Genomic DNA, 144,179 nt, shown 5'->3' with positions numbered 1-144,179 from the left:
GGTAGAATCTATTGAGTTGTAAGTGATCTGAACGTTTCATGATGATAGCACTTTCCTAAGGGGGTCAAACCATGTCCCAAAGGTCACCGGATCTGGTGTCAATTTAAAGAAGTAGTCCAGTTACATATTTGTGGGCTTATCACTTGGCTTCTGAATGTTCTAGAGAGATCAGGTTTATTTTAGTGTACTCCAATCAACAGCCCCTACAACCACAAAAAGGAATGGAGTCATTAGCACTTATGGTTTTTAAATGGCACCCAGAATTATGTTGCACGAAGCACAATTTCACATCATTCTGGGTCCATTTGTGTGAAAACAAGGTCCAATCAGGCTGAAACGTTACAGGAAGGTAGAATCTATTGAGTTGTAAGTGATCTGAACGTTTCATGATGATAGCACTTTCCTAAGGGGGTCAAACCATGTCCCAAAGGTCACCGGATCTGGTGTCTAAAGAAGTAGTCCAGGTACACATTTGTGGGCTTATAACTTGGCTTCTGAATGTCCTAGAGCGATCAGGTTTGCTTTAGTGTACTCCAATCAACAGCCCCTACAACCACAAACAGGAATGGAGACATTAGCACTTATGGTTTTTAAATGGCACCCAGAATTATGTTGCACGAAGCACAATTTCACATCATTATGGGTTCATTTGTGTGAAAACAAGGTCCAATCAGGCTGAAACAATACAGGAAGGTAGAATCTATTGAGTTGTAAGTGATCTGAACGTTTCATGATTATCGCAGTTTCCTAAGGGGGTCAAACCATGTCCCAAAGGTCACCGGATCTGGTGTCACTTTAAAGAAGTAGTCCAGTTACACATTTGTGGGCTTATAACTTGGCTTCTGAATGTCCTAGAGAGGTCAGGGTTGTTTTAGTGTACTCCAGTCAACAGCCCCTACAACCACAAAAAGGAATGGAGTCATTAGCACTTATGGTTTGTAAATGGCACCCAGAATTATGTTGCACGAAGCACAATTTCACATCATTCTGGGTCCATTTGTGTGAAAACAAGTTCCGATAAGGCTGAAACGTTACAGGACGGTAGAATCTATTGAGTTGTAAGTGATCTGAACGTTTCATGATGATAGCACTTTCCTAAGGGGGTCACACCATGTCCCAAAGGTCACCGGATCTGGTGTCAATTTAAAGAAGTAGTCCAGTTACACATGTGTGGGCTTATAACTTGGCTTCCTAATGTCCTAGAGAGATCAGGTTTGTTTTAGTGTACTCCAATCAACAGCCCCTACAACCACAAAAAGGAATGGAGTCATTAGCACTTATGGTTTTTAAATGGCACCCAGAATTACGTTGCACAAAGCACAATTTCACATCATTCTGGGTTCATTTGTGTGAAAACAAGGTCCAATCAGGATGAATCGTTACAGGAAGCTAGAATCTATTGAGTTGTAAGTGATCTGAACGTTTCATGATGATAGCACTTTCCTAAGGGGGTCAAACCATGTCCCAAAGATCACCGGATCTGGTGTCAATTTAAAGAAGTAGTCCAGTTACACATTTGTGGGCTTATAACTTGGCTTCTGAATGTCCTAGAGAGATCAGGTTTGTTTTAGTGTACTCCAATCAACAGCCCCTACAACCACAAAAAGGAATGGAGTCATTAGCACTTATGGTTTGTAAATGGCACCCAGAATTATGTTGCACGAAGCACAATTTCACATCATTCTGGGTCCATTTGTGTGAAAACAAGGTCCAATCAGGCTGAAACGTTACAGGAAGGTAGAATCTATTGAGTTGTAAGTGATCTGAACGTTTCATGATGATAGCACTTTCCTAAGGGGGTCAAACCATGTCCCAAAGGTCACCGGATCTGGTGTCAATTTAAAGAAGTAGTCCAGTTACATATTTGTGGGCTTATCACTTGGCTTCTGAATGTCCTAGAGAGGTTAGGTTTGTTTTAGTGTACTCCAATCAACAGCCCCTACAACCACAAAAAGGAATGGAGTCATTAGCACTTATGGTTTTTAAATGGCACCCAGAATTATGTTGCACGAAGCACAATTTCACATCATTCTGGGTTCATTTGTGTGAAAACAAGGTCCAATCAGGCTGAAACGTTACAGGAAGGTAGAATCTATTGAGTTGTAAGGGATCTGAACATTTCATGATGATAGCACTTTCCTAAGGGGGTCAAACCATGTCCCAAAGGTCACCGGATCTGGTGTCACTTTAAAGAAGTAGTCCAGTTACACATTTGTGGGCTTATAACTTGGCTTCTGAATGTCCTAGAGAGGTTAGGTTTGTTTTAGTGTACTCCAATCTACAGCCCCTACAACCACAAAAAGGAATGGAGTCATTAGCACTTATGGTTTGTAAATGGCACCCAGAATTATGTTGCACAAAGCACAATTTCACATCATTCTGGGTTCATTTGTGTGAAAACAAGGTCCAATCAGGCTGAAACGTTACAGGAAGGTAGAATCTATTGAGTTGTAAGTGATCTGAACGTTTAATGATGATAGCACTTTCCTAAGGGGGTCAAACCATGTCCCAAAGGTCACCGGATCTGGTGTCAATTTAAAGAAGTAGTCCAGTTACACATTTGTGGGCTTATAACTTGGCTTCTGAATGTCCTAGAGAGATCAGGTTTATTGTAGTGTACTCCAATCAACAGCCCCTACAACCACAAAAAGGAATGGAGTCATTAGCACTTATGGTTTGTAAATGGCACCCAGAATTATGTTGCACGAAGCACTATTTCACATCATTCTGGGTCCATTTGTGTGAAAACAAGGTCCAGTCAGGCTGAAACGTTACAGGAAGGTATAATCTATTGAGTTGTAAGTGATCTGAACGTTTAATGATGATAGCACTTTCCTAAGGGGGTCAAACCATGTCCCAAAGGTCACCGGATCTGGTGTCAATTTAAAGAAGTTGTCCAGTTACACATTTGTGGGCTTATAACTTGGCTTCTGAATGTCCTTGAGCGATCAGGTTTGTTTTAGTGTACTCCAATCAACAGCCCCTACAACCACAAAAAGGAATGAAGTCATTAGCACTTATGGCTTTTAAATGGCACCCAGAATTATGTTGCACGAAGCACAATTTCACATCATTCTGGGTTCATTTGTGTGAAAACAAGGTCCAATCAGGCTGAAACGTTACAAGAAGGTAGAATCTATTGAGTTGTGAGTGATCTGAAGGTTTCATGATGATAGCACTTCCCTAAGGGGGTCAAACCATGTCTCAAAGGTCACCGGATCTGGTGTCAATTTAAAGAAGTAGTCCAGTTACACATGTGTGGGCTTATAACTTGGCTTCTGAATGTCCTAGAGAGATCAGGTTTGTTTTAGTGTACTCCAATCAACAGCCCCTACAACCACAAAAAGGAATGGAGTCATTAGCACTTATGGTTTTTAAATGGCACCCAGAATTATGTTGCACGAAGCACAATTTCACATCATTCTGGGTTCATTTGTGTGAAAACAAGGTCCAATCAGGCTGAAACGTTACAAGAAGCTAGAATCTATTGAGTTGTAAGTGATCTGAACGTTTCATGATGATAGCACTTTCCTAAGGGGGTCAAACCATGTCCCAAAGGTCACCGGATCTGGTGTCACTTTAAAGAAGTAGTCCAGTTACACATTTGTGGGCTTACAACTTGGCTTCTGAATGTCATAGAGAGGTTAGGTTTGTTTTAGTGTACTCCAATCAACAGCCCCTACAACCACAAAAAGGAATGGAGTCATTAGCACTTATGGTTTTTAAATGGCACCCAGAATTATGTTGCACGAAGCACAATTTCACATCATTCTGGGTTCATTTGTGTGAAAACAAGGTCCAATCAGGCTGAAACGTTACAGGAAGGTAGAATCTATTGAGTTGTAAGTGATCTGAACGTTTCATGATGATAGCACTTTCCTAAGGGGGTCAAACCATGTCCCAAAGGTCACCGGATCTGGTGTCACTTTAAAGAAGTAGTCCAGTTACACATTTGTGGGCTTATAACTTGGCTTCTGAATGTCCTAGAGAGGTCAGGTTTGATTTAGTGTACTCCAATCAACAGCCCCTACAACCACAAAAAGGAATGGAGTCATTAGCACTTATGGTTTGTAAATGGCACCCAGAATTATGTTGCACGAAGCACAATTTCACATCATTCTGGGTCCATTTGTGTGAAAACAAGGTCCAATCAGGCTGAAACAATACAGGAAGGTAGAATCTATTAAGTTGTAAGTGATTTGAACGTTTCATGATGATAGCACTTCCCTAAGGGGGTCAAACCATGTCCCAAAGGTCACCGGATCTGGTGTCTAAAGAAGTAGTCCAGTTACAAATTTGTGGGCTTATAACTTGGCTTCTGAATGTCCTAGAGAGATCAGGTTTGTTTTAGTATACTCCAATCAACAGCCCCTACAACCACAAAAAGTAATGGAGTCATTAGCACTTATGGTTTGTAAATGGCACCCAGAATTATGTTGCACGAAGCACAATTTCACATCATTCTGGGTCCATTTGTGTGAAAACAAGGTCCAATCAGGCTGAAACGCTACAAGAAGGTAGAATCTATTGAGTTGTAAGTGATCTGAACGTTTCAAGATGATCGCACATTCCTATAGGGGTAAAACCATGTCCCAAAGGTCACCGGATCTGGTGTCAATTTAAAGAAGTAGTCCAGTTACATATTTGTGGGCTTATCACTTGGCTTCTGAATGTTCTAGAGAGATCAGGTTTATTTTAGTGTACTCCAATCAACAGCCCCTACAACCACAAAAAGGAATGGAGTCATTAGCACTTATGGTTTTTAAATGGCACCCAGAATTATGTTGCACGAAGCACAATTTCACATCATTCTGGGTCCATTTGTGTGAAAACAAGGTCCAATCAGGCTGAAACGTTAGAGGAAGGTAGAATCTATTGAGTTGTAAGTGATCTGAACGTTTCATGATGATAGCACTTTCCTAAGGGGGTCAAACCATGTCCCAAAGGTCACCGGATCTGGTGTCACTTTAAAGAAGTAGTCCAGTTACACCTTTGTGGGCTTATAACTTGGCTTCTGAACGTCCTAGAGAGGTTAGGTTTGTTTTAGTGTACTCCAATCAACAGCCCCTACAACCACAAAAAGGAATGGAGTCATTAGCACTTAAGGCTTTTAAATGGCACCCAGAATTATGTTGCACGAAGCACAATTTCACATCATTCTGGGTTCATTTGTGTGAAAACAAGGTCCAATCAGGCTGAAACGTTACAGGAAGGTAGAATCTATTGAGTTGTAAGGGATCTGAACGTTTCATGATGATAGCACTTTCCTAAGGGGGTCAAACCATGTCCCAAAGGTCACCGGATCTGGTGTCAATTTAAAGAAGTTGTCCAGTTACACATTTGTGGGCTTATAACTTGGCTTCTGAATGTCCTTGAGCGATCAGGTTTGTTTTAGTGTACTCCAATCAACAGCCCCTACAACCACAAAAAGGAATGAAGTCATTAGCACTTATGGCTTTTAAATGGCACCCAGAATTATGTTGCACGAAGCACAATTTCACATCATTCTGGGTTCATTTGTGTGAAAACAAGGTCCAATCAGGCTGAAACGTTACAAGAAGGTAGAATCTATTGAGTTGTGAGGGATCTGAAGGTTTCATGATGATAGCACTTCCCTAAGGGGGTCAAACCATGTCTCAAAGGTCACCGGATCTGGTGTCAATTTAAAGAAGTAGTCCAGTTACACATGTGTGGGCTTATAACTTGGCTTCTGAATGTCCTAGAGAGATCAGGTTTGTTTTAGTGTACTCCAATCAACAGCCCCTACAACCACAAAAAGGAATGGAGTCATTAGCACTTATGGTTTTTAAATGGCACCCAGAATTATGTTGCACGAAGCACAATTTCACATCATTCTGGGTTCATTTGTGTGAAAACAAGGTCCAATCAGGCTGAAACGTTACAAGAAGCTAGAATCTATTGAGTTGTAAGTGATCTGAACGTTTCATGATGATAGCACTTTCCTAAGGGGGTCAAACCATGTCCCAAAGGTCACCGGATCTGGTGTCACTTTAAAGAAGTAGTCCAGTTACACATTTGTGGGCTTACAACTTGGCTTCTGAATGTCATAGAGAGGTTAGGTTTGTTTTAGTGTACTCCAATCAACAGCCCCTACAACCACAAAAAGGAATGGAGTCATTAGCACTTATGGTTTTTAAATGGCACCCAGAATTATGTTGCACGAAGCACAATTTCACATCATTCTGGGTTCATTTGTGTGAAAACAAGGTCCAATCAGGCTGAAACGTTACAGGAAGGTAGAATCTATTGAGTTGTAAGTGATCTGAACGTTTCATGATGATAGCACTTTCCTAAGGGGGTCAAACCATGTCCCAAAGGTCACCGGATCTGGTGTCACTTTAAAGAAGTAGTCCAGTTACACATTTGTGGGCTTATAACTTGGCTTCTGAATGTCCTAGAGAGGTCAGGTTTGATTTAGTGTACTCCAATCAACAGCCCCTACAACCACAAAAAGGAATGGAGTCATTAGCACTTATGGTTTGTAAATGGCACCCAGAATTATGTTGCACGAAGCACAATTTCACATCATTCTGGGTCCATTTGTGTGAAAACAAGGTCCAATCAGGCTGAAACAATACAGGAAGGTAGAATCTATTAAGTTGTAAGTGATTTGAACGTTTCATGATGATAGCACTTCCCTAAGGGGGTCAAACCATGTCCCAAAGGTCACCGGATCTGGTGTCTAAAGAAGTAGTCCAGTTACAAATTTGTGGGCTTATAACTTGGCTTCTGAATGTCCTAGAGAGATCAGGTTTGTTTTAGTATACTCCAATCAACAGCCCCTACAACCACAAAAAGTAATGGAGTCATTAGCACTTATGGTTTGTAAATGGCACCCAGAATTATGTTGCACGAAGCACAATTTCACATCATTCTGGGTCCATTTGTGTGAAAACAAGGTCCAATCAGGCTGAAACGCTACAAGAAGGTAGAATCTATTGAGTTGTAAGTGATCTGAACGTTTCAAGATGATCGCACATTCCTATAGGGGTAAAACCATGTCCCAAAGGTCACCGGATCTGGTGTCAATTTAAAGAAGTAGTCCAGTTACATATTTGTGGGCTTATCACTTGGCTTCTGAATGTTCTAGAGAGATCAGGTTTATTTTAGTGTACTCCAATCAACAGCCCCTACAACCACAAAAAGGAATGGAGTCATTAGCACTTATGGTTTTTAAATGGCACCCAGAATTATGTTGCACGAAGCACAATTTCACATCATTCTGGGTCCATTTGTGTGAAAACAAGGTCCAATCAGGCTGAAACGTTAGAGGAAGGTAGAATCTATTGAGTTGTAAGTGATCTGAACGTTTCATGATGATAGCACTTTCCTAAGGGGGTCAAACCATGTCCCAAAGGTCACCGGATCTGGTGTCACTTTAAAGAAGTAGTCCAGTTACACCTTTGTGGGCTTATAACTTGGCTTCTGAACGTCCTAGAGAGGTTAGGTTTGTTTTAGTGTACTCCAATCAACAGCCCCTACAACCACAAAAAGGAATGGAGTCATTAGCACTTAAGGCTTTTAAATGGCACCCAGAATTATGTTGCACGAAGCACAATTTCACATCATTCTGGGTTCATTTGTGTGAAAACAAGGTCCAATCAGGCTGAAACGTTACAGGAAGGTAGAATCTATTGAGTTGTAAGGGATCTGAACGTTTCATGATGATAGCACTTTCCTAAGGGGGTCAAACCATGTCCCAAAGGTCACCGGATCTGGTGTCACTTTAAAGAAGTAGTCCAGTTACACATTTGTGGGCTTATAACTTGGCTTCTGAATGTCCTAGAGAGGTCAGGTTTGTTTTAGTGTACTCCAATCAACAGCCCCTACAACCACAAAAAGGAATGGAGTCATTAGCACTTATGGTTTGTAAATGGCACCCAGAATTATGTTGCACGAAGCACTATTTCACATCATTCTGGGTCCATTTGTGTGAAAACAAGGTCCAATCAGGCTGAAACGTTACAAGAAAGTAGAATCTATTGAGTTGTAAGTGATCTGAACATTTCATGATGATAGCACTTTCCTAAGGGGGTCAAACCATGTCCCAAAGGTCACCGGATCTGGTGTCAATTTAAAGAAGTTATCCAGTTACACCTTTGTGGGCTTATAACTTGGCTTCTGAATGTCCTAGAGAGGTTAGGTTTGTTTTAGTGTACTCCAATCTACAGCCCCTACAACCACAAAAAGGAATGGAGTCATTAGCACTTATGGTTTGTAAATGGCACCCAGAATTATGTTGCACGAAGCACAATTTCACATCATTCTGGGTTCATTTGTGTGAAAACAAGGTCCAATCAGGCTGAAACGTTACAGGAAGGTAGAATCTATTGAGTTGTAAGTGATCTGAACGTTTAATGATGATAGCACTTTCCTAAGGGGGTTAAACCATGTCCCAAATGTCACGGACCTGGTGTCAATTTAAAGAAGTAGTCCAGTTACACATTTGTGGGCTTATAACTTGGCTTCTGAATGTCCTAGAGAGATCAGGTTTATTGTAGTGTACTCCAATCAACAGCCCCTACAACCACAAAAAGGAATGGAGTCATTAGCACTTATGGTTTGTAAATGGCACCCAGAATTATGTTGCACGAAGCACTATTTCACATCATTCTGGGTCCATTTGTGTGAAAACAAGGTCCAGTCAGGCTGAAACGTTACAGCAAGGTAGAATCTAATGAGTTGTAAGTGATCTGAACGTTTAATGATGATAGCACTTTCCTAAGGGGGTCAAACCATGTCCCAAAGGTCACCGGATCTGGTGTCAATTTAAAGAAGTTGTCCAGTTACACATTTGTGGGCTTATAACTTGGCTTCTGAATGTCCTAGAGCGATCAGGTTTGTTTTAGTGTACTCCAATCAACAGCCCCTACAACCACAAAAAGGAATGGAGTCATTAGCACTTTTGGCTTTTAAATGGCACCCAGAATTATGTTGCACGAAGCACAATTTCACATCATTCTGGGTTCATTTGTGTGAAAACAAGGTCCAATCAGGCTGAAACGTTACATGAAGGTAGAATCTATTGAGTTGTAAGTGATCTGAATGTTTCATGATGATAGCACTTTCCTAAGGGGGTCAAACCATGTCTCAAAGGTCACCGGATCTGGTGTCAATTTAAAGAAGTAGTCAAGTTACACATTTGTGGGCTTATAACTTGGCTTCTGAATGTCCTAGAGCGATCAGGTTTGTTTTAGTGTACTCCAATCAACAGCCCCTAGAACCACAAAAAGGAATGGAGACATTAGCACTTATGGTTTTTAAATGGCACCCAGAATTATGTTGCACGAAGCACAATTTCACATCATTCTGGGTTCATTTGTGTGAAAACAAGGTCCAATCAGGCTGAAACGTTACAGGAAGGTAGAATCTATTGAGTTGTAAGTGATCTGAACGTTTCATGATGATAGCACTTTCCTAAGGGGGTCAAACAATGTCCCAAAGGTCACCGGATCTGGTGTCACTTTAAAGAAGTAGTCCAGTTACACATTTGTGGGCTTATAACTTGGCTTCTGAATGTCCTAGAGAGGTCAGGGTTGTTTTAGTGTACTCCAATCAACAGCCCCTACAACCACTAAAAGGAATGGAGTCATTAGCACTTATGGTTTGTAAATGGCACCCAGAATTATGTTGCACGAAGCACAATTTCACATCATTCTGGGTCCATTTGTGTGAAAACAAGGTCCAATCAGGCTGAAACGTTACAGGAAGGTAGAATCTATTGAGTTGTAAGTGATCTGAACGTTTCATGATGATAGCACTTTCCTAAGGGGGTCAAACCATGTCCCAAAGGTCACCGGATCTGGTGTCAATTTAAAGAAGTAGTCCAGTTACACATGTGTGGGCTTATAACTTGGCTTCTGAATGTCCTAGAGCGATCAGGTTTGCTTTAGTGTACTCCAATCAACAGCCCCTACAACCACAAACAGGAATGGAGACATTAGCACTTATGGTTTTTAAATGGCACCCAGAATTATGTTGCACGAAGCACAATTTCCCATCATTCTGGGTTCATTTGTGTGAAAACAAGGTCCAATCAGGCTGAAACAATACAGGAAGGTAGAATCTATTGAGTTGTAAGTGATCTGAACGTTTCATGATGATCGCACTTTCCTAAGGGGGTCAAACCATGTCCCAAAGGTCACCGGATCTGGTGTCTCTTTAAAGAAGTAGTCCAGTTACACATTTGTGGGCTTATAACTTGGCTTCTGAATGTCCTAGAGGGGTCAGGGTTGTTTAAGTGTACTCCAATCAACAGCTCCTACAACAACAAAAAGGAATGGAGTCATTAGCACTTATGGTTTGTAAATGGCACCCAGAATTATGTTGCACGAAGCACAATTTCACATCATTCTGGGTCCATTTGTGTGAAAACAAGGTCCAATAAGGCTGAAACGTTACAGGAAGGTAGAATCTATTGAGTTGTAAGTGATCTGAACGTTTCATGATGATAGCACTTTCCTAAGGGGGTCACACCATGTCCCAAAGGTCACCGGATCTGGTGTCAATTTAAAGAAGTAGTCCAGTTACACATGTGTGGGCTTATAACTTGGCTTCTGAATGTCCTAGAGAGATCAGGTTTGTTTTTGTGTACTCCAATCAACAGCCCCTAGAACCACAAAAAGGAATGGAGACATTAGCACTTATGGTTTTTAAATGGCACCCAGAATTATGTTGCACGAAGCACAATTTCACATCATTCTGGGTTCATTTGTGTGAAAACAAGGTCCAATCAGGCTGAAACGTTACAGGAAGGTAGAATCTATTGAGTTGTAAGTGATCTGAATGTTTCATGATGATAGCACTTTCCTAAGGGGGTCAAACAATGTCCCAAAGGTCACCGGATCTGGTGTCACTTTAAAGAAGTAGTCCAGTTACACATTTGTGGGCTTATAACTTGGCTTCTGAATGTCCTAGAGAGGTCAGGGTTGTTTTAGTGTACTCCAATCAACAGCCCCTACAACCACTAAAAGGAATGGAGTCATTAGCACTTATGGTTTGTAAATGGCACCCAGAATTATGTTGCACGAAGCACAATTTCACATCATTCTGGGTCCATTTGTGTGAAAACAAGGTCCAATCAGGCTGAAACGTTACAGGAAGGTAGAATCTATTGAGTTGTAAGTGATCTGAACGTTTCATGATGATAGCACTTTCCTAAGGGGGTCACACCATGTCCCAAAGGTCACCGGATCTGGTGTCAATTTAAAGAAGTAGTCCAGTTACACATGTGTGGGCTTATAACTTGGCTTCTGAATGTCCTAGAGCGATCAGGTTTGCTTTAGTGTACTCCAATCAACAGCCCCTACAACCACAAACAGGAATGGAGACATTAGCACTTATGGTTTTTAAATGGCACCCAGAATTATGTTGCACGAAGCACAATTTCCCATCATTCTGGGTTCATTTGTGTGAAAACAAGGTCCAATAAGTCTGAAACAATACAGGAAGGTAGAATCTATTGAGTTGTAAGTGATCTGAACGTTTCATGATGATCGCACTTTCCTAAGGGGGTCAAACCATGTCCCAAAGGTCACCGGATCTGGTGTCTCTTTAAAGAAGTAGTCCAGTTACACATTTGTGGGCTTATAACTTGGCTTCTGAATGTCCTAGAGAGGTCAGGGTTGTTTAAGTGTACTCCAATCAACAGCTCCTACAACAACAAAAAGGAATGGAGTCATTAGCACTTATGGTTTGTAAATGGCACCCAGAATTATGTTGCACGAAGCACAATTTCACATCATTCTGGGTCCATTTGTGTGAAAACAAGGTCCAATAAGGCTGAAACGTTACAGGAAGGTAGAATCTATTGAGTTGTAAGTGATCTGAACGTTTCATGATGATAGCACTTTCCTAAGGGGGTCACACCATGTCCCAAAGGTCACCGGATCTGGTGTCAATTTAAAGAAGTAGTCCAGTTACACATGTGTGGGCTTATAACTTGGCTTCTGAATGTCCTAGAGAGATCAGGTTTGTTTTTGTGTACTCCAATCAACAGCCCCTACAACCACAAAAAGGAATGGAGTCATTAGCACTTATGGTTTTTAAATGGCACCCAGAATTATGTTGCACGAAGCACAATTTCACATCATTCTGGGTTCATTTGTGTGAAAACAAGGTCCAATCAGGCTGAAACGTTACAAGAAGCTAGAATCTATTGAGTTGTAAGTGATCTGAACGTTTCATGATGATAGCACTTTCCTAAGGGGGTCAAACCATGTCCCAAAGGTCACCAGATCTGGTGTCACTTTAAAGAAGTAGTCCAGTTACACCTTTGTGGGCTTATAACTTGGCTTCTGAATGTCCTAGAGAGGTTAGGTTTGTTTTAGTGTACTCCAATCAACAGCCCCTACAACCACAAAAAGGAATGGAGTCATTAGCACTTATGGTTTTTAAATGGCACCCAGAATTATGTTGCACGAAGCACAATTTCACATCATTCTGGGTTCATTTGTGTGAAAACAAGGTCCAATCAGGCTGAAACGTTACAGGAAGGTAGAATCTATTGAGTTGTAAGTGATCTGAACGTTTCATGATGATAGCACTTTCCTAAGGGGGTCAAACCATGTCCCAAAGGTCACCGGATCTGGTGTCACTTTAAAGCAGTAGTCCAGTTACACATTTGTGGGCTTATAACTTGGCTTCTGAATGTCCTAGAGAGGTCAGGGTTGTTTTAGTGTACTCCAATCAACAGCCCCTACAACCACAAAAAGGAATGGAGTCATTAGCACTTATGGTTTGTAAATGGCACCCAGAATTATGTTGCACGAAGCACAATTTCACATCATTCTGGGTCCATTTGTGTGAAAACAAGGTCCAATAGGGCTGAAACGTTACAGGAAGGTAGAATCTATTGAGTTGTAAGTGATCTGAACGTTTCATGATGATAGCACTTTCCTAAGGGGGTCAGACCATGTCCCAAAGGTCACCGGATCTGGTGTCAATTTAAAGAAGTAGTCCAGTTACACATGTGTGGGCTTATAACTTGGCTTCTGAATGTCCTAGAGAGATCGGGTTTGTTTTAGTGTACTCCAATCAACAGCCCCTACAACCACAAAAAGGAATGGAGTCATTAGCACTTATGGTTTTTAAATGGCACCCAGAATTATGTTGCACGAAGAACAATTTCACATCATTCTGGGTTCATTTGTGTAAAAACAAGGTCCAATCAGGCTGAAACGTTACAAGAAGCTAGAATCTATTGAGTTGTAAGTGATCTGAACGTTTCATGATGATAGCATTTTCCTAAGGGGGTCAAATCATGTCCCAAAGGTCACCGGATCTGGTGTCACTTTAAAGAAGTAGTCCAGTTACACCTTTGTGGGCTTATTACTTGGCTTCTGAATGTCCTAGAGAGGTTAGGTTTGTTTTAGTGTACTCCAATCAACAGCCCCTACAACCACAAAAAGGAATGGAGTCATTAGCACTTATGGTTTTTAAATGGCACCCAGAATTATGTAGCAAGAAGCACAATTTCACATCATTCTGGGTTCATTTGTGTGAAAACAAGGTCCAATCAGGCTGAAACGTTACAGGAAGGTAGAATCTATTGAGTTGTAAGTGATCTGAACGTTTCATGATGATAGCACTTTCCTAAGGGGGTCAAACCATGTCCCAAAGGTCACCAGATCTGGTGTCACTTTAAAGAAGTAGTCCAGTTACACATTTGTGGGCTTATAACTTGGCTTCTGAATGTCCTAGAGAGGTCAGGTTTGATTTAGTGTACTCCAATCAACAGCCCCTACAACCACAAAAAGGAATGGAGTCATTAGCACTTATGGTTTGTAAATGGCACCCAGAATTATGTTGCACGAAGCACAATTTCACATCATTCTGGGTCCATTTGTGTGAAAACAAGGTCCAATCAGGCTGAAACAATACAGAAAGGTAGAATCTATTAAGTTGTAAGTGATCTGAACGTTTCATGATGATAGCACTTCCCTAAGGGGGTCAAACCATGTCCCAAAGGTCACCGGATCTGGTGTCTAAAGAAGTAGTCCAGTTACAAATTTGTGGGCTTATAACTTGGCTTCTGAATGTCCTAGAGAGATCAGGTTTGTTTTAGTATACTCCAATCAACAGCCCCTACAACCACAAAAAGGAATGGAGTCTTTAGACTTATGGTTTTTAAATGGCACCCAGAATTATGTTGCACGAAGCACAATTTCACATCATTCTGGGTTCATTTGTGTGAAAACAAGGTCCAATCAGGCTGAAACGTTACAGGAAGGTAGAATCTATTGCGTTGTAAGTGATCTGAACGTTTCATGATGATAGCACTTTCCTAAGGGGGTCAAACCATGTACCAAAGGTCACCGGATCTGGTGTCAATTTAAAGAAGTAGTCCAGTTACACATTTGTGGGCTTAAACCTTGGCTTCTGAATGTCCTAGAGCGATCAGGTTTGTTTTAGTGTACTCCAATCAACAGCCCCTACAACCACAAAAAGGAATGGAGTCATTAGCACTTATGGTTTTTAAATGGCACCCAGAATTATGTTGCACGAAGCACAATTTCACATCATTCTGGGTTCATTTGTGTGAAAACAAGGTCCAATCAGGCTGAAACGTTACAGGAAGCTAGAATCTATTGAGTTGTAAGTGATCTGAACGTTTTATGATGATAGCACTTTCCTAAGGTGGTCAAACCATGTCCCAAAGATCACCGGATCTGGTGTCAATTTAAAGAAGTAGTCCAGTTACACATTTGTGGGCTTATAACTTGGCTTCTGAATGTCCTAGAGAGATCAGGTTTGTTTTAGTGTACTCCAATCAACAGCCCCTACAACCACAAAAAGTAATGGAGTCATTAGCACTTATGGTTTGTAAATGGCACCCAGAATTATGTTGCACGAAGCACAATTTCACATCATTCTGGGTCCATTTGTGTGAAAACAAGGTCCAATCAGGCTGAAACGCTACAAGAAGGTAGAATCTATTGAGTTGTAAGTGATCTGAACGTTTCAAGATGATCGCACATTCCTATAGGGGGTAAAACCATGTCCCAAAGGTCACCGGGCCTGGTGTCACTTTAAAGAAGTAGTCCAGTTACACATTTGCGGGCTTATAACTTGGCTTCTGAATGTCCTAGAGAGGTTAGGTTTGTTTTAGTGTACTCCAATCAACAGCCCCTACAACCACAAAAAGGAATGGAGTCATTAGCACTTATGGTTTTTAAATGGCACCCAGAATTATGTTGCACGAAGCACAATTTCACATCATTCTGGGTCCATTTGTGTGAAAACAAGGTCCAATCAGGCTGAAACGTTAGAGGAAGGTAGAATCTATTGAGTTGTAAGTGATCTGAACGTTTCATGATGATAGCACTTTCCTAAGGGGGTCAAACCATGTCCCAAAGGTCACCGGATCTGGTGTCACTTTAAAGAAGTAGTCCAGTTACACCTTTGTGGGCTTATAACTTGGCTTCTGAATGTCCTAGAGAGGTTAGGTTTGTTTTAGTGTACTCCAATCAACAGCCCCTACAACCACAAAAAGGAATGGAGTCATTAGCACTTATGGTTTTTAAATGGCACCCAGAATTATGTTGCACGAAGCACAATTTCACATCATTCTGGGTTCATTTGTGTGAAACCAAGGTCCAATCAGGCTGAAACGTTACAGGACGGTAGAATCTATTGAGTTGTAAGGGATCTGAACGTTTCATGATGATAGCACTTTCCTAAGGGGGTCAAACCATGTCCCAAAGGTCACCGGATCTGGTGTCACTTTAAAGAAGTATTCCAGTTACACATTTGTGGGCTTATAACTTGGCTTCTGAATGTCCTAGAGAAGTCAGGTTTGTTTTAGTGTACTCCAATCAACAGCCCCTACAACCACAAAAAGGAATGGAGTCATTAGCACTTATGGTTTGTAAATGGCACCCAGAATTATGTTGCACGAAGCACTATTTCACATCATTCTGGGTCCATTTGTGTGAAAACAAGGTCCAATCAGGCTGAAACGTTACAAGAAGGTAGAATCTATTGAGTTGTAAGTGATTTGAACATTTCATGATTATAGCACTTTCCTAAGGGGGTCAAACCATGTCCCAAAGGTCACCGGATCTGGTGTCAATTTAAAGAAGTAGTCCAGTTACACCTTTGTGGGCTTATAACTTGGCTTCTGAATGTCCTAGAGAGGTTAGGTTTGTTTTAGTGTACTCCAATCTACAGGCCCTACAACCACAAAAAGGAATGGAGTCATTAGCACTTATGGTTTGTAAATGGCACCCAGAATTATGTTGCACGAAGCACAATTTCACATCATTCTGGGTTCATTTGTGTGAAAACAAGGTCCAATCAGGCTGAAACGTTACAGGAAGGTAGAATCTATTGAGTTGTAAGTGATCTGAACGTTTAATGATGATAGCACTTTCCTAAGGGGGGTCAAACCATGTCCCAAAGGTCACCGGATCTGGTGTCAATTTAAAGAAGTAGTCCAGTTACACATTTGTGGGCTTATAACTTGGCTTCTGAATGTCCTAGAGAGATCAGGTTTATTGTAGTGTACTCCAATCAACAGCCCCTACAACCACAAAAAGGAATGGAGTCATTAGCACTTATGGTTTGTAAATGGCACCCAGAATTATGTTGCACGAAGCACTATTTCACATCATTCAAGGTCCATTTGTGTGAAAACAAGGTCCAGTCAGGCTGAAACGTTACAGCAAGGTAGAATCTATTGAGTTGTAAGTGATCCGAACGTTTAATGATGATAGCACTTTCCTAAGGGGGTCAAACCATGTCCCAAAGTTCACCGGATCTGGTGTCAATTTAAAGAAGTTGTCCAGTTAAACATTTGTGGGCTTATAACTTGGCTTCTGAATGTCCTAGAGCGATCAGGTTTGTTTTAGTGTACTCCAATCAACAGCCCCTACAACCACAAAAAGGAATGGAGTCATTAGCACTTATGGCTTTTAAATGGCACCCAGAATTATGTTGCACGAAGCACAATTTCACATCATTCTGGGTTCATTTGTGTGAAAACAAGGTCCAATCAGGCTGAAACGTTACATGAAGGTAGAATCTATTGAGTTGTAAGTGATCTGAAGGTTTCATGATGATAGCACTTTCCTAAGGGGGTCAAACCATGTCTCAAAGGTCACCGGATCTGGTGTCAATTTAAAGAAGTAGTCCAGTTACACATTTGTGGGCTTATAACTTGGCTTCTGAATGTCCTAGAAAGGTCAGGGTTGTTTTAGTGTACTCCAATCAACAGCCCCTAGAACCACAAAAAGGAATGGAGACATTAGCACTTATGGTTTTTAAATGGCCCCCAGAATTATGTTGCACGAAGCACAATTTCACATCATTCTGGGTTCATTTGTGTGAAAACAAGGTCCAATCAGGCTGAAACGTTACAGGAAGGTAGAATCTATTGCGTTGTAAGTGATCTGAAGGTTTCATGATGATAGCACTTTCCTAAGGGGGTCAAACAATGTCCCAAAGGTCACCGGATCTGGTGTCAATTTAAAGAAGTAGTCCAGTTACACATTTGTGGGCTTATAACTTGGCTTCTGAATGTCCTAGAGCGATCAGGTTTGCTTTAGTGTACTCCAATCAACAGCCCCTACAACCACAAACAGGAATGGAGACATTAGCACTTATGGTTTTTAAATGGCACCCAGAATTATGTTGCACGAAGCACAATTTCACATCATTCTGGGTTCATTTGTGTGAAAACAAGGTCCAATCAGGCTGAAACAATACAGGAAGGTAGAATCTATTGAGTTGTAAGTGATCTGAACGTTTCATGATGATCACGCTTTCCTAAGGGGGTCAAACAATGTCCCAAAAGTCACCGGATATGGTGTCACTTTAAAGAAGTAGTCCAGTTACACATTTGTGGGCTTATAACTTGGCTTCTGAATGTCCTAGAGAGGTCAGGGTTGTTTTAGTGTACTCCAATCAACAGCCCCTACAACCACAAAAAGGAATGGAGTCATTAGCACTTATGGTTTGTAAATGGCACCCAGAATTATGTTGCACGAAGCACAATTTCACATCATTCTGGGTCCATTTGTGTGAAAACAAGGTCCAATCAGGCTGAAACGTTACAGGAAGGTAGAATCTATTGAGTTGTAAGTGATCTGAACGTTTCATGATGATAGCACTTTCCTAAGGGGGTCACACCATGTCCCAAAGGTCACCGGATCTGGTGTCAATTTAAAGAAGTAGTCCAGTTACACATGTGTGGGCTTATAACTTGGCTTCTGAATGTCCTAGAGCGATCAGGTTTGCTTTAGTGTACTCCAATCAAAAGCCCCTACAACCACAAAGAGGAATGGAGACATTAGCACTTATGGTTTTTAAATGGCACCCAGAATTATGGTGCACGAAGCACAATTTCACATCATTCTGGGTTCATTTGTGTGAAAACAAGGTCCAATCAGGCTGAAACAATACAGGAAGGTAGAATCTATTGAGTTGTAAGTGATCTTAACGTTTCATGATGATCGCACTTTCCTAAGGGGGTCAAACCATGTCCCAAAGGTCACCGGATCTGGTGTCACTTTAAAGAAGTAGTCCAGTTACACATTTGTGGGCTTATAACTTGGCTTCTGAATGTCCTAGAGAGGTCAGGGTTGTTTAAGTGTACTCCAATCAACAGCCCCTACAACCACAAAAAGGAATGGAGTCATTAGCACTTATGGTTTGTAAATGGCACCCAGAATTATGTTGCACGAAGCACAATTTCACATCATTCTGGGTCCATTTGTGTGAAAACAAGGTCCAATCAGGCTGAAACGTTACAGGAAGGTAGAATCTATTGAGTTGTAAGTGATCTGAACGTTTCATGATGATAGCACTTTCCTAAGGGGGTCAAACCATGTCCCAAAGGTCACCGGATCTGGTGTCACTTTAAAGAAGTAGTCCAGTTACACATGTGTGGGCTTATAACTTGGCTTCTGAATGTCCTAGAGAGATCAGGTTTGTTTTAGTGTACTCCAATCAACAGCCCCTACAACCACAAAAAGGAATGGAGTCATTAGCACTTATGGTTTTTAAATGGCACCCATAATTATGTTGCACGAAGCACAATTTCACATCATTCTGGGTTCATTTGTGTAAAAACAAGGTCCAATCAGGCTGAAACGTTACAAGAAGCTAGAATCTATTGAGTTGTAAGTGATCTGAACGTTTCATGATGATAGCATTTTCCTAAGGGGGTCAAATCATGTCCCAAAGGTCACCGGATCTGGTGTCACTTTAAAGAAGTAGTCCAGTTACACCTTTGTGGGCTTATAACTTGGCTTCTGAATGTCCTAGAGAGGTTAGGTTTGTTTTAGTGTACTCCAATCAACAGCCCCTACAACCACAAAAAGGAATGGAGTCATTAGCACTTATGGTTTTTAAATGGCACCCAGAATTATGTAGCAAGAAGCACAATTTCACATCATTCTGGGTTCATTTGTGTGAAAACAAGGTCCAATCAGGCTGAAACGTTACAGGAAGGTAGAATCTATTGAGTTGTAAGTGATCTGAACGTTTCATGATGATAGCACTTTCCTAAGGGGGTCAAACCATGTCCCAAAGGTCACCAGATCTGGTGTCACTTTAAAGAAGTAGTCCAGTTACACATTTGTGGGCTTATAACTTGGCTTCTGAATGTCCTAGAGAGGTCAGGTTTGATTTAGTGTACTCCAATCAACAGCCCCTACAACCACAAAAAGGAATGGAGTCATTAGCACTTATGGTTTGTAAATGGCACCCAGAATTATGTTGCACGAAGCACAATTTCACATCATTCTGGGTCCATTTGTGTGAAAACAAGGTCCAATCAGGCTGAAACAATACAGAAAGGTAGAATCTATTAAGTTGTAAGTGATCTGAACGTTTCATGATGATAGCACTTCCCTAAGGGGGTCAAACCATGTCCCAAAGGTCACCGGATCTGGTGTCTAAAGAAGTAGTCCAGTTACAAATTTGTGGGCTTATAACTTGGCTTCTGAATGTCCTAGAGAGATCAGGTTTGTTTTAGTATACTCCAATCAACAGCCCCTACAACCACAAAAAGGAATGGAGTCTTTAGACTTATGGTTTTTAAATGGCACCCAGAATTATGTTGCACGAAGCACAATTTCACATCATTCTGGGTTCATTTGTGTGAAAACAAGGTCCAATCAGGCTGAAACGTTACAGGAAGGTAGAATCTATTGCGTTGTAAGTGATCTGAACGTTTCATGATGATAGCACTTTCCTAAGGGGGTCAAACCATGTACCAAAGGTCACCGGATCTGGTGTCAATTTAAAGAAGTAGTCCAGTTACACATTTGTGGGCTTAAACCTTGGCTTCTGAATGTCCTAGAGCGATCAGGTTTGTTTTAGTGTACTCCAATCAACAGCCCCTACAACCACAAAAAGGAATGGAGTCATTAGCACTTATGGTTTTTAAATGGCACCCAGAATTATGTTGCACGAAGCACAATTTCACATCATTCTGGGTTCATTTGTGTGAAAACAAGGTCCAATCAGGCTGAAACGTTACAGGAAGCTAGAATCTATTGAGTTGTAAGTGATCTGAACGTTTTATGATGATAGCACTTTCCTAAGGTGGTCAAACCATGTCCCAAAGATCACCGGATCTGGTGTCAATTTAAAGAAGTAGTCCAGTTACACATTTGTGGGCTTATAACTTGGCTTCTGAATGTCCTAGAGAGATCAGGTTTGTTTTAGTGTACTCCAATCAACAGCCCCTACAACCACAAAAAGTAATGGAGTCATTAGCACTTATGGTTTGTAAATGGCACCCAGAATTATGTTGCACGAAGCACAATTTCACATCATTCTGGGTCCATTTGTGTGAAAACAAGGTCCAATCAGGCTGAAACGCTACAAGAAGGTAGAATCTATTGAGTTGTAAGTGATCTGAACGTTTCAAGATGATCGCACATTCCTATAGGGGGTAAAACCATGTCCCAAAGGTCACCGGGCCTGGTGTCACTTTAAAGAAGTAGTCCAGTTACACATTTGCGGGCTTATAACTTGGCTTCTGAATGTCCTAGAGAGGTTAGGTTTGTTTTAGTGTACTCCAATCAACAGCCCCTACAACCACAAAAAGGAATGGAGTCATTAGCACTTATGGTTTTTAAATGGCACCCAGAATTATGTTGCACGAAGCACAATTTCACATCATTCTGGGTCCATTTGTGTGAAAACAAGGTCCAATCAGGCTGAAACGTTAGAGGAAGGTAGAATCTATTGAGTTGTAAGTGATCTGAACGTTTCATGATGATAGCACTTTCCTAAGGGGGTCAAACCATGTCCCAAAGGTCACCGGATCTGGTGTCACTTTAAAGAAGTAGTCCAGTTACACCTTTGTGGGCTTATAACTTGGCTTCTGAATGTCCTAGAGAGGTTAGGTTTGTTTTAGTGTACTCCAATCAACAGCCCCTACAACCACAAAAAGGAATGGAGTCATTAGCACTTATGGTTTTTAAATGGCACCCAGAATTATGTTGCACGAAGCACAATTTCACATCATTCTGGGTTCATTTGTGTGAAACCAAGGTCCAATCAGGCTGAAACGTTACAGGACGGTAGAATCTATTGAGTTGTAAGGGATCTGAACGTTTCATGATGATAGCACTTTCCTAAGGGGGTCAAACCATGTCCCAAAGGTCACCGGATCTGGTGTCACTTTAAAGAAGTATTCCAGTTACACATTTGTGGGCTTATAACTTGGCTTCTGAATGTCCTAGAGAGGTCAGGTTTGTTTTAGTGTACTCCAATCAACAGCCCCTACAACCACAAAAAGGAATGGAGTCATTAGCACTTATGGTTTGTAAATGGCACCCAGAATTATGTTGCACGAAGCACTATTTCACATCATTCTGGGTCCATTTGTGTGAAAACAAGGTCCAATCAGGCTGAAACGTTACAAGAAGGTAGAATCTATTGAGTTGTAAGTGATTTGAACATTTCATGATTATAGCACTTTCCTAAGGGGGTCAAACCATGTCCCAAAGGTCACCGGATCTGGTGTCAATTTAAAGAAGTAGTCCAGTTACACCTTTGTGGGCTTATAACTTGGCTTCTGAATGTCCTAGAGAGGTTAGGTTTGTTTTAGTGTACTCCAATCTACAGGCCCTACAACCACAAAAAGGAATGGAGTCATTAGCACTTATGGTTTGTAAATGGCACCCAGAATTATGTTGCACGAAGCACAATTTCACATCATTCTGGGTTCATTTGTGTGAAAACAAGGTCCAATCAGGCTGAAACGTTACAGGAAGGTAGAATCTATTGAGTTGTAAGTGATCTGAACGTTTAATGATGATAGCACTTTCCTAAGGGGGGTCAAACCATGTCCCAAAGGTCACCGTATCTGGTGTCAATTTAAAGAAGTAGTCCAGTTACACATTTGTGGGCTTATAACTTGGCTTCTGAATGTCCTAGAGAGATCAGGTTTATTGTAGTGTACTCCAATCAACAGCCCCTACAACCACAAAAAGGAATGGAGTCATTAGCACTTATGGTTTGTAAATGGCACCCAGAATTATGTTGCACGAAGCACTATTTCACATCATTCAAGGTCCATTTGTGTGAAAACAAGGTCCAGTCAGGCTGAAACGTTACAGCAAGGTAGAATCTATTGAGTTGTAAGTGATCCGAACGTTTAATGATGATAGCACTTTCCTAAGGGGGTCAAACCATGTCCCAAAGTTCACCGGATCTGGTGTCAATTTAAAGAAGTTGTCCAGTTAAACATTTGTGGGCTTATAACTTGGCTTCTGAATGTCCTAGAGCGATCAGGTTTGTTTTAGTGTACTCCAATCAACAGCCCCTACAACCACAAAAAGGAATGGAGTCATTAGCACTTATGGCTTTTAAATGGCACCCAGAATTATGTTGCACGAAGCACAATTTCACATCATTCTGGGTTCATTTGTGTGAAAACAAGGTCCAATCAGGCTGAAACGTTACATGAAGGTAGAATCTATTGAGTTGTAAGTGATCTGAAGGTTTCATGATGATAGCACTTTCCTAAGGGGGTCAAACCATGTCTCAAAGGTCACCGGATCTGGTGTCAATTTAAAGAAGTAGTCCAGTTACACATTTGTGGGCTTATAACTTGGCTTCTGAATGTCCTAGAAAGGTCAGGGTTGTTTTAGTGTACTCCAATCAACAGCCCCTAGAACCACAAAAAGGAATGGAGACATTAGCACTTATGGTTTTTAAATGGCCCCCAGAATTATGTTGCACGAAGCACAATTTCACATCATTCTGGGTTCATTTGTGTGAAAACAAGGTCCAATCAGGCTGAAACGTTACAGGAAGGTAGAATCTATTGCGTTGTAAGTGATCTGAAGGTTTCATGATGATAGCACTTTCCTAAGGGGGTCAAACAATGTCCCAAAGGTCACCGGATCTGGTGTCAATTTAAAGAAGTAGTCCAGTTACACATTTGTGGGCTTATAACTTGGCTTCTGAATGTCCTAGAGCGATCAGGTTTGCTTTAGTGTACTCCAATCAACAGCCCCTACAACCACAAACAGGAATGGAGACATTAGCACTTATGGTTTTTAAATGGCACCCAGAATTATGTTGCACGAAGCACAATTTCACATCATTCTGGGTTCATTTGTGTGAAAACAAGGTCCAATCAGGCTGAAACAATACAGGAAGGTAGAATCTATTGAGTTGTAAGTGATCTGAACGTTTCATGATGATCACGCTTTCCTAAGGGGGTCAAACAATGTCCCAAAAGTCACCGGATATGGTGTCACTTTAAAGAAGTAGTCCAGTTACACATTTGTGGGCTTATAACTTGGCTTCTGAATGTCCTAGAGAGGTCAGGGTTGTTTTAGTGTACTCCAATCAACAGCCCCTACAACCACAAAAAGGAATGGAGTCATTAGCACTTATGGTTTGTAAATGGCACCCAGAATTATGTTGCACGAAGCACAATTTCACATCATTCTGGGTCCATTTGTGTGAAAACAAGGTCCAATCAGGCTGAAACGTTACAGGAAGGTAGAATCTATTGAGTTGTAAGTGATCTGAACGTTTCATGATGATAGCACTTTCCTAAGGGGGTCACACCATGTCCCAAAGGTCACCGGATCTGGTGTCAATTTAAAGAAGTAGTCCAGTTACACATGTGTGGGCTTATAACTTGGCTTCTGAATGTCCTAGAGCGATCAGGTTTGCTTTAGTGTACTCCAATCAAAAGCCCCTACAACCACAAAGAGGAATGGAGACATTAGCACTTATGGTTTTTAAATGGCACCCAGAATTATGTTGCACGAAGCACAATTTCACATCATTCTGGGTTCATTTGTGTGAAAACAAGGTCCAATCAGGCTGAAACAATACAGGAAGGTAGAATCTATTGAGTTGTAAGTGATCTTAACGTTTCATGATGATCGCACTTTCCTAAGGGGGTCAAACCATGTCCCAAAGGTCACCGGATCTGGTGTCACTTTAAAGAAGTAGTCCAGTTACACATTTGTGGGCTTATAACTTGGCTTCTGAATGTCCTAGAGAGGTCAGGGTTGTTTAAGTGTACTCCAATCAACAGCCCCTACAACCACAAAAAGGAATGGAGTCATTAGCACTTATGGTTTGTAAATGGCACCCAGAATTATGTTGCACGAAGCACAATTTCACATCATTCTGGGTCCATTTGTGTGAAAACAAGGTCCAATCAGGCTGAAACGTTACAGGAAGGTAGAATCTATTGAGTTGTAAGTGATCTGAACGTTTCATGATGATAGCACTTTCCTAAGGGGGTCAAACCATGTCCCAAAGGTCACCGGATCTGGTGTCACTTTAAAGAAGTAGTCCAGTTACACATGTGTGGGCTTATAACTTGGCTTCTGAATGTCCTAGAGAGATCAGGTTTGTTTTAGTGTACTCCAATCAACAGCCCCTACAACCACAAAAAGGAATGGAGTCATTAGCACTTATGGTTTTTAAATGGCACCCATAATTATGTTGCACGAAGCACAATTTCACATCATTCTGGGTTCATTTGTGTGAAAACAAGGTCCAATCAGGCTGAAACGTTACAAGAAGCTAGAATCTATTGAGTTGTAAGTGATCTGAACGTTTCATGATGATAGCACTTTCCTAAGGGGGTCAAACCATGTCCCAAAGGTCACCGGATCTGGTGTCACTTTAAAGAAGTAGTCCAGTTACACCTTTGTGGGCTTATAACTTGGCTTCTGAATGTCCTAGAGAGGTTAGGTTTGTTTTAGTGTACTCCAATCAACAGCCCCTACAACCACAAAAAGGAATGGAGTCATTAGCACTTATGGTTTTTAAATGGCACCCAGAATTATGTTGCACGAAGCACTATTTCACATCATTCTGGGTTCATTTGTGTGAAAACAAGGTCCAATCAGGCTGAAACGTTACAGGAAGGTAGAAGCTATTGAGTTGTAAGTGATCTGAACGTTTCATGATGATAGCACTTTCCTAAGGGGGTCAAACCATGTCCCAAAGGTCACCGGATCTGGTGTCACTTTAAAGAAGTAGTCCAGTTACACATTTGTGGGCTTATAACTTGGCTTCTGAATGTCCTAGAGAGGTCAGGTTTGTTTTAGTGTACTCCAATCAACAGCCCCTACAACCACAAAAAGGAATGGAGTCATTAGCACTTATGGTTTGTAAATGGCACCCAGAATTATGTTGCACGAAGCACAATTTCACATCATTCTGGGTCCATTTGTGTGAAAACAAGGTCCAATCAGGCTGAAACAATACAGGAAGGTAGAATCTATTAAGTTGTAAGTGATCTGAACGTTTCATGATGATAGCACTTCCCTAAGGGGGTCAAACCATGTCCCAAAGGTCACCGGATCTGGTGTCTAAAGAAGTAGTCCAGTTACAAATTTGTGGGCTTATAACTTGGCTTCTGAATGTCCTAGAGGGATCAGGTTTGTTTTAGTATACTCCAATCAACAGCCCCTACAACCACAAAAAGGAATGGAGTCATTAGACTTATGGTTTTTAAATGGCACCCAGAATTATGTTGCACGAAGCACAATTTCACATCATTCTGGGTTCATTTGTGTGAAAACAAGGTCCAATCAGGCTGAAACGTTACAGGAAGGTAGAATCTATTGCGTTGTAAGTGATCTGAACGTTTCATTATGATAGCACTTTCCTAAGGGGGTCAAACCATGTACCAAAGGTCACCGGATCTGGTGTCAATTTAAAGAAGTAGTCCAGTTTCACATTTGTGGGCTTAAACCTTGGCTTCTGAATGTCCTAGAGCGATCAGGTTTGTTTTAGTGTACTCCAATCAACAGCCCCTACAACCACAAAAAGGAATTGAGACATTAGCACTTATGGTTTTTATATGGCACCCAGAATTATGTTGCACGAAGCACAATTTCACATCATTCTGAGTTCATTTGTGTAAAAACAAGGTCCAGTCAGACTGAAACAATACAGGAAGGTAGAATCTATTGAGTTGTAAGTGATCTGAACGTTTCAAGATGATCACACATGCCTATAGGGGGTCAAACCATGTCCCGAATGTCACCGGGCCTGGTGTCACTTTAAAGAAGTAGTCCAGTTACACCTTTGTGGGCTTATAACTTGGCTTCTGAATGTCCTAGAGAGATCAGGTTTGTTTTAGCGTACCTCAATCAACAGCCCCTACAACCACAAAAAGGAATGGAGTCATTAGCACTTATGGTTTGTAAGTGGCACCCAGAATTATGTTGCACGAAGCACAATTTCACATGATTCTGGGTCAATTTGTGTGAAAACAAGGTCCAATCCGGCTGAAACGCTACAAGAAGGTAGAATCTATTGAGTTGTAAGTGATCTGAACGTTTCAAGATGATCGCACATTCCTATAGGGGGTCAAACCATGTCCCAAAGGTCACCGGGCCAAGTGTCACTTTAAAGTAGTCCAGTTACACCTTTGTGGGCTTATAACTTGGCTTCTGAATGTCCTAGAGAGATCAGGTTTGTTTTAGTATACTCCAATCAACAGCCCCTACAACCACAAAAAGGAATGGAGTCATTAGCACTTATGGTTTGTAAATGGCACCCAGAATTATGTTGCACGAAGCACAATTTCACATCATTCTGGGTCCATTTGTGTGAAAACAAGGTCCAATCAGGCTGATACGTTACAAGAAGGTAGAATCTATTGAGTTGTAAGTGATCTGAACGTTTCATGATGATAGCACTTTCCTAAGGGGATCAAACCATGTCCCAAAGGTCACCGGGCCTGGTGTCACTTTAAAGAAGTAGTCCAGTTACACCTTTGTGGGCTTATCACTTGGCTTCTGAATGTCCTAGAGAGGTCAGGTTTGTTTTAGTGTACTCCAATCAACAGCCCCTACAACCACAAAAAGGAATGGAGTCATTAGCACTTATGGTTTGTAAATGGCACCCAGAATTATGTTGCACGAAGCACAATTTCACATCATTCTGGGTTCATTTGTGTGAAAACAAGGTCCAATCAGGCTGAAACGTTACAGGAAGGTAGAATCTATTGAGTTGTAAGTGATCTGAACGTTTCATGATGATAGCACTTTCCTAAGGGGGTCAAACCATGTCCCAAAGGTCACCGGGCCTTGTGTCACTTTAAAGAAGTAGTCCAGTTACACCTTTGTGGGCTTATAACTTGGCTTCTGAATGTCCTAGAGAGATCAGGTTTGTTTTAATGTACTCCAATCAACAGCCCCTACAACCACAAAAAGGAATGTGGTCATTAGCACTTATGGTTTGTAAGTGGCACCCAGAATTATGTTGCACGAAGCACAATTTCACATCATTCTGGGTCAATTTGTGTGAAAACAAGGTCCAATCCGGCTGAAACGCTACAAGAAGGTAGAATCTATTGAGTTGTAAGTGATCTGAACGTTTCAAGATGATCGCACATTCCTATAGGGGGTCAAACCATGTCCCAAAGGTCACCGGGCCAAGTGTCACTTTAAAGAAGTAGTCCAGTTACACCTTTGTGGGCTTATAACTTGGCTTCTGAATGTCCTAGAGAGGTTAGGTTTGTTTTAGTGTACTCCAATCAACAGCCCCTACAACAACAAAAAGGAATGGAGTCATTAGCACTTATGGTTTGTAAATGGCACCCAGAATTATTTTGCACGAAGCACAATTTCACATCATTCTGGGTTCATTTGTGTGAAAACGTGGTCCAATCAGGCTGAAACGTTACTGGAAGCTAGAATCTATTGAGTTGTAAGTGATCTGAACGTTTCATGATGATAGCGCTTTCCTAAGGGGGTCAAACCATGTCCCAAAGGTCACCGGATCTGGTGTCAATTTAAAGAAGTAGTCCAGTTACACATTTGTGGGCTTATAACTTGGCTTCTGAATGTCCTAGAGAGATCAGGTTTGTTTTAGTATACTCTAATCAACAGCCCCTACAGCCACAAAAAGGAATGGAGTCATTAGCACTTATGGTTTGTAAATGGCACCCAGAATTATGTTGCACGAAGCACAATTTCACATCATTCTGGGTGCATTTGTGTGAAAACAAGGTCCAATCAGGCTGATATGTTACAAGAAGGTAGAATCTATTGAGTTGTAAGTGATCTGAACGTTTCATGATGATAGCACTTTCCTAAGGGGGTCAAACCATGTCCCAAAGGTCACCGGATCTGGTGTCAATTTAAATAAGTAGTCCAGTTACACATTTGTGGGCTTATAACTTGGCTTCTGAATGTCCTAGAGAGATCAGGTTTGTTTTAATGTACTCCAATCAACAGCCCCTACAACCACAAAAAGGAATGGAGTCATTAGCATTTATGGTTTGTAAATGGCACCCAGAATTATGTTGCACGAAGCACAATTTCACATCATTCTGGGTTCATTTGTGTGAAAACAAGGTCCAATCAGGCTGAAACGTTACAGGAAGGTAGAATCTATTTAGTTGTAAGTGATCTGAACGTTTCATGATGATAGCGCTTTCCTAAGGGGATCAAACCATGTCCCAACGGTCACCGGATCTGGTGTCAATTTAAAGAAGTAGTCCAGTTACACATTTGTGGGCTTATAAGTTGGCTTCTGAATGTCCTAGAGAGATCAGGTTTGTTTTAGTGTACTCCAATCAACAGCCCCTACAACCACAAAAGGAATGGAGTCATTAGCCTTATGGTTTGTAAATGGCACCCAGAATTATGTTGCACGAAGCACAATTTCACATCATTCTGGGTCCATTTGTGTGAAAACAAGGTCCAATCAGGCTGAAACATTACAAGAAGGTAGAATCTATTGAGTTGTAAGTGATCTGAACGTTTCATGATGATCTCACATTCCCATAGGGGGTCAAACCATGTCCCAAAGGTCACCGGGCCTGGTGTCACTTTAAAGAAGTAGTCCAGTTACACCTTTGTGGGCTTATAACTTGACTTCTGAATGTCCTAGAGAGGTCAGGTTTGTTTTAGTGTACTCCAATCAACAGCCACTACAACCACAAAAAGGAATGGAGTCATTAGCACTTATGGTTTGTAAATGGCACCCAGATTTATGTTGCACGAAGCACAATTTCACATCATTCTGGGTCCATTTGTGTGAAAACAAGGTCCAATCAGGCTGAAACGTTACAGGAAGGTAGAATCTATTGAGTTGTAAGTGATCTGAACGTTTCATGATGATAGCACTTTCCTAAGGGGGTCAAACCATGTCCCAAAGGTCACCGGATCTGGTGTCAATTTAAAGAAGTAGTCCAGTTACACCTTTGTGGGCTTATAACTTGGCTTCTGAATGTCCTAGAGAGGTTAGGTTTGTTTTAGTGTACTCCAATCAACAGCCCCTACAACCACAAAAAGGAATGGAGTCATTAGCACTTATGGTTTTTAAATGGCACCCAGAATTATGTTGCACGAAGCACAATTTCACATCATTCTGGGTTCATTTGTGTGAAAACAAGGTCCAATCAGGCTGAAACGTTACAGGAAGGTAGAATCTATTGAGTTGTAAGGGATCTGAACATTTCATGATGATAGCACTTTCCTAAGGGGGTCAAACCATGTCCCAAAGGTCACCGGATCTGGTGTCACTTTAAAGAAGTAGTCCAGTTACACATTTGTGGGCTTATAACTTGGCTTCTGAATTTCCTAGAGAGGTTAGGTTTGTTTTAGTGTACTCCAATCTACAGCCCCTACAACCACAAAAAGGAATGGAGTCATTAGCACTTATGGTTTGTAAATGGCACCCAGAATTATGTCGCACGAAGCACAATTTCACATCATTCTGGGTCCATTTGTGTGAAAACAAGGTCCAATCAGGCTGATACGTTACAAGAAGGTTGAATCTATTGAGTTGTAAGTGATCTGAACGTTTCATGATGATAGCACTTTCCTAAGGGGGTCAAACCATGTCCCAAAGGTCAACGGATCTGGTGTCAATTTAAAGAAGTAGTCCAGTTACACATTTGTGGGCTTATAACTTGGCTTCTGAATGTCCTAGAGCGATCAGGTTTGCTTTAGTGTACTCCAATCAACAGCCCCTACAACCACAAAAAGGAATGGAGACATTAGCACTTATGGTTTTTAAATGGCACCCAGAATTATGTTGCACGAAGCACAATTTCACATCATTCTGGGTTCATTTGGGTGAAAACAAGGTCCAATCAGGCTGGAACGTTACAGGAAGGTAGAATCTATTTAGTTGTAAGTGATCTGAACGTTTCATGATGATAGCGCTTTCCTAAGGGGATCAAACCATGTCCCAAAGGTCACCGGATCTGGTGTCAATTTAAAGAAGTAGTCCAGTTACACATTTGTGGGCTTATAACTTGGCTTCTGAATGTCCTAGAGAGATCAGGTTTGTTTTAGTGTACTCCAATCAACAGCCCCTACAACCACAAAAGGAATGGAGTCATTAGCACTTATGGTTTGTAAATGGCACCCAGAATTATGTTTCACGAAGCACAATTTCACATCATTCTGGGTCCATTTGTGTGAAAAACAAGGTCCAATCAGGCTGAAACGTTACAAGAAGGTAGAATCTATTGAGTTGTAAGTGATCTGAACGTTTCATGATGATCTCACATTCCCATAGGGGGTCAAACCATGTCCCAAAGGTCACCGGGCCTGGTGTCACTTTAAAGAAGTAGTCCAGTTACACCTTTGTGGGCTTATAACTTGGCTTCTGAATGTCCTAGAGAGGTCAGGTTTGTTTTAGTGTACTCCAATCAACAGCCCCTACAGCCACAAAAAGGAATGGAGTCATTAGCACTTATGGTTTGTAAATGGCACCCAGAATTATGTTGCACGAAGCACAATTTCACATCATTCTGAGTCCATTTGTGTGAAAACAAGGTCCAATCAGGCTGAAACGTTACAGGAAGGTAGAATCTATTGAGTTGTAAGTGATCTGAACGTTTCATGATGATAGCACTTTCCTAAGGGGGTCAAACCATGTCCCAAAGGTCACCGGATCTGGTGTCAATTTAAAGAAGTAGTCCAGTTACACATTTGTGGACTTATAACTTGGCTTCTGAATGTCCTAGAGAGATCAGGTTTGTTTTAATGTACTCCAATCAACAGCCCCTACAACCACAAAAAGGAATGGAGTCATTAGCATTTATGGTTTGTAAATGGCACCCAGAATTATGTTGCACGAAGCACAATTTCACATCATTCTGGGTTCATTTGTGTGAAAACAAGGTCCAATCAGGCTGAAACGTTACAGGAAGGGAGAATCTATTGAGTTGTAAGTGATCTGAACGTTTCATGATGATAGAACTTTCCGAAGGGGGTCAAACCATGTCCCAAAGGTCACCGGATCTGGTGTCAATTTAAAGAAGTAGTCCAGTTACACATTTGTGGGCTTATAACTTGGCTTCTGAATGTCCTAGAGCGACCAGGTTTGCTTTAGTGTACTCCAATCAACAGCCCCTACAACCACAAAAAGGAATGGAGACATTAGCACTTATGGTTTTTAAATGGCACCCAGAATTATGTTGCACGAAGCACAATTTCACATCATTCTGGGTTCATTTGTGTGAAAACAAGGTCCAATCAGGCTGAAACGTTACAGGAAGGTAGAATCTATTCAGTTGTAAGTGATCTGAACGTTTCATGATGATCGCACTTTCCTATGGGGGTCAAACCATGTACCAAAGGTCACCAGATCTGGTGTCACTTTAAAGAAGTAGTCCAGTTACACATTTGTGGGCTTATAACTTGGCTTCTGAATGTCCTAGAGAGGTCAGGTTTGTTTTAGTGTACTCCAATCAACAGCCCCTACAACCACAAAAAGGAATGGAGTCATTAGCACTTATGGTTTTTAAATGGCACCCAGAATTATGTTGCACGAAGCACAATTTCACATCATTCTGGGTCCATTTGTGTGAAAACAAGGTCCAATCAGGCTGAAACGTTACAGGAAGGTAGAATCTACTGAGTTGTAAGTGATCTGAACGTTTCATGATGATAGCACTTTCCTAAGGGGGTCAAACCATGTCGCAAAGGTCACCGGATCTGGTGTCAATTTAAAGAAGTAGTCCAGTTACACATTTGTGGGCTTATAACTTGGCTTCTGAATGTCCTAGAGATATCAGGTTTGTTTTAATGTACTCCAATCAACAGCCCCTACAACCACAAAAAGGAATGGAGTCATTAGAACTTATGGTATGTAAATGGCACCCAGAATTATGTTGCACGAAGCACAATTTCACATCATTCTGGGTTCATTTGTGTGAAAACAAGGTCCAATCAGGCTGAAACGTTACAGGAAGGTAGAATGTATTGAGTTGTAAGTGATCTGAACGTTTCATGATGATAGCACTTTCGTAAGGGGGTCAAACCATGTCCCAAAGGTCACCGGATCTAGTGTCAATTTAAAGAAGTAGTCCAGTTACACATTTGTGGGCTTATAACTTGGCTTCTGAATGTCCTAGAGAGATCAGGTTTGTTTTAATGTACTCCAATCAAGAGCCCCTACAAACACAAAAAGGAATGGAGTCATTAGCACTTATGGTTTGTAAATGGCACCCAGAATTATGTTGCACGATGCACAATTTCAAATCATTCTGGGTCCATTTGTGTGAAAACAAGGTCCAATCAGGCTGAAACGCTACAAGAAGGTAGAATCTATTGAGTTGTAAGTGATCTGAATGTTTCAAGATGATCGCACATTCCTATAGGGGGTAAAACCATTTCCCAAAGGTCACCGGGCCTGGTGTCACTTTAAAGAAGTAGTCCAGTTACACCTTTGTGGGCTTATAACTTGGCTTCTGAATGTCCTACAGAGATCAGGTTTGTTTTAATGTACTCCAATCAACAGCCCCTACAACCACAAAAAGGAATGGAGATATTAGCACTTATGGTTTGTAAATGGCACCCAGAATTATGTTGCACGAAGCACAATTTCACATCATTCTGGGTTCATTTGTGTGAAAACAAGGTCCAATCAGGCTGAAACGTTACAGGAAGGTAGAATCTACTGAGTTGTAAGTGATCTGAACGTTTCATGATGATAGCACTTTCCTAATGGGGTCAAACCATGTCCCAAAGGTCACCGGAAATGGTGTCAATTTAAAGAAGTAGTCCAGTTACACATTTGTGGGCTTATAACTTGGCTTCTGAATGTCCTAGAGAGATCAGGTTTGTTTTAGCGTACTCCAATTAACAGCCCCCATTACCCCAAAAAAGGAATGGAGTCATTAGCACTTATGGTTTTTAAATGGCACCCAGAATTATGTTGCACGAAGCACAAATTCACATCATTCTGGGTTCATTTGTGTAAAAACAAGGTCCAATCAGGCTGAAACGTTACAGGAAGGTAGAATCTATTGAGTTGCAAGTGATCTGAACGTTTCATGATGATAGCACTTTCCTAAGGGGGTCACACCATGTCCCAAAGGTCACCGGATCTGGTGTCAATTTAAAGAAGTAGTCCAGTTACACAATTATGGGCTTATAACTTGGCTTCTGAATGTCCTAGAGAGGTCAGGTTTGTTTTAGTGTACTCCAATCAACAGCCCCTACAACCACAAAAAGGAATGGAGTCATTAGCACTTATGGTTTGTAAATGGCACCCAGAATTATGTTGCACGAAGCACAATTTCACATCATTCTGGGTCCATTTGTGTGAAAACAAGGTCCAATCAGGCTGAAACGCTACAAGAAGGTAGAATCTATTGAGTTGTAAGTGATCTGAACGTTTCAAGATGATCGCACATTCCTATAGGGGATAAAACCATGTCCCAAAGGTCACCGGATCTGGTGTCAATTTAAAGAAGTAGTCCAGTTACACATTTGTGGGCTTATAACTTGGCTTCTGAATGTCCTAGGGAGATCAGGTTTGTTTTAATGTACTCCAATCAACAGCCCCTACAAACACAAAAAGGAATGGAGTCATTAGCACTTATGGTTTGTAAATGGCACCCAGAATTATGTTGCACGAAGCACAATTTCACATCATTCTGGGTTCATTTGTGTGAAAACAAGGTCCAATCAGGCTGAAACGTTACAGGAAGGTAGAATCTACTGAGTTGTAAGTGATCTGAACGTTTCATGATGATAGCACTTTCCTAATGGGGTCAAACCATGTCCCAAAGGTCACTGGAAATGGTGTCAATTTAAAGAAGTAGTCCAGTTACACATTTGTGGGCTTATAACTTGGCTTCTGAATGTCCTAGAGAGATCAGGTTTGTTTTAGCGTACTCCAATTAACAGCCCCCATTACCCCAAAAAAGGAATGGAGTCATTAGCACTTATGGTTTTTAAATGGCACCCAGAATTATGTTGCACGAAGCACAATTTCACATCATTCTGGGTTCATTTGTGTAAAAACAAGGTCCAATCAGGCTGAAACGTTACAGGAAGGTAGAATCTATTGAGTTGCAAGTGATCTGAACGTTTCATGATGATAGCACTTTCCTAAGGGGGTCAAACCATGTCCCAAAAGTCACCGGATCTGGTGTCAATTTAAAGAAGTAGTCCAGTTACACATTTGTGGGCTTATAACTTGGCTTCTGAATGTCCTAGAGAGATCAGGTTTGTTTTAGTGTACTCCAATCAACAGCCCCTACAACCACAAAAAGGAATGGAGTCATTAGCACTTATGGTTTGTAAATGGCACCCAGAATTATGTTGCACGAAGCACAATTTCACATCATTCTGGGTCCATTTGTGTGAAAACAAGGTCCAATCAGGCTGAAATGCTACAAGAAGGTAGAATCTATTGAGTTGTAAGTGATCTGAACGTTTCAAGATGATCGCACATTCCTATAGGGGGTAAAACCATGTCCCAAAGGTCACCGGATCTGGTGTCAATTTAAAGAAGTAGTCCAGTTACACATTTGTGGACTTATAACTTGGCTTCTGAATGTCCTAGAGAGATCAGGTTTGTTTTAGTGTACTCCACTCAACAGCCCCTACAACCACAAAAAGGAATGGAGTCATTAACACTTAAGGTTTGTAAATGGCACCCAGAATTATGTTGCACGAAGCACAATTTCACATCATTCTGGGTCCATTTGTGTGAAAACAAGGTCCAATCAGGCTGAAACGCTACAAGAAGGTAGAATCTCTTGAGTTGTAAGTGATCTGAACGTTTCAAGATGATCGCTCATTCCTATAGGGGGTAAAACCATGTCCCAAAGGTCACCGGGCCTGGTGTCACTTTAAAGAAGTAGTCCAGTTACACCTTTGTGGGCTTATAACTTGGCTTCTGAATGTCCTAGAGAGGTTAGGTTTGTTTTAGTGTTCTCCAATCAACAGCCCCTACAACCACAAAAAGGAATGGAGTCATTAGCACTTATGGTTTGTAAACGGCACCCAGAATTATGTTGCACGAAGCACAATTTCACATCATTCTTGGTCCATTTGTGTGAAAACAAGGTCCAATCAGGCTGAAACGTTACAGGAAGGTAGAATCTATTGAGTTGTAAGTGATCTGAACGTTTCATGATGATAGCACTTTCCTAAGGGGGTCACACCATGTCCCAAAGTTCACCGGATCTGGTGTCAATTTAAAGAAGTAGTCCAGTTACACCTTTGTGGGCTTATAACTTGGCTTCTGAATGTCCTAGAGAGATCAGGTTTGTTTTAATGTACTCCAATCAACAGCCCCTACAACCACAAAAAGGAATGGAGTCATTAGCATTTATGGTTTGTAAATGGCACCCAGAATTATGTTGCACGAAGCACAATTTCACATCATTCTGGGTTCATTTGTGTGAAAACAAGGTCCAATCAGGCTGAAACGTTACAGGAAGGTAGAATCTATTTAGTTGTAAGTGATCTGAACGTTTCATGATGATAGCACTTTCCTAAGGGGGTCAAACTATGTCGCAAAGGTCACCGGATCTGGTGTCAATTTAAAGAAGTAGTCCAGTTACACATTTGTGGGCTTATAACTTGGCTTCTGAATGTCCTAGAGATATCAGGTTTGTTTTAATGTACTCCAATCAACAGCCCCTACAACCACAAAAAGGAATGGAGTAATTAGCACTTATGGTATGTAAATGGCACCCAGAATTATGTTGCACGAAGCACAATTTCACATCATTCTGGGTTCATTTGTGTGAAAACAAGGTCCAATCAGGCTGAAACGTTACAGGAAGGTAGAATGTATTGAGTTGTAAGTGATCTGAACGTTTCATGATGATAGCACTTTCCTAAGGGGGTCAAACCATGTCCCAAAGGTCACCGGATCTGGTGTCAATTTAAAGAAGTAGTCCAGTTACACATTTGTGGGCTTATAACTTGGCTTCTGAATGTCCTAGAGAGATCAGGTTTGTTTTAATGTACTCCAATCAAGAGCCCCTACAAACACAAAAAGGAATGGAGTCATTAGCACTTATGGTTTGTAAATGGCACCCAGAATTATGTTGCACGATGCACAATTTCACATCATTCTGGCTCCATTTGTGTGAAAACAAGGTCCAATCAGGCTGAAACGCTACAAGAAGGTAGAATCTATTGAGTTGTAAGTGATCTGAATGTTTCAAGATGATCGCACATTCCTATAGGGGGTAAAACCATTTCCCAAAGGTCACCGGGCCTGGTGTCACTTTAAAGAAGTAGTAGAGTTACACCTTTGTGGGCTTATAACTTGGCTTCTGAATGTCCTAGATTGATCAGGTTTGTTTTAATGTACTCCAATCAACAGCCCCTACAACCACAAAAAGGAATGGAGATATTAGCACTTATGGTTTGTAAATGGCACCCAGAATTATGTTGCACGAAGCACAATTTCACATCATTCTGGGTTCATTTGTGTGAAAACAAGGTCCAATCAGGCTGAAACGTTACAGGAAGGTAGAATCTATTGAGTTGTAAGTGATCTGAACGTTTCATGATGATAGTACTTTCCTAATGGGGTCAACCCATGTCCCAAAGGTCACCGGAACTGGTGTCAATTTAAAGAAGTAGTCCAGTTACACATTTGTGGGCTTATAACTTGGCTTCTGAATGTCCTAGAGCGATCAGGTTTGTTTTAGCGTACTCCAATTAACAGCCCCCATTACCCCAAAAAAGGAATGGAGTCATTAGCACTTATGGTTTTTAAATGGCACCCAGAATTATGTTGCACGAAGCACAATTTCACATCATTCTGGGTTCATTTGTGTAAAAACAAGGTCCAATCAGGCTGAAACGTTACAGGAAGGTAGAATCTATTGAGTTGCAAGTGATCTGAACGTTTCATGATGATAGCACTTTCCTAAGGGGGTCAAACCATGTCCCAAAAGTCACCGGATCTGGTGTCAATTTAAAGAAGTAGTCCAGTTACACATTTGTGGGCTTATAACTTGGCTTCTGAATGTCCTAGAGAGATCAGGTTTGTTTTAGTGTACTCCAATCAACAGCCCCTACAACCACAAAAAGGAATGGAGTCATTAGCACTTATGGTTTGTAAATGGCACCCAGAATTATGTTGCACGAAGCACAATTTCACATCATTCTGGGTCCATTTGTGTGAAAACAAGGTCCAATCAGGCTGAAACGCTACAAGAAGGTAGAATCTATTGAGTTGTAAGTGATCTGAACGTTTCAAGATGATCGCACATTCCTATAGGGGGTAAAACCATGTCCCAAAGGTCACCGGATCTGGTGTCAATTTAAAGAAGTAGTCCAGTTACACATTTATGGGCTTATAACTTGGCTTCTGAATGTCCTAGAGAGATCAGGTTTGTTTTAGTGTACTCCAATCAACAGACCCTACAACCACAAAAAGGAATGGAGTCATTAGCACTTAAGGTTTGTAAATGGCACCCAGAATTATGTTGCACGAAGCACAATTTCACATCATTCTGGGTCCATTTGTGTGAAAACAAGGTCCAATCAGGCTGAAACGCTACAAGAAGGTAGAATCTCTTGAGTTGTAAGTGATCTGAACGTTTCATGATGATAGCACTTTCCTAAGGGGGTCAAACCATGTCCCAAAGGTCACCGGGCCTGGTGTCACTTTAAAGAAGTAGTCCAGTTACACCTTTGTGGGCTTATAACTTGGCTTCTGAATGTCCTAGAGAGGTTAGGTTTGTTTTAGTGTTCTCCAATCAACAGCCCCTACAACCACAAAAAGGAATGGAGTCATTAGCACTTATGGTTTGTAAATGGCACCCAGAATTATGTTGCACGAAGCACAATTTCACATCATTCTTGGTCCATTTGTGTGAAAACAAGGTCCAATCAGGCTGAAATGTTACAGGAAGGTAGAATCTATTGCGTTGTAAGTGATCTGAACGTTTCATGATGATAGCACTTTCCTAAGGGGGTCAAACCATGTCCCAAAGTTCACCGGATCTGGTGTCAATTTAAAGAAGTAGTCCAGTTACACCTTTGTGGGCTTATAACTTGGCTTCTGAATGTCCTAGAGAGATCAGGTTTGTTTTAATGTACTCCAATCAACAGCCCCTACAACCACAAAAAGGAATGGAGTCATTAGCATTTATGGTTTGTAAATGGCACCCAGAATTATGTTGCACGAAGCACAATTTCACATCATTCTGGGTTCATTTGTGTGAAAACAAGGTCCAATCAGGCTGAAACGTTACAGGAAGGTAGAATCTATTTAGTTGTAAGTGATCTGAACGTTTCATGATGATAGCACTTTCCTAAGGGGGTCAAACCATGTCCCAAAGGTCACCGGATCTGGTGTCAATTTAAAGAAGTAGTCCAGTTACACATTTGTGGGCTTATAACTTGGCTTCTGAATGTCCTAGAGAGATCAGGTTTGTTTTAATGTACTCCAATCAAGAGCCCCTACAAACACATAAAGGAATGGAGTCATTAGCACTTATGGTTTGTAAATGGCACCCAGAATTATGTTGCACGATGCACAATTTCACATCATTCTGGCTCCATTTGTGTGAAAACAAGGTCCAATCAGGCTGAAACGCTACAAGAAGGTAGAATCTATTGAGTTGTAAGTGATCTGAACGTTTCAAGATGATCGCACATTCCTATAGGGGGTAAAACCATTTCCCAAAGGTCACCGGGCCTGGTGTCACTTTAAAGAAGTAGTAGAGTTACACCTTTGTGGGCTTATAACTTGGCTTCTGATGGTCCTAGATAGATCAGGTTTGTTTTAATGTACTCCAATCAACAGCCCCTAGAACCACAAAAAGGAATGGAGATATTAGCACTTATGGTTTGTAAATGGCACCCAGAATTATGTTGCACGAAGCACAATTTCACATCATTCTGGGTTCATTTGTGTGAAAACAAGGTCCAATCAGGCTGAAACGTTACAGGAAGGTAGAATCTACTGAGTTGTAAGTGATCTGAACGTTTCATGATGATAGTACTTTCCTAATGGGGTCAAACCATGTCCCAAAGGTCACCGGAACTGGTGTCAATTTAAAGAAGTAGTCCAGTTACACATTTGTGGGCTTATAACTTGGCTTCTGAATGTCCTAGAGAGATCAGGTTTGTTTTAGCGTACTCCAATTAACAGCCCCCATTATCCCAAAAAAGGAATGGAGTCATTAGCACTTATGGTTTTTAAATGGCACCCAGAATTATGTTGCACGAAGCACAATTTCACATCATTCTGGGTTCATTTGTGTGAAAACAAGGTCCAATCAGGCTGAAACGTTACAGGAAGGTAGAATCTATTGAGTTGCAAGTGATCTGAACGTTTCATGATGATAGCACTTTCCTAAGGGGGTCAAACCATGTCCCAAAAGTCACCGGATCTGGTGTCAATTTAAAGAAGTAGTCCAGTTACACATTTGTGGGCTTATAACTTGGCTTCTGAATGTCCTAGAGAGATCAGGTTTGTTTTAGTGTACTCCAATCAACAGCCCCTACAACCACAAAAAGGAATGGAGTCATTAGCACTTATGGTTTGTAAATGGCACCCAGAATTATGTTGCACGAAGCACAATTTCACATCATTCTGGGTCCATTTGTGTGAAAACAAGGTCCAATCAGGCTGAAACGCTACAAGAAGGTAGAATCTATTGAGTTGTAAGTGATCTGAACGTTTCAAGATGATTGCACATTCCTATAGGGGGTAAAACCATGTCCCAAAGGTCACCGGGCCTGGTGTCACTTTAAAGTAGTAGTCCAGTTACACATTTGTGGGCTTATAACTTGGCTTCTGAATGTCCTAGAGAGGTTAGTTTGTTTTAGTGTACTCCAATCAACAGCCCCTAAAACCACAAAAAGGAATGGAGTCATTAGCACTTATGGTTTGTAAATGGCACCCAGAATTATGTTGCACAAAGCACAATTTCACATCATTCTGGGTTCATTTGTGTGAAAACAAGGTCCAATCAGGCTGAAACGTTACAGGAAGGTAGAATCTATTGAGTTGTAAGTGATCTGAACGTTTCATGATGATAGCACTTTCCTAAGGGGGTCAAACCATGTCCCAAAGGTCACCGGATCTGGTGTCAATTTAAAGAAGTAGTCCAGTTACATATTTGTGGGCTTATAACTTGGCTTCTGAATGTCCTAGAGAGATCAGGTTTGTTTTAGTGTACTCCAATCAACAGCCCCTACAACCACAAAAAGGAATGGAGTCATTAGCACTTAAGGTTTGTAAATGGCACCCAGAATTATGTTGCACGAAGCACAATTTCACATCATTCTGGGTCCATTTGTGTGAAAACAAGGTCCAATCAGGCTGAAACGCTACAAGAAGGTAGAATCTCTTGCGTTGTAAGTGATCTGAACGTTTCAAGATGATCGCTCATTCCTATAGGGGGTAAAACCATGTCCCAAAGGTCACCGGGCCTGGTGTCACTTTAAAGAAGTAGTCCAGTTACACCTTTGTGGGCTTATAACTTGGCTTCTGAATGTCCTAGAGAGGTTAGGTTTGTTTTAGTGTTCTCCAATCAACAGCCCCTACAACCACAAAAAGGAATGGAGTCATTAGCACTTATGGTTTGTAAATGGCACCCAGAATTATGTTGCACAAAGCACAATTTCACATCATTCTGGGTCCATTTGTGTGAAAACAAGGTCCAATCAGGCTGAAACGTTACAGGAAGGTAGAATCTATTGAGTTGTAAGTGATCTGAACGTTTCATGATGATAGCACTTTCCTAAGGGGGTCAAACCATGTCCCAAAGGTCACCGGATCTGGTGTCAATTTAAAGAAGTAGTCCAATTACACATTTGTGGGCTTATAACTTGGCTTCTGAATGTCCTAGAGAGATCAGGTTTTTTTTTATGTACTCCAATCAACAGCCCCTACAACCACAAAAAGGAATGGAGTCATTAGCATTTATGGTTTGTAAATGGCACCCAGAATTATGTTGCACGAAGCACAATTTCACATCATTCTGGGTTCATTTGTGTGAAAACAAGGTCCAATCAGGCTGAAACGTTACAGGAAGGTAGAATCTATTTAGTTGTAAGTGATCTGAACGTTTCATGATGATAGCACTTTCCTAAGGGGGTCAAACCATGTCGCAAAGGTCACCGGATCTGGTGTCAATTTAAAGAAGTAGTCCAGTTACACATTTGTGGGCTTATAACTTGGCTTCTGAATGTCCTAGAGATATCAGGTTTGTTTTAATGTACTCCAATCAACAGCCCATACAACCACAAAAAGGAATGGAGTCATTAGCACTTATGGTATCTAAATGGCACCCAGAATTATGTTGCACGAAGCACAATTTCACATTATTCTGGGTTCATTTGTGTGAAAACAAGGTCCAATCAGGCTGAAACGTTACAGGAAGGTAGAATGTATTGAGTTGTAAGTGATCTGAACGTTTCATGATGATAGCACTTTTCTAAGGGGGTCAAACCATGTCCCAAAGGTCACCGGATCTGGTGTCAATTTAAGGAAGTAGTCCAGTTACACCTTTGTGGGCTTATAACTTGGCTTCTGAATGTCCTAGAGAGATCAGGTTTGTTTTAATGTACTCCAATCAAGAGCCCCTACAAACACAAAAAGGAATGAAGTCATTAGCACTTATGGTTTGTAAATGGCACCCAGAATTATGTTGCACGAAGTACAATTTCACATCATTCTGGGTTCATTTGTGTGAAAACAAGGTCCAATCAGGCTGAAACGTTACAGGAAGGTAGAATCTACTGAGTTGTAAGTGATCTGAACGTTTCATGATGATAGCACTTTCCTAAAGGGGTCAAACCATGTCCCAAAGGTCACCGGAACTGGTGTCAATTTAAAGAAGTAGTCCAGTTACACATTTGTGGGCTTATAAATTGGCTTCTGAATGTCCTAGAGAGATCAGGTTTGTTTTAGCGTACTCCAATTAACAGCCCCCATTACCCCAAAAAAGGAATGGAGTCATTAGCACTTATGGTTTTTAAATGGCACCCAGAATTATGTTGCACGAAGCACAATTTCACATCATTCTGGGTTCATTTGTGTGAAAACAAGGTCCAATCAGGCTGAAACGTTACAGGAAGGTAGAATCTATTGAGTTGCAAGTGATCTGAACGTTTCATGATGATAGCACTTTCCTAAGGGGGTCAAACCATGTCCCAAAAGTCACTGGATCTGGTGTCAATTTAAAGAAGTAGTCCAGTTACACATTTGTGGGCTTATAACTTGGCTTCTGAATGTCCTAGAGAGATCAGGTTTGTTTTAGTGTACTCCAATCAACAGCCCCTACAACCACAAAAAGGAATGGAGTCATTAGCACTTATGGTTTGTAAATGGCACCCAGAATTATGTTGCACGAAGCACAATTTCACATCATTCTGGGTCCATTTGTGTGAAAACAAGGTCCAATCAGGCTGAAACGTTACAGGAAGGTAGAATCTATTTAGTTTTAAGTGATCTGAACGTTTCATGATGATAGCACTTTCCTAAGGGGGTCAAACCTTGTCGCAAAGGTCACCGGATCTGGTGTCAATTTAAATAAGTAGTCCAGTTACACATTTGTGGGCTTTTAACTTGGCTTCTGAATGTCCTAGAGATATCAGGTTTGTTTTAATGTACTCCAATCAACAGCCCCTACAACCACAAAAAGGAATGGAGTCATTAGCACTTATGGTATGTAAATGGCACCCAGAATTATGTTGCACGAAGCACAATTTCACATCATTCTGGGTTCATTTGTGTGAAAACAAGGTCCAATCAGGCTGAAACGTTACAGGAAGGTAGAATGTATTGAGTTGTAAGTGATCTGAACGTTTCATGATGATAGCACTTTCCTAAGGGGGTCAAACCATGTCCCAAAGGTCACCGGATCTGGTGTCAATTTAAAGAAGTAGTCCAGTTACACATTTGTGGGCTTATAACTTGGCTTCTGAATGTCCTAGAGAGATAAGGGTTGTTTTAGTGTACTCCAATCAACAGCCCCTACAACCACAAAAAGGAATGGAGTCATTAGCACTTATGGTTTGTAAAAGACACCCAGAATTATGTTGCACGAAGCACAATTTCACATCATTCTGGGTCCATTTGTATGAAAACAAGGTCCAATCAGGCTGAAACGCTACAAGAAGGTAGAATCTATTGAGTTGTAAGTGATCTGAACGTTTCAAGATGATCGCACATTCCTATAGGGGGTAAAACCATGTCCCAAAGGTCACCGGGCCTGGTGTCACTTTAAAGTAGTAGTCCAGTTACACATTTGTGGGCTTATAACTTTGCTTCTGAATGTCTTAGAGAGGTTAGTTTGTTTTAGTGTACTCCAATCAACAGCCCCTAAAACCACAAAAAGGAATGGAGTCATTAGCACTTATGGTTTGTAAATGGCACCCAGAATTATGTTGCACGAAGCACAATTTCACATCATTCTGGGTTCATTTGTGTGAAAACAAGGTCCAATCAGGCTGAAACGTTACAGGAAGGTAGAATCTATTGAGTTGTAAGTGATCTGAACGTTTCATGATGATAGCACTTTCCTAAGGGGGTCAAACCATGTCCCAAAGGTCACCGGATCTGGTGTCAATTTAAAGAAGTAGTCCAGTTACATATTTGTGGGCTTATAACTTGGCTTCTGAATGTCCTAGAGAGATCAGGTTTGTTTTAGTGTACTCCAATCAACAGCCCCTACAACCACAAAAAGGAATGGAGTCATTAGCACTTAAGGTTTGTAAATGGCACCCAGAATTATGTTGCACGAAGCACAATTTCACATCATTCTGGGTCCATTTGTGTGAAAACAAGGTCCAATCAGGCTGAAACGCTACAAGAAGGTAGAATCTCTTGCGTTGTAAGTGATCTGAACGTTTCAAGATGATCGCTCATTCCTATAGGGGGTAAAACCATGTCCCAAAGGTCACCGGGCCTGGTGTCACTTTAAAGAAGTAGTCCAGTTACACCTTTGTGGGCTTATAACTTGGCTTCTGAATGTCCTAGAGAGGTTAGGTTTGTTTTAGTGTTCTCCAATCAACAGCCCCTACAACCACAAAAAGGAATGGAGTCATTAGCACTTATGGTTTGTAAATGGCACCCAGAATTATGTTGCACAAAGCACAATTTCACATCATTCTGGGTCCATTTGTGTGAAAACAAGGTCCAATCAGGCTGAAACGTTACAGGAAGGTAGAATCTATTGAGTTGTAAGTGATCTGAACGTTTCATGATGATAGCACTTTCCTAAGGGGGTCAAACCATGTCCCAAAGGTCACCGGATCTGGTGTCAATTTAAAGAAGTAGTCCAGTTACACATTTGTGGGCTTATAACTTGGCTTCTGAATTTCCTAGAGAGATCAGTTTTTTTTAATGTACTCCAATCAACAGCCCCTACAACCACAAAAAGGAATGGAGTCATTAGCATTTATGGTTTGTAAATGGCACCCAGAATTATGTTGCACAAAGCACAATTTCACATCATTCTGGGTTCATTTGTGTGAAAACAAGGTCCAATCAGGCTGAAACGTTACAGGAAGGTTGAATCTATTGAGTTGTAAGTGATCTGAACGTTTCATGATGATAGCACTTTCCTAAGGGTGTCAAACCATGTCGCAAAGGTCACCGGATCTGGTGTCAATTTAAAGAAGTAGTCCAGTTACACATTTGTGGGCTTATAACTTGGCTTCTGAATGTCCTAGAGATATCAGGTTTGTTTTAATGTACTCCAATCAACAGCCCATACAACCACAAAAAGGAATGGAGTCATTAGCACTTATGGTATGTAAATGGCACCCAGAATTATGTTGCACGATGCACAATTTCACATCATTCTGGGTTCATTTGTGTGAAAACAAGGTCCAATCAGGCTGAAACGTTACAGGAAGGTAGAATGTATTGAGTTGTAAGTGATCTGAACGTTTCATGATGATAGCACTTTCCTAAGGGGGTCAAACCATGTCCCAAAGGTCACCGGATCTGGTGTCAATTTAAGGAAGTAGTCCAGTTACACCTTTGTGGGCTTATAACTTGGCTTCTGAATGTCCTAGAGAGATCAGGTTTGTTTTAATGTACTCCAATCAAGAGCCCCTACAAACACAAAAAGGAATGGAGTCATTAGCACTTATGGTTTGTAAATAACACCCAGAATTATGTTGCACGATGCACAATTTCACATCATTCTGGGTTCATTTGTGTGAAAACAAGGTCCAATCAGGCTGAAACGCTACAAGAAGGTAGAATCTATTGAGTTGTAAGTGATCTGAACGTTTCAAGATGATCGCACATTCCTATAGGGGGTAAAACCATTTCCCAAAGGTCACCGGGCCTGGTGTCACTTTAAAGAAGTAGTCCAGTTACACCTTTGTGGGCTTATAACTTGGCTTCTGAATGCCCTAGAGAGATCAGGTTTGTTTTAATGTACTCCAATCAACAGCCCCTACAACCACAAAAAGGAATGGAGATATTAGCACTTATGGTTTGTAAATGGCACCCAGAATTATGTTGCACGAAGCACAATTTCACATCATTCTGGGTTCATTTGTGTGAAAATAAGGTCCAATCAGGCTGAACGTTACAGGAAGGTAGAATCTACTGAGTTGTAAGTGATCTGAACGTTTCATGATGATAGCACTTTCCTAATGGGGTCAAACCATGTCCCAAAGGTCACCGGAACTGGTGTCAATTTAAAGAAGTAGTCCAGTTACACATTTGTGGGCTTATAACTTGGCTTCTGAATGTCCTAGAGAGATCAGGTTTGTTTTAGTGTACTCCAATCAACAGCCCCTACAACCACAAAAAGGAATGGAGTCATTAGCACTTATGGTTTGTAAATGGCACCCAGAATTATGTTGCACGAAGCACAATTTCACATCATTCTGGGTCCATTTGTGTGAAAACAAGGTCCAATCAGGCTGAAACGTTACAGGAAGGTAGAATCTATTTAGTTGTAAGTGATCTGAACGTTTCATGATGATAGCACTTTCCTAAGGGGGTCAAACCTTGTCGCAAAGGTCACCGGATCTGGTGTCAATTTAAATAAGTAGTCCAGTTACACATTTGTGGGCTTTTAACTTGGCTTCTGAATGTCCTAGAGATATCAGGTTTGTTTTAATGTACTCCAATCAACAGCCCCTACAACCACAAAAAGGAATGGAGTCATTAGCACTTATGGTATGTAAATGGCACCCAGAATTATGTTGCACGAAGCACAATTTCACATCATTCTGGGTTCATTTGTGTGAAAACAAGGTCCAATCAGGCTGAAACGTTACAGGAAGGTAGAATGTATTGAGTTGTAAGTGATCTGAACGTTTCATGATGATAGCACTTTCCTAAGGGGGTCAAACCATGTCCCAAAGGTCACCGTATCTGGTGTCAATTTAAAGAAGTAGTCCAGTTACACATTTGTGGGCTTATAACTTGGCTTCTGAATGTCCTAGAGAGATAAGGGTTGTTTTAGTGTACTCCAATCAACAGCCCCTACAACCACAAAAAGGAATGGAGTCATTAGCACTTATGGTTTGTAAAAGACACCCAGAATTATGTTGCACGAAGCACAATTTCACATCATTCTGGGTCCATTTGTATGAAAACAAGGTCCAATCAGGCTGAAACGCTACAAGAAGGTAGAATCTATTGAGTTGTAAGTGATCTGAACGTTTCAAGATGATCGCACATTCCTATAGGGGGTAAAACCATGTCCCAAAGGTCACCGGGCCTGGTGTCACTTTAAAGTAGTAGTCCAGTTACACATTTGTGGGCTTATAACTTTGCTTCTGAATGTCTTAGAGAGGTTAGTTTGTTTTAGTGTACTCCAATCAACAGCCCCTAAAACCACAAAAAGGAATGGAGTCATTAGCACTTATGGTTTGTAAATGGCACCCAGAATTATGTTGCACGAAGCACAATTTCACATCATTCTGGGTTCATTTGTGTGAAAACAAGGTCCAATCAGGCTGAAACGTTACAGGAAGGTAGAATCTATTGAGTTGTAAGTGATCTGAACGTTTCATGATGATAGCACTTTCCTAAGGGGGTCAAACCATGTCCCAAAGGTCACCGGATCTGGTGTCAATTTAAAGAAGTAGTCCAGTTACATATTTGTGGGCTTATAACTTGGCTTCTGAATGTCCTAGAGAGATCAGGTTTGTTTCAGTGTACTCCAATCAACAGCCCCTACAACCACAAAAAGGAATGGAGTCATTAGCACTTAAGGTTTGTAAATGGCACCCAGAATTATGTTGCACGAAGCACAATTTCACATCATTCTGGGTCCATTTGTGTGAAAACAAGGTCCAATCAGGCTGAAACGCTACAAGAAGGTAGAATCTCTTGCGTTGTAAGTGATCTGAACGTTTCAAGATGATCGCTCATTCCTATAGGGGGTAAAACCATGTCCCAAAGGTCACCGGGCCTGGTGTCACTTTAAAGAAGTAGTCCAGTTACACCTTTGTGGGCTTATAACTTGGCTTCTGAATGTCCTAGAGAGGTTAGGTTTGTTTTAGTGTTCTCCAATCAACAGCCCCTACAACCACAAAAAGGAATGGAGTCATTAGCACTTATGGTTTGTAAATGGCACCCAGAATTATGTTGCACAAAGCACAATTTCACATCATTCTGGGTCCATTTGTGTGAAAACAAGGTCCAATCAGGCTGAAACGTTACAGGAAGGTAGAATCTATTGAGTTGTAAGTGATCTGAACGTTTCATGATGATAGCACTTTCCTAAGGGGGTCAAACCATGTCCCAAAGGTCACCGGATCTGGTGTCAATTTAAAGAAGTAGTCCAGTTACACATTTGTGGGCTTATAACTTGGCTTCTGAATTTCCTAGAGAGATCAGTTTTTTTTAATGTACTCCAATCAACAGCCCCTACAACCACAAAAAGGAATGGAGTCATTAGCATTTATGGTTTGTAAATGGCACCCAGAATTATGTTGCACAAAGCACAATTTCACATCATTCTGGGTTCATTTGTGTGAAAACAAGGTCCAATCAGGCTGAAACGTTACAGGAAGGTTGAATCTATTGAGTTGTAAGTGATCTGAACGTTTCATGATGATAGCACTTTCCTAAGGGTGTCAAACCATGTCGCAAAGGTCACCGGATCTGGTGTCAATTTAAAGAAGTAGTCCAGTTACACATTTGTGGGCTTATAACTTGGCTTCTGAATGTCCTAGAGATATCAGGTTTGTTTTAATGTACTCCAATCAACAGCCCATACAACCACAAAAAGGAATGGAGTCATTAGCACTTATGGTATGTAAATGGCACCCAGAATTATGTTGCACGATGCACAATTTCACATCATTCTGGGTTCATTTGTGTGAAAACAAGGTCCAATCAGGCTGAAACGTTACAGGAAGGTAGAATGTATTGAGTTGTAAGTGATCTGAACGTTTCATGATGATAGCACTTTCCTAAGGGGGTCAAACCATGTCCCAAAGGTCACCGGATCTGGTGTCAATTTAAGGAAGTAGTCCAGTTACACCTTTGTGGGCTTATAACTTGGCTTCTGAATGTCCTAGAGAGATCAGGTTTGTTTTAATGTACTCCAATCGAGAGCCCCTACAAACACAAAAAGGAATGGAGTCATTAGCACTTATGGTTTGTAAATAACACCCAGAATTATGTTGCACGATGCACAATTTCACATCATTCTGGGTTCATTTGTGTGAAAACAAGGTCCAATCAGGCTGAAACGCTACAAGAAGGTAGAATCTATTGAGTTGTAAGTGATCTGAACGTTTCAAGATGATCGCACATTCCTATAGGGGGTAAAACCATTTCCCAAAGGTCACCGGGCCTGGTGTCACTTTAAAGAAGTAGTCCAGTTACACCTTTGTGGGCTTATAACTTGGCTTCTGAATGCCCTAGAGAGATCAGGTTTGTTTTAATGTACTCCAATCAACAGCCCCTACAACCACAAAAAGGAATGGAGATATTAGCACTTATGGTTTGTAAATGGCACCCAGAATTATGTTGCACGAAGCACAATTTCACATCATTCTGGGTTCATTTGTGTGAAAATAAGGTCCAATCAGGCTGAACGTTACAGGAAGGTAGAATCTACTGAGTTGTAAGTGATCTGAACGTTTCATGATGATAGCACTTTCCTAATGGGGTCAAACCATGTCCCAAAGGTCACCGGAACTGGTGTCAATTTAAAGAAGTAGTCCAGTTACACATTTGTGGGCTTATAAATTGGCTTCTGAATGTCCTAGAGAGATCAGGTTTGTTTTAGCGTACTCCAATTAACAGCCCCCATTACCCCAAAAAAGGAATGGAGTCATTAGCACTTATGGTTTTTAAATGGCACCCAGAATTATGTTGCACGAAGCACAATTTCACATCATTCTGGGTTCATTTGTGTGAAAACAAGGTCCAATCAGGCTGAAACGTTACAGGAAGGTAGAATCTATTGAGTTGCAAGTGATCTGAACGTTTCATGATGATAGCACTTTCCTAAGGGGGTCAAACCATGTCCCAAAGGTCACTGGATCTGGTGTCAATTTAAAGAAGTAGTCCAGTTACACATTTGTGGGCTTATAACTTGGCTTCTGAATGTCCTAGAGAGATCAGGTTTGTTTTAGTGTACTCCAATCAACAGCCCCTACAACCACAAAAAGGAATGGAGTCATTAGCACTTATGGTTTGTAAATGGCACCCAGAATTATGTTGCACGAAGCACAATTTCACATCATTCTGGGTCCATCTGTGTGAAAACAAGGTCCAATCAGGCTGAAACGCTACAAGAAGGTAGAATCTATTGAGTTGTAAGTGATCTGAATGTTTCAAGATGATCACACATTCCTATAGGGGGTAAAACCATTTCCCAAAGGTCACCGGGCCTGGTGTCACTTTAAAGAAGTAGTCCAGTTACACCTTTGTGGGCTTATAACTTGGCTTCTGAATGTCTTAGATAGATCAGGTTTGTTTTAATGTACTCCAATCAACAGCCCCTACAACCACAAAAAGGAATGGAGATATTAGCACTTATGGTTTGTAAATGGCACCCAGGATTATGTTGCACGAAGCACAATTTCACATCATTCTGGGTCCATTTGTGTGAAAACAAGGTCCAATCAGGCTGAAACGCTACAAGAAGGTAGAATCTCTTGCGTTGTAAGTGATCTGAACGTTTCAAGATGATCGCTCATTCCTATAGGGGGTAAAACCATGTCCCAAAGGTCACCGGGCCTGGTGTCACTTTAAAGAAGTAGTCCAGTTACACCTTTGTGGGCTTATAACTTGGCTTCTGAATGTCCTAGAGAGGTTAGGTTTGTTTTAGTGTTCTCCAATCAACAGCCCCTACAACCACAAAAAGGAATGGAGTCATTAGCACTTATGGTTTGTAAATGGCACCCAGAATTATGTTGCACAAAGCACAATTTCACATCATTCTGGGTCCATTTGTGTGAAAACAAGGTCCAATCAGGCTGAAACGTTACAGGAAGGTAGAATCTATTGAGTTGTAAGTGATCTGAACGTTTCATGATGATAGCACTTTCCTAAGGGGGTCAAACCATGTCCCAAAGGTCACCGGATCTGGTGTCAATTTAAAGAAGTAGTCCAGTTACACATTTGTGGGCTTATAACTTGGCTTCTGAATTTCCTAGAGAGATCAGTTTTTTTTAATGTACTCCAATCAACAGCCCCTACAACCACAAAAAGGAATGGAGTCATTAGCATTTATGGTTTGTAAATGGCACCCAGAATTATGTTGCACAAAGCACAATTTCACATCATTCTGGGTTCATTTGTGTGAAAACAAGGTCCAATCAGGCTGAAACGTTACAGGAAGGTTGAATCTATTGAGTTGTAAGTGATCTGAACGTTTCATGATGATAGCACTTTCCTAAGGGTGTCAAACCATGTCGCAAAGGTCACTGGATCTGGTGTCAATTTAAAGAAGTAGTCCAGTTACACATTTGTGGGCTTATAACTTGGCTTCTGAATGTCCTAGAGATATCAGGTTTGTTTTAATGTACTCCAATCAACAGCCCATACAACCACAAAAAGGAATGGAGTCATTAGCACTTATGGTATGTAAATGGCACCCAGAATTATGTTGCACGATGCACAATTTCACATCATTCTGGGTTCATTTGTGTGAAAACAAGGTCCAATCAGGCTGAAACGTTACAGGAAGGTAGAATGTATTAAGTTGTAAGTGATCTGAACGTTTCATGATGATAGCACTTTCCTAAGGGGGTCAAACCATGTCCCAAAGGTCACCGGATCTGGTGTCAATTTAAAGAAGTAGTCCAGTTACACATTTGTGGGCTTATAACTTGGCTTCTGAATGTCCTAGAGAGATAAGGGTTGTTTTAGTGTACTCCAATCAACAGCCCCTACAACCACAAAAAGGAATGGAGTCATTAGCACTTATGGTTTGTAAAAGACACCCAGAATTATGTTGCACGAAGCACAATTTCACATCATTCTGGGTCCATTTGTATGAAAACAAGGTCCAATCAGGCTGAAACGCTACAAGAAGGTAGAATCTATTGAGTTGTAAGTGATCTGAACGTTTCAAGATGATCGCACATTCCTATAGGGGGTAAAACCATGTCCCAAAGGTCACCGGGCCTGGTGTCACTTTAAAGTAGTAGTCCAGTTACACATTTGTGGGCTTATAACTTTGCTTCTGAATGTCTTAGAGAGGTTAGTTTGTTTTAGTGTACTCCAATCAACAGCCCCTAAAACCACAAAAAGGAATGGAGTCATTAGCACTTATGGTTTGTAAATGGCACCCAGAATTATGTTGCACGAAGCACAATTTCACATCATTCTGGGTTCATTTGTGTGAAAACAAGGTCCAATCAGGCTGAAACGTTACAGGAAGGTAGAATCTATTGAGTTGTAAGTGATCTGAACGTTTCATGATGATAGCACTTTCCTAAGGGGGTCAAACCATGTCCCAAAGGTCACCGGATCTGGTGTCAATTTAAAGAAGTAGTCCAGTTACATATTTGTGGGCTTATAACTTGGCTTCTGAATGTCCTAGAGAGATCAGGTTTGTTTTAGTGTACTCCAATCAACAGCCCCTACAACCACAAAAAGGAATGGAGTCATTAGCACTTAAGGTTTGTAAATGGCACCCAGAATTATGTTGCACGAAGCACAATTTCACATCATTCTGGGTCCATTTGTGTGAAAACAAGGTCCAATCAGGCTGAAACGCTACAAGAAGGTAGAATCTCTTGCGTTGTAAGTGATCTGAACGTTTCAAGATGATCGCTCATTCCTATAGGGGGTAAAACCATGTCCCAAAGGTCACCGGGCCTGGTGTCACTTTAAAGAAGTAGTCCAGTTACACCTTTGTGGGCTTATAACTTGGCTTCTGAATGTCCTAGAGAGGTTAGGTTTGTTTTAGTGTTCTCCAATCAACAGCCCCTACAACCACAAAAAGGAATGGAGTCATTAGCACTTATGGTTTGTAAATGGCACCCAGAATTATGTTGCACAAAGCACAATTTCACATCATTCTGGGTCCATTTGTGTGAAAACAAGGTCCAATCAGGCTGAAACGTTACAGGAAGGTAGAATCTATTGAGTTGTAAGTGATCTGAACGTTTCATGATGATAGCACTTTCCTAAGGGGGTCAAACCATGTCCCAAAGGTCACCGGATCTGGTGTCAATTTAAAGAAGTAGTCCAGTTACACATTTGTGGGCTTATAACTTGGCTTCTGAATTTCCTAGAGAGATCAGTTTTTTTTAATGTACTCCAATCAACAGCCCCTACAACCACAAAAAGGAATGGAGTCATTAGCATTTATGGTTTGTAAATGGCACCCAGAATTATGTTGCACAAAGCACAATTTCACATCATTCTGGGTTCATTTGTGTGAAAACAAGGTCCAATCAGGCTGAAACGTTACAGGAAGGTTGAATCTATTGAGTTGTAAGTGATCTGAACGTTTCATGATGATAGCACTTTCCTAAGGGTGTCAAACCATGTCGCAAAGGTCACCGGATCTGGTGTCAATTTAAAGAAGTAGTCCAGTTACACATTTGTGGGCTTATAACTTGGCTTCTGAATGTCCTAGAGATATCAGGTTTGTTTTAATGTACTCCAATCAACAGCCCATACAACCACAAAAAGGAATGGAGTCATTAGCACTTATGGTATGTAAATGGCACCCAGAATTATGTTGCACGATGCACAATTTCACATCATTCTGGGTTCATTTGTGTGAAAACAAGGTCCAATCAGGCTGAAACGTTACAGGAAGGTAGAATGTATTGAGTTGTAAGTGATCTGAACGTTTCATGATGATAGCACTTTCCTAAGGGGGTCAAACCATGTCCCAAAGGTCACCGGATCTGGTGTCAATTTAAGGAAGTAGTCCAGTTACACCTTTGTGGGCTTATAACTTGGCTTCTGAATGTCCTAGAGAGATCAGGTTTGTTTTAATGTACTCCAATCGAGAGCCCCTACAAACACAAAAAGGAATGGAGTCATTAGCACTTATGGTTTGTAAATAACACCCAGAATTATGTTGCACGATGCACAATTTCACATCATTCTGGGTTCATTTGTGTGAAAACAAGGTCCAATCAGGCTGAAACGCTACAAGAAGGTAGAATCTATTGAGTTGTAAGTGATCTGAACGTTTCAAGATGATCGCACATTCCTATAGGGGGTAAAACCATTTCCCAAAGGTCACCGGGCCTGGTGTCACTTTAAAGAAGTAGTCCAGTTACACCTTTGTGGGCTTATAACTTGGCTTCTGAATGCCCTAGAGAGATCAGGTTTGTTTTAATGTACTCCAATCAACAGCCCCTACAACCACAAAAAGGAATGGAGATATTAGCACTTATGGTTTGTAAATGGCACCCAGAATTATGTTGCACGAAGCACAATTTCACATCATTCTGGGTTCATTTGTGTGAAAATAAGGTCCAATCAGGCTGAACGTTACAGGAAGGTAGAATCTACTGAGTTGTAAGTGATCTGAACGTTTCATGATGATAGCACTTTCCTAATGGGGTCAAACCATGTCCCAAAGGTCACCGGAACTGGTGTCAATTTAAAGAAGTAGTCCAGTTACACATTTGTGGGCTTATAAATTGGCTTCTGAATGTCCTAGAGAGATCAGGTTTGTTTTAGCGTACTCCAATTAACAGCCCCCATTACCCCAAAAAAGGAATGGAGTCATTAGCACTTATGGTTTTTAAATGGCACCCAGAATTATGTTGCACGAAGCACAATTTCACATCATTCTGGGTTCATTTGTGTGAAAACAAGGTCCAATCAGGCTGAAACGTTACAGGAAGGTAGAATCTATTGAGTTGCAAGTGATCTGAACGTTTCATGATGATAGCACTTTCCTAAGGGGGTCAAACCATGTCCCAAAGGTCACTGGATCTGGTGTCAATTTAAAGAAGTAGTCCAGTTACACATTTGTGGGCTTATAACTTGGCTTCTGAATGTCCTAGAGAGATCAGGTTTGTTTTAGTGTACTCCAATCAACAGCCCCTACAACCACAAAAAGGAATGGAGTCATTAGCACTTATGGTTTGTAAATGGCACCCAGAATTATGTTGCACGAAGCACAATTTCACATCATTCTGGGTCCATCTGTGTGAAAACAAGGTCCAATCAGGCTGAAACGCTACAAGAAGGTAGAATCTATTGAGTTGTAAGTGATCTGAATGTTTCAAGATGATCACACATTCCTATAGGGGGTAAAACCATTTCCCAAAGGTCACCGGGCCTGGTGTCACTTTAAAGAAGTAGTCCAGTTACACCTTTGTGGGCTTATAACTTGGCTTCTGAATGTCTTAGATAGATCAGGTTTGTTTTAATGTACTCCAATCAACAGCCCCTACAACCACAAAAAGGAATGGAGATATTAGCACTTATGGTTTGTAAATGGCACCCAGGATTATGTTGCACGAAGCACAATTTCACATCATTCTGGGTCCATTTGTGTGAAAACAAGGTCCAATCAGGCTGAAACGCTACAAGAAGGTAGAATCTCTTGCGTTGTAAGTGATCTGAACGTTTCAAGATGATCGCTCATTCCTATAGGGGGTAAAACCATGTCCCAAAGGTCACCGGGCCTGGTGTCACTTTAAAGAAGTAGTCCAGTTACACCTTTGTGGGCTTATAACTTGGCTTCTGAATGTCCTAGAGAGGTTAGGTTTGTTTTAGTGTTCTCCAATCAACAGCCCCTACAACCACAAAAAGGAATGGAGTCATTAGCACTTATGGTTTGTAAATGGCACCCAGAATTATGTTGCACAAAGCACAATTTCACATCATTCTGGGTCCATTTGTGTGAAAACAAGGTCCAATCAGGCTGAAACGTTACAGGAAGGTAGAATCTATTGAGTTGTAAGTGATCTGAACGTTTCATGATGATAGCACTTTCCTAAGGGGGTCAAACCATGTCCCAAAGGTCACCGGATCTGGTGTCAATTTAAAGAAGTAGTCCAGTTACACATTTGTGGGCTTATAACTTGGCTTCTGAATTTCCTAGAGAGATCAGTTTTTTTTAATGTACTCCAATCAACAGCCCCTACAACCACAAAAAGGAATGGAGTCATTAGCATTTATGGTTTGTAAATGGCACCCAGAATTATGTTGCACAAAGCACAATTTCACATCATTCTGGGTTCATTTGTGTGAAAACAAGGTCCAATCAGGCTGAAACGTTACAGGAAGGTTGAATCTATTGAGTTGTAAGTGATCTGAACGTTTCATGATGATAGCACTTTCCTAAGGGTGTCAAACCATGTCGCAAAGGTCACTGGATCTGGTGTCAATTTAAAGAAGTAGTCCAGTTACACATTTGTGGGCTTATAACTTGGCTTCTGAATGTCCTAGAGATATCAGGTTTGTTTTAATGTACTCCAATCAACAGCCCATACAACCACAAAAAGGAATGGAGTCATTAGCACTTATGGTATGTAAATGGCACCCAGAATTATGTTGCACGATGCACAATTTCACATCATTCTGGGTTCATTTGTGTGAAAACAAGGTCCAATCAGGCTGAAACGTTACAGGAAGGTAGAATGTATTAAGTTGTAAGTGATCTGAACGTTTCATGATGATAGCACTTTCCTAAGGGGGTCAAACCATGTCCCAAAGGTCACCGGATCTGGTGTCAATTTAAGGAAGTAGTCCAGTTACACCTTTGTGGGCTTATAACTTGGCTTCTGAATGTCCTAGAGAGATCAGGTTTGTTTTAATGTACTCCAATCAAGAGCCCCTACAAACACAAAAAGGAATGGAGTCATTAGCACTTATGGTTTGTAAATAACACCCAGAATTATGTTGCACGATGCACAATTTCACATCATTCTGGGTTCATTTGTGTGAAAACAAGGTCCAATCAGGCTGAAACGCTACAAGAAGGTAGAATCTATTGAGTTGTAAGTGATCTGAACGTTTCAAGATGATCGCACATTCCTATAGGGGGTAAAACCATTTCCCAAAGGTCACCGGGCCTGGTGTCACTTTAAAGAAGTAGTCCAGTTACACCTTTGTGGGCTTATAACTTGGCTTCTGAATGCCCTAGAGAGATCAGGTTTGTTTTAATGTACTCCAATCAACAGCCCCTACAACCACAAAAAGGAATGGAGATATTAGCACTTATGGTTTGTAAATGGCACCCAGAATTATGTTGCACGAAGCACAATTTCACATCATTCTGGGTTCATTTGTGTGAAAATAAGGTCCAATCAGGCTGAACGTTACAGGAAGGTAGAATCTACTGAGTTGTAAGTGATCTGAACGTTTCATGATGATAGCACTTTCCTAATGGGGTCAAACCATGTCCCAAAGGTCACCGGAACTGGTGTCAATTTAAAGAAGTAGTCCAGTTACACATTTGTGGGCTTATAAATTGGCTTCTGAATGTCCTAGAGAGATCAGGTTTGTTTTAGCGTACTCCAATTAACAGCCCCCATTACCCCAAAAAAGGAATGGAGTCATTAGCACTTATGGTTTTTAAATGGCACCCAGAATTATGTTGCACGAAGCACAATTTCACATCATTCTGGGTTCATTTGTGTGAAAACAAGGTCCAATCAGGCTGAAACGTTACAGGAAGGTAGAATCTATTGAGTTGCAAGTGATCTGAACGTTTCATGATGATAGCACTTTCCTAAGGGGGTCAAACCATGTCCCAAAGGTCACTGGATCTGGTGTCAATTTAAAGAAGTAGTCCAGTTACACATTTGTGGGCTTATAACTTGGCTTCTGAATGTCCTAGAGAGATCAGGTTTGTTTTAGTGTACTCCAATCAACAGCCCCTACAACCACAAAAAGGAATGGAGTCATTAGCACTTATGGTTTGTAAATGGCACCCAGAATTATGTTGCACGAAGCACAATTTCACATCATTCTGGGTCCATCTGTGTGAAAACAAGGTCCAATCAGGCTGAAACGCTACAAGAAGGTAGAATCTATTGAGTTGTAAGTGATCTGAATGCTTCAAGATGATCACACATTCCTATAGGGGGTAAAACCATTTCCCAAAGGTCACCGGGCCTGGTGTCACTTTAAAGAAGTAGTCCAGTTACACCTTTGTGGGCTTATAACTTGGCTTCTGAATGTCTTAGATAGATCAGGTTTGTTTTAATGTACTCCAATCAACAGCCCCTACAACCACAAAAAGGAATGGAGATATTAGCACTTATGGTTTGTAAATGGCACCCAGGATTATGTTGCACGAAGCACAATTTCACATCATTCTGGGTTCATTTGTGTGAAAACAAGGTCCAATCAGGCTGAAACGTTACAGGAAGGTAGAATCTACTGAGTTGTAAGTGATCTGAACGTTTCATGATGATAGCCCTTTCCTAATGGGGTCAAACCATGTCCCAAAGGTCACCGGAACTGGTGTCAATTTAAAGAAGTAGTCCAGTTACACATTTGTGGGCTTATAACTTGGCTTCTGAATGTCCTAGAGAGATCAGGTTTGTTTTAGCGTACTCCAATTAACAGCCCCCATTACCCCAAAAAAGAAATGGAGTCATTAGCACTTATGGTTTTTAAATGGCACCCAGAATTATGTTGCACGAAGCACAATTTCACTTCATTCTGGGTTCATTTGTGTGAAAACAAGGTCCAATCAGGCTGAAACGTTACAGGAAGGTAGAATCTATTGAGTTGCAAGTGATCTGAACGTTTCATGATGATAGCACTTTCCTAAGGGGGTCAAACCATGTCCCAAAAGTCACCGGATCTGGTGTCAATTTAAAGTAGTCCAGTTACACATTTGTGGGCTTATAACTTGGCTTCTGAATGTCCTAGAGAGATCAGGTTTGTTTTAGTGTACTCCAATCAACATCCCCTACAACCACAAAAAGGACTGGAGTCATTAGCACTTATGGTTTGTAAATGGCACCCAGAATTATGTTGCAGGAAGCACAATTTCACATCATTCTGGGTCCATTTGTGTGAAAACAAGGTCCAATCAGGCTGAAACGCTACAAGAAGGTGGAATCTATTGAGTTGTAAGTGATCTGAACGTTTCAAGATGATCGCACATTCCTATAGGGGGTAAAACCATGTCCCAAAGGTCACCGGGCCTGGTGTCATTTTAAAGTAGTAGTCCAGTTACACCTTTGTGGGCTTATAACTTGGCTTCTGAATGTCCTAGAGAGGTTAGTTGGTTTTAGTGTACTCCAATTAACAGCCCCTAAAACCACAAAAAGGAATGGAGTCATTAGCACTTATGGTTTGTAAATGGCACCCAGAATTATGTTGCACGAAGCACAATTTCACATCATTCTGGGTTCATTTGTGTGAAAACAAGGTCCAATCAGGCTGAAACGTTACGGGAAGGTAGAATCTATTGAGTTGTAAGTGATCTGAACGTTTCATGATGATAGCCCTTTCCTAAGGGGGTCAAACCATGTCCCAAAGGTCACCGGATCTGGTGTCAATTTAAAGAAGTAGTCCAGTTACACATTTGTGGGCTTATAACTTGGCTTCTGAATGTCCTAGAGAGATCAGGTTTTTTTATGTACTCCAATCAACAGCCCCTACAACCACAAATAGGAATGGAGTCATTAGCATTTATGGTTTGTAAATAGCACCCAGAAATATGTTGCACGAAGCACAATTTCACATCATTCTGGGTTCATTTGTGTGAAAACAAGGTCCAATCAGGCTGAAACGTTACAGGAAGGTAGAATCTATTTAGTTGTAAGTGATCTGAACGTTTCATGATGATAGCACTTTCCTAAGGGGGTCAAACCATGTCGCAAAGGTCACCGGATCTGGTGTCAATTTAAAGAAGTAGTCCAGTTACACATTTGTGGCCATATAACTTGGCTTCTGAATGTCCTAGAGATATCAGGTTTGTTTTAATGTACTCCAATCAACAGCCCCTACAACCACAAAAAGGAATGGAGTCATTAGCACTTATGGTATGTAAATGGCACCCAGAATTATGTTGCACGAAGCACAATTTCACATCATTCTGGGTTCATTTGTGTGAAAACAAGGTCCAATCAGGCTGAAACGTTACAGGAAGGTAGAATGTATTGAGTTGTAAGTGATCTGAACGTTTCATGATGATAGCACTTTCCTAAGGGGGTCAAACCATGTCCCAAAGGTCACCGGATCTGGTGTCAATTTAAGGAAGTAGTCCAGTTACACCTTTGTGGGCTTATAACTTGGCTTCTGAATGTCCTAGAGAGATCAGGTTTGTTTTAATGTACTCCAATCAAGAGCCCCTACAAACACAAAAAGGAATGGAGTCATTAGCACTTATGGTTTGTAAATGGCACCCAGAATTATGTTGCACGATGCACAATTTCACATCATTCTGGGTCCATTTGTGTGAAAACAAGGTCCAATCAGGCTGAAACGCTACAAGAAGGTATAATCTATTGAGTTGTAAGTGATCTGAACGTTTCAAGATGATCGCACATTCCTACAGGGGGTAAAACCATTTCCCAAAGGTCACCGGGCCTGGTGTCACTTTAAAGAAGTAGTCCAGTTACACCTTTGTGGGCTTATAACTTGGCTTCTGAATGTCCTAGAGAGATCAGGTTTGTTTTAATGTACTCCAATCAACAGCCCCTACAACCACAAAAAGGAATGGAGATATTAGCACTTATGGTTTGTAAATGGCACCCAGAATTATGTTGCACGAAGCACAATTTCACATCATTCTGGGTTCATTTGTGTGAAAACAAGGTCCAATCAGGCTGAAACGTTACAGGAAGGTAAAATCTATTGAGTTGTAAGTGATCTGAACGTTTCATGATGATAGCACTTTCCTAAGGGGGTCAAACCATGTCCCAAAGGTCACCGGATCTGGTGTCAATTTAAAGAAGTAGTCCAGTTACACATTTGTGGGCTTATAACTTGGCTTCTGAATGTCCTAGAGATATCAGGTTTGTTTTAATGTACTCCAATCAACAGCCCATACAACCACAAAAAGGAATGGAGATATTAGCACTTATGGTTTGTAAATGGCACCCAGGATTATGTTGCACGAAGCACAATTTCACATCATTCTGGGTTCATTTGTGTGAAAACAAGGTCCAATCAGGCTGAAACGTTACAGGAAGGTAGAATCTACTGAGTTGTAAGTGATCTGAACGTTTCATGATGATAGCACTTTCCTAATGGGGTCAAACCATGTCCCAAAGGTCACCGGATCTGGTGTCAATTTAAAGAAGTAGTCCAGTTACACATTTGTGGGCTTATAACTTGGCTTCTGAATGTCCTAGAGAGATCAGGTTTATTTTAGTGTACTCCAATCAACAGCCCCTACAACCACAAAAAGGAATGGAGTCATTAGCACTTATGGTTTTTAAATGGCACCCAGAATTATGTTGCACGAAGCACAATTTCACATCATTCTGGGTCCATTTGTGTGAAAACAAGGTCCAATCAGGCTGAAACGTTACAGGAAGGTAGAATCTATTGAGTTGTAAGTGATCTGAACGTTTCATGATAATAGCCCTTTCCTAAGGGGGTCAAACCATGTCCCAAAGGTCACCGGATCTGGTGTCACTTTAAAGAAGTAGTCCAGTTACACCTTTGTGGGCTTATAACTTGGCTTCTGAATGTCCTAGAGAGATCAGGTTTGTTTTAATGTACTCCAATCAACAGCCCCTACAACCACAAAAAGGAATGGAGTCATTAGCACTTATAGTTTGTAAGTGGCACCCAGAATTATGTTGCACGGAGCACAATTTCACATCATTCTGGGTCAATTTGTGTGAAAACAAGGTCCAATCCGGCTGAAACGCTACAAGAAGGTAGAATCTATTGCGTTGTAAGTGATCTGAACGTTTCAAGATGATCGCACATTCCTATAGGGGGTCAAACCATGTCCCAAAGGTCACCGGGCCAAGTGTCACTTTAAAGAAGTAGTCCAGTTACACCTTTGTGGGCTTATAACTTGGCTACTGAATGTCCTAGAGAGATCAGGTTTGTTTTAGTATACTCCAATCAACAGCCCCTACAACCACAAAAAGGAATGAAGACATTAGCACTTATGGTTTTTAAATGGCACCCAGAATTATGTTGCACGAAGCACAATTTCACATCATTCTGGGTTCATTTGTGTGAAAACAAGGTCCAATCAGGTTGAAACGTTACAGGAAGGTAGAATCTATTGAGTTGTAAGTGATCTGAACGTTTCATGATGATAGCACTTTCCTAAGGGGGTCAAACCATGTCCCAAAGGTCACCGGATCTGGTGTCTAAAGAAGTAGTCCAGTTACACATTTGTGGGCTTATAACTTGGCTTCTGAATGTCCTACAGGGATCAGGTTTGTTTTAGTATACTCCAATCAACAGCCCCTACAACCACAAAAAGGAATGGAGTCATTAGCACTTATGGTTTTTAAATGGCACCCAGAATTATGTTGCACGAAGCACAATTTCACATCATTCTGGGTTCATTTGTGTGAAAACAAGGTCCAATCAGGCTGAAACGTTACAGGAAGGTAGAATCTATTGAGTTGTAAGTGATCTGAACGTTTCATGATGATCGCACTTTCCTAAGGGGGTCAAACCATGTCCCAAAGGTCACCGGATCTGGTGTCACTTTAAAGAAGTAGTCCAGTTACACATTTGTGGGCTTATAACTTGGCTTCTGAATGTCCTAGAGAGGTCAGGGTTGTTTTAGTGTACTCCAATCAACAGCCCCTACAACCACAAAAAGGAATGGAGTCATTAGCACTTATGGTTTGTAAATGGCACCCAGAATTATGTTGCACGAAGCACAATTTCACATCATTCTGGGTCCATTTGTGTGAAAACAAGGTCCAATCAGGCTGAAACGTTACAGGAAGGTAAAATCTATTGAGTTGTAAGTGATCTGAACGTTTCATGATGATAGCACTTTCCTAAGGGGGTCAAACCATGTCCCAAAGGTCACCGGATCTGGTGTCAATTTAAAGAAGTAGTCCAGTTACACATTTGTGGGCTTATAACTTGGCTTCTGAATGTCCTAGAGATATCAGGTTTGTTTTAATGTACTCCAATCAACAGCCCATACAACCACAAAAAGGAATGGAGATATTAGCACTTATGGTTTGTAAATGGCACCCAGGATTACAGGTGCTGGCCAGTAAATTAGAATATCATCAAAAGGTTGAAAATATTTCAGTAATTCCATTCAAAACGTGAAACTTGTACATTATATTCATGCAATGCACACAGACCAATGTATTTCCAATGTTCATTACATTTAAATTTGATATTCATAAGTGACAACTAATGAAAACTCCAAATTTGGTATCTCAAAAAATTAGAATATTCTGAAAAGGCTGAATATAGAAGACACCTGCTGCCACTCTAATCAGCTGATTTACTCAAAACACCTGCAAAGGCCTTTAAAAGGTCCCTCAGTCTTGTTTTGAAGGCACCACAATCATGGGGAAGACTTCTGACTTAACAGCTGTCCAAAAGACAATCATTGACACCTTGCACAAGGAGGGCAAGACACAAAAGGTGATTGCTAAAGAAGCTGGCTGTTCGCAGAGCTCTGTGTCCAAGCACATTAACAGACAGGCGAAGGGACGGAAAAAATGTGGTAGAAAAAAGTGTACAAGCTCTAGGGATAACCGCACCCTGCAGAGAATTGTGACGACAAACCCATTCAAAAATGTGGGGGAGATCCACAAAGAGTGGACTGCAGCTGGAGTCAGCGCTTCAAGAACCACCACGAGGAGACTCATGAAAGACATGGGATTCAGGTGTCGCATTCCGTGTGTCAAGCCACTCTTGAACATGAAACAGCGCAAGAAGCGTCTCGCCTGGGCCAAGGACAAAAAGGACTGGACTGATGCTGAGTGGTCCAAAGTTATGTTTTCTGATGAAAGCAAGTTCTGCATTTCCTTTGGAAATCAAGGACCCAGAGTCTGGAGGAAGAGCGGAGAAGCACAGAATCCACGTTGCATGAGGTCCAGTGTAAAGTTTCCACCGTCAGTGATGGTGTGGGGTGCCATGTCATCTGCCGGTGTTGGCCCACTCTGTTTCCTGAGGTCCAGGGTCAATGCAGCCGTCTACCAGCAAGTTTTAGAGCACTTCATGCTTCCTGCTGCTGACCAACTTTATGGGGATGCAGACTTCACCTTTCAACAGGACTTGGCACCTGCACACAGTGCCAAAACCACCAGCACCTGGTTCAAGGACCATGGTATCCCTGTCCTTGATTGGCCAGCAAACTCGCCTGACCTTAACCCCATAGAAAATCTATGGGGTATTGTGAAGCGGAGGATGCAATACGCTAGACCCAACAATGCAGAGGAGCTGAAGACGTCTATCAGAGCAACCTGGGCTCTCATAACACCTGAGCAGTGCCACAGACTGATCGAGTCCATGCCACGCCGCATTACTGCAGTTATTGAGGCAAAAGGAGCCCCGACTAAGTATTGAGTGCTATACATGCACATTCTTTTCATGTTCATTCTTTTCAGTTGGCCAACATTAGAGAAACAAACATTTTTTCATTGGCCTTTAGAATATTCTAATTTTCTGAGATACCAGATTTGATGTTTTCATTGGTTGTCACCTATAAATATCAAAATTAAACGTAATAAACATCGGAAATACATTGGTCTGTGTGCATTGCATGAATATAATGTACAAGTTTCACGTTTTGAATGGAATTACTGAAATATTTTCAACCTTTTGATGATATTCTAATTTACTGGCCAGCACCTGTATGTTGCACGAAGCACAATTTCACATCATTCTGGGTTCATTTGTGTGAAAACAAGGTCCAATCAGGCTGAAACGTTACAGGAAGGTAGAATCTACTGAGTTGTAAGTGATCTGAACGTTTCATGATGATAGCACTTTCCTAATGGGGTCAAACCATGTCCCAAAGGTCACCGGATCTGGTGTCAATTTAAAAGAAGTAGTCCAGTTACACATTTGTGGGCTTATAACTTGGCTTCTGAATGTCCTAGAGAGATCAGGTTTATTTTAGTGTACTCCAATCAACAGCCCCTACAACCACAAAAAGGAATGGAGTCATTAGCACTTATGGTTTTTAAATGGCACCCAGAATTATGTTGCACGAAGCACAATTTCACATCATTCTGGGTCAATTTGTGTGAAAACAAGGTCCAATCCGGCTGAAACGCTACAAGAAGGTAGAATCTATTGCGTTGTAAGTGATCTGAACGTTTCAAGATGATCGCACATTCCTATAGGGGGTCAAACCATGTCCCAAAGGTCACCGGGCCAAGTGTCACTTTAAAGAAGTAGTCCAGTTACACCTTTGTGGGCTTATAACTTGGCTACTGAATGTCCTAGAGAGATCAGGTTTGTTTTAGTATACTCCAATCAACAGCCCCTACAACCACAAAAAGGAATGAAGACATTAGCACTTATGGTTTTTAAATGGCACCCAGAATTATGTTGCACGAAGCACAATTTCACATCATTCTGGGTTCATTTGTGTGAAAACAAGGTCCAATCAGGTTGAAACGTTACAGGAAGGTAGAATCTATTGAGTTGTAAGTGATCTGAACGTTTCATGATGATAGCACTTTCCTAAGGGGGTCAAACCATGTCCCAAAGGTCACCGGATCTGGTGTCTAAAGAAGTAGTCCAGTTACACATTTGTGGGCTTATAACTTGGCTTCTGAATGTCCTACAGGGATCAGGTTTGTTTTAGTATACTCCAATCAACAGCCCCTACAACCACAAAAAGGAATGGAGTCATTAGCACTTATGGTTTTTAAATGGCACCCAGAATTATGTTGCACGAAGCACAATTTCACATCATTCTGGGTTCATTTGTGTGAAAACAAGGTCCAATCAGGCTGAAACGTTACAGGAAGGTAGAATCTATTGAGTTGTAAGTGATCTGAACGTTTCATGATGATCGCACTTTCCTAAGGGGGTCAAACCATGTCCCAAAGGTCACCGGATCTGGTGTCACTTTAAAGAAGTAGTCCAGTTACACATTTGTGGGCTTATAACTTGGCTTCTGAATGTCCTAGAGAGGTCAGGGTTGTTTTAGTGTACTCCAATCAACAGCCCCTACAACCACAAAAAGGAATGGAGTCATTAGCACTTATGGTTTTTAAATGGCACCCAGAATTATGTTGCACGAAGCACAATTTCACATGATTCTGGGTCCATTTGTGTGAAAACAAGGTCCAATCAGGCTGAAACGTTACAGGAAGGTAGAATCTATTGAGTTGTAAGTGATCTAAAACATTTCATGATGATAGCACTTTCCTAAGGGGGTCAAACCATGTCCCAAAGGTCACCGGATCTGGTGTCAATTTAAAGAAGTAGTCCAGTTACACATTTGTGGGCTTATAACTTGGCTTCTGAATGTCCTAGAGATATCAGGTTTGTTTTAATGTACTCCAATCAACAGCCCATACAACCACAAAAAGGAATGGAGATATTAGCACTTATGGTTTGTAAATGGCACCCAGGATTATGTTGCACGAAGCACAATTTCACATCATTCTGGGTTCATTTGTGTGAAAACAAGGTCCAATCAGGCTGAAACGTTACAGGAAGGTAGAATCTACTGAGTTGTAAGTGATCTGAACGTTTCATGATGATAGCACTTTCCTAATGGGGTCAAACCATGTCCCAAAGGTCACCGGATCTGGTGTCAATTTAAAGAAGTAGTCCAGTTACACATTTGTGGGCTTATAACTTGGCTTCTGAATGTCCTAGAGAGATCAGGTTTATTTTAGTGTACTCCAATCAACAGCCCCTACAACCACAAAAAGGAATGGAGTCATTAGCACTTATGGTTTTTAAATGGCACCCAGAATTATGTTGCACGAAGCACAATTTCACATCATTCTGGGTCCATTTGTGTGAAAACAAGGTCCAATCAGGCTGAAACGTTACAGGAAGGTAGAATCTATTGAGTTGTAAGTGATCTGAACGTTTCATGATAATAGCCCTTTCCTAAGGGGGTCAAACCATGTCCCAAAGGTCACCGGATCTGGTGTCACTTTAAAGAAGTAGTCCAGTTACACCTTTGTGGGCTTATAACTTGGCTTCTGAATGTCCTAGAGAGATCAGGTTTGTTTTAATGTACTCCAATCAACAGCCCCTACAACCACAAAAAGGAATGGAGTCATTAGCACTTATAGTTTGTAAGTGGCACCCAGAATTATGTTGCACGGAGCACAATTTCACATCATTCTGGGTCAATTTGTGTGAAAACAAGGTCCAATCCGGCTGAAACGCTACAAGAAGGTAGAATCTATTGCGTTGTAAGTGATCTGAACGTTTCAAGATGATCGCACATTCCTATAGGGGGTCAAACCATGTCCCAAAGGTCACCGGGCCAAGTGTCACTTTAAAGAAGTAGTCCAGTTACACCTTTGTGGGCTTATAACTTGGCTACTGAATGTCCTAGAGAGATCAGGTTTGTTTTAGTATACTCCAATCAACAGCCCCTACAACCACAAAAAGGAATGAAGACATTAGCACTTATGGTTTTTAAATGGCACCCAGAATTATGTTGCACGAAGCACAATTTCACATCATTCTGGGTTCATTTGTGTGAAAACAAGGTCCAATCAGGTTGAAACGTTACAGGAAGGTAGAATCTACTGAGTTGTAAGTGATCTGAACGTTTCATGATGATAGCACTTTCCTAAGGGGGTCAAACCATGTCCCAAAGGTCACCGGATCTGGTGTCTAAAGAAGTAGTCCAGTTACACATTTGTGGGCTTATAACTTGGCTTCTGAATGTCATACAGGGATCAGGTTTGTTTTAGTATACTCCAATCAACAGCCCCTACAACCACAAAAAGGAATGGAGTCATTAGCACTTATGGTTTTTAAATGGCACCCAGAATTATGTTGCACGAAGCACAATTTCACATCATTCTGGGTTCATTTGTGTGAAAACAAGGTCCAATCAGGCTGAAACGTTACAGGAAGGTAGAATCTATTGAGTTGTAAGTGATCTGAACGTTTCATGATGATCGCACTTTCCTAAGGGGGTCAAACCATGTCCCAAAGGTCACCGGATCTGGTGTCACTTTAAAGAAGTAGTCCAGTTACACATTTGTGGGCTTATAACTTGGCTTCTGAATGTCCTAGAGAGGTCAGGGTTGTTTTAGTGTACTCCAATCAACAGCCCCTACAACCACAAAAAGGAATGGAGTCATTAGCACTTATGGTTTGTAAATGGCACCCAGAATTATGTTGCACGAAGCACAATTTCACATCATTCTGGGTCCATTTGTGTGAAAACAAGGTCCAATCAGGCTGAAACGTTACAGGAAGGTAGAATCTATTGAGTTGTAAGTGATCTGAACGTTTCATGATGATAGCATTTTCCTAAGGGGGTCACACCATGTCCCAAAGGTCACCGGATCTGGTGTCAATTTAAAGAAGTAGTCCAGTTACACATTTGTGGGCTTATAACTTGGCTTCTGAATGTCCTAGAGCGATCAGGTTTGTTTTAGTGTACTCCAATCAACAGCCCCTACAACCACAAAAAGGAATGGAGTCATTAGCACTTATGGTTTGTAAATGGCACCCAGAATTATGTTGCACGAAGCACAATTTCACATCATTCTGGGTCCATTTGTGTGAAAACAAGGTCCAATCAGGCTGAAACGCTACAAGAAGGTAGAATCTATTGAGTTGTAAGTGATCTGAACGTTTCAAGATGATCGCACATTCCTATAGGGGGTAAAATCATGTCCCAAAGGTCACCGGGCCTGGTGTCACTTTAAAGAAGTAGTCCAGTTACACCTTTGTGGGCTTATAACTTGACTTCTGAATGTCCTAGAGAGGTTAGGTTTGTTTTAGTGTACTCCAATCAACAGCCCCTACAACCACAAAAAGGAATGGAGTCATTAGCACTTATGGTTTGTAAATGGCACCCAGAATTATGTTGCACGAAGCACAATTTCACATCATTCTGGGTCCATTTGTTTGAAAACAAGGTCCAATCAGGCTGAAACGTTACAGGAAGGTAGAATCTATTGAGTTGTAAGTGATCTGAACGTTTCATGATGATAGCACTTTCCTAAGGGGGTCAAACCATGTCCCAAAGGTCACCGGATCTGGTGTCAATTTAAAGAAGTAGTCCAGTTACACCTTTGTGGGCTTATAACTTGACTTCTGAATGTCCTAGAGAGGTTAGGTTTGTTTTAGTGTACTCCAATCAACAGCCCCTACAACCACAAAAAGGAATGGAGTCATTAGCACTTATGGTTTTTAAATGGCACCCAGAATTATGTTGCACGAAACACAATTTCACATCATTCTGGGTCCATTTGTGTGAAAACAAGGTCCAATCAGGCTGAAACGTTACAGGAAGGTAGAATCTATTGAGTTGTAAGTGATCTGAACGTTTCATGATGATCGCACTTTCCTAAGGGGGTCAAACCATGTCCCAAAGGTCACCGGATCTGGTGTCACTTTAAAGAAGTAGTCCAGTTACACATTTGTGGGCTTATAACTTGGCTTCTGAATGTCCTAGAGAGGTCAGGGTTGTTTTAGTGTACTCCAATCAACAGCCCCTACAACCACAAAAAGGAATGGAGTCATTAGCACTTATGGTTTGTAAATGGCACCCAGAATTATGTTGCACGAAGCACAATTTCACATCATTCTGGGTCCATTTGTGTGAAAACAAGGTCCAATCAGGCTGAAACGTTACAGGAAGGTAGAATCTATTGAGTTGTAAGTGATCTGAACGTTTCATGATGATAGCATTTTCCTAAGGGGGTCACACCATGTCCCAAAGGTCACCGGATCTGGTGTCAATTTAAAGAAGTAGTCCAGTTACACATTTGTGGGCTTATAACTTGGCTTCTGAATGTCCTAGAGCGATCAGGTTTGTTTTAGTGTACTCCAATCAACAGCCCCTACAACCACAAAAAGGAATGGAGTCATTAGCACTTATGGTTTGTAAATGGCACCCAGAATTATGTTGCACGAAGCACAATTTCACATCATTCTGGGTCCATTTGTGTGAAAACAAGGTCCAATCAGGCTGAAACGCTACAAGAAGGTAGAATCTATTGAGTTGTAAGTGATCTGAACGTTTCAAGATGATCGCACATTCCTATAGGGGGTAAAATCATGTCCCAAAGGTCACCGGGCCTGGTGTCACTTTAAAGAAGTAGTCCAGTTACACCTTTGTGGGCTTATAACTTGACTTCTGAATGTCCTAGAGAGGTTAGGTTTGTTTTAGTGTACTCCAATCAACAGCCCCTACAACCACAAAAAGGAATGGAGTCATTAGCACTTATGGTTTGTAAATGGCACCCAGAATTATGTTGCACGAAGCACAATTTCACATCATTCTGGGTCCATTTGTGTGAAAACAAGGTCCAATCAGGCTGAAACGTTACAGGAAGGTAGAATCTATTGAGTTGTAAGTGATCTGAACGTTTCATGATGATAGCACTTTCCTAAGGGGGTCAAACCATGTCCCAAAGGTCACCGGATCTGGTGTCAATTTAAAGAAGTAGTCCAGTTACACCTTTGTGGGCTTATAACTTGACTTCTGAATGTCCTAGAGAGGTTAGGTTTGTTTTAGTGTACTCCAATCAACAGCCCCTACAACCACAAAAAGGAATGGAGTCATTAGCACTTATGGTTTTTAAATGGCACCCAGAATTATGTTGCACGAAGCACAATTTCACATCATTCTGGGTCCATTTGTGTGAAAACAAGGTCCAATCAGGCTGAAACGTTACAGGAAGGTAGAATCTATTGAGTTGTAAGTGATCTGAACGTTTCATGATAATAGCACTTTCCTAAGGGGGTCAAACCATGTCCCAAAGGTCACCGGATCTGGTGTCACTTTAAAGAAGTAGTCCAGTTACACCTTTGTGGGCTTATAACTTGGCTTCTGAATGTCCTAGAGAGGTTAGGTTTGTTTTAGTGTACTCCAATCAACAGCCCCTACAACCACAAAAAGGAATGGAGTCATTAGCACTTATGGTTTTTAAATGGCACCCAGAATTATGTTGCACGAAGCACAATTTCACATCATTCTGGGTTCATTTGTGTGAAAACAAGGTCCAATCAGGCTGAAACGTTACAGGAAGGTAGAATCTATTGAGTTGTAAGTGATCTGAACGTTTCATGATGATAGCACTTTCCTAAGGGGGTCAAACCATGTCCCAAAGGTCACCGGATCTGGTGTCACTTTAAAGAAGTAGTCCAGTTACACATTTGTGGGCTTATAACTTGGCTTCTGAATGTCCTAGAGAGATCAGGTTTGTTTTAGTATACTCCAATCAACAGCCCCTACAACCACAAAAAGGAATGGAGTCATTAGACTTATGGTTTTTAAATGGCACCCAGAATTATGTTGCACAAAGCACAATTTCACATCATTCTGGGTTCATTTGTGTGAAAACAAGGTCCAATCAGGCTGAAACGTTACAGGAAGGTAGAATCTATTGCGTTGTAAGTGATCTGAACGTTTCATGATGATAGCACTTTCCTAAGGGGGTCAAACCATGTCCCAAAGGTCACCGGATCTGGTGTCAATTTAAAGAAGTAGTCCAGTTACACATTTGTGGGCTTAAACCTTGGCTTCTGAATGTCCTAGAGCGATCAGGTTTGTTTTAGTGTACTCCAATCAACAGCCCCTACAACCACAAAAAGGAATGGAGACATTAGCACTTATGGTTTTTAAATGGCACCCAGAATTATGTTGCACGAAGCACAATTTCACATCATTCTGGGTTCATTTGTGTAAAAACAAGGTCCAATCAGGCTGAAACAATACAGGAAGGTAGAATCTATTGAGTTGTAAGTGATCTGAACGTTTCAAGATGATCGCACATTCCTATAGGGGGTCAAACCATGTCCCAAATGTCACAGGGCCTGGTGTCACTTTAAAGAATTAGTCCAGTTACACCTTTGTGTGCTTATAACTTGGCTTCTGAATGTCCTAGAGAGGTTAGGTTTGTTTTAGTGTACTCCAATCAAAAGCCCCTACAACCACAAAAAGGAATGGAGTCATTAGCACTTATGGTTTGTAAATGGCACCCAGAATTACGTTGCACGAAGCACAATTTCACATCATTCTGGGTTCATTTGTATGAAAACAAGGTCCAATAAGGCTGAAATGTTACAGGAAGGTAGAATCTATTGAGTTGTAAGTGATCTGAATGTTTCATGATGATAGCACTTTCCTAAGGGGGTCAAACCATGTCCCAAAGGTCACCGGATCTGGTGTCAATTTAAAGAAGTAGTCCAGTTACACATTTGTGGGCTTATAACTTGGCTTCTGAATGTCCTAGAGAGATCAGGTTTGTTTTAATGTACTCCAATCAACAGCCCCTACAACCACAAAAAGGAATGGAGTCATTAGCACTTATGGTTTGTAAGTGGCACCCAGAATTATGTTGCACGAAGCACAATTTCACATCATTCTGGGTCAATTTGTGTGAAAACAAGGTCCAATCCGGCTGAAACGCTACAAGAAGGTAGAATCTATTGAGTTGTAAGTGATCTGAACGTTTCAAGATGATCGCACATTCCTATAGGGGGTCAAACCATGTCCCAAAGGTCACCGGGCCAAGTGTCACTTTAAAGAAGTAGTCCAGTTACACCTTTGTGGGCTTATAACTTGGCTTCTGAATGTCCTAGAGAGGTCAGGTTTGTTTTAGTGTACTCCAATCAACAGTCCCTACAACTACAAAAAGGAATGGAGTCATTAGCACTTATGGTTTTTAAATGGCACCCAGAATTATGTTGCACGAAGCACAATTTCACATCATTCTGGGTTCATTTGTGTGAAAACAAGGTCCATTCAGGCTGAAACGTTACAGGAAGGTAGAATCTATTGAGTTGTAACTGATCTGAACGTTTCATGATGATAGCACTTTCCTAAGGGGGTCAAACCATGTCCCAAAGGTCACTGGATCTGGTGTCAATTTAAAGAAGTAGTCCAGTTACACATCTGTGGGCTTATAACTTGGCTTATGAATGTCCTAGAGAGATCAGGTTTGTTTTAATGTACTCCAATCAACAGCCCCTACAACCACAAAAAGGAATGGAGTCATTAGCACTTATGGTTTGTAAGTGGCACCCAGAATTATGTTGCACGAAGCACAATTTCACATCATTCTGGGTCAATTTGTGTGAAAACAAGGTCCAATTCGGCTGAAACGCTACAAGAAGGTAGAATCTTTTGAGTTGTAAGAGATCTGAACGTTTCAAGATGATCGCACATTCCTATAGGGGGTCAAACCATGTCCCAAAGGTCACCGGGCCAAGTGTCACTTTAAAGAAGTAGTCCAGTTACACCTTTGTGGGCTTATAACTTGGCTTCTGAATGTCCTAGAGAGTTCAGGTTTGTTTTAGTGTACTCCAATCAACAGCCCCTACAACCACAAAAAGGAATGGAGTCATTAGCACTTATGGTTTGTAAATGGCACCCAGAATTATGTTGCACGAAGCACAATTTCACATCATTCTGGGTCCATTTGTGTGAAAACAAGGTCCAATCAGGCTGATACGTTACAAGAAGGTAGAATCTATTGAGTTGTAAGTGATCTGAACGTTTCATGATGATAGCACTTTCCTAAGGGGGTCAAACCATGTCCCAAAGGTCACCGGATCTGGTGTCAATTTAAAGAAGTAGTCCAGTTACACATTTGTGGGCTTATAACTTGGCTTCTGAATGTCCTAGAGAGATCAGGTTTGTTTTAATGTACTCCAATCAACAGCCCCTACAACCACAAAAAGGAATGGAGTCATTAGCATTTATGGTTTGTAAATGGCACCCAGAATTATGTTGCACGAAGCACAATTTCACATCATTCTGGGTTCATTTGTGTGAAAACAAGGTCCAATCAGGCTGAAACGTTACATGAAGGTAGAATCTATTGAGTTGTAAGTGATCTGAAGGTTTCATGATGATAGCACTTTCCTAAGGGGGTCAAACCATGTCTCAAAGGTCACCGGATCTGGTGTCAATTTAAAGAAGTAGTCCAGTTACACATTTGTGGGCTTATAACTTGGCTTCTGAATGTCCTAGAGCGATCAGGTTTGTTTTAGTGTACTCCAATCAACAGCCCCTAGAACCACAAATAGGAATGGAGACATTAGCACTTATGGTTTTTAAATGGCACCCAGAATTATGTTGCACGAAGCACAATTTCACATCATTCTGGGTTCATTTGTGTGAAAACAAGGTCCAATCAGGCTGAAACGTTACAGGAAGGTAGAATCTATTGAGTTGTAAGTGATCTGAACGTTTCATGATGATAGCACTTTCCTAAGGGGGTCAAACCATGTCCCAAAGGTCACCGGATCTGGTGTCAATTTAAAGAAGTAGTCCAGTTACACATTTGTGGGCTTATAACTTGGCTTCTGAATGTCCTAGAGAGATCAGGTTTGTTTTAATGTACTCCAATCAACAGCCCCTACAACCACAAAAAGGAATGGAGTCATTAGCACTTATGGTTTGTAAGTGGCACCCAGAATTATGTTGCACGAAGCACAATTTCACATCATTCTGGGTCAATTTGTGTGAAAACAAGGTCCAATCCGGCTGTAACGCTACAAGAAGGTAGAATCTATTGAGTTGTAAGTGATCTGAACGTTTCAAGATGATCGCACATTCCTATAGGGGGTCAAACCATGTCCCAAAGGTCACCGGGCCAAGTGTCACTTTAAAGAAGTAGTCCAGTTACACCTTTGTGGGCTTATAACTTGGCTTCTGAATGTCCTAGAGAGGTCAGGTTTGTTTTAGTGTACTCCAATCAACAGTCCCTACAACTACAAAAAGGAATGGAGTCATTAGCACTTATGGTTTTTAAATGGCACCCAGAATTATGTTGCACGAAGCACAATTTCACATCATTCTGGGTTCATTTGTGTGAAAACAAGGTCCAATCAGGCTGAAACGTTACAGGAAGGTAGAATCTATTGAGTTGTAACTGATCTGAACGTTTCATGATGATAGCACTTTCCTAAGGGGGTCAAACCATGTCCCAAAGGTCACTGGATCTGGTGTCAATTTAAAGAAGTAGTCCAGTTACACATTTGTGGGCTTATAACTTGGCTTATGAATGTCCTAGAGAGATCAGGTTTGTTTTAATGTACTCCAATCAACAGCCCCTACAACCACAAAAAGGAATGGAGTCATTAGCACTTATGGTTTGTAAGTGGCACCCAGAATTATGTTGCACGAAGCACAATTTCACATCATTCTGGGTCAATTTGTGTGAAAACAAGGTCCAATTCGGCTGAAACGCTACAAGAAGGTAGAATCTTTTGAGTTGTAAGAGATCTGAACGTTTCAAGATGATCGCACATTCCTATAGGGGGTCAAACCATGTCCCAAAGGTCACCGGGCCAAGTGTCACTTTAAAGAAGTAGTCCAGTTACACCTTTGTGGGCTTATAACTTGGCTTCTGAATGTCCTAGAGAGTTCAGGTTTGTTTTAGTGTACTCCAATCAACAGCCCCTACAACCACAAAAAGGAATGGAGTCATTAGCACTTATGGTTTGTAAATGGCACCCAGAATTATGTTGCACGAAGCACAATTTCACATCATTCTGGGTCCATTTGTGTGAAAACAAGGTCCAATCAGGCTGATACGTTACAAGAAGGTAGAATCTATTGAGTTGTAAGTGATCTGAACGTTTCATGATGATAGCACTTTCCTAAGGGGGTCAAACCATGTCCCAAAGGTCACCGGATCTGGTGTCAATTTAAAGAAGTAGTCCAGTTACACATTTGTGGGCTTAAACCTTGGCTTCTGAATGTCCTAGAGCGATCAGGTTTGTTTTAGTGTACTCCAATCAACAGCCCCTACAACCACAAAAAGGAATGGAGACATTAGCACTTATGGTTTTTAAATGGCACCCAGAATTATGTTGCACGAAGCACAATTTCACATCATTCTGGGTTCATTTGTGTAAAAACAAGTTCCAATCAGGCTGAAACAATACAGGAAGGTAGAATCTATTGAGTTGTAAGTGATCTGAACGTTTCAAGATGATCGCACATTCCTATAGGGGGTCAAACCATGTCCCAAATGTCACAGGGCCTGGTGTCACTTTAAAGAATTAGTCCAGTTACACCTTTGTGGGCTTATAACTTGGCTTCTGAATGTCCTAGAGAGGTTAGGTTTGTTTTAGTGTACTCCAATCAAAAGCCCCTACAACCACAAAAAGGAATGGAGTCATTAGCACTTATGGTTTGTAAATGGCACCCAGAATTACGTTGCACGAAGCACAATTTCACATCATTCTGGGTTCATTTGTATGAAAACAAGGTCCAATAAGGCTGAAATGTTACAGGAAGGTAGAATCTATTGAGTTGTAAGTGATCTGAACGTTTCATGATGATAGCACTTTCCTAAGGGGGTCAAACCATGTCCCAAAGGTCACCGGATCTGGTGTCAATTTAAAGAAGTAGTCCAGTTACACATTTGTGGGCTTATAACTTGGCTTCTGAATGTCCTAGAGAGATCAGGTTTGTTTTAATGTACTCCAATCAACAGCCCCTACAACCACAAAAAGGAATGGAGTCATTAGCACTTATGGTTTGTAAGTGGCACCCAGAATTATGTTGCACGAAGCACAATTTCACATCATTCTGGGTCAATTTGTGTGAAAACAAGGTCCAATCCGGCTGAAACGCTACAAGAAGGTAGAATCTATTGAGTTGTAAGTGATCTGAACGTTTCAAGATGATCGCACATTCCTATAGGGGGTCAAACCATGTCCCAAAGGTCACCGGGCCAAGTGTCACTTTAAAGAAGTAGTCCAGTTACACCTTTGTGGGCTTATAACTTGGCTTCTGAATGTCCTAGAGAGGTCAGGTTTGTTTTAGTGTACTCCAATCAACAGTCCCTACAACTACAAAAAGGACTGGAGTCATTAGCACTTATGGTTTTTAAATGGCACCCAGAATTATGTTGCACGAAGCACAATTTCACATCATTCTGGGTTCATTTGTGTGAAAACAAGGTCCATTCAGGCTGAAACGTTACAGGAAGGTAGAATCTATTGAGTTGTAACTGATCTGAACGTTTCATGATGATAGCACTTTCCTAAGGGGGTCAAACCATGTCCCAAAGGTCACTGGATCTGGTGTCAATTTAAAGAAGTAGTCCAGTTACACATTTGTGGGCTTATAACTTGGCTTATGAATGTCCTAGAGAGATCAGGTTTGTTTTAATGTACTCCAATCAACAGCCCCTACAACCACAAAAAGGAATGGAGTCATTAGCACTTATGGTTTGTAAGTGGCACCCAGAATTATGTTGCACGAAGCACAATTTCACATCATTCTGGGTCAATTTGTGTGAAAACAAGGTCCAATTCGGCTGAAACGCTACAAGAAGGTAGAATCTTTTGAGTTGTAAGAGATCTGAACGTTTCAAGATGATCGCACATTCCTATAGGGGGTCAAACCATGTCCCAAAGGTCACCGGGCCAAGTGTCACTTTAAAGAAGTAGTCCAGTTACACCTTTGTGGGCTTATAACTTGGCTTCTGAATGTCCTAGAGAGTTCAGGTTTGTTTTAGTGTACTCCAATCAACAGCCCCTACAACCACAAAAAGGAATGGAGTCATTAGCACTTATGGTTTGTAAATGGCACCCAGAATTATGTTGCACGAAGCACAATTTCACATCATTCTGGGTCCATTTGTGTGAAAACAAGGTCCAATCAGGCTGATACGTTACAAGAAGGTAGAATCTATTGAGTTGTAAGTGATCTGAACGTTTCATGATGATAGCACTTTCCTAAGGGGGTCAAACCATGTCCCAAAGGTCACCGGATCTGGTGTCAATTTAAAGAAGTAGTCCAGTTACACATTTGTGGGCTTATAACTTGGCTTCTGAATGTCCTAGAGAGATCAGGTTTGTTTTAATGTACTCCAATCAACAGCCCCTACAACCACAAAAAGGAATGGAGTCATTAGCATTTATGGTTTGTAAATGGCACCCAGAATTATGTTGCACGAAGCACAATTTCACATCATTCTGGGTTCATTTGTGTGAAAACAAGGTCCAATCAGGCTGAAACGTTACATGAAGGTAGAATCTATTGAGTTGTAAGTGATCTGAAGGTTTCATGATGATAGCACTTTCCTAAGGGGGTCAAACCATGTCTCAAAGGTCACCGGATCTGGTGTCAATTTAAAGAAGTAGTCCAGTTACACATTTGTGGGCTTATAACTTGGCTTCTGAATGTCCTAGAGCGATCAGGTTTGTTTTAGTGTACTCCAATCAACAGCCCCTAGAACCACAAAAAGGAATGGAGACATTAGCACTTATGGTTTTTAAATGGCACCCAGAATTATGTTGCACGAAGCACAATTTCACATCATTCTGGGTTCATTTGTGTGAAAACAAGGTTCAATCAGGCTGAAACGTTACAGGAAGGTAGAATCTATTGAGTTGTAAGTGATCTGAACGTTTCATGATGATAGCACTTTCCTAAGGGGGTCAAACCATGTCCCAAAGGTCACCGGATCTGGTGTCTAAAGAAGTAGTCCAGTTACATATTTGTGGGCTTATAACTTGGCTTCTGAATGTCCTACAGAGATCAGGTTTGTTTTAGTATACTCCAATCAACAGCCCCTACAACCACAAAAAGGAATGGAGTCATTAGCACTTATGGTTTTTAAATGGCACCCAGAATTATGTTGCACGAAGCACAATTTCACATCATTCTGGGTTCATTTGTGTGAAAACAAGGTCCAATCAGGCTGAAACGTTACAGGAAGGTAGAATCTATTGAGTTGTAAGTGATTTCAACATTTCATGATGATAGCACTTTCCTAAGGGGGTCAAACAATGTCCCAAAGGTCACCGGATCTGGTGTCAATTTAAAGAAGTAGTCCAGTTACACATTTGTGGGCTTATAACTTGGCTTCTGAATGTCCTAGAGCGATCAGGTTTGCTTTAGTGTACTCCAATCAACAGCCCCTACAACCACAAACATGAATGTAGACATTAGCACTTATGGTTTTTAAATGGCACCCAGAATTATGTTGCACGAAGCACAATTTCACATCATTCTGGGTCAATTTGTGTGAAAACAAGGTCCAATCCGGCCGAAACGCTACAAGAAGGTAGAATCTTTTGAGTTGTAAGTGATATGAACGTTTCAAGATGATCGCACATTCCTATAGGGGGTCAAACCATGTCCCAAAGGTCACCGGGCCAAGTGTCACTTTAAAGAAGTAGTCCAGTTACACCTTTGTGGGCTTATAACTTGGCTTCTGAATGTCCTAGAGAGATCAGGTTTGTTTTAGTATACTCCAATCAACAGCCCCTACAACCACAAAAAGGAATGGAGTCATTAGCACTTATGGTTTTTAAATCGCACCCAGAATTATGTTGCACGAAGCACAATTTCACATCATTCTGGGTCCATTTGTGTGAAAACAAGGTCCAATCATGCTGATACGTTACAAGAAGGTAGAATCTATTGAGTTGTAAGTGATCTGAACGTTGCATGATGATAGCACTTTCCTAAGGGGGTCAAACCATGTCCCAAAGGTCACCGGATCTGGTGTCAATTTAAAGAAGTAGTCCAGTTACACATTTGTGGGCTTATAACTTGGCTTCTGAATGTCCTAGAGAGATCAGGTTTGTTTTAATGTACTCCAATCAACAGCCCCTACAACCACAAAAAGGAATGGAGTCATTAGCATTTATGGTTTGTAAATGGCACCCAGAATTATGTTGCACGAAGCACAATTTCACCTCATTCTGGGTTCATTTGTGTGAAAACAAGGTCCAATCAGGCTGAAACGTTACATGAAGGTAGAATCTATTGAGTTGTAAGTGATCTGAAGGTTTCATGATGATAGCACTTTCCTAAGGGGGTCAAACCATGTCTCAAAGGTCACCGGATCTGGTGTCAATTTAAAGAAGTAGTCCAGTTACACATTTGTGGGCTTATAACTTGGCTTCTGAATGTCCTAGAGCGATCAGGTTTGTTTTAGTGTACTCCAATCAACAGCCCCTACAACCACAAAAAGGAATGGAGACATTAGCACTTATGGTTTTAAAATGGCACCCAGAATTATGTTGCACGAAGCACAATTTCACATCATTCTGGGTTCATTTGTGTGAAAACAAGGTCCAATCAGGCTGAAACGTTACAGGAAGGTAAAATCTATTGAGTTGTAAGTGATCTGAACGTTTCATGATGATAGCACTTTCCTAAGGGGGTCAAACCATGTCCCAAAGGTCACCGGATCTGGTGTCTCAAGAAGTAGTCCAGTTACACATTTGTGGGCTTATAACTTGGCTTCTGAATGTCCTACAGAGATCAGGTTTGTTTTAGTATACTCCAATCAACAGCCCCTACAACCACAAAAAGGAATGGAGTCATTAGCACTTATGGTTTTTAAATGGCACCCAGAATTATGTTGCACGAAGCACAATTTCACATTATTCTGGGTTCATTTGTGTCAAAACAAGGTCCAATCAGGCTGAAACGTTACAGGAAGGTAGAATCTATTGAGTTGTAAGTGATTTGAACATTTCATGATGATAGCACTTTCCTAAGGGGGTCAAACAATGTCCCAAAGGTCACCGGATCTGGTGTCAATTTAAAGAAGTAGTCCAGTTACACATTTGTGGGCTTATAACTTGGCTTCTGAATGTCCTAGAGCGATCAGGTTTGCTTTAGTGTACTCCAATCAACAGCCCCTACAACCACAAACAGGAATGTAGACATTAGCACTTATGGTTTTTAAATGGCACCCAGAATTATGTTGCACGAAGCACAATTTCACATCATTCTGGGTTCATTTGTGTGAAAACAAGGTCCAATCAGGCTGAAACAATACAGGAAGGTAGAATCTATTGAGTTGTAAGTGATCTGAACGTTTCAAGATGATCGCACATTCCTATATGGGGTAAAACCATGTCCCAAAGGTCACCGGGCCTGGTGTCACTTTAAATAAGTAGTCCAGTTACACCTTTGTGGGCTTATAACTTGGCTTCTGAATAACCAAGAGAGTTCAGGTTTGTTTTAGAGTACTCCAATTAACAGCCCCCATTACCACAAAAAGGAATGGAGTCATTAGCACTTATGGTTTGTAAATGGCACCCAGAATTATGTTGCACGAAGCAAAATTTCACATCTTTCTGGGTTCATTTGTGTGAAAACAAGGTCCAATCAGGCTGAAACGTTACAGGAAGGTAGACTCTATTGAGTTGTAAGTGATCTGAACGTTTCATGATGATAGCACTTTCCTAAGGGGGTCAAACCATGTCCCAAAGGTCACCGGATCTGGTGTCACTTTAAAGAAGTAGTCCAGTTACACATTTGTGGGCTTATAACTTGGCTTCTGAATGTCCTAGAGAGGTCAGGTTTGTTTTAGTGTACTCCAATCAACAGCCCCTACAACCACAAAAAGGAATGGAGTCATTAGCGCTTATGGTTTGTAAATGGCACCCAGAATTATGTTGCACGAAGCACAAATTCACATCATTCTGGGTCCATTTGTGTGAAAACAAGGTCCAATCAGGCTGAAACATTACAGGAAGGTAGAATCTATTAAGTTGTAAGTGATCTGAAGGTTTCATGATGATAGCTTTTCCCAAAGGGGGTCAAACCATGTCCCAAAGGTCACCGGATCTTGTGTCTAAAGAAGTAGTCCAGTTACAAATTTGTGGGCTTATAACTTGGCTTCTGAATGTCCTAGAGAGATCAGGTTTGTTTTAGTATACTCAAATCAACAGCCCCTACAACCACAAAAAGGAATGGAGTCATTAGCACTTATGGTTTGTAAATGGCACCCAGAATTATGTTGCACGAAGCACTATTTCACATCATTCTGGGTCCATTTGTGTGAAAACAAGGTCCAATCAGGCTGAAACGTTACAAAAAGGTAGAATCTATTGAGTTGTAAGTGATCTGAACATTTCATGATGATAGCACTTTCCTAAGGGGGTCAAACCATGTCCCGAAGGTCACCGGATCTGGTGTCAATTTAAAGAAGTAGTCCAGTTACACATTTGTGGGCTTAAACCTTGGCTTCGGAATGTCCTAGAGCGATCAGGTTTGTTTTAGTGTACTCCAATCAACAGCCCCTACAACCACAAAAAGGAATGGAGACATTAGCACTTATGGTTTTTAAATGGCACCCAGAATTATGTTGCACGAAGCACAATTTCACATCATTCTGGGTTCATTTGTGTAAAAACAAGGTCCAATCAGGCTGAAACAATACAGGAAGGTAGAATCTATTGAGTTGTAAGTGATCTGAACGTTTCAAGATGATCGCACATTCCTATAGGGGGTCAAACCATGTCCCAAATGTCACCGGGCCTGGTGTCACTTTAAAGAAGTAGTCCAGTTACACCTTTATGGGCTTATAACTTGGCTTCTGAATGTCCTAGAGAGGTTAGGTTTGTTTTAGTGTACTCCAATCAAAAGCCCCTACAACCACAAAAAGGAATGGAGTCATTAGCACTTATGGTTTGTAAATGGCACCCAGAATTACGTTGCACGAAGCACAATTTCACATCATTCTGGGTTCATTTGTATGAAAACAAGGTCCAATCAGGCTGAAATGTTACAGGAAGGTAGAATCTATTGAGTTGTAAGTGATCTGAACGTTTCATGATGATAGCACTTTCCTAAGGGGGTCAAACCATGTCCCAAAGGTCACCGGATCTGGTGTCAATTTAAAGAAGTAGTCCAGTTACACATTTGTGGGCTTATAACTTGGCTTCTGAATGTGCTAGAGCGATCAGGTTTGTTTTAGTGTACTCCAATCAACAGCCCCTACAACCACAAAAAGGAATGGAGTCATTAGCACTTATGGTTTTTAAATGTCACCCAGAATTATGTTGCACGAAGCACAATTTCACATCATTCTGGGTTCATTTGTGTGAAAACAAGGTCCAATCAGGCTGAAACGTTACAGGAAGGTAGAATCTATTGAGTTGTAAGTGATCTGAACATTTCATGATGATAGCACTTTCCTAAGGGGGTCAAACCATGTCCCAAATGTCACCGGATCTGGTGTCAATTTAAAGTAGTAGTCCAGTTACACATTTGTGGGCTTATAACTTGGCTTTTGAATGTCCTAGAGAGGTCAGGTTTGTTTTAATGTACTCCAATCAACAGCCCCTACAACCACAAAAAGGAATGGAGTCATTAGCATTTATGGTTTGTAAATGGGACCCAGAATTATGTTGCACGAAGCACAATTTCACATCATTCTGGGTCCATTTGTGTGAAAACAAGGTCCAATCAGGCTGAAACGTTACAGGAAGGTAGAATCTATTGAGTTGTAAGTGATCTGAACGTTTCATGATGATAGCACTTTCCTAAGGGGGTCAAACCATGTCCCAAATGTCACCGGATCTGGTGTCACTTTAAAGAAGTAGTCCAGTTACACATTTGTGGGCTTATAACTTGGCTTCTGAATGTCCTAGAGAGGTCAGGTTTGTTTTAGTGTACTCCAATCAACAGCCCCTACAACCACAAAAAGGAATGGAGTCATTTGCGCTTATGGTTTGTAAATGGCACCCAGAATTATGTTGCACGAAGCACAATTTCACATCATTCTGGGTCCATTTGTGTGAAAACAAGGTCCAATCAGGCTGAAACATTACAGGAAGGTAGAATCTATTAAGTTGTAAGTGATCTGAACGTTTAATGATGATAGCTTTTCCCTAAGGGGGTCAAACCATGTCCCAAAGGTCACCGGATCTGGTGTCTAAAGAAGTAGTCCAGTTACAAATTTGTGGGCTTATAACTTGGCTTCTGAATGTCCTAGAGAGATCAGGTTTGTTTTAGTGTACTCCAATCAACAGCCCCTACAACCACAAAAAGGAATGGAGTCATTAGCACTTATGGTTTTTAAATGGCACCCAGAATTATGTTGCACGAAGCACAATTTCACATCATTTTGGGTTCATTTGTGTGAAAACAAGGTCCAATCAGGCTGAAACGTTACAGGAAGGTAGAATCTATTAAGTTGTAAGTGATCTGAACATTTCATGATGATAGCACTTTCCTAAGGGGGTCAAACCATGTCCCAAATGTCACCGGATCTGGTGTCAATTTAAAGTAGTAGTCCAGTTACACATTTGTGGGCTTATAACTTGGCTTTTGAATGTCCTAGAGAGGTCAGGTTTGTTTTAATGTACTCCAATCAACAGCCCCTACAACCACAAAAAGGAATGGAGTCATTAGCACTTATGGTTTGTAAATGGCACCCAGAATTATGTTGCACGAAGCAAAATTTCACATCATTCTGGGTTCATTTGTGTGAAAACAAGGTCCAATCAGGCTGAAACGTTACAGGAAGGTAGAATCTATTGAGTTGTAAGTGATCTGAACGTTTCATGATGATAGCACTTTCCTAAGGGGGTCAAACCATGTCCCAAAGGTCACCGGATCTGGTGTCACTTTAAAGAAGTAGTCCAGTTACACATTTGTGGGCTTATAACTTGGCTTCTGAATGTCCTAGAGAGGTCAGGTTTGTTTTAGTGTACTCCAATCAACAGCCCCTACAACCACAAAAAGGAATGGAGTCATTAGCGCTTATGGTTTGTAAATGGCACCCAGAATTATGTTGCACGAAGCACAATTTCACATCATTCTGGGTCCATTTGTGTGAAAACAAGGTCCAATAAGGCTGAAACATTACAGGAAGGTAGAATCTATTAAGTTGTAAGTGATCTGAACGTTTAATGATGATAGCTTTTCCCTAAGGGGGTCAAACCATGTCCCAAAGGTCACCGGATCTGGTGTCTAAAGAAGTAGTCCAGTTACAAATTTGTGGGCTTATAACTTGGCTTCTGAATGTCCTAGAGAGATCAGGTTTGTTTTAGTATACTCCAATCAACAGCCCCTACAACCACAAAAAGGAATGGAGTCATTAGCACTTATGGTTTTTAAATGGCACCCAGAATTATGTTGCACAAAGCACAATTTCACATCATTCTGGGTTCATTTGTGTGAAAACAAGGTCCAATCAGGCTGAAACGTTACAGGAAGGTAGAATCTATTGAGTTGTAAGTGATCTGAACATTTCATGATGATAGCACTTTCCTAAGGGGGTCAAACCATGTCCCAAATGTCACCGGATCTGGTGTCAATTTAAAGTAGTAGTCCAGTTACACATTTGTGGGCTTATAACTTGGCTTTTGAATGTCCTAGAGAGGTCAGGTTTGTTTTAATGTACTCCAATAAACAGCCCCTACAACCACAAAAAGGAATGGAGTCATTAGCACTTATGGTTTGTAAATGGCACCCAGAATTATGTTGCACGAAGCACAATTTCACATCATTTTGGGTTCATTTGTGTGAAAACAAGGTCCAATCAAGCTGAAACGTTACAGGAAGGTAGAATCTATTAAGTTGTAAGTGATCTGAACATTTCATGATGATAGCACTTTCCTAAGGGGGTCAAACCATGTCCCAAATGTCACCGGATCTGGTGTCAATTTAAAGTAGTAGTCCAGTTACACATTTGTGGGCTTATAACTTGGCTTTTGAATGTCCTAGAGAGGTCAGGTTTGTTTTAATGTACTCCAATCAACAGCCCCTACAACCACAAAAAGGAATGGAGTCATTAGCACTTATGGTTTGTAAATGGCACCCAGAATTATGTTGCACGAAGCAAAATTTCACATCATTCTGGGTTCATTTGTGTGAAAACAAGGTCCAATCAGGCTGAAACGTTACAGGAAGGTAGAATCTATTGAGTTGTAAGTGATCTGAACGTTTCATGATGATAGCACTTTCCTAAGGGGGTCAAACCATGTCCCAAAGGTCACCGGATCTGGTGTCACTTTAAAGAAGTAGTCCAGTTACACATTTGTGGGCTTATAACTTGGCTTCTGAATGTCCTAGAGAGGTCAGGTTTGTTTTAGTGTACTCCAATCAACAGCCCCTACAACCACAAAAAGGAATGGAGTCATTAGCGCTTATGGTTTGTAAATGGCACCCAGAATTATGTTGCACGAAGCACAATTTCACATCATTCTGGGTCCATTTGTGTGAAAACAAGGTCCAATAAGGCTGAAACATTACAGGAAGGTAGAATCTATTAAGTTGTAAGTGATCTGAACGTTTAATGATGATAGCTTTTCCCTAAGGGGGTCAAACCATGTCCCAAAGGTCACCGGATCTGGTGTCTAAAGAAGTAGTCCAGTTACAAATTTGTGGGCTTATAACTTGGCTTCTGAATGTCCTAGAGAGATCAGGTTTGTTTTAGTATACTCCAATCAACAGCCCCTACAACCACAAAAAGGAATGGAGTCATTAGCACTTATGGTTTTTAAATGGCACCCAGAATTATGTTGCACAAAGCACAATTTCACATCATTCTGGGTTCATTTGTGTGAAAACAAGGTCCAATCAGGCTGAAACGTTACAGGAAGGTAGAATCTATTGAGTTGTAAGTGATCTGAACATTTCATGATGATAGCACTTTCCTAAGGGGGTCAAACCATGTCCCAAATGTCACCGGATCTGGTGTCAATTTAAAGTAGTAGTCCAGTTACACATTTGTGGGCTTATAACTTGGCTTTTGAATGTCCTAGAGAGGTCAGGTTTGTTTTAATGTACTCCAATAAACAGCCCCTACAACCACAAAAAGGAATGGAGTCATTAGCACTTATGGTTTGTAAATGGCACCCAGAATTATGTTGCACGAAGCAAAATTTTACATCATTCTGGGTTCATTTGTGTGAAAACAAGGTCCAACCAGGCTGAAACGTTACAGGAAGGTAGAATCTATTGAGTTGTAAGTGATCTGAACGTTTCATGATGATAGCACTTTCCTAAGGGGGTCAAACCATGTCCCAAAGGTCACCGGATCTGGTGTCACTTTAAAGAAGTAGTCCAGTTACACATTTGTGGTCTTATAACTTGGCTTCTGAATGTCCTAGAGAGGTCAGGTTTGTTTTAGTGTACTCCAATCAACAGCCCCTACAACCACAAAAAGGAATGGAGTCATTAGCGCTTATGGTTTGTAAATGGCACCCAGAATTATGTTGCACGAAGCACAATTTCACATCATTCTGGGTCCATTTGTGTGAAAACAAGGTCCAATCAGGCTGAAACAATACAGGAAGGTAGAATCTATTAAGTTGTAAGTGATCTGAACGTTTAATGATGATAGCTTTTCCCTAAGGGGGTCAAACCATGTCCCAAAGGTCACCGGATCTGGTGTCTAAAGAAGTAGTCCAGTTACAAATGTGTGGGCTTATAACTTGGCTTCTGAATGTCCTAGAGAGATCAGGTTTGTTTTAGTATACTCCAATCAACAGCCCCTACAACCACAAAAAGGAATGGAGTAATTAGACTTATGGTTTTTAAATGGCACCCAGAATTATGTTGCACGAAGCACAATTTCACATCATTCTGGGTTCATTTGTGTGAAAACAAGGTCCAATCAGGCTGAAACGTTACAGGAAGGTAGAATCTATTGCGTTGTAAGTGATCTGAACGTTTCATGATGATAGCACTTTCCTAAGGGGGTCAAACCATGTCCCAAAGGTCACCGGATCTGGTGTCAATTTAAAGTAGTAGTCCAGTTACACATTTGTGGGCTTAAACCTTGGCTTCTTAATGTCCTAGAGTGATCAGGTTTGTTTTAGTGTACTCCAATGAACAGCCCCTACAACCACAAAAAGGAATTGAGACATTAGCACTTATGGTTTTTAAATGGCACCCAGAATTATGTTGCACGAAGCACAATTTCACATCATTCTGGGTTCATTTGTGTAAAAACAAGGTCCAATCAGGCTGAAACAATACAGGAAGGTAGAATCTATTGAGTTGTAAGTGATCTGAACGTTTCAAGATGATCGCACATTCCTATAGGGGGTCAAACCATGTCCCAAATGTCACCGGGCCTGGTGTCACTTTAAAGAAATAGTCCAGTTACACCTTTGTGGGCTTATAACTTGGCTTCTGAATGTCCTAGAGAGGTTAGGTTTGTTTTAGTGTACTCCAATCAAAAGCCCCTACAACCACAAAAAGGAATGGAGTCATTAGCACTTATGGTTTGTAAATGGCACCCAGAATTACGTTGCACGAAGCACAATTTCACATCATTCTGGGTTCATTTGTATGAAAACAAGGTCCAATCAGGCTGAAATGTTACAGGAAGGTAGAATCTATTGAGTTGTAAGTGATCTGAACGTTTCATGATGATAGCACTTTCCTAAGGGGGACAAACCATGTCCCAAAGGTCACTGGATCTGGTGTCAATTTAAAGAAGTAGTCCAGTTACACATTTGTGGGCTTATAACTTGGCTTCTTAATGTCCTAGAGCGATCAGGTTTGTTTTAGTGTACTCCAATCAACAGCCCCTACAACCACAAAAAGGAATGGAGTCATTAGCACTTATGGTTTGTAAATGGCACCCAGAATTATGTTGCACAAAGCACAATTTCACATCATTCTGGGTCCATTTGTGTGAAAACAAGGTCCAATCAGGCTGAAACATTACATGAAGGTAGAATCTATTAAGTTGTAAGTGATCTGAACGTTTCATGATGATAGCACTTCCCTAAGGGGGTCAAACCATGTCCCAAAGGTCACCGGATCTGGTGTCTAAAGAAGTAGTGCAGTTACACATTTGTGGGCTTATAACTTGGCTTCTGAATGTCCTAGAGAGATCAGGTTTGTTTTAGTATACTCCAATCAACAGTCCCTACAACCACAAAAATGAATGGAGTCATTAGCACTTATGGTTTTTAAATGGCACCCAGAATTATGTTGCACGAAGCACAATTTCACATCATTCTGGGTTCATTTGTGTGAAAACAAGGTCCAATCAGGCTGAAACGTTACAGGAAGGTATAATCTATTGAGTTGTAAGTGATCTGAACGTTTCATGATGATAGCACTTTCCTAAGGGGGTCAAACCATGTCCCAAAGGTCACCGGATCTGGTGTCACTTTAAAGAAGTAGTCCAGTTACACATTTGTGGGCTTATAACTTGGCTTCTGAATGTCCTAGAGAGGTCAGGTTTGTTTTAGTGTACTCCAATCAACAGCCCCTACAACCACAAAAAGGAATGGAGTCATTAGCACTTATGGTTTGTAAATGGCACCCAGAATTATGTTGCACGAAGCACAATTTCACATCATTCTGGGTCCATTTGTGTGAAAACAATGTCCAATCAGGCTGAAACATTACAGGAAGGTAGAATCTATTAAGTTGTAAGTGATCTGAACGTTTCATGATGATAGCACTTCCCTAAGGGGGTCAAACCATGTCCCAAAGGTCACCGGATCTGGTGTCTAAAGAAGTAGTCCAGTTACAAATTTGTGGGCTTATAACTTGGCTTCTAAATGTCCTAGAGAGATCAGGTTTGTTTTAGTATACTCCAATCAACAGCCCCTACAACCACAAAAAGGAATGGAGTCATTAGACTTATGGTTTTTAAATGGCACCCAGAATTATGTTGCACGAAGCACAATTTCACATCATTCTGGGTTCATTTGTGTGAAAACAAGGTCCAATCAGGCTGAAACAATACAGGAAGGTAGAATCTATTGAGTTGTAAGTGATCTGAACGTTTCATGATGATAGCGCTTTCCTAAGGGGGTCAAACCATGTCCCAAAGGTCACCGGATCTGGTGTCAATTTAAAGAAGTAGTCCAGTTACACATTTGGGGGCTTATAACTTGGCTTCTGAATGTCCTAGAGAGATCAGGTTTGTTTTAGTATACTCCAATCCACAGCCCCTACAACCACAAAAAGGAATGGAGTCATTAGCACTTATGGTTTTTAAATGGCACCCAGAATTATGTTGCACGAAGCACAATTTCACATCATTCTGGGTTCATTTGTGTGAAAACAAGGTCCAATCAGGCTGAAACGTTACAGGAAGGTAGAATCTATTGAGTTGTAAGTGATCTGAACGTTTCATGATGATAGCACTTTCCTAAGGGGGTCAAACCATGTCCCAAAGGTCACCGGATCTGGTGTCACTTTAAAGAAGTAGTCCAGTTACACATTTGTGGGCTTACAACTTGGCTTCTGATTGTCCTAGAGAGGTCAGGTTTGTTTTAGTGTACTCCAATCAACAGTCCCTACAACTACAAAAAGGAATGGAGTCATTAGCACTTATGGTTTTTAAATGGCACCCAGAATTATGTTGCACGAAGCACAATTTCACATCATTCTGGGTTCATTTGTGTGAAAACAAGGTCCAATCAGGCTGAAACGTTACAAGAAGGTAGAATCTATTGAGTTGTAACTGATCTGAACGTTTCATGATGATAGCACTTTCCTAAGGGGGTCAAACCATGTCCCAAAGGTCACTGGATCTGGTGTCAATTTAAAGAAGTAGTCCAGTTACACATTTGTGGGCTTATAACTTGGCTTATGAATGTCCTAGAGAAATCAGGTTTGTTTTAATGTACTCCAATCAACAGCCCGTACAACCACAAAAAGGAATGGAGTCATTAGCACTTATGGTTTGTAAGTGGCACCCAGAATTATGTTGCACGAAGCACAATTTCACATCATTCTGGGTCAATTTGTGTGAAAACAAGGTCCAATCCGGCTGAAACGCTACAAGAAGGTAGAATCTATTGAGTTGTAAGTGATCTGAACGCTTCAAGATGATCGCACATTCCTATAGGGGGTCAAACCATGTCCCAAAGGTCACCGGGCCAAGTGTCACTTTAAAGAAGTAGTCCAGTTACACCTTTGTGGGCTTATAACTTGGCTTCTGAATGTCCTAGAGAGATCAGGTTTGTTTTAGTATACTCCAATCAACAGCCCCTACAACCACAAAAATGAATGGAGTCATTAGCACTTATGGTTTTTAAATGGCACCCAGAATTATGTTGCACAAAGCACAATTTCACATCATTCTGGGTCCATTTGTTTGAAAACAAGGTCCAATCAGGCTGATACGTTACAAGAAGGTAGAATCTATTGAGTTGTAAGTGATCTGAACGTTTCATGATGATAGCACTTTCCTAAGGGGGTCAAACCATGTCCCAAAGGTCACCGGATCTGGTGTCAATTTAAAGAAGTAGTCTAGTTACACATTTGTGGGCTTATAACTTGGCTTCTGAATGTCCTAGAGAGATCAGGTTTGTTTTAATGTACTCCAATCAACAGCCCCTACAACCACAAGAAGGAATTGAGTCATTAGCATTTATGGTTTGTAAATGGCACCCAGAATTATGTTGCACGAAGCACAATTTCACATCATTCTGGGTTCATTTGTGTGAAAACAAGGTCCAATCAGGCTGAAACGTTACATGAAGGTAGAATCTATTGAGTTGTAAGTGATCTGAAGGTTTCATGATGATAGCACTTTCCTAAGGGGGTCAAACAATGTCTCAAAGGTCACCGGATCTGGTGTCAATTTAAAGAATTAGTCCAGTTACACATTTGTGGGCTTATAACTTGGCTTCTGAATGTCCTAGAGCGATCAGGTTTGTTTTAGTGTTCTCCAATCAACAGCCCCTAGAACCACAAAAAGGAATGGAGACATTAGCACTTATGGTTTTTAAATGGCACCCAGAATTATGTTGCACGAAGCACAATTTCACATCATTCTGGGTTCATTTGTGTGAAAACAAGGTCCAATCAGGCTGAAACGTTACAGGAAGGTAGAATCTATTGAGTTGTAAGTGATCTGAACGTTTCATGATGATAGTACTTTCCTAAGGGGGTCAAACCATGTCCCAAAGGTCACCGGATCTGGTGTCTAAAGAAGTAGTCCAGTTACACATTTGTGGGTTTATAACTTGGCTTCTGAATGTCCTACAGAGATCAGGTTTGTTTTAGTATACTCCAATCAACAGCCCCTACAACCACAAAAAGGAATGGAGTCATTAGCACAAATGGTTTTTAAATGGCACCCAGAATTATGTTGCACGAAGCACAATTTCACATCATTCTGGGTTCATTTGTGTGAAAACAAGGTCCAATCAGGCTGAAACGTTACAGGAAGGTAGAATCTATTGAGTTGTAAGGGATTTGAACGTTTCATGATGATAGCACTTTCCTAAGGGGGTCAAACAATGTCCCAAAGGTCACCGGATCTGGTGTCAATTTAAAGAAGTAGTCCAGTTACACATTTGTGGGCTTATAACTTGGCTTCTGAATGTCCTAGAGCGATCAGGTTTGCTTTAGTGTACTCCAATCAACAGCCCCTACAACCACAAACAGGAATGTAGACATTAGCACTTATGGTTTTTAAATGGCACCCAGAATTATGTTGCACGAAGCACAATTTCACATCATTCTGGGTTCATTTGTGTGAAAACAAGGTCCAATCAGGCTGAAACAATACAGGAAGGTAGAATCTATTGAGTTGTAAGTGATCTGAACGTTTCATGATGATCGCACTTTCCTAAGGGGGTCAAACCATGTCCCAAAGGTCACCGGATCTGGTGTCACTTTAAAGAAGTAGTCCAGTTACACATTTGTGGGCTTATAACTTGGCTTCTGAATGTCCTAGAGAGGTCAGGGTTGTTTTAGTGTACTCCAATCAACAGCCCCTACAACCACAAAAAGGAATGGAGTCATTAGCACTTATGGTTTGTAATTGGCACCCAGAATTATGTTGCACGAAGCACAATTTCACATCATTCTGGGTCCATTTGTGTGAAAACAAGGTCCAATCAGGCTGAAACGTTACATGAAGGTAGAATCTATTGAGTTGTAAGTGATCTGAAGGTTTCATGATGATAGCACTTTCCTAAGGGGGTCAAACAATGTCTCAAAGGTCACCGGATCTGGTGTCTAAAGAAGTAGTCCAGTTACACATTTGTGGGCTTATAACTTGGCTTCTGAATGTCCTAGAGCGATTAGGTTTGTTTTAGTGTTCTCCAATCAACAGCCCCTAGAACCACAAAAAGGAATGGAGACATTAGCACTTATAGTTTTTAAATGGCACCCAGAATTATGTTGCACGAAGCACAATTTCACATCATTCTGGGTTCATTTGTGTGAAAACAAGGTCCAATCAGGCTGAAACGTTACAGGAAGGTAGAATCTATTGAGTTGTAAGTGATCTGAACGTTTCATGATGATAGTACTTTCCTAAGGGGGTCAAACCATGTCCCAAAGGTCACCGGATCTGGTGTCTAAAGAAGTAGTCCAGTTACACATTTGTGGGTTTATAACTTGGCTTCTGAATGTCCTACAGAGATCAGGTTTGTTTTAGTATACTCCAATCAACAGCCCCTACAACCACAAAAAGGAATGGAGTCATTAGCACAAATGGTTTTTAAATGGCACCCAGAATTATGTTGCACGAAGCACAATTTCACATCATTCTGGGTTCATTTGTGTGAAAACAAGGTCCAATCAGGCTGAAACGTTACAGGAAGGTAGAATCTATTGAGTTGTAAGGGATTTGAACGTTTCATGATGATAGCACTTTCCTAAGGGGGTCAAACAATGTCCCAAAGGTCACCGGATCTGGTGTCAATTTAAAGAAGTAGTCCAGTTACACATTTGTGGGCTTATAACTTGGCTTCTGAATGTCCTAGAGCGATCAGGTTTGCTTTAGTGTACTCCAATCAACAGCCCCTACAACCACAAACAGGAATGTAGACATTAGCACTTATGGTTTTTAAATGGCACCCAGAATTATGTTGCACGAAGCACAATTTCACATCATTCTGGGTTCATTTGTGTGAAAACAAGGTCCAATCAGGCTGAAACAATACAGGAAGGTAGAATCTATTGAGTTGTAAGTGATCTGAACGTTTCATGATGATCGCACTTTCCTAAGGGGGTCAAACCATGTCCCAAAGGTCACCGGATCTGGTGTCACTTTAAAGAAGTAGTCCAGTTACACATTTGTGGGCTTATAACTTGGCTTCTGAATGTCCTAGAGAGGTCAGGGTTGTTTTAGTGTACTCCAATCAACAGCCCCTACAACCACAAAAAGGAATGGAGTCATTAGCACTTATGGTTTGTAATTGGCACCCAGAATTATGTTGCACGAAGCACAATTTCACATCATTCTGGGTCCATTTGTGTGAAAACAAGGTCCAATCAGGCTGAAACGTTACATGAAGGTAGAATCTATTGAGTTGTAAGTGATCTGAAGGTTTCATGATGATAGCACTTTCCTAAGGGGGTCAAACAATGTCTCAAAGGTCACCGGATCTGGTGTCTAAAGAAGTAGTCCAGTTACACATTTGTGGGCTTATAACTTGGCTTCTGAATGTCCTAGAGCGATCAGGTTTGTTTTAGTGTTCTCCAATCAACAGCCCCTAGAACCACAAAAAGGAATGGAGACATTAGCACTTATAGTTTTTAAATGGCACCCAGAATTATGTTGCACGAAGCACAATTTCACATCATTCTGGGTTCATTTGTGTGAAAACAAGGTCCAATCAGGCTGAAACGTTACAGGAAGGTAGAATCTATTGAGTTGTAAGTGATCTGAACGTTTCATGATGATAGTACTTTCCTAAGGGGGTCAAACCATGTCCCAAAGGTCACCGGATCTGGTGTCTAAAGAAGTAGTCCAGTTACACATTTGTGGGTTTATAACTTGGCTTCTGAATGTCCTACAGAGATCAGGTTTGTTTTAGTATACTCCAATCAACAGCCCCTACAACCACAAAAAGGAATGGAGTCATTAGCACATATGGTTTTTAAATGGCACCCAGAATTATGTTGCACGAAGCACAATTTCACATCATTCTGGGTTCATTTGTGTGAAAACAAGGTCCAATCAGGCTGAAACGTTACAGGAAGGTAGAATCTATTGAGTTGTAAGGGATTTGAACGTTTCATGATGATAGCACTTTCCTAAGGGGGTCAAACAATGTCCCAAAGGTCACCGGATCTGGTGTCAATTTAAAGAAGTAGTCCAGTTACACATTTGTGGGCTTATAACTTGGCTTCTGAATGTCCTAGAGCGATCAGGTTTGCTTTAGTGTACTCCAATCAACAGCCCCTACAACCACAAACAGGAATGTAGACATTAGCACTTATGGTTTTTAAATGGCACCCAGAATTATGTTGCACGAAGCACAATTTCACATCATTCTGGGTTCATTTGTGTGAAAACAAGGTCCAATCAGGCTGAAACAATACAGGAAGGTAGAATCTATTGAGTTGTAAGTGATCTGAACGTTTCATGATGATCGCACTTTCCTAAGGGGGTCAAACCATGTCCCAAAGGTCACCGGATCTGGTGTCACTTTAAAGAAGTAGTCCAGTTACACATTTGTGGGCTTATAACTTGGCTTCTGAATGTCCTAGAGAGGTCAGGGTTGTTTTAGTGTACTCCAATCAACAGCCCCTACAACCACAAAAAGGAATGGAGTCATTAGCACTTATGGTTTGTAATTGGCACCCAGAATTATGTTGCACGAAGCACAATTTCACATCATTCTGGGTCCATTTGTGTGAAAACAAGGTCCAATCAGGCTGAAACGTTACATGAAGGTAGAATCTATTGAGTTGTAAGTGATCTGAAGGTTTCATGATGATAGCACTTTCCTAAGGGGGTCAAACAATGTCTCAAAGGTCACCGGATCTGGTGTCAATTTAAAGAAGTAGTCCAGTTACACATTTGTGGGCTTATAACTTGGCTTCTGAATGTCCTAGAGCGATCAGGTTTGTTTTAGTGTTCTCCAATCAACAGCCCCTAGAACCACAAAAAGGAATGGAGACATTAGCACTTATGGTTTTTAAATGGCACCCAGAATTATGTTGCACGAAGCACAATTTCACATAATTCTGGGTTCATTTGTGTGAAAACAAGGTCCAATCAGGCTGAAACGTTACAGGAAGGTAGAATCTATTGAGTTGTAAGTGATCTGAACGTTTCATGATGATAGTACTTTCCTAAGGGGGTCAAACCATGTCCCAAAGGTCACCGGATCTGGTGTCTAAAGAAGTAGTCCAGTTACACATTTGTGGGCTTATAACTTGGCTTCTGAATGTCCTACAGAGATCAGGTTTGTTTTAGTATACTCCAATCAACAGCCCCTACAACCACAAAAAGGAATGGAGTAATTAGCACTTATGGTTTTTAAATGGCACCCAGAATTATGTTGCACGAAGCACAATTTCACATCATTCTGGGTTCATTTGTGTGAAAACAAGGTCCAATCAGGCTGAAACGTTACAGGAAGGTAGAATCTATTGAGTTGTAAGGGATTTGAACGTTTCATGATGATAGCACTTTCCTAAGGGGGTCAAACAATGTCCCAAAGGTCACCGGATCTGGTGTCAATTTAAAGAAGTAGTCCAGTTACACATTTGTGGGCTTATAACTTGGCTTCTGAATGTCCTAGAGCGATCAGGTTTGCTTTAGTGTACTCCAATCAACAGCCCCTACAACCACAAACAGGAATGTAGACATTAGCACTCATGGTTTTTAAATGGCACCCAGAATTATGTTGCACGAAGCACAATTTCACATCATTCTGGGTTCATTTGTGTGAAAACAAGGTCCAATCAGGCTGAAACAATACAGGAAGGGAGAATCTATTGAGTTGTAAGTGATCTGAACGTTTCATGATGATCGCACTTTCCTAAGGGGGTCAAACCATGTCCCAAAGGTCACCGGATCTGGTGTCACTTTAAAGAAGTAGTCCAGTTACACATTTGTGGGCTTATAACTTGGCTTCTGAATGTCCTAGAGAGGTCAGGGTTGTTTTAATGTACTCCAATCAACAGCCCCTACAACCACAAAAAGGAATGGAGTCATTAGCACTTATGGTTTGTAATTGGCACCCAGAATTATGTTGCACGAAGCACAATTTCACATCATTCTGGGTCCATTTGTGTGAAAACAAGGTCCAATCAGGCTGAAACGTTACAGGAAGGTAGAATCTATTAAGTTGTAAGTGATCTGAACGTTTAATGATGATAGCTTTTCCCTAAGGGGGTCAAACCATGTCCCAAAGGTCACCGGATCTGGTGTCTAAAGAAGTAGTCCAGTTACAAATTTGTGGGCTTATAACTTGGCTTCTGAATGTCCTAGAGAGATCAGGTTTGTTTTAGTATACTCCAATCAACAGCCCCTACAACCACAAAAAGGAATGGAGTCATTAGCACTTATGGTTTTTAAATGGCACCCAGAATTATGTTGCACGAAGCACAATTTCACATCATTCTGGGTTCATTTGTGTGAAAACAAGGTCCAATCAGGCTGAAACGTTACAGGAAGGTAGAATCTATTGAGTTGTAAGTGATCTGAACATTTCATGATGATAGCACTTTCCTAAGGGGGTCAAACCATGTCCCAAATGTCACCGGATCTGGTGTCAATTTAAAGTAGTAGTCCAGTTACACATTTGTGGGCTTATAACTTGGCTTTTGAATGTCCTAGAGAGGTCAGGTTTGTTTTAATGTACTCCAATCAACAGCCCCTACAACCACAAAAAGGAATGGAGTCATTAGCAGTTATGGTTTGTAAATGGCACCCAGAATTAAGTTGCACGAAGCAAAATTTCACATCATTCTGGGTTCATTTGTGTGAAAACAAGGTCCAACCAGGCTGAAACGTTACAGGAAGGTAGAATCTATTGAGTTGTAAGTGATCTGAACGTTTCATGATGATAGCACTTTCCTAAGGGGGTCAAACCATGTCCCAAAGGTCACCGGATCTGGTGTCACTTTAAAGAAGTAGTCCAGTTACACATTTGTGGTCTTATAACTTGGCTTCTGAATGTCCTAGAGAGGTCAGGTTTGTTTTAGTGTACTCCAATCAACAGCCCCTACAACCACAAAAAGGAATGGAGTCATTAGCGCTTATGGTTTGTAAATGGCACCCAGAATTATGTTGCACGAAGCACAATTTCACATCATTCTGGGTCCATTTGTGTGAAAACAAGGTCCAATCAGGCTGAAACATTACAGGAAGGTAGAATCTTTTAAGTTGTAAGTGATCTGAACGTTTAATGATGATAGCTTTTCCCTAAGGGGGTCAAACCATGTCCCAAAGGTCACCGGATCTGGTGTCTAAAGAAGTAGTCCAGTTACAAATGTGTGGGCTTATAACTTGGCTTCTGAATGTCCTAGAGAGATCAGGTTTGTTTTAGTATACTCCAATCAACAGCCCCTACAACCACAAAAAGGAATGGAGTCATTAGACTTATGGTTTTTAAATGGCACCCAGAATTATGTTGCACGAAGCACAATTTCACATCATTCTGGGTTCATTTGTGTGAAAACAAGGTCCAATCAGGCTGAAACGTTACAGGAAGGTAGAATCTATTGCGTTGTAAGTGATCTGAACGTTTCATGATGATAGCACTTTCCTAAGGGGGTCAAACCATGTCCCAAAGGTCACCGGATCTGGTGTCAATTTAAAGTAGTAGTCCAGTTACACATTTGTGGGCTTAAACCTTGGCTTCTTAATGTCCTAGAGTGATCAGGTTTGTTTTAGTGTACTCCAATCAACAGCCCCTACAACCACAAAAAGGAATTGAGACATTAGCACTTATGGTTTTTAAATGGCACCCAGAATTATGTTGCACAAAGCACAATTTCACATCATTCTGGGTCCATTTGTGTGAAAACAAGGTCCAATCAGGCTGAAACAATACAGGAAGGTATAATCTATTGAGTTGTAAGTGATCTGAACGTTTCATGATGATAGCACTTTCCTAAGGGGGTCAAACCATGTCCCAAAGGTCACCGGATCTGGTGTCACTTTAAAGAAGTAGTCCAGTTACACATTTGTGGGCTTATAACTTGGCTTCTGAATGTCCTAGAGAGGTCAGGTTTGTTTTAGTGTACTCCAATCAACAGCCCCTACAACCACAAAAAGGAATGGAGTCATTAGCACTTATGGTTTGTAAATGGCACCCAGAATTATGTTGCACGAAGCACAATTTCACATCATTCTGGGTCCATTTGTGTGAAAACAATGTCCAATCAGGCTGAAACATTACAGGAAGGTAGAATCTATTAAGTTGTAAGTGATCTGAACATTTCATGATGATAGCACTTCCCTAAGGGGGTCAAACCATGTCCCAAAGGTCACCGGATCTGGTGTCTAAAGAAGTAGTCCAGTTACAAATTTGTGGGCTTATAACTTGGCTTCTAAATGTCCTAGAGAGATCAGGTTTGTTTTAGTATACTCCAATCAACAGCCCCTACAACCACAAAAAGGAATGGAGTCATTAGACTTATGGTTTTTAAATGGCACCCAGAATTATGTTGCACGAAGCACAATTTCACATCATTCTGGGTTCATTTGTGTGAAAACAAGGTCCAATCAGGCTGAAACAATACAGGAAGGTAGAATCTATTGAGTTGTAAGTGATCTGAACGTTTCATGATGATAGCGCTTTCCTAAAGGGGTCAAACCATGTCCCAAAGGTCACCGGATCTGGTGTCAATTTAAAGAAGTAGTCCAGTTACACATTTGGGGGCTTATAACTTGGCTTCTGAATGTCCTAGAGAGATCAGGTTTGTTTTAGTGTACTCCAATCAACAGTCCCTACAACTACAAAAAGGAATGGAGTCATTAGCACTTATGGTTTTTAAATGGCACCCAGAATTATGTTGCACGAAGCACAATTTCACATCATTCTGGGTTCATTTGTGTGAAAACAAGGTCCAATCAGGCTGAAACGTTACAAGAAGGTAGAATCTATTGAGTTGTAACTGATCTGAACGTTTCATGATGATAGCACTTTCCTAAGGGGGTCAAACCATGTCCCAAAGGTCACTGGATCTGGTGTCAATTTAAAGAAGTAGTCCAGTTACACATTTGTGGGCTTATAACTTGGCTTATGAATGTCCTAGAGAAATCAGGTTTGTTTTAATGTACTCCAATCAACAGCCCCTACAACCACAAAAAGGAATGGATTCATTAGCACTTATGGTTTGTAAGTGGCACCCAGAATTATGTTGCACGAAGCACAATTTCACATCATTCTGGGTCAATTTGTGTGAAAACAAGGTCCAATCCGGCTGAAACGCTACAAGAAGGTAGAATCTATTGAGTTGTAAGTGATCTCAACGCTTCAAGATGATCGCACATTCCTATAGGGGGTCAAACCATGTCCCAAAGGTCACCGGGCCAAGTGTCACTTTAAAGAAGTAGTCCAGTTACACCTTTGTGGGCTTATAACTTGGCTTCTGAATGTCCTAGAGAGATCAGGTTTGTTTTAGTATACTCCAATCAACAGCCCCTACAACCACAAAAATGAATGGAGTCATTAGCACTTATGGTTTTTAAATGGCACCCAGAATTATGTTGCACGAAGCACAATTTCACATCATTCTGGGTCCATTTGTTTGAAAACAAGGTCCAATCAGGCTGATACGTTACAAGAAGGTAGAATCTATTGAGTTGTAAGTGATCTGAACGTTTCATGATGATAGCACTTTCCTAAGGGGGTCAAACCATGTCCCAAAGGTCACCGGATCTGGTGTCAATTTAAAGAAGTAGTCTAGTTACACATTTGTGGGCTTATAACTTGGCTTCTGAATGTCCTAGAGAGATCAGGTTTGTTTTAATGTACTCCAATCAACAGCCCCTACATTCACAAGAAGGAATTGAGTCATTAGCATTTATGGTTTGTAAATGGCACCCAGAATTATGTTGCACGAAGCACAATTTCACATCATTCTGGGTTCATTTGTGTGAAAACAAGGTCCAATCAGGCTGAAACGTTACATGAAGGTAGAATCTATTGAGTTGTAAATGATCTGAAGGTTTCATGATGATAGCACTTTCCTAAGGGGGTCAAACAATGTCTCAAAGGTCACCGGATCTGGTGTCAATTTAAAGAAGTAGTCCAGTTACACATTTGTGGGCTTATAACTTGGCTTCTGAATGTCCTAGAGCGATCAGGTTTGTTTTAGTGTTCTCCAATCAACAGCCCCTAGAACCACAAAAAGGAATGGAGACATTAGCACTTATGGTTTTTAAATGGCACCCAGAATTATGTTGCACGAAGCACAATTTCACATCATTCTGGGTTCATTTGTGTGAAAACAAGGTCCAATCAGGCTGAAACGTTACAGGAAGGTAGAATCTATTGAGTTGTAAGTGATCTGAACGTTTCATGATGATAGTACTTTCCTAAGGGGGTCAAACCATGTCCCAAAGGTCACCGGATCTGGTGTCTAAAGAAGTAGTCCAGTTACACATTTGTGGGCTTATAACTTGGCTTCTGAATGTCCTACAGAGATCAGGTTTGTTTTAGTATACTCCAATCAACAGCCCCTACAACCACAAAAAGGAATGGAGTCATTAGCACTTATGGTTTTTAAATGGCACCCAGAATTATGTTGCACGAAGCACAATTTCACATCATTCTGCGTTCATTTGTGTGAAAACAAGGTCCAATCAGGCTGAAACGTTACAGGAAGGTAGAATCTATTGAGTTGTAAGGGATTTGAACGTTTCATGATGATAGCACTTTCCTAAGGGGGTCAAACAATGTCCCAAAGGTCACCGGATCTGGTGTCAATTTAAAGAAGTAGTCCAGTTACACATTTGTGGGCTTATAACTTGGCTTCTGAATGTCCTAGAGCGATCAGGTTTGCTTTAGTGTACTCCAATCAACAGCCCCTACAACCACAAACAGGAATGTAGACATTAGCACTTATGGTTTTTAAATGGCACCCAGAATTATGTTGCACGAAGCACAATTTCACATCATTCTGGGTTCATTTGTGTGAAAACAAGGTCCAATCAGGCTGAAACAATACAGGAAGGTAGAATCTATTGAGTTGTAAGTGATCTGAACGTTTCATGATGATCGCACTTTCCTAAGGGGGTCAAACCATGTCCCAAAGGTCACCGGATCTGGTGTCACTTTAAAGAAGTAGTCCAGTTACACATTTGTGGGCTTATAACTTGGCTTCTGAATGTCCTAGAGAGGTCAGGGTTGTTTTAGTGTACTCCAATCAACAGCCCCTACAACCACAAAAAGGAATGGAGTCATTAGCACTTATGGTTTGTAATTGGCACCCAGAATTATGTTGCACGAAGCACAATTTCACATCATTCTGGGTCCATTTGTGTGAAAACAAGGTCCAATCAGGCTGAAACGTTACAGGAAGGTAGAATCTATTAAGTTGTAAGTGATCTGAACGTTTAATGATGATAGCTTTTCCCTAAGGGGGTCAAACCATGTCCCAAAGGTCACCGGATCTGGTGTCTAAAGAAGTAGTCCAGTTACAAATTTGTGGGCTTATAACTTGGCTTCTGAATGTCCTAGAGAGATCAGGTTTGTTTTAGTATACTCCAATCAACAGCCCCTACAACCACAAAAAGGAATGGAGTCATTAGCACTTATGGTTTTTAAATGGCACCCAGAATTATGTTGCACGAAGCACAATTTCACATCATTCTGGGTTCATTTGTGTGAAAACAAGGTCCAATCAGGCTGAAACGTTACAGGAAGGTAGAATCTATTGAGTTGTAAGTGATCTGAACATTTCATGATGATAGCACTTTCCTAAGGGGGTCAAACCATGTCCCAAATGTCACCGGATCTGGTGTCAATTTAAAGTAGTAGTCCAGTTACACATTTGTGGGCTTATAACTTGGCTTTTGAATGTCCTAGAGAGGTCAGGTTTGTTTTAATGTACTCCAATCAACAGCCCCTACAACCACAAAAAGGAATGGAGTCATTAGCAGTTATGGTTTGTAAATGGCACCCAGAATTATGTTGCACGAAGCAAAATTTCACATCATTCTGGGTTCATTTGTGTGAAAACAAGGTCCAACCAGGCTGAAACGTTACAGGAAGGTAGAATCTATTGAGTTGTAAGTGATCTGAACGTTTCATGATGATAGCACTTTCCTAAGGGGGTCAAACCATGTCCCAAAGGTCACCGGATCTGGTGTCACTTTAAAGAAGTAGTCCAGTTACACATTTGTGGTCTTATAACTTGGCTTCTGAATGTCCTAGAGAGGTCAGGTTTGTTTTAGTGTACTCCAATCAACAGCCCCTACAACCACAAAAAGGAATGGAGTCATTAGCGCTTATGGTTTGTAAATGGCACCCAGAATTATGTTGCACGAAGCACAATTTCACATCATTCTGGGTCCATTTGTGTGAAAACAAGGTCCAATCAGGCTGAAACATTACAGGAAGGTAGAATCTATTAAGTTGTAAGTGATCTGAACGTTTAATGATGATAGCTTTTCCCTAAGGGGGTCAAACCATGTCCCAAAGGTCACCGGATCTGGTGTCTAAAGAAGTAGTCCAGTTACAAATGTGTGGGCTTATAACTTGGCTTCTGAATGTCCTAGAGAGATCAGGTTTGTTTTAGTATACTCCAATCAACAGCCCCTACAACCACAAAAAGGAATGGAGTCATTAGACTTATGGTTTTTAAATGGCACCCAGAATTATGTTGCACGAAGCACAATTTCACATCATTCTGGGTTCATTTGTGTGAAAACAAGGTCCAATCAGGCTGAAACGTTACAGGAAGGTAGAATCTATTGCGTTGTAAGTGATCTGAACGTTTCATGATGATAGCACTTTCCTAAGGGGGTCAAACCATGTCCCAAAGGTCACCGGATCTGGTGTCAATTTAAAGTAGTAGTCCAGTTACACATTTGTGGGCTTAAACCTTGGCTTCTTAATGTCCTAGAGTGATCAGGTTTGTTTTAGTGTACTCCAATCAACAGCCCCTACAACCACAAAAAGGAATTGAGACATTAGCACTTATGGTTTTTAAATGGCACCCAGAATTATGTTGCACAAAGCACAATTTCACATCATTCTGGGTCCATTTGTGTGAAAACAAGGTCCAATCAGGCTGAAACAATACAGGAAGGTATAATCTATTGAGTTGTAAGTGATCTGAACGTTTCATGATGATAGCACTTTCCTAAGGGGGTCAAACCATGTCCCAAAGGTCACCGGATCTGGTGTCACTTTAAAGAAGTAGTCCAGTTACACATTTGTGGGCTTATAACTTGGCTTCTGAATGTCCTAGAGAGGTCAGGTTTGTTTTAGTGTACTCCAATCAACAGCCCCTACAACCACAAAAAGGAATGGAGTCATTAGCACTTATGGTTTGTAAATGGCACCCAGAATTATGTTGCACGAAGCACAATTTCACATCATTCTGGGTCCATTTGTGTGAAAACAATGTCCAATCAGGCTGAAACATTACAGGAAGGTAGAATCTATTAAGTTGTAAGTGATCTGAACATTTCATGATGATAGCACTTCCCTAAGGGGGTCAAACCATGTCCCAAAGGTCACCGGATCTGGTGTCTAAAGAAGTAGTCCAGTTACAAATTTGTGGGCTTATAACTTGGCTTCTAAATGTCCTAGAGAGATCAGGTTTGTTTTAGTATACTCCAATCAACAGCCCCTACAACCACAAAAAGGAATGGAGTCATTAGACTTATGGTTTTTAAATGGCACCCAGAATTATGTTGCACGAAGCACAATTTCACATCATTCTGGGTTCATTTGTGTGAAAACAAGGTCCAATCAGGCTGAAACAATACAGGAAGGTAGAATATATTGAGTTGTAAGTGATCTGAACGTTTCATGATGATAGCGCTTTCCTAAAGGGGTCAAACCATGTCCCAAAGGTCACCGGATCTGGTGTCAATTTAAAGAAGTAGTCCAGTTACACATTTGGGGGCTTATAACTTGGCTTCTGAATGTCCTAGAGAGATCAGGTTTGTTTTAGTATACTCCAATCCACAGCCCCTACAACCACAAAAAGGAATGGAGTCATTAGCACTTATGGTTTTTAAATGGCACCCAGAATTATGTTGCACGAAGCACAATTTCACATCATTCTGGGTTCATTTGTGTGAAAACAAGGTCCAATCAGGCTGAAACGTTACAGGAAGGTAGAATCTATTGAGTTGTAAGTGATCTGAACGTTTCATGATGATAGCACTTTCCTAAGGGGGTCAAACCATGTCCCAAAGGTCACCGGATCTGGTGTCACTTTAAAGAAGTAGTCCAGTTACACATTTGTGGGCTTACAACTTGGCTTCTGAATGTCCTAGAGAGGTCAGGTTTGTTTTAGTGTACTCCAATCAACAGTCCCTACAACTACAAAAAGGAATGGAGTCATTAGCACTTATGGTTTTTAAATGGCACCCAGAATTATGTTGCACGAAGCACAATTTCACATCATTCTGGGTTCATTTGTGTGAAAACAAGGTCCAATCAGGCTGAAACGTTACAAGAAGGTAGAATCTATTAAGTTGTAACTGATCTGAACGTTTCATGATGATAGCACTTCCCTAAGGGGGTCAAACCATGTCCCAAAGGTCACCGGATCTGGTGTCTAAAGAAGTAGTCCAGTTACAAATTTGTGGGCTTGTAACTTGGCTTCTAAATGTCCTAGAGAGATCAGGTTTGTTTTAGTATACTCCAATCAACAGCCCCTACAACCACAAAAAGGAATGGAGTCATTAGACTTATGGTTTTTAAATGGCACCCAGAATTATGTTGCACGAAGCACAATTTCACATCATTCTGGGTTCATTTGTGTGAAAACAAGGTCCAATCAGGCTGAAACAATACAGGAAGGTAGAATCTATTGAGTTGTAAGTGATCTGAACGTTTCATGATGATAGCGCTTTCCTAAAGGGGTCAAACCATGTCCCAAAGGTCACCGGATCTGGTGTCAATTTAAAGAAGTAGTCCAGTTACACATTTGGGGGCTTATAACTTGGCTTCTGAATGTCCTAGAGAGATCAGGTTTGTTTTAGTATACTCCAATCCACAGCCCCTTCAACCACAAAAAGGAATGGAGTCATTAGCACTTATGGTTTTTAAATGGCACCCAGAATTATGTTGCACGAAGCACAATTTCACATCATTCTGGGTTCATTTGTGTGAAAACAAGGTCCAATCAGGCTGAAACGTTACAGGAAGGTAGAATCTATTGAGTTGTAAGTGATCTGAACGTTTCATGATGATAGCACTTTCCTAAGGGGGTCAAACCATGTCCCAAAGGTCACCGGATCTGGTGTCACTTTAAAGAAGTAGTCCAGTTACACATTTGTGGGCTTACAACTTGGCTTCTGAATGTCCTAGAGAGGTCAGGTTTGTTTTAGTGTACTCCAATCAACAGTCCCTACAACTACAAAAAGGAATGGAGTCATTAGCACTTATGGTTTTTAAATGGCACCCAGAATTATGTTGCACGAAGCACAATTTCACATCATTCTGGGTTCATTTGTGTGAAAACAAGGTCCAATCAGGCTGAAACGTTACAAGAAGGTAGAATCTATTGAGTTGTAACTGATCTGAACGTTTCATGATGATAGCACTTTCCTAAGGGGGTCAAACCATGTCCCAAAGGTCACTGGATCTGGTGTCAATTTAAAGAAGTAGTCCAGTTACACATTTGTGGGCTTATAACTTGGCTTATGAATGTCCTATAGAAATCAGGTTTGTTTTAATGTACTCCAATCAACAGCCCCTACAACCACAAAAAGGAATGGAGTCATTAGCACTTATGGTTTGTAAGTGGCACCCAGAATTATGTTGCACGAAGCACAATTTCACATCATTCTGGGTCAATTTGTGTGAAAACAAGGTCCAATCCGGCTGAAACGCTACAAGAAGGTAGAATCTATTGAGTTGTAAGTGATCTGAACGCTTCAAGATGATCGCACATTCCTATAGGGGGTCAAACCATGTCCCAAAGGTCACCGGGCCAAGTGTCACTTTAAAGAAGTAGTCCAGTTACACCTTTGTGGGCTTATAACTTGGCTTCTGAATGTCCTAGAGAGATCAGGTTTGTTTTAGTATACTCCAATCAACAGCCCCTACAACCACAAAAATGAATGGAGTCATTAGCACTTATGGTTTTTAAATGGCACCCAGAATTATGTTGCACGAAGCACAATTTCACATCATTCTGGGTCCATTTGTTTGAAAACAAGGTCCAATCAGGCTGATACGTTACAAGAAGGTAGAATCTATTGAGTTGTAAGTGATCTGAACGTTTCATGATGATAGCACTTTCCTAAGGGGGTCAAACCATGTCCCAAAGGTCACCGGATCTGGTGTCAATTTAAAGAAGTAGTCTAGTTACACATTTGTGGGCTTATAACTTGGCTTCTGAATGTCCTAGAGAGATCAGGTTTGTTTTAATGTACTCCAATCAACAGCCCCTACATTCACAAGAAGGAATTGAGTCATTAGCATTTATGGTTTGTAAATGGCACCCAGAATTATGTTGCACGAAGCACAATTTCACATCATTCTGGGTTCATTTGTGTGAAAACAAGGTCCAATCAGGCTGAAACGTTACATGAAGGTAGAATCTATTGAGTTGTAAGTGATCTGAAGGTTTCATGATGATAGCACTTTCCTAAGGGGGTCAAACAATGTCTCAAAGGTCACCGGATCTGGTGTCAATTTAAAGAAGTAGTCCAGTTACACATTTGTGGGCTTATAACTTGGCTTCTGAATGTCCTAGAGCGATCAGGTTTGTTTTAGTGTTCTCCAATCAACAGCCCCTAGAACCACAAAAAGGAATGGAGACATTAGCACTTATGGTTTTTAAATGGCACCCAGAATTATGTTGCACGAAGCACAATTTCACATCATTCTGGGTTCATTTGTGTGAAAACAAGGTCCAATCAGGCTGAAACGTTACAGGAAGGTAGAATCTATTGAGTTGTAAGTGATCTGAACGTTTCATGATGATAGTACTTTCCTAAGGGGGTCAAACCATGTCCCAAAGGTCACCGGATCTGGTGTCTAAAGAAGTAGTCCAGTTACACATTTGTGGGCTTATAACTTGGCTTCTGAATGTCCTACAGAGATCAGGTTTGTTTTAGTATACTCCAATCAACAGCCCCTACAACCACAAAAAGGAATGGAGTCATTAGCACTTATGGTTTTTAAATGGCACCCAGAATTATGTTGCACGAAGCACAATTTCACATCATTCTGGGTTCATTTGTGTGAAAACAAGGTCCAATCAGGCTGAAACGTTACAGGAAGGTAGAATCTATTGAGTTGTAAGGGATTTGAACGTTTCATGATGATAGCACTTTCCTAAGGGGGTCAAACAATGTCCCAAAGGTCACCGGATCTGGTGTCAATTTAAAGAAGTAGTCCAGTTACACATTTGTGGGCTTATAACTTGGCTTCTGAATGTCCTAGAGCGATCAGGTTTGCTTTAGTGTACTCCAATCAACAGCCCCTACAACCACAAACAGGAATGTAGACATTAGCACTTATGGTTTTTAAATGGCACCCAGAATTATGTTGCACGAAGCACAATTTCACATCATTCTGGGTTCATTTGTGTGAAAACAAGGTCCAATCAGGCTGAAACAATACAGGAAGGTAGAATCTATTGAGTTGTAAGTGATCTGAACGTTTCATGATGATCGCACTTTCCTAAGGGGGTCAAACCATGTCCCAAAGGTCACCGGATCTGGTGTCACTTTAAAGAAGTAGTCCAGTTACACATTTGTGGGCTTATAACTTGGCTTCTGAATGTCCTAGAGAGGTCAGGGTTGTTTTAGTGTACTCCAATCAACAGCCCCTACAACCACAAAAAGGAATGGAGTCATTAGCACTTATGGTTTGTAATTGGCACCCAGAATTATGTTGCACGAAGCACAATTTCACATCATTCTGGGTTCATTTGTGTGAAAACAAGGTCCAATCAGGCTGAAACGTTACAAGAAGGTAGAATCTATTGAGTTGTAACTGATCTGAACGTTTCATGATGATAGCACTTTCCTAAGGGGGTCAAACCATGTCCCAAAGGTCACTGGATCTGGTGTCAATTTAAAGAAGTAGTCCAGTTACACATTTGTGGGCTTATAACTTGGCTTATGAATGTCCTAGAGAAATCAGGTTTGTTTTAATGTACTCCAATCAACAGCCCCTACAACCACAAAAAGGAATGGAGTCATTAGCACTTATGGTTTGTAAGTGGCACCCAGAATTATGTTGCACGAAGCACAATTTCACATCATTCTGGGTCAATTTGTGTGAAAACAAGGTCCAATCCGGCTGAAACGCTACAAGAAGGTAGAATCTATTGAGTTGTAAGTGATCTGAACGCTTCAAGATGATCGCACATTCCTATAGGGGGTCAAACCATGTCCCAAAGGTCACCGGGCCAAGTGTCACTTTAAAGAAGTAGTCCAGTTACACCTTTGTGGGCTTATAACTTGGCTTCTGAATGTCCTAGAGAGATCAGGTTTGTTTTAGTATACTCCAATCAACAGCCCCTACAACCACAAAAATGAATGGAGTCATTAGCACTTATGGTTTTTAAATGGCACCCAGAATTATGTTGCACGAAGCACAATTTCACATCATTCTGGGTCCATTTGTTTGAAAACAAGGTCCAATCAGGCTGATACGTTACAAGAAGGTAGAATCTATTGAGTTGTAAGTGATCTGAACGTTTCATGATGATAGCACTTTCCTAAGGGGGTCAAACCATGTCCCAAAGGTCACCGGATCTGGTGTCAATTTAAAGAAGTAGTCTAGTTACACATTTGTGGGCTTATAACTTGGCTTCTGAATGTCCTAGAGAGATCAGGTTTGTTTTAATGTACTCCAATCAACAGCCCCTACAACCACAAGAAGGAATTGAGTCATTAGCATTTATGGTTTGTAAATGGCACCCAGAATTATGTTGCACGAAGCACAATTTCACATCATTCTGGGTTCATTTGTGTGAAAACAAGGTCCAATCAGGCTGAAACGTTACATGAAGGTAGAATCTATTGAGTTGTAAGTGATCTGAAGGTTTCATGATGATAGCACTTTCCTAAGGGGGTCAAACAATGTCTCAAAGGTCACCGGATCTGGTGTCAATTTAAGGAAGTAGTCCAGTTACACATTTGTGGGCTTATAACTTGGCTTCTGAATGTCCTAGAGCGATCAGGTTTGTTTTAGTGTTCTCCAATCAACAGCCCCTAGAACCACAAAAAGGAATGGAGACATTAGCACTTATGGTTTTTAAATGGCACCCAGAATTATGTTGCACGAAGCACAATTTCACATCATTCTGGGTTCATTTGTGTGAAAACAAGGTCCAATCAGGCTGAAACGTTACAGGAAGGTAGAATCTATTGAGTTGTAAGTGATCTGAACGTTTCATGATGATAGTACTTTCCTAAGGGGGTCAAACCATGTCCCAAAGGTCACCGGATCTGGTGTCTAAAGAAGTAGTCCAGTTACACATTTGTGGGCTTATAACTTGGCTTCTGAATGTCCTACAGAGATCAGGTTTGTTTTAGTATACTCCAATCAACAGCCCCTACAACCACAAAAAGGAATGGAGTCATTAGCACTTATGGTTTTTAAATGGCACCCAGAATTATGTTGCACGAAGCACAATTTCACATCATTCTGGGTTCATTTGTGTGAAAACAAGGTCCAATCAGGCTGAAACGTTACAGGAAGGTAGAATCTATTGAGTTGTAAGGGATTTGAACGTTTCATGATGATAGCACTTTCCTAAGGGGGTCAAACAATGTCCCAAAGGTCACCGGATCTGGTGTCAATTTAAAGAAGTAGTCCAGTTACACATTTGTGGGCTTATAACTTGGCTTCTGAATGTCCTAGAGCGATCAGGTTTGCTTTAGTGTACTCCAATCAACAGCCCCTACAACCACAAACAGGAATGTAGACATTAGCACTTATGGTTTTTAAATGGCACCCAGAATTATGTTGCACGAAGCACAATTTCACATCATTCTGGGTTCATTTGTGTGAAAACAAGGTCCAATCAGGCTGAAACAATACAGGAAGGTAGAATCTATTGAGTTGTAAGTGATCTGAACGTTTCATGATGATCGCACTTTCCTAAGGGGGTCAAACCATGTCCCAAAGGTCACCGGATCTGGTGTCACTTTAAAGAAGTAGTCCAGTTACACATTTGTGGGCTTATAACTTGGCTTCTGAATGTCCTAGAGAGGTCAGGGTTGTTTTAGTGTACTCCAATCAACAGCCCCTACAACCACAAAAAGGAATGGAGTCATTAGCACTTATGGTTTGTAATTGGCACCCAGAATTATGTTGCACGAAGCACAATTTCACATCATTCTGGGTCCATTTGTGTGAAAACAAGGTCCAATCAGGCTGAAACGTTACATGAAGGTAGAATCTATTGAGTTGTAAGTGATCTGAAGGTTTCATGATGATAGCACTTTCCTAAGGGGGTCAAACAATGTCTCAAAGGTCACCGAATCTGGTGTCAATTTAAAGAAGTAGTCCAGTTACACATTTGTGGGCTTATAACTTGGCTTCTGAATGTCCTAGAGCGATCAGGTTTGTTTTAGTGTTCTCCAATCAACAGCCCCTAGAACCACAAAAAGGAATGGAGACATTAGCACTTATGGTTTTTAAATGGCACCCAGAATTATGTTGCACGAAGCACAATTTCACATCATTCTGGGTTCATTTGTGTGAAAACAAGGTCCAATCAGGCTGAAACGTTACAGGAAGGTAGAATCTATTGAGTTGTAAGTGATCTGAACGTTTCATGATGATAGTACTTTCCTAAGGGGGTCAAACCATGTCCCAAAGGTCACCGGATCTGGTGTCTAAAGAAGTAGTCCAGTTACACATTTGTGGGCTTATAACTTGGCTTCTGAATGTCCTACAGAGATCAGGTTTGTTTTAGTATACTCCAATCAACAGCCCCTACAGCCACAAAAAGGAATGGAGTCATTAGCACTTATGGTTTTTAAATGGCACCCAGAATTATGTTGCACGAAGCACACTTTCACATCATTCTGGGTTCATTTGTGTGAAAACAAGGTCCAATCAGGCTGAAACGTTACAGGAAGGTAGAAACTATTGAGTTGTAAGGGATTTGAACGTTTCATGATGATAGCACTTTCCTAAGGGGGTCAAACAATGTCCCAAAGGTCACCGGATCTGGTGTCAATTTAAAGAAGTAGTCCAGTTACACATTTGTGGGCTTATAACTTGGCTTCTGAATGTCCTAGAGCGATCAGGTTTGCTTTAGTGTACTCCAATCAACAGCCCCTACAACCACAAACAGGAATGTAGACATTAGCACTCATGGTTTTTAAATGGCACCCAGAATTATGTTGCACGAAGCACAATTTCACATCATTCTGGGTTCATTTGTGTGAAAACAAGGTCCAATCAGGCTGAAACAATACAGGAAGGTAGAATCTATTGAGTTGTAAGTGATCTGAACGTTTCATGATGATCGCACTTTCCTAAGGGGGTCAAACCATGTCCCAAAGGTCACCGGATCTGGTGTCACTTTAAAGAAGTAGTCCAGTTACACATTTGTGGGCTTATAACTTGGCTTCTGAATGTCCTAGAGAGGTCAGGGTTGTTTTAGTGTACTCCAATCAACAGCCCCTACAACCACAAAAAGGAATGGAGTCATTAGCACTTATGGTTTGTAATTGGCACCCAGAATTATGTTGCACGAAGCACAATTTCACATCATTCTGGGTCCATTTGTGTGAAAACAAGGTCCAATCAGGCTGAAACGTTACAGGAAGGTAGAATCTATTGAGTTGAAAGTGATCTGAACGTTTCATGATGATAGCATTTTCCTAAGGGGGTCACACCATGTCCCAAAGGTCACCGGATCTGGTGTCAATTTAAAGAAGTAGTCCAGTTACACAATTATGGGCTTATAACTTGGCTTCTGAATGTCCTAGAGAGATCAGGTTTGTTTTAGTGTACTCCAATCAACAGCCCCTACAACCACAAAAAGGAATGGAGTCATTAGCACTTATGGTTTGTAAATGGCACCCAGAATTATGTTGCACGAAGCACAATTTCACATCATTCTGGGTCCATTTGTGTGAAAACAAGGTCCAATCAGGCTGAAACGCTACAAGAAGGTAGAATCTATTGAGTTGTAAGTGATCTGAACGTTTCAAGATGATCGCACATTCCTATATGGGGTAAAACCATGTCCCAAAGGTCACCGGGCCTGGTGTCACTTTAAAGAAGTAGTCCAGTTACACCTTTGTGGGCTTATAACTTGGCTTCTGAATGTCCTAGAGAGGTTAGGTTTGTTTTAGTGTACTCCAATCAACAGCCCCTACAACCACAAATAGGAATGGAGTCATTAGTACTTATGGTTTTTAAATGGCACCCAGAATTATGTTGCACGAAGCACAATTTCACATCATTCTGGGTTCATTTGTGTGAAAACAAGGTCCAATCAGGCTGAAACGTTACAGGAAGGTAGAATCTATTGAGTTGTAAGTGATCTGAAGGTTTCATGATGATAGCACTTTCCTAAGGGGGTCAAACCATGTCTCAAAGGTCACCGGATCTGGGTTCAATTTAAAGAAGTAGTCCAGTTACACATTTGTGGGCTTATAACTTGGCTTCTGAATGTCCTAGAGCGATCAGGTTTGTTTTAGTGTTCTCCAATCAACAGCCCCTAGAACCACAAAAAGGAATGGAGACATTAGCACTTATGGTTTTTAAATGGCACCCAGAATTATGTTGCACGAAGCACAATTTCACATCATTCTGGGTTCATTTGTGTGAAAACAAGGTCCAATCAGGCTGAAACGTTACAGGAAGGTAGAATCTATTGAGTTGTAAGTGATCTGAACGTTTCATGATGATAGCACTTTCCTAAGGGGGTCAAACCATGTCCCAAAGGTCACCGGATCTGGTGTCTAAAGAAGTAGTCCAGTTACACATTTGTGGGCTTATAACTTGGCTTCTGAATGTCCTACAGAGATCAGGTTTGTTTTAGTGTACTCCAGTCAACAGCCCCTACAACCACAAAAAGGAATGGAGTCATTAGCACTTATGGTTTGTAAATGGCACCCAGAATTTTGTTGCACGAAGCACAATTTCACATCATTCTGGGTCCATTTGTGTGAAAACAAGGTCCAATCAGGCTGAAACGCTACAAGAAGGTAGAATCTATTGAGTTGTAAGTGATCTGAACGTTTCAAGATGATCGCACATTCCTATATGGGGTAAAACCATGTCCCAAAGGTCACCGGGCCTGGTGTCACTTTAAAGAAGTAGTCCAGTTACACCTTTGTGGGCTTATAACTTGGCTTCTGAATGTCCTAGAGAGGTTAGGTTTGTTTTAGTGTACTCCAATCAACAGCCCCTACAACCACAAATAGGAATGGAGTCATTAGTACTTATGGTTTTTAAATGGCACCCAGAATTATGTTGCACGAAGCACAATTTCACATCATTCTGGGTTCATTTGTGTGAAAACAAGGTCCAATCAGGCTGAAACGTTACAGGAAGGTAGAATCTATTGAGTTGTAAGTGATCTGAAGGTTTCATGATGATAGCACTTTCCTAAGGGGGTCAAACCATGTCTCAAAGGTCACCGGATCTGGTGTCAATTCAAAGAAGTAGTCCAGTTACACATTTGTGGGCTTATAACTTGGCTTCTGAATGTCCTAGAGCGATCAGGTTTGTTTTAGTGTTCTCCAATCAACAGCCCCTAGAACCACAAAAAGGAATGGAGACATTAGCACTTATGGTTTTTAAATGGCACCCAGAATTATGTTGCACGAAGCACAATTTCACATCATTCTGGGTTCATTTGTGTGAAAACAAGGTCCAATCAGGCTGAAACGTTACAGGAAGGTAGAATCTATTGAGTTGTAAGTGATCTGAACGTTTCATGATGATAGCACTTTCCTAAGGGGGTCAAACCATGTCCCAAAGGTCACCGGATCTGGTGTCTAAAGAAGTAGTCCAGTTACACATTTGTGGGCTTATAACTTGGCTTCTGAATGTCCTACAGAGATCAGGTTTGTTTTAGTATACTCCAATCAACAGCCCCTACAACCACAAAAAGGAATGGAGTCATTAGCACTTATGGTTTTTAAATGGCACCCAGAATTATGTTGCACGAAGCACAATTTCACATCATTCTGGGTTCATTTGTGTGAAAACAAGGTCCAATCAGGCTGAAACGTTACAGGAAGGTAGAATCTATTGAGTTGTAAGTGATTTGAACGTTTCATGATGATAGCACTTTCCTAAGGGGATCAAACAATGTCCCAAAGGTCACCGGATCTGGTGTCAATTTAAAGAAGTAGTCCAGTTACACATTTGTGGGGTAATAACTTGGCTTCTGAATGTCCTAGAGCGATCAGGTTTGCTTTAGTGTACTCCAATCAACAGCCCCTACAACCACAAACAGGAATGTAGACATTAGCACTTATGGTTTTTAAATGGCACCCAGAATTATGTTGCACGAAGCACAATTTCACATCATTCTGGGTTCATTTGTGTGAAAACAAGGTCCAATCAGGCTGAAACAATACACGAAGGTAGAATCTATTGAGTTGTAAGTGATCTGAACGTTTCATGATGATCGCACTTTCCTAAGGGGTCAAACCATGTCCCAAAGGTCACCGGATCTGGTGTCACTTTAAAGAAGTAGTCCAGTTACACATTTGTGGGCTTATAACTTGGCTTCTGAATGTCCTAGAGCGATCAGGTTTGCTTTAGTGTACTCCAATCAACAGCCCCTACAACCACAAACAGGAATGTAGACATTAGCACTTATGGTTTTTAAATGGCACCCAGAATTATGTTGCACGAAGCACAATTTCACATCATTCTGGGTTCATTTGTGTGAAAACAAGGTCCAATCAGGCTGAAACAATACAGGAAGGTAGAATCTATTGAGTTGTAAGTGATCTGAAACCTGATCTCTCTAGGACATTCAGAAGCCAAGTTATAAGCCCACAAATGTGTAACTGGACTACTTCTTTAAAGTGACACCAGGCCTGGTGACCTTTGGGACATGGTTTTACCCCCTATAGGAATGTGCGATCATCATGAAATGTTCAGATCACTTACAACTCAATAGATTCTACCTTCTTGTAACGTTTCAGACTGATTGGACCTTGTTTTCACACAAATGGACCCAGAATGATGTGAAATTGTGCTTCGTGCAACAAAATTCTGGGTGCCATTTACAAACCATAAGTGCTAATGACGCCATTCCTTTTTGTGGTTGTAGGGGCTGTTTATTGGAGTACACTAAAACAAACCTGATCTCTCTAGGACATGCAGAAGCCAAGTTATAAGCCCACAAATGTGTAACTGGACTACTTCTTTAAAGTGACACCAGGCCTGGTGACCTTTGGGACATGGTTTTACCCCCATAGGAATGTGCGATCATCATGAAACGTTCAGATCACTTACAACTCAATAGATTCTACCTTCTTGTAACGTTTCAGCCTGATTGGACCTTGTTTTCACACAAATGGACCCAGAATGATGTGAAATTGTGCTTCGTGCAACATAATTCTGGGTACCATTTACAAACCATAAGTGCTAATGACTCCATTCCTTTTTGTGGTTGTAGGGGCTGTTGATTGGAGTACATTAAAACAAACCTGATCTCTCTAGGACATTCAGAGGCCAAGTTATAAGCCCACAAAGGTGTAACTGGACTACTTCTTTAAAACTACACCAGGCCTGGTGACCTTTGGGACATGGTTTGACCCCCTATAGGAATGTGCGATCATCATGAAACGTTCAGATCGCTTACAACTCAATAGATTCTACCTTCTTGTAACGTTTCAGCCTGATTGGACCTTGTTTTCACACAAATGAACCCAGAATGATATGAAATTGTGCTTCGTGCAACATAATTCTGGGTGCCATTTAAAAAGCATAAGTGCTAATGACTCCATTCCTTTTTGTGGTAATGGGGGCTGTTAATTGGAGTACTGTCCAGTTACACATTTGTGGGCTTATAACTTGGCTTCTGAATGTCCTAGAGAGGTCAGGGTTGTTTTAGTGTACTCCAATCAACAGCCCCTACAACCACAAAAAGGAATGGAGTCATTAGCACTTATGGTTTGTAAATGGCACCCAGAATTATGTTGCACGAAGCACAATTTCACATCATTCTGGGTCCATTTGTGTGAAAACAAGGTCCAATCAGGCTGAAACGTTACAGGAAGGTAGAATCTATTGAGTTGTAAGTGATCTGAACGTTTCATGATGATAGCATTTTCCTAAGGGGGTCACACCATGTCCCAAAGGTCACGGGATCTGGTGTCAATTTAAAGAAGTAGTCCAGTTACACATTTGTGGGCTTATAACTTGGCTTCTGAATGTCCTAGAGAGTTCAGGTTTGTTTTAGTGTACTCCAATCAACAGCCCCTACAACCACAAAAAGGAATGGAGTCATTAGCACTTATGGTTTGTAAATGGCACCCAGAATTATGTTGCACGAAGCACAATTTCACATCATTCTGGGTCCATTTGTGTGAAAACAAGGTCCAATCAGGCTGAAACGCTACAAGAAGGTAGAATCTATTGAGTTGTAAGTGATCTGAACGTTTCAAGATGATCGCACATTCCTATAGGGGGTAAAATCATGTCCCAAAGGTCACCGGGCCTGGTGTCACTTTAAAGAAGTAGTCCAGTTACACCTTTGTGGGCTTATAACTTGACTTCTGAATGTCCTAGAGAGGTTAGGTTTGTTTTAGTGTACTCCAATCAACAGCCCCTACAACCACAAAAAGGAATGGAGTCATTAGCACTTATGGTTTGTAAATGGCACCCAGAATTATGTTGCACGAAGCACAATTTCACATCATTCTGGGTCCATTTGTGTGAAAACAAGGTCCAATCAGGCTGAAACGTTACAGGAAGGTAGAATCTATTGAGTTGTAAGTGATCTGAACGTTTCATGATGATAGCACTTTCCTAAGGGGGTCAAACCATGTCCCAAAGGTCACCGGATCTGGTGTCAATTTAAAGAAGTAGTCCAGTTACACATTTGTGGGCTTATAACTTGGCTTCTGAATGTCCAAGAGAGATCAGGTTTATTTTAGTGTACTCCAATCAACAGCCCCTACAACCACAAAAAGGAATGGAGTCATTAGCACTTATGGTTTTTAAATGGCACCCAGAATTATGTTGCACGAAGCACAATTTCACATCATTCTGGGTCCATTTGTGTGAAAACAAGGTCCAATCAGGCTGAAACGTTACAGGAAGGTAGAATCTATTGAGTTGTAAGTGATCTGAACGTTTCATGATAATAGCACTTTCCTAAGGGGGTCAAACCATGTCCCAAAGGTCACCGGATCTGGTGTCACTTTAAAGAAGTAGTCCAGTTACACCTTTGTGGGCTTATAACTTGGCTTCTGAATGTCCTAGAGAGGTTAGGTTTGTTTTAGTGTACTCCAATCAACAGCCCCTACAACCACAAAAAGGAATGGAGTCATTAGCACTTATGGTTTTTAAATGGCACCCAGAATTATGTTGCACGAAGCACAATTTCACATCATTCTGGGTTCATTTGTGTGAAAACAAGGTCCAATCAGGCTGAAACGTTACAGGAAGGTAGAATCTATTGAGTTGTAAGTGATCTGAACGTTTCATGATGATAGCACTTTCCTAAGGGGGTCAAACCATGTCCCAAAGGTCACCGGATCTGGTGTCACTTTAAAGAAGTAGTCCAGTTACACATTTGTGGGCTTATAACTTGGCTTCTGAATGTCCTAGAGAGATCAGGTTTGTTTTAGTATACTCCAATCAACAGCCCCTACAACCACAAAAAGGAATGGAGTCATTAGACTTATGGTTTTTAAATGGCACCCAGAATTATGTTGCACAAAGCACAATTTCACATCATTCTGGGTTCATTTGTGTGAAAACAAGGTCCAATCAGGCTGAAACGTTACAGGAAGGTAGAATCTATTGCGTTGTAAGTGATCTGAACGTTTCATGATGATAGCACTTTCCTAAGGGGGTCAAACCATGTCCCAAAGGTCACCGGATCTGGTGTCAATTTGAAGAAGTAGTCCAGTTACACATTTGTGGGCTTAAACCTTGGCTTCTGAATGTCCTAGAGCGATCAGGTTTGTTTTAGTGTACTCCAATCAACAGCCCCTACAACCACAAAAAGGAATGGAGACATTAGCACTTATGGTTTTTAAATGGCACCCAGAATTATGTTGCACGAAGCACAATTTCACATCATTCTGGGTTCATTTGTGTAAAAACAAGGTCCAATCAGGCTGAAACAATACAGGAAGGTAGAATCTATTGAGTTGTAAGTGATCTGAACGTTTCAAGATGATCGCACATTCCTATAGGGGGTCAAACCATGTCCCAAATGTCACAGGGCCTGGTGTCACTTTAAAGAATTAGTCCAGTTACACCTTTGTGGGCTTATAACTTGGCTTCTGAATGTCCTAGAGAGGTTAGGTTTGTTTTAGTGTACTCCAATCAAAAGCCCCTACAACCACAAAAAGGAATGGAGTCATTAGCACTTATGGTTTGTAAATGGCACCCAGAATTACGTTGCACGAAGCACAATTTCACATCATTCTGGGTTCATTTGTATGAAAACAAGGTCCAATAAGGCTGAAATGTTACAGGAAGGTAGAATCTATTGAGTTGTAAGTGATCTGAACGTTTCATGATGATAGCACTTTCCTAAGGGGGTCAAACCATGTCCCAAAGGTCACCGGATCTGGTGTCAATTTAAAGAAGTAGTCCAGTTACACATTTGTGGGCTTATAACTTGGCTTCTGAATGTCCTAGAGAGATCAGGTTTGTTTTAATGTACTCCAATCAACAGCCCCTACAACCACAAAAAGGAATGGAGTCATTAGCACTTATGGTTTGTAAGTGGCACCCAGAATTATGTTGCACGAAGCACAATTTCACATCATTCTGGGTCAATTTGTGTGAAAACAAGGTCCAATCCGGCTGAAACGCTACAAGAAGGTAGAATCTATTGAGTTGTAAGTGATCTGAACGTTTCAAGATGATCGCACATTCCTATAGGGGGTCAAACCATGTCCCAAAGGTCACCGGGCCAAGTGTCACTTTAAAGAAGTAGTCCAGTTACACCTTTGTGGGCTTATAACTTGGCTTCTGAATGTCCTAGAGAGGTCAGGTTTGTTTTAGTGTACTCCAATCAACAGTCCCTACAACTACAAAAAGGAATGGAGTCATTAGCACTTATGGTTTTTAAATGGCACCCAGAATTATGTTGCACGAAGCACAATTTCACATAATTCTGGGTTCATTTGTGTGAAAACAAGGTCCAATCAGGCTGAAACGTTACAGGAAGGTAGAATCTATTGAGTTGTAACTGATCTGAACGTTTCATGATGATAGCACTTTCCTAAGGGGGTCAAACCATGTCCCAAAGGTCACTGGATCTGGTGTCAATTTAAAGAAGTAGTCCAGTTACACATTTGTGGGCTTATAACTTGGCTTATGAATGTCCTAGAGAGATCAGGTTTGTTTTAATGTACTCCAATCAACAGCCCCTACAACCACAAAAAGGAATGGAGTCATTAGCACTTATGGTTTGTAAGTGGCACCCAGAATTATGTTGCACGAAGCACAATTTCACATCATTCTGGGTCAATTTGTGTGAAAACAAGGTCCAATCCGGCTGAAACGCTACAAGAAGGTAGAATCTTTTGAGTTGTAAGAGATCTGAACGTTTCAAGATGATCGCACATTCCTATAGGGGGTCAAACCATGTCCCAAAGCTCACCGGGCCAAGTGTCACTTTAAAGAAGTAGTCCAGTTACACCTTTGTGGGCTTATAACTTGGCTTCTGAATGTCCTAGAGAGTTCAGGTTTGTTTTAGTGTACTCCAATCAACAGCCCCTACAACCACAAAAAGGAATGGAGTCATTAGCACTTATGGTTTGTAAATGGCACCCAGAATTATGTTGCACGAAGCACAATTTCACATCATTCTGGGTCCATTTGTGTGAAAACAAGGTCCAATCAGGCTGATACGTTACAAGAAGGTAGAATCTATTGAGTTGTAAGTGATCTGAACGTTTCATGATGATAGCACTTTCCTAAGGGGGTCAAACCATGTCCCAAAGGTCACTGGATCTGGTGTCAATTTAAAGAAGTAGTCCAGTTACACATTTGTGGGCTTATAACTTGGCTTATGAATGTCCTAGAGAGATCAGGTTTGTTTTAATGTACTCCAATCAACAGCCCCTACAACCACAAAAAGGAATGGAGTCATTAGCACTTATGGTTTGTAAGTGGCACCCAGAATTATGTTGCACGAAGCACAATTTCACATCATTCTGGGTCAATTTGTGTGAAAACAAGGTCCAATCCGGCTGAAACGCTACAAGAAGGTAGAATCTTTTGAGTTGTAAGAGATCTGAACGTTTCAAGATGATCGCACATTCCTATAGGGGGTCAAACCATGTCCCAAAGCTCACCGGGCCAAGTGTCACTTTAAAGAAGTAGTCCAGTTACACCTTTGTGGGCTTATAACTTGGCTTCTGAATGTCCTAGAGAGTTCAGGTTTGTTTTAGTGTACTCCAATCAACAGCCCCTACAACCACAAAAAGGAATGGAGTCATTAGCACTTATGGTTTGTAAATGGCACCCAGAATTATGTTGCACGAAGCACAATTTCACATCATTCTGGGTCCATTTGTGTGAAAACAAGGTCCAATCAGGCTGATACGTTACAAGAAGGTAGAATCTATTGAGTTGTAAGTGATCTGAACGTTTCATGATGATAGCACTTTCCTAAGGGGGTCAAACCATGTCTCAAAGGTCACCGGATCTGGTGTCAATTTAAAGAAGTAGTCCAGTTACACATTTGTGGGCTTATAACTTGGCTTCTGAATGTCCTAGAGCGATCAGGTTTGTTTTAGTGTACTCCAATCAACAGCCCCTAGAACCACAAAAAGGAATGGAGACATTAGCACTTATGGTTTTTAAATGGCACCCAGAATTATGTTGCACGAAGCACAATTTCACATCATTCTGGGTTCATTTGTGTGAAAACAAGGTCCAATCAGGCTGAAACGTTACAGGAAGGTAGAATCTATTGAGTTGTAAGTGATTTCAACATTTCATGATGATAGCACTTTCCTAAGGGGGTCAAACAATGTCCCAAAGGTCACCGGATCTGGTGTCAATTTAAAGAAGTAGTCCAGTTACACATTTGTGGGCTTATAACTTGGCTTCTGAATGTCCTAGAGCGATCAGGTTTGTTTTAGTGTACTCCAATCAACAGCCCCTAGAACCACAAAAAGGAATGGAGACATTAGCACTTATGGTTTTTAAATGGCACCCAGAATTATGTTGCACGAAGCACAATTTCACATCATTCTGGGTTCATTTGTGTGAAAACAAGGTCCAATCAGGCTGAAACGTTACAGGAAGGTAGAATCTATTGAGTTGTAAGTGATTTCAACTTTTCATGATGATAGCACTTTCCTAAGGGGGTCAAACAATGTCCCAAAGGTCACCGGATCTGGTGTCAATTTAAAGAAGTAGTCCAGTTACACATTTGTGGGCTTATAACTTGGCTTCTGAATGTCCTAGAGCGATCAGGTTTGCTTTAGTGTACTCCAATCAACAGCCCCTACAACCACAAACATGAATGTAGACATTAGCACTTATGGTTTTTAAATGGCACCCAGAATTATGTTGCACGAAGCACAATTTCACATCATTCTGGGTCAATTTGTGTGAAAACAAGGTCCAATCCGGCTGAAACGCTACAAGAAGGTAGAATCTTTTGAGTTGTAAGTGATATGAACGTTTCAAGATGATCGCACATTCCTATAGGGGGTCAAACCATGTCCCAAAGGTCACCGGGCCAAGTGTCACTTTAAAGAAGTAGTCCAGTTACACCTTTGTGGGCTTATAACTTGGCTTCTGAATGTCCTAGAGAGATCAGGTTTGTTTTAGTATACTCCAATCAACAGCCCCTACAACCACAAAAAGGAATGGAGTCATTAGCACTTATGGTTTTTAAATCGCACCCAGAATTATGTTGCACGAAGCACAATTTCACATCATTCTGGGTCCATTTGTGTGAAAACAAGGTCCAATCATGCTGATACGTTACAAGAAGGTAGAATCTATTGAGTTGTAAGTGATCTGAACGTTGCATGATGATAGCACTTTCCTAAGGGGGTCAAACCATGTCCCAAAGGTCACCGGATCTGGTGTCAATTTAAAGAAGTAGTCCAGTTACACATTTGTGGGCTTATAACTTGGCTTCTGAATGTCCTAGAGGAATCAGGTTTGTTTTAATGTACTCCAATCAACAGCCCCTACAACCACAAAAAGGAATGGAGTCATTAGCATTTATGGTTTGTAAATGGCACCCAGATTTATGTTGCACGAAGCACAATTTCACCTCATTCTGGGTTCATTTGTGTGAAAACAAGGTCCAATCAGGCTGAAACGTTACATGAAGGTAGAATCTATTGAGTTGTAAGTGATCTGAAGGTTTCATGATGATAGCACTTTCCTAAGGGGGTCAAACCATGTCTCAAAGGTCACCGGATCTGGTGTCAATTTAAAGAAGTAGTCCAGTTACACATTTGTGGGCTTATAACTTGGCTTCTGAATGTCCTAGAGCGATCAGGTTTGTTTTAGTGTACTCCAATCAACAGCCCCTACAACCACAAAAAGGAATGGAGACATTAGCACTTATGGTTTTAAAATGGCACCCAGAATTATGTTGCACGAAGCACAATTTCACATCATTCTGGGTTCATTTGTGTGAAAACAAGGTCCAATCAGGCTGAAACGTTTCAGGAAGGTAGAATCTATTGAGTTGTAAGTGATCTGAACGTTTCATGATGATAGCACTTTCCTAAGGGGGTCAAACCATGTCCCAAAGGTCACCGGATCTGGTGTCTAAAGAAGTAGTCCAGTTACACATTTGTGGGCTTATAACTTGGCTTCTGAATGTCCTACAGAGATCAGGTTTGTTTTAGTATACTCCAATCAACAGCCCCTACAACCACAAAAAGGAATGGAGTCATTAGCACTTATGGTTTTTAAATGGCACCCAGAATTATGTTGCACGAAGCACAATTTCACATTATTCTGGGTTCATTTGTGTGAAAACAAGGTCCAATCAGGCTGAAACGTTACAGGAAGGTAGAATCTATTGAGTTGTAAGTGATTTGAACATTTCATGATGATAGCACTTTCCTAAGGGGGTCAAACAATGTCCCAAAGGTCACCGGATCTGGTGTCAATTTAAAGAAGTAGTCCAGTTACACATTTGTGGGCTTATAACTTGGCTTCTGAATGTCCTAGAGCGATCAGGTTTGCTTTAGTGTACTCCAATCAACAGCCCCTACAACCACAAACAGGAATGTAGACATTAGCACTTATGGTTTTTAAATGGCACCCAGAATTATGTTGCACGAAGCACAATTTCACATCATTCTGGGTTCATTTGTGTGAAAACAAGGTCCAATCAGGCTGAAACAATACAGGAAGGTAGAATCTATTGAGTTGTAAGTGATCTGAACGTTTCAAGATGATCGCACATTCCTATATGGGGTAAAACCATGTCCCAAAGGTCACCGGGCCTGGTGTCACTTTAAATAAGTAGTCCAGTTACACCTTTGTGGGCTTATAACTTGGCTTCTGAATGTCCTAGAGAGGTTAGGTTTGTTTTAGTGTACTCCAATCAACAGCCCCTACAACCACAAAAAGGAATGGAGTCATTAGCACTTATGGTTTGTAAATGGCACCCAGAATTTTGTTGCACGAAGCACAATTTCACATCATTCTGGGTCCATTTGTGTGAAAACAAGGTCCAATCAGGCTGAAACGTTACAGGAAGGTAGAATCTATTGAGTGTAAGTGATCTGAACGTTTCATGATGATAGCACTTTCCTAAGGGGGTCAAACCATGTCCAAAAGGTCACCGGATCTGGTGTCAATTTAAAGAAGTAGTCCAGTTACACATTTGTGGGCGTATAACTTGGCTTCTGAATGTCCTAGAGAGATCAGGTTTATTTTAGTGTACTCCAATCAACAGCCCCTACAACCACAAAAAGGAATGGAGTCATTAGCACTTATGTTTTTTAAATGGCACCCAGAATTATGTTGCACGAAGCACAATTTAACATCATTCTGGGTCCATTTGTGTGAAAACAAGGTCCAATCAGGCTGAAACGTTACAGGAAGGTAGAATCTATTGAGTTGTAAGTGATCTGAACGTTTCATGATGATAGCACTTTCCTATAGGGGGTCAAACCATGTCCCAAAGGTCACCGGATCTGGTGTCACTTTAAAGAAGTAGTCCAGTTACACATTTGTGGGCTTATAACTTGGCTTCTGAATGTCCTAGAGAGGTCAGGTTTGTTTTAGTGTACTCCAATCAACAGCCCCTACAACCACAAAAAGGAATGGAGTCATTAGCACTTATGGTTTGTAAATGGCACCCAGAATTATGTTGCACGAAGCACAATTTCACATCATTCTGGGTCCATTTGTGTGAAAACAATGTCCAATCAGGCTGAAACATTACAGGAAGGTAGAATCTATTAAGGTGTAAGTGATCTGAACGTTTCATGATGATAGCACTTCCCTAAGGGGGTCAAACCATATCCCAAAGGTCACCGGATCTGGTGTCTAAAGAAGTAGTCCAGTTACAAATTTGTGGGCTTATAACTTGGCTTCTGAATGTCCTAGAGAGATCAGGTTTGTTTTAGTATACTCCAATCAACAGCCCCTACAACCACAAAAAGGAATGGAGTCATTAGACTTATGGTTTTTAAATGGCACCCAGAATTATGTTGCACGAAGCACAATTTCACATCATTCTGGGTTCATTTGTGTGAAAACAAGGTCCAATCAGGCTGAAACGTTACAGGAAGGTAGAATCTATTGCGTTGTAAGTGATCTGAACGTTTCATGATGATAGCACTTTCCTAAGGGGGTCAAACCATGTCCCAAATGTCACCGGATCTGGTGTCAATTTAAAGAAGTAGTCCAGTTACACATTTGTGGGCTTAAACCTTGGCTTCTGAATGTCCTAGAGCGATCAGGTTTGTTTTAGTGTACTCCAATCAACAGCCCCTACAACCACAAAAAGGAATGGAGACATTAGCACTTATGGTTTTTAAATGGCACCCAGAATTATGTTGCACGAAGCACAATTTCACATCATTATGGGTTCATTTGTGTAAAAACAAGGTCCAATCAGGCTGAAACAATACAGGAAGGTAGAATCTATTGAGTTGTAATTGATCTGAACGTTTCAAGATGATCGCACATTCCTATAGGGGGTCAAACCATGTCCCAAATGTCACCGGGCCTGGTGTCACTTTAAAGAAGTAGTCCAGTTACACCTTTGTGGGCTTATAACTTGGCTTCTGAATGTCCTAGAGAGGTTATGTTTGTTTTAGTGTACTCCAATCAAAAGCCCCTACAACCACAAAAAGGAATGGAGTCATTAGCACTTATGGTTTGTAAATGGCACCCAGAATTACGTTGCACGAAGCACAATTTCACATCATTCTGGGTTCATTTGTATGAAAACAAGGTCCAATCAGGCTGAAATGTTACAGGAAGGTAGAATCTATTGAGTTGTAAGTGATCTGAACGTTTCATGATGATAGCACTTTCCTAAGGGGGTCAAACCATGTCCCAAAGGTCACTGGATCTGGTGTCAATTTAAAGAAGTAGTCCAGTTACACATTTGTGGGCTTATAACTTGGCTTCTGAATGTCCTAGAGCGATCAGGTTTGTTTTAGTGTACTCCAATCAACAGCCCCTACAACCACAAAAAGGAATGGAGTCATTAGCACTTATGGTTTTTAAATGGCACCCAGAATTATGTTGCACGAAGCACAATTTCACATCATTCTGGGTTCATTTGTGTGAAAACAAGGTCCAATCAGGCTGAAACGTTACAGGAAGGTAGAATCTATCGAGTTGTAAGTGATCTGAACATTTCATGATGATAGCACTTTCCTAAGGGGGTCAAACCATGTCCCAAATATCACCGGATCTGGTGTCAATTTAAAGTAGTAGTCCAGTTACACATTTGTGGGCTTATAACTTGGCTTTTGAATGTCCTAGAGAGGTCAGGTTTGTTTTAGTGTACTCCAATCAACAGCCCCTACAACCACAAAAAGGAATGGAGTCATTAGCGCTTATGGTTTGTAAATGGCACCCAGAATTATGTTGCACGAAGCAAAATTTCACATCTTTCTGGGTTCATTTGTGTGAAAACAAGGTCCAATCAGGCTGAAACGTTACAGGAAGGTAGACTCTATTGAGTTGTAAGTGATCTGTACGTTTCATGATGATAGCACTTTCCTAAGGGGGTCAAACCATGTCCCAAAGGTCACCGGATCTGGTGTCACTTTAAAGAAGTAGTCCAGTTACACATTTGTGGGCTTATAACTTGGCTTCTGAATGTCCTAGAGAGGTCAGGTTTGTTTTAGTGTACTCCAATCAACAGCCCCTACAACCACAAAAAGGAATGGAGTCATTAGCGCTTATGGTTTGTAAATGGCACCCAGAATTATGTTGCACGAAGCACAATTTCACATCATTCTGGGTCCATTTGTGTGAAAACAAGGTCCAATCAGGCTGAAACATTACAGGAAGGTAGAATCTATTAAGTTGTAAGTGATCTGAACGTTTCATGATGATAGCTTTTCCCAAAGGGGGTCAAACCATGTCCCAAAGGTCACCGGATCTTGTGTCTAAAGAAGTAGTCCAGTTACAAATTTGTGGGCTTATAACTTGGCTTCTGAATGTCCTAGAGAGATCAGGTTTGTTTTAGTATACTCCAATCAACAGCCCCTACAACCACAAAAAGGAATGGAGTCATTAGCACTTATGGTTTGTAAATGGCACCCAGAATTATGTTGCACGAAGCACTATTTCACATCATTCTGGGTCCATTTGTGTGAAAACAAGGTCCAATCAGGCTGAAACGTTACAAAAAGGTAGAATCTATTGAGTTGTAAGTGATCTGAACATTTCATGATGATAGCACTTTCCTAAGGGGGTCAAACCATGTCCCAAAGGTCACCGGATCTGGTGTCAATTTAAAGAAGTAGTCCAGTTACACATTTGTGGGCTTAAACCTTGGCTTCGGAATGTCCTAGAGCGATCAGGTTTGTTTTAGTGTACTCCAATCAACAGCCCCTACAACCACAAAAAGGAATGGAGACATTAGCACTTATGGTTTTTAAATGGCACCCAGAATTATGTTGCACGAAGCACAATTTCACATCATTCTGGGTTCATTTGTGTAAAAACAAGGTCCAATCAGGCTGAAACAATACAGGAAGGTAGAATCTATTGAGTTGTAAGTGATCTGAACGTTTCAAGATGATCGCACATTCCTATAGGGGGTCAAACCATGTCCCAAATGTCACCGGGCCTGGTGTCACTTTAAAGAAGTAGTCCAGTTACACCTTTATGGGCTTATAACTTGGCTTCTGAATGTCCTAGAGAGGTTAGGTTTGTTTTAGTGTACTCCAATCAAAAGCCCCTACAACCACAAAAAGGAATGGAGTCATTAGCACTTATGGTTTGTAAATGGCACCCAGAATTACGTTGCACGAAGCACAATTTCACATCATTCTGGGTTCATTTGTATGAAAACAAGGTCCAATCAGGCTGAAATGTTACAGGAAGGTAGAATCTATTGAGTTGTAAGTGATCTGAACGTTTCATGATGATAGCACTTTCCTAAGGGGGTCAAACCATGTCCCAAAGGTCACCGGATCTGGTGTCAATTTAAAGAAGTAGTCCAGTTACACATTTGTGGGCTTATAACTTGGCTTCTGAATGTGCTAGAGCGATCAGGTTTGTTTTAGTGTACTCCAATCAACAGCCCCTACAACCACAAAAAGGAATGGAGTCATTAGCACTTATGGTTTTTAAATGTCACCCAGAATTATGTTGCACGAAGCACAATTTCACATCATTCTGGGTTCATTTGTGTGAAAACAAGGTCCAATCAGGCTGAAACGTTACAGGAAGGTAGAATCTATTGAGTTGTAAGTGATCTGAACATTTCATGATGATAGCACTTTCCTAAGGGGGTCAAACCATGTCCCAAATGTCACCGGATCTGGTGTCAATTTAAAGTAGTAGTCCAGTTACACATTTGTGGGCTTATAACTTGGCTTTTGAATGTCCTAGAGAGGTCAGGTTTGTTTTAATGTACTCCAATCAACAGCCCCTACAACCACAAAAAGGAATGGAGTCATTAGCATTTATGGTTTGTAAATGGGACCCAGAATTATGTTGCACGAAGCACAATTTCACATCATTCTGGGTCCATTTGTGTGAAAACAAGGTCCAATCAGGCTGAAATGTTACAGGAAGGTAGAATCTATTGAGTTGTAAGTGATCTGAACGTTTCATGATGATAGCACTTTCCTAAGGGGGTCAAACCATGTCCCAAATGTCACCGGATCTGGTGTCACTTTAAAGAAGTAGTCCAGTTACACATTTGTGGGCTTATAACTTGGCTTCTGAATGTCCTAGAGAGGTCAGGTTTGTTTTAGTGTACTCCAATCAACAGCCCCTACAACCACAAAAAGGAATGGAGTCATTAGCGCTTATGGTTTGTAAATGGCACCCAGAATTATGTTGCACGAAGCACAATTTCACATCATTCTGGGTCCATTTGTGTGAAAACAAGGTCCAGTCAGGCTGAAACATTACAGGAAGGTAGAATCTATTAAGTTGTAAGTGATCTGAACGTTTAATGATGATAGCTTTTCCCTAAGGGGGTCAAACCATGTCCCAAAGGTCACCGGATCTGGTGTCTAAAGAAGTAGTCCAGTTACAAATTTGTGGGCTTATAACTTGGCTTCTGAATGTCCTAGAGAGATCAGGTTTGTTTTAGTGTACTCCAATCAACAGCCCCTACAACCACAAAAAGGAATGGAGTCATTAGCACTTATGGTTTTTAAATGGCACCCAGAATTATGTTGCACGAAGCACAATTTCACATCATTTTGGGTTCATTTGTGTGAAAACAAGGTCCAATCAGGCTGAAACGTTACAGGAAGTTAGAATCTATTAAGTTGTAAGTGATCTGAACATTTCATGATGATAGCACTTTCCTAAGGGTGTCAAACCATGTCCCAAATGTCACCGGATCTGGTGTCAATTTAAAGTAGTAGTCCAGTTACACATTTGTGGGCTTATAACTTGGCTTTTGAATGTCCTAGAGAGGTCAGGTTTGTTTTAATGTACTCCAATCAACAGCCCCTACAACCACAAAAAGGAATGGAGTCATTAGCACTTATGGTTTGTAAATGGCACCCAGAATTATGTTGCACGAAGCAAAATTTCACATCATTCTGGGTTCATTTGTGTGAAAACAAGGTCCAATCAGGCTGAAACGTTACAGGAAGGTAGAATCTATTGAGTTGTAAGTGATCTGAACGTTTCATGATGATAGCACTTTCCTAAGGGGGTCAAACCATGTCCCAAAGGTCACCGGATCTGGTGTCACTTTAAAGAAGTAGTCCAGTTACACATTTGTGGGCTTATAACTTGGCTTCTGAATGTCCTAGAGAGGTCAGGTTTGTTTTAGTGTACTCCAATCAACAGCCCCTAAAACCACAAAAAGGAATGGAGTCATTAGCGCTTATGGTTTGTAAATGGCACCCAGAATTATGTTGCACGAAGCACAATTTCACATCATTCTGGGTCCATTTGTGTGAAAACAAGGTCCAATAAGGCTGAAACATTACAGGAAGGTAGAATCTATTAAGTTGTAAGTGATCTGAACGTTTAATGATGATAGCTTTTCCCTAAGGGGGTCAAACCATGTCCCAAAGGTCACCGGATCTGGTGTCTAAAGAAGTAGTCCAGTTACAAATTTGTGGGCTTATAACTTGGCTTCTGAATGTCCTAGAGAGATCAGGTTTGTTTTAGTATACTCCAATCAACAGCCCCTACAACCACAAAAAGGAATGGAGTCATTAGCACTTATGGTTTTTAAATGGCACCCAGAATTATGTTGCACGAAGCACAATTTCACATCATTCTGGGGTCATTTGTGTGAAAACAAGGTCCAATCAGGCTGAAACGTTACAGGAAGGTAGAATCTATTGAGTTGTAAGTGATCTGAACATTTCATGATGATAGCACTTTCCTAAGGGGGTCAAACCATGTCCCAAATGTCACCGGATCTGGTGTCAATTTAAAGTAGTAGTCCAGTTACACATTTGTGGGCTTATAACTTGGCTTTTGAATGTCCTAGAGAGGTCAGGTTTGTTTTAATGTACTCCAATCAACAGCCCCTACAACCACAAAAAGGAATGGAGTCATTAGCACTTATGGTTTGTAAATGGCACCCAGAATTATGTTGCACGAAGCAAAATTTCACATCATTCTGGGTTCATTTGTGTGAAAACAAGGTCCAACCAGGCTGAAACGTTACAGGAAGGTAGAATCTATTGAGTTGTAAGTGATCTGAACGTTTCATGATGATAGCACTTTCCTAAGGGGGTCAAACCATGTCCCAAAGGTCACCGGATCTGGTGTCACTTTAAAGAAGTAGTCCAGTTATACATTTGTGGTCTTATAACTTGGCTTCTGAATGTCCTAGAGAGGTCAGGTTTGTTTTAGTGTACTCCAATCAACAGCCCCTACAACCACAAAAAGGAATGGAGTCATTAGCGCTTATGGTTTGTAAATGGCACCCAGAATTATGTTGCACGAAGCACAATTTCACATCATTCTGGGTCCATTTGTGTGAAAACAAGGTCCAATCAGGCTGAAACATTACAGAAAGGTAGAATCTATTAAGTTGTAAGTGATCTGAACGTTTAATGATGATAGCACTTTCCTAAGGGGGTCAAACCATGTCCCAAAGGTCACCGGATCTGGTGTCAATTTAAAGTAGTAGTCCAGTTACACATTTGTGGGCTTAAACCTTGGCTTCTTAATGTCCTAGAGTGATCAGGTTTGTTTTAGTGTACTCCAATCAACAGCCCCTACAACCACAAAAAGGAATTGAGACATTAGCACTTATGGTTTTTAAATGGCACCCAGAATTATGTTGCACGAAGCACAATTTCACATCATTCTGGGTTCATTTGTGTAAAAACAAGGTCCAATCAGGCTGAAACAATACAGGAAGGTAGAATCTATTGAGTTGTAAGTGATCTGAACGTTTCAAGATGATCGCACATTCCTATAGGGGGTCAAACCATGTCCCAAATGTCACCGGGCCTGGTGTCACTTTAAAGAAGTAGTCCAGTTACACCTTTGTGGGCTTATAACTTGGCTTCTGAATGTCCTAGAGAGGTTAGGTTTGTTTTAGTGTACTCCAATCAAAAGCCCCTACAACCACAAAAAGGAATGGAGTCATTAGCACTTATGGTTTGTAAATGGCACCCAGAATTACGTTGCACGAAGCACAATTTCACATCATTCTGGGTTCATTTGTATGAAAACAAGGTCCAATCAGGCTGAAATGTTACAGGAAGGTAGAATCTATTGAGTTGTAAGTGATCTGAACGTTTCATGATGATAGCACTTTCCTAAGGGGGACAAACCATGTCCCAAAGGTCACTGGATCTGGTGTCAATTTAAAGAAGTAGTCCAGTTACACATTTGTGGGCTTATAACTTGGCTTCTTAATGTCCTAGAGCGATCAGGTTTGTTTTAGTGTACTCCAATCAACAGCCCCTACAACCACAAAAAGGAATGGAGTCATTAGCACTTATGGTTTGTAAATGGCACCCAGAATTATGTTGCACAAAGCACAATTTCACATCATTCTGGGTCCATTTGTGTGAAAACAAGGTCCAATCAGGCTGAAACATTACATGAAGGTAGAATCTATTAAGTTGTAAGTGATCTGAACGTTTCATGATGATAGCACTTCCCTAAGGGGGTCAAACCATGTCCCAAAGGTCACCGGATCTGGTGTCTAAAGAAGTAGTGCAGTTACACATTTGTGGGCTTATAACTTGGCTTCTGAATGTCCTAGAGAGATCAGGTTTGTTTTAGTATACTCCAATCAACAGTCCCTACAACCACAAAAATGAATGGAGTCATTAGCACTTATGGTTTGTAAATGGCACCCAGAATTATGTTGCACGAAGCACAATTTCACATCATTCTGGGTTCATTTGTGTGAAAACAAGGTCCAATCAGGCTGAAACGTTACAGGAAGGTATAATCTATTGAGTTGTAAGTGATCTGAACGTTTCATGATGATAGCACTTTCCTAAGGGGGTCAAACCATGTCCCAAAGGTCACCGGATCTGGTGTCACTTTAAAGAAGTAGTCCAGTTACACATTTGTGGGCTTATAACTTGGCTTCTGAATGTCCTAGAGAGGTCAGGTTTGTTTTAGTGTACTCCAATCAACAGCCCCTACAAGCACAAAAAGGAATGGAGTCATTAGCACTTATGGTTTGTAAATGGCACCCAGAATTATGTTGCACGAAGCACAATTTCACATCATTCTGGGTCCATTTGTGTGAAAACAATGTCCAATCAGGCTGAAACATTACAGGAAGGTAGAATCTATTAAGTTGTAAGTGATCTGAACGTTTCATGATGATAGCACTTCCCTAAGGGGGTCAAACCATGTCCCAAAGGTCACCGGATCTGGTGTCTAAAGAAGTAGTCCAGTTACAAATTTGTGGGCTTATAACTTGGCTTCTAAATGTCCTAGAGAGATCAGGTTTGTTTTAGTATACTCCAATCAACAGCCCCTACAACCACAAAAAGGAATGGAGTCATTAGACTTATGGTTTTTAAATGGCACCCAGAATTATGTTGCACGAAGCACAATTTCACATCATTCTGGGTTCATTTGTGTGAAAACAAGGTCCAATCAGGCTGAAACAATACAGGAAGGTAGAATCTATTGAATTGTAAGTGATCTGAACGTTTCATGATGATAGCGCTTTCCTAAGGGGTTCAAACCATGTCCCAAAGGTCACCGGATCTGGTGTCAATTTAAAGAAGTAGTCCAGTTACACATTTGGGGGCTTATAACTTGGCTTCTGAATGTCCTAGAGAGATCAGGTTTGTTTTAGTATACTCCAATCCACAGCCCCTACAACCACAAAAAGGAATGGAGTCATTAGCACTTATGGTTTTTAAATGGCACCCAGAATTATGTTGCACGAAGCACAATTTCACATCATTCTGGGTTCATTTGTGTGAAAACAAGGTCCAATCAGGCTGAAACGTTACAGGAAGGTAGAATCTATTGAGTTGTAAGTGATCTGAACGTTTCATGATGATAGCACTTTCCTAAGGGGGTCAAACCATGTCCCAAAGGTCACCGGATCTGGTGTCACTTTAAAGAAGTAGTCCAGTTACACATTTGTGGGCTTACAACTTGGCTTCTGAATGTCCTAGAGAGGTCAGGTTTGTTTTAGTGTACTCCAATCAACAGTCCCTACAACTACAAAAAGGAATGGAGTCATTAGCACTTATGGTTTTTAAATGGCACCCAGAATTATGTTGCACGAAGCACAATTTCACATCATTCTGGGTTCATTTGTGTGAAAACAAGGTCCAATCAGGCTGAAACGTTACAAGAAGGTAGAATCTATTGAGTTGTAACTGATCTGAACATTTCATGATGATAGCACTTTCCTAAGGGGGTCAAACCATGTCCCAAAGGTCACTGGATCTGGTGTCAATTTAAAGAAGTAGTCCAGTTACACATTTGTGGGCTTATAACTTGGCTTATGAATGTCCTAGAGAAATCAGGTTTGTTTTAATGTACTCCAATCAACAGCCCCTACAACCACAAAAAGGAATGGAGTCATTAGCACTTATGGTTTGTAAGTGGCACCCAGAATTATGTTGCACGAAGCACAATTTCACATCATTCTGGGTCAATTTGTGTGAAAACAAGGTCCAATCCGGCTGAAACGCTACAAGAAGGTAGAATCTATTGAGTTGTAAGTGATCTGAACGCTTCAAGATGATCGCACATTCCTATAGGGGGTCAAACCATGTCCCAAAGGTCACCGGGCCAAGTGTCACTTTAAAGAAGTAGTCCAGTTACACCTTTGTGGGCTTATAACTTGGCTTCTGAATGTCCTAGAGAGATCAGGTTTGTTTTAGTATACTCCAATCAACAGCCCCTACAACCACAAAAATGAATGGAGTCATTAGCACTTATGGTTTTTAAATGGCACCCAGAATTATGTTGCACAAAGCACAATTTCACATCATTCTGGGTCCATTTGTTTGAAAACAAGGTCCAATCAGGCTGATACGTTACAAGAAGGTAGAATCTATTGAGTTGTAAGTGATCTGAACGTTTCATGATGATAGCACTTTCCAAAGGGGGTCAAACCATGTCCCAAAGGTCACCGGATCTGGTGTCAATTTAAAGAAGTAGTCTAGTTACACATTTGTGGGCTTATAACTTGGCTTCTGAATGTCCTAGAGAGATCAGGTTTGTTTTAATGTACTCCAATCAACAGCCCCTACAACCACAAGAAGGAATTGAGTCATTAGCATTTATGGTTTGTAAATGGCACCCAGAATTATGTTGCACGAAGCACAATTTCACATCATTCTGGGTTCATTTGTGTGAAAACAAGGTCCAACCAGGCTGAAACGTTACATGAAGGTAGAATCTATTGAGTTGTAAGTGATCTGAAGGTTTCATGATGATAGCACTTTCCTAAGGGGGTCAAACAATGTCTCAAAGGTCACCGGATCTGGTGTCAATTTAAAGAAGTAGTCCAGTTACACATTTGTGGGCTTATAACTTGGCTTCTGAATGTCCTAGAGCGATCAGGTTTGTTTTAGTGTTCTCCAATCAACAGCCCCTAGAACCACAAAAAGGAATGGAGACATTAGCACTTATGGTTTTTAAATGGCACCCAGAATTATGTTGCACGAAGCACAATTTCACATCATTCTGGGGTCATTTGTGTGAAAACAAGGTCCAATCAGGCTGAAACGTTACAGGAAGGTAGAATCTATTGAGTTGTAAGTGATCTGAACGTTTCATGATGATAGTACTTTCCTAAGGGGGTCAAACCATGTCCCAAAGGTCACCGGATCTGGTGTCTAAAGAAGTAGTCCAGTTACACATTTGTGGGTTTATAACTTGGCTTCTGAATGTCCTACAGAGATCAGGTTTGTTTTAGTATACTCCAATCAACAGCCCCTACAACCACAAAAAGGAATGGAGTCATTAGCACATATGGTTTTTAAATGGCACCCAGAATTATGTTGCACGAAGCACAATTTCACATCATTCTGGGTTCATTTGTGTGAAAACAAGGTCCAATCAGGCTGAAACGTTACAGGAAGGTAGAATCTATTGAGTTGTAAGGGATTTGAACGTTTCATGATGATAGCACTTTCCTAAGGGGGTCAAACAATGTCCCAAAGGTCACCGGATCTGGTGTCAATTTAAAGAAGTAGTCCAGTTACACATTTGTGGGCTTATAACTTGGCTTCTGAATGTCCTAGAGCGATCAGGTTTGCTTTAGTGTACTCCAATCAACAGCCCCTACAACCACAAACAGGAATGTAGACATTAGCACTTATGGTTTTTAAATGGCACCCAGAATTATGTTGCACGAAGCACAATTTCACATCATTCTGGGTTCATTTGTGTGAAAACAAGGTCCAATCAGGCTGAAACAATACAGGAAGGTAGAATCTATTGAGTTGTAAGTGATCTGAACGTTTCATGATGATCGCACTTTCCTAAGGGGGTCAAACCATGTCCCAAAGGTCACCGGATCTGGTGTCACTTTAAAGAAGTAGTCCAGTTACACATTTGTGGGCTTATAACTTGGCTTCTGAATGTCCTAGAGAGGTCAGGGTTGTTTTAGTGTACTCCAATCAACAGCCCCTACAACCACAAAAAGGAATGGAGTCATTAGCACTTATGGTTTGTAATTGGCACCCAGAATTATGTTGCACGAAGCACAATTTCACATCATTCTGGGTCCATTTGTGTGAAAACAAGGTCCAATCAGGCTGAAACGTTACATGAAGGTAGAATCTATTGAGTTGTAAGTGATCTGAAGGTTTCATGATGATAGCACTTTCCTAAGGGGGTCAAACAATGTCTCAAAGGTCACCGGATCTGGTGTCAATTTAAAGAAGTAGTCCAGTTACACATTTGTGGGCTTATAACTTGGCTTCTGAATGTCCTAGAGCGATCAGGTTTGTTTTAGTGTTCTCCAATCAACAGCCCCTAGAACCACAAAAAGGAATGGAGACATTAGCACTTATGGTTTTTAAATGGCACCCAGAATTATGTTGCACGAAGCACAATTTCACATCATTCTGGGTTCATTTGTGTGAAAACAAGGTCCAATCAGGCTGAAACGTTACAGGAAGGTAGAATCTATTGAGTTGTAAGTGATCTGAACGTTTCATGATGATAGTACTTTCCTAAGGGGGTCAAACCATGTCCCAAAGGTCACCGGATCTGGTGTCTAAAGAAGTAGTCCAGTTACACATTTGTGGGCTTATAACTTGGCTTCTGAATGTCCTACAGAGATCAGGTTTGTTTTAGTATACTCCAATCAACAGCCCCTACAACCACAAAAAGGAATGGAGTCATTAGCACTTATGGTTTTTAAATGGCACCCAGAATTATGTTGCACGAAGCACAATTTCACATCATTCTGGGTTCATTTGTGTGAAAACAAGGTCCAATCAGGCTGAAACGTTACAGGAAGGTAGAATCTATTGAGTTGTAAGGGATTTGAACGTTTCATGATGATAGCACTTTCCTAAGGGGGTCAAACAATGTCCCAAAGGTCACCGGATCTGGTGTCAATTTAAAGAAGTAGTCCAGTTACACATTTGTGGGCTTATAACTTGGCTTCTGAATGTCCTAGAGCGATCAGGTTTGCTTTAGTGTACTCCAATCAACAGCCCCTACAACCACAAACAGGAATGTAGACATTAGCACTCATGGTTTTTAAATGGCACCCAGAATTATGTTGCACGAAGCACAATTTCACATCATTCTGGGTTCATTTGTGTGAAAACAAGGTCCAATCAGGCTGAAACAATACAGGAAGGTAGAATCTATTGAGTTGTAAGTGATCTGAACGTTTCATGATGATCGCACTTTCCTAAGGGGGTCAAACCATGTCCCAAAGGTCACCGGATCTGGTGTCACTTTAAAGAAGTAGTCCAGTTACACATTTGTGGGCTTATAACTTGGCTTCTGAATGTCCTAGAGAGGTCAGGGTTGTTTTAGTGTACTCCAATCAACAGCCCCTACAACCACAAAAAGGAATGGAGTCATTAGCACTGATGGTTTGTAATTGGCACCCAGAATTATGTTGCACGAAGCACAATTTCACATCATTCTGGGTCCATTTGTGTGAAAACAAGGTCCATTCAGGCTGAAACGTTACAGGAAGGTAGAATCTATTAAGTTGTAAGTGATCTGAACGTTTAATGATGATAGCTTTTCCCTAAGGGGGTCAAACCATGTCCCAAAGGTCAACGGATCTGGTGTCTAAAGAAGTAGTCCAGTTACAAATTTGTGGGCTTATAACTTGGCTTCTGAATGTCCTAGAGAGATCAGGTTTGTTTTAGTATACTCCAATCAACAGCCCCTACAACCACAAAAAGGAATGGAGTCATTAGCACTTATGGTTTTTAAATGGCACCCAGAATTATGTTGCACGAAGCACAATTTCACATCATTCTGGGTTTATTTGTGTGAAAACAAGGTCCAATCAGGCTGAAACGTTACAGGAAGGTAGAATCTATTGAGTTGTAAGTGATCTGAACATTTCATGATGATAGCACTTTCCTAAGGGGGTCAAACCATGTCCCAAATGTCACCGGATCTGGTGTCAATTTAAAGTAGTAGTCCAGTTACACATTTGTGGGCTTATAACTTGGCTTTTGAATGTCCTAGAGAGGTCAGGTTTGTTTTAATGTACTCCAATCAACAGCCCCTACAACCACAAAAAGGAATGGAGTCATTAGCACTTATGGTTTGTAAATGGCACCCAGAATTATGTTGCACGAAGCAAAATTTCACATCATTCTGGGTTCATTTGTGTGAAAACAAGGTCCAACCAGGCTGAAACGTTACAGGAAGGTAGAATCTATTGAGTTGTAAGTGATCTGAACGTTTCATGATGATAGCACTTTCCTAAGGGGGTCAAACCATGTCCCAAAGGTCACCGGATCTGGTGTCACTTTAAAGAAGTAGTCCAGTTACACATTTGTGGTCTTATAACTTGGCTTCTGAATGTCCTAGAGAGGTCAGGTTTGTTTTAGTGTACTCCAATCAACAGCCCCTACAACCACAAAAAGGAATGGAGTCATTAGCACTTATGGTTTGTAAATGGCACCCAGAATTATGTTGCACAAAGCACAATTTCACATCATTCTGGGTTCATTTGTGTGAAAACAAGGTCCAATCAGGCTGAAACGTTACAGGAAGGTAGAATCTATTGCGTTGTAAGTGATCTGAACGTTTCATGATGATAGCACTTTCCTAAGGGGGTCAAACCATGTCCCAAAGGTCACCGGATCTGGTGTCAATTTAAAGAAGTAGTCCAGTTACACATTTGTGGGCTTAAACCTTGGCTTCTTAATGTCCTAGAGTGATCAGGTTTGTTTTAGTGTACTCCAATCAACAGCCCCTACAACCACAAAAAGGAATTGAGACATTAGCACTTATGGTTTTTAAATGGCACCCAGAATTATGTTGCACGAAGCACAATTTCACATCATTCTGGGTTCATTTGTGTAAAAACAAGGTCCAATCAGGCTGAAACAATACAGGAAGGTAAAATCTATTGAGTTGTAAGTGATCTGAACGTTTCAAGATGATCGCACATTCCTATAGGGGGTCAAACCATGTCCCAAATGTCACCGGGCCTGGTGTCACTTTAAAGAAGTAGTCCAGTTACACCTTTGTGGGCTTATAACTTGGCTTCTGAATGTCCTAGAGAGGTTAGGTTTGTTTTAGTGTACTCCAATCAAAAGCCCCTACAACCACAAAAAGGAATGGAGTCATTAGCACTTATGGTTTGTAAATGGCACCCAGAATTACGTTGCACGAAGCACAATTTCACATCATTCTGGGTTCATTTGTATGAAAACAAGGTCCAATCAGGCTGAAATGTTACAGGAAGGTAGAATCTATTGAGTTGTAAGTGATCTGAACGTTTCATGATGATAGCACTTTCCTAAGGGGGACAAACCATGTCCCAAAGGTCACTGGATCTGGTGTCAATTTAAAGAAGTAGTCCAGTTACACATTTGTGGGCTTATAACTTGGCTTCTTAATGTCCTAGAGCGATCAGGTTTGTTTTAGTGTACTCCAATCAACAGCCCCTACAACCACAAAAAGGAATGGAGTCATTAGCACTTATGGTTTGTAAATGGCACCCAGAATTATGTTGCACAAAGCACAATTTCACATCATTCTGGGTCCATTTGTGTGAAAACAAGGTCCAATCAGGCTGAAACATTACATGAAGGTAGAATCTATTAAGTTGTAAGTGATCTGAACGTTTCATGATGATAGCACTTCCCTAAGGGGGTCAAACCATGTCCCAAAGGTCACCGGATCTGGTGTCTAAAGAAGTAGTGCAGTTACACATTTGTGGGCTTATAACTTGGCTTCTGAATGTCCTAGAGAGATCAGGTTTGTTTTAGTATACTCCAATCAACAGTCCCTACAACCACAAAAATGAATGGAGTCATTAGCACTTATGGTTTTTAAATGGCACCCAGAATTATGTTGCACGAAGCACAATTTCACATCATTCTGGGTTCATTTGTGTGAAAACAAGGTCCAATCAGGCTGAAACGTTACAGGAAGGTATAATCTATTGAGTTGTAAGTGATCTGAACGTTTCATGATGATAGCACTTTCCTAAGGGGGTCAAACCATGTCCCAAAGGTCACCGGATCTGGTGTCACTTTAAAGAAGTAGTCCACTTACACATTTGTGGGCTTATAACTTGGCTTCTGAATGTCCTAGAGAGGTCAGGTTTGTTTTAGTGTACTCCAATCAACAGCCCCTACAACCACAGAAAGGAATGGAGTCATTAGCACTTATGGTTTGTAAATGGCACCCAGAATTATGTTGCACGAAGCACAATTTCACATCATTCTGGGTCCATTTGTGTGAAAACAATGTCCAATCAGGCTGAAACATTACAGGAAGGTAGAATCTATTAAGTTGTAAGTGATCTGAACGTTTCATGATGATAGCACTTCCCTAAGGGGGTCAAACCATGTCCCAAAGGTCACCGGATCTGGTGTCTAAAGAAGTAGTCCAGTTACAAATTTGTGGGCTTATAACTTGGCTTCTAAATGTCCTAGAGAGATCAGGTTTGTTTTAGTATACTCCAATCAACAGCCCCTACAACCACAAAAAGGAATGGAGTCATTAGACTTATGGTTTTTAAATGGCACCCAGAATTATGTTGCACGAAGCACAATTTCACATCATTCTGGGTTCATTTGTGTGAAAACAAGGTCCAATCAGGCTGAAACAATACAGGAAGGTAGAATCTATTGAGTTGTAAGTGATCTGAACGTTTCATGATGATAGCGCTTTCCTAAAGGGGTCAAACCATGTCCCAAAGGTCACCGGATCTGGTGTCAATTTAAAGAAGTAGTCCAGTTACACATTTGGGGGCTTATAACTTGGCTTCTGAATGTCCTAGAGGGATCAGGTTTGTTTTAGTATACTCCAATCCACAGCCCCTACAACCACAAAAAGGAATGGAGTCATTAGCACTTATGGTTTTTAAATGGCACCCAGAATTATGTTGCACGAAGCACAATTTCACATCATTCTGGGTTCATTTGTGTGAAAACAAGGTCCAATCAGGCTGAAACGTTACAGGAAGGTAGAATCTATTGAGTTGTAAGTGATCTGAACGTTTCATGATGATAGCACTTTCCTAAGGGGGTCAAACCATGTCCCAAAGGTCACCGGATCTGGTGTCACTTTAAAGAAGTAGTCCAGTTACACATTTGTGGGCTTACAACTTGGCTTCTGAATGTCCTAGAGAGGTCAGGTTTGTTTTAGTGTACTCCAATCAACAGTCCCTACAACTACAAAAAGGAATGGAGTCATTAGCACTTATGGTTTTTAAATGGCACCCAGAATTATGTTGCACGAAGCACAATTTCACATCATTCTGGGTTCATTTGTGTGAAAACAAGGTCCAATCAGTCTGAAACGTTACAAGAAGGTAGAATCTATTGAGTTGTAACTGATCTGAACGTTTCATGATGATAGCACTTTCCTAAGGGGGTCAAACCATGTCCCAAAGGTCACTGGATCTGGTGTCAATTTAAAGAAGTAGTCCAGTTACACATTTGTGGGCTTATAACTTGGCTTATGAATGTCCTAGAGAAATCAGGTTTGTTTTAATGTACTCCAATCAACAGCCCCTACAACCACAAAAAGGAATGGAGTCATTAGCACTTATGGTTTGTAAGTGGCACCCAGAATTATGTTGCACGAAGCACAATTTCACATCATTCTGGGTCAATTTGTGTGAAAACAAGGTCCAATCCGGCTGAAATGCTACAAGAAGGTAGAATCTATTGAGTTGTAAGTGATCTGAACGCTTCAAGATGATCGCACATTCCTATAGGGGGTCAAACCATGTCCCAAAGGTCACCGGGCCAAGTGTCACTTTAAAGAAGTAGTCCAGTTACACCTTTGTGGGCATATAACTTGGCTTCTGAATGTCCTAGAGAGATCAGGTTTGTTTTAGTATACTCCAATCAACAGCCCCTACAACCACAAAAATGAATGGAGTCATTAGCACTTATGGTTTTTAAATGGCACCCAGAATTATGTTGCACGAAGCACAATTTCACATCATTCTGGGTCCATTTGTTTGAAAACAAGGTCCAATCAGCCTGATACGTTACAAGAAGGTAGAATCTATTGAGTTGTAAGTGATCTGAACGTTTCATGATGATAGCACTTTCCTAAGGGGGTCAAACCATGTCCCAAAGGTCACCGGATCTGGTGTCAATTTAAAGAAGTAGTCTAGTTACACATTTGTGGGCTTATAACTTGGCTTCTGAATGTCCTAGAGAGATCAGGTTTGTTTTAATGTACTCCAATCAACAGCCCCTACAACCACAAGAAGGAATTGAGTCATTAGCATTTATGGTTTGTAAATGGCACCCAGAATTATGTTGCACGAAGCACAATTTCACATCATTCTGGGTTCATTTGTGTGAAAACAAGGTCCAATCAGGCTGAAACGTTACATGAAGGTAGAATCTATTGAGTTGTAAGTGATCTGAAGGTTTCATGATGATAGCACTTTCCTAAGGGGGTCAAACAATGTCTCAAAGGTCACCGGATCTGGTGTCAATTTAAAGAAGTAGTCCAGTTACACATTTGTGGGCTTATAACTTGGCTTCTGAATGTCCTAGAGCGATCAGGTTTGTTTTAGTGTTCTCCAATCAACAGCCCCTAGAACCACAAACAGGAATGGAGACATTAGCACTTATGGTTTTTAAATGGCACCCAGAATTATGTTGCACGAAGCACAATTTCACATCATTCTGGGTTCATTTGTGTGAAAACAAGGTCCAATCAGGCTGAAACGTTACAGGAAGGTAGAATCTATTGAGTTGTAAGTGATCTGAACGTTTCATGATGATAGTACTTTCCTAAGGGGGTCAAACCATGTCCCAAAGGTCACCGGATCTGGTGTCTAAAGAAGTAGTCCAGTTACACATTTGTGGGCTTATAACTTGGCTTCTGAATGTCCTACAGAGATCAGGTTTGTTTTAGTATACTCCAATCAACAGCCCCTACAACCACAAAAAGGAATGGAGTCATTAGCACTTATGGTTTTTAAATGGCACCCAGAATTATGTTGCACGAAGCACAATTTCACATCATTCTGGGTTCATTTGTGTGAAAACAAGGTCCAATCAGGCTGAAACGTTACAGGAAGGTAGAATCTATTGAGTTGTAAGGGATTTGAACGTTTCATGATGATAGCACTTTCCTAAGGGGGTCAAACAATGTCCCAAAGGTCACCGGATCTGGTGTCAATTTAAAGAAGTAGTCCAGTTACACATTTGTGGGCTTATAACTTGGCTTCTGAATGTCCTAGAGCGATCAGGTTTGCTTTAGTGTACTCCAATCAACAGCCCCTACAACCACAAACAGGAATGTAGACATTAGCACTTATGGTTTTTAAATGGCACCCAGAATTATGTTGCACGAAGCACAATTTCACATCATTCTGGGTTCATTTGTGTGAAAACAAGGTCCAATCAGGCTGAAACAACACAGGAAGGTAGAATCTATTGAGTTGTAAGTGATCTGAACGTTTCATGATGATCGCACTTTCCTAAGGGGGTCAAACCATGTCCCAAAGGTCACCGGATCTGGTGTCACTTTAAAGAAGTAGTCCAGTTACACATTTGTGG

Source organism: Nothobranchius furzeri, chromosome 6 (assembly GCF_043380555.1).
Source record: "Nothobranchius furzeri strain GRZ-AD chromosome 6, NfurGRZ-RIMD1, whole genome shotgun sequence".
In the NCBI taxonomy this organism is placed as follows: domain Eukaryota; kingdom Metazoa; phylum Chordata; class Actinopteri; order Cyprinodontiformes; family Nothobranchiidae; genus Nothobranchius; species Nothobranchius furzeri.
Note: the sequence above shows the minus strand (reverse complement) of the source record.